Source organism: Salmo trutta, chromosome 3, assembly GCF_901001165.1.
Source record: "Salmo trutta chromosome 3, fSalTru1.1, whole genome shotgun sequence".
Lineage (NCBI taxonomy): Eukaryota > Metazoa > Chordata > Actinopteri > Salmoniformes > Salmonidae > Salmo > Salmo trutta.
Window position 1 is genome coordinate 17,133,670 of NC_042959.1, and position 144,179 is coordinate 17,277,848.

The 144,179-nt window shown below is 42.4% G+C and overlaps 1 long non-coding RNA gene across 1 annotated transcript; it reads right to left on the reverse strand.

The window, feature by feature from the left end:
- Positions 1-20,185: 20,185 nt before the first annotated feature.
- Positions 20,186-22,431, reverse strand: LOC115169598 (uncharacterized). Its single transcript, XR_003870892.1, has 3 exons — positions 22,128-22,431; positions 20,853-21,021; positions 20,186-20,487 (listed from the first exon to the last, which is right to left on the reverse strand). It is a non-coding gene; the product is annotated as an uncharacterized LOC115169598 (long non-coding RNA).
- Positions 22,432-144,179: the final 121,748 nt, after the last annotated feature.

A 144,179-nucleotide genomic window follows, 5' to 3' on the forward strand; every position in this document is an offset into this window, starting at 1 on the left:
TAATTGGGAGTCAGGTGAACTACTGTTCTGTGGTCTGGGAAAATGCATCAGCACGTTAAATTAGGAGGCTGCAGATTGCACAGAACAACGCAGAAAGGATTGTTTTAAGGTGGAAATATGGTTCTTCTGTTGTAGTCATTCACAATGCTCTTGGTTGGTCATCAATCAACAAGATCATTGAAAAAAACATGATTATTTTTATTTCACAATGTACACCGTTTAAAACGGCCAAACTCCATTCACAACAGTATTCAGTTGGTTAGAGAGAAACATTCAGTTAATACTAGGAATAGATTGTCCACCATCTGTGTTATCCAGACAGAAAAGAGAAATAGGCAAAATAACATTTCGATTCAGAGCAATAAAGAAATTGAATAATTTATCTGAGCAAACCAAAAACCTTTCAATACATACATTCAAACAATACTTTAGAACCATTTAAGTCTATTTGTAACAGTATGTTATATGTGAAAATGTGATTGTATTATAAATTGTATTTTAATGTTTAAGGACTCTTGGAAGATTAGTCCAAATGAGGACTAAACGAGATCCTAATAAAATATAATAAAATAACATCCACTTATCCAACAATATCTATTTTGTATATAAAAAACAACAATCAAAACTATCAACCCCATAGTTCTTTTTACACATAGGCCTAGCTAACTTGAAGTAAAAGTAAATACAAAAAACGATGTTTCTTGAATTCTTAAAAACTGGTGAATAAACAAGGAGGCGAGATGTGTGTCACCATTTCCCCAATTATCATTAATACAAGCTGTTTTTTGAGGGAGTGACTTAAGAACAAAAACACTTCATACTACAACTCCTCAGTGTAGAAATTAACCTGTCATTGGAGCGTCTGCCTAAATCTCACACGCTTATGGACAAAAGAGACCATTTTAGTTCAGAGTTCTGTGTAACATTCAATTACAATTTAACAGGCCGGCCTCTATTAAAGGGTATCCATTTCAGGGTTCGAAGCAATGGGTCACAACCTCTCTCTCTGTAAGTCTCTGACAGGTGCTTGTTAGACATGATTAAAAAAGTACAACCAAACACAAAGATTCAATCCTCCAGTACTAAACACACCTGGTAGCCGCAAATCACCAAATCACTCCCCTATTGGACCTTGTCTGTGACTCACAAAAACATACTCTTGAGTGGAAATGTAAGCTGACAGTCAACATTTCTAATACATTTATTTCTTCTCCTTTTTGTTTCAAGATATTAAAGTAATTTATATAATTGTTTGAAACAAGTCCACTTTTCCTAATTCTCACATGTGTCCTTGACAACAGGGTCACACAGACATATCCTTCCCTTGGCAGCTGATCCAGATGGTAAAGAGAGCAGAGAGGAGAGAGAGGGAGGAAGAGAGAGGGAGGAAGACAGAGAGCGAGAGAGAAGACCTCCCTCAAGGTCAGTTGAAGAATTATTGTGATTTTTCTGCCTTCTGAGTTGGCTCTACCTGTCCTCTGCTGCAGCAGACAAGTCAATAGCTTTAGGCCATGAAATTAGTGGGGGCTGGGTGGTAGGGGAGAAAAAGCCCTACCTGTTTCCAAAGTATTTGAACTCCTAATTGAGCAGAGCCCTTGGTAAATCCGGGGGTGTTAAGGAGGAGGCCTTATCTAAACATGGTGACTAAAGACAACTATCCCCAGCCAGCTTTGCATGAACATGAGGTGAGTGCAAACACTCTGACAAAGAGTTTGAGGAAAGCTAGACAAAGGGTGTTTGCCCAAGGCATTGGACTTGTCAAAACCAGGCCAATTGTTTACACCCTCCCTCGACTTTCAACATCCGTCTGATTTGGTCCGTCTGACAGATGAACACTTCTGTTGTGCTTGAGGAAATGCTCATCCCTTTCTGCGCCTCCTAACAAACAGAAACTGGCTAGCTAGCTTTGTTTTGTTAGCCAGCTAGCAAAGTGTTGCTGCAAGCACTTGTCCCGAACTTCAGCAAAACCAGATAATTGTGAAACAGATATAATATACTGTATATTCTTGTTAGCTGTAAAGTACTGTATATTGTTTTACAGCAACACATTTCACATATAATGCAGTGCCTCTGCTTTTGTAGTTAGCCTAGCATCAGTTGGCTCATTCCAATCAACATACAAAACGTGTTTGCAAGTTAATGAGAAACATTGGAATCAATCATTCTATGGCCTTTGCCAATATTCAATTTTAGCCTACTGCTGACTGTCTAAGCAATATTTGCACGAGGTAAAGGTGGGATGGTCTTTGTATGTCAGACACCCTCTTAGACGGCACTTGGGGGCCTAACAAGAATGGGTCGATAATGGTGTAAGTATGTGTCAAGAAATATTCCATAAATAAACACTATGTCTAACTCGAAACGTTCAGCGCCCACTCCCGTTAAACTAGGTCCTTAAAACAACACTGATGCCGTTTTAGTGAGCCAACAGGCGAGAAAAAACAGAATAGTATGCTCTCCAGCGACAAAGCACTTGAAAGGTAACATAATAGGGCATGCTTGCAGAGATATAGCAGACTACACAATCGTATATATAAGACGTTTCTCGGCCATTCTCTTTGTCAGAGCCCTCTACCCAAATGCTGCTCAGAGCTAAGAGCTAAATCTGGTTCTTATCTCGTGAAAAATCAAATGTAACCAAACAAGTGCAGGGAAAAAGTGGGCGCTGGGTCTGCACGTGCTCAGTCCCCAAAGAGGCTTGAAAAATAAGCTCTGGACTCACGCCATCGAGCTCCACTGGGTGTTACTGAGTAGCCGCTCATGCTGACAACTAGCAGGAGAAGAGAAAAGGAGCCTCTAAATACGTTTTAGTGTTTCATGCCAGATTTGAAGGTGAATAAGTAAATACATTTTATTCGTAATTGTTATTATAGAAACTATATTAACAATTCATAAAATAGAAAACAGAACATCATACTATTTTTGAGTAGGACAGACAGACGGCTGGACGGACGCACTTTCGCACGCACACACACTTTCACCAACTGTCACACACCCCTGCTGCCAAACCTACAACTTGTCATAGCCCGTTATGGGAGCAGTCAGCCAATGTCTCCTCCTCGACACCTGGCAGAAAACAACTCTATTCACTGCTCCATCCTCCAGTCTAAAGACTTGTCCCCTCTCTCTACATGAGTGCAAGGCCACAGGACATGGGGGGAAGCAGGCCTGGCAGTGATTAAAAGCCCAAATGTCACGACACGCTGCCAGCTGCCGCCCGCTTTGATATTCTAAGGCTGGATGATGCTTATTTGATCGTTTCATTAGATAATTTGGTCTAGGTGTCAAAGAGGTTCTGTATGTCTGTGCTGGAGTTATTAAGCTCAATTATAGCTGCCAGAAAGAGGCAGAACTGAGCCAGGTCTGTCAGCTCCTTTCAGAGTGTCTGTTTAAGAGCCACCGAGAGAGTCACAGAAATTGCTATTCATAACACCTAACGGCTTATGAATTAAGATTTTCCTCTAATTATTCATAATCACACACATACACTCCATACGCTCGCTGAAAAAAATACAAATAAAATGGTGTCTCGTTCTCAATTTGGAAGCCCGCAAAACTGCGCTATGCCACTGCTTGAATGGTGTTATTCAAGCTCTTCCTCATTGAGAACAACATAATGATATCCCCTGTTACTTTCAAATTCAAATTAATTGTAATAAATGACACCAAATATTAAGGTCTGTCGATATCTATTACACTGTTTATCCATTATGCATGGTATTTATAATACAGGGACAAGATAGACGTCAATATGGGGTATATTATCATTTCAGACATCAAGTTTCCAAAATTGCCTGCATGACGTATGCCTACACATACGTGCAAAACAGTTTTTTTAACCACTTTCATATTAGATTTAATAGACATGCCGGGAAATGTGTAGCTGAAAGAATGTCAACCACATGTTTAAAAGCAAATAGGCCCGTGAGAATTGAAACAAGGACCCATAAGGCTAATCAAACCTAATTTCATCATGCGTTTCTGCTTTGGTCCGCCAACATTTTCCCTGTCATATTATTCTTCTGGCTTTCTCCTGGGCAACGGTAATCCAGCCATAACTAGGCCCTGCCATACTGAATTAGGAGCCAAGTACCATAGTGTGAATGTGTATATTTGCTTTTTACATAATGTTAAAGCGGTTCTCAGCGTTGGTCTGGACCACAACAGTGTAGCGGAAATGAATTAATTGCTGATGGAGGTGGAAGGGATATAAGAAAGAACAATTAAAGCCATAATGTAAAGAGGCTATACAGAACTTTTGGCTCTGGGCGTGCTCTTGAACCAAAAGTGGTCCCCTAAATAGAAATAAATATGGTCCAGAAATTACACTATATATACAAAAGTATGTGGACACCACTTTATATGAGTGGATTCAGCTATATCAGCCACACCCATTGCTGACAGGTGTATAAAATCGAGCACACAGCCATGCAATCTCCATAGACAACCATTGGCAGTAGAATGGCCTTACTGAAGAGCTCAGTGACATTCAACGTGGCATCGTCATAGGATGTCACCTTTCCAACAAGTCAGTTCGTCAAATTTATGCCGTGCTAGAGCTGCCTCGGTCAACTGTAAGTGCTGTTATTGTGAAGTGGAAACATCTAGGAGCAACAACTGCTCAGGCACGAAGTGGTAGGCCACACAAGCTCACAGAACGGGACTGCCGAGTGCTGAAGCGCCTAGTGAGTAAAAATCGTCTGTCCTCGGTTGCAACACTCACTACCAAGTTCCAGTGGTGTAAAGCTCACCACCATTAGACTCTGTAGCAGTGGAAACGCGCCCTCTGGAGTGATGAATCACCCTTCACCATCTGGCAGTCCAACGGATGAATCTGGATACCAGGAGAACGCTACCTGCCCCCAATGCATAGTGCCAACTGTAAAGTTTGGTGGAGGAGGAATAATGGTCTGGGGCTGTTTTTCATGGTTCAGGCTAGGCCCCTTAGTTCCAGTGAAGGGAAATCTTAACACTACAGCATACAATGACATCACTAATGCTCTTGTGACTGAATGGAAGCAAGTCCCCGGAGCAATGTTCCAACATCTAGTGGAAAGCCTTCCCAGAAGAGTGGAGGCTGTTATAGCAGCAAAGGGGGGACCAACTCCATATTTATGCCCTTGATTTTGGAATGAGATGTTCACATACTTTTGGTCATTTATTGTACCTCTTTAGACCGTATTGTAGCATATGTAGCATATGAACCATACAGCCAATATTCAAACCAAAATTTGACATGAGGAATTTGGAACTGAACTTCTATAGTGTATCTTTCATATGACAACATAAAATGTACAAAATAATATTGAAATGGTACTACTCCCACCATCTTAACAATGGTTGTATAGTAATTGTTTGTTTAATTAACATTTAATTTGTTAGCCGTAATGTTTCCTTATGCTTCTGCTGCAGTCAGGGTGGTGTTTTACCGTGGCGTTGGGTTTCCACTAGATAACACAGCCACAAAGTCAAAATTGGCTATATTGTAAAAATTAATTAAAACAAAAATGTGCTTTATGGTCTTAAATTAAGGTTAGGCATTAGGTTAGCAGTGTGGTTCAGGTTAGGGTTAAGGTTAGGCTTATCTTTTAAATCAGATTTTAAGAAGAGAAATTGTAGAAATAGGCGGGGTTAGGACTTTGTGGCTGTGTTAACTATTGACGACTGTGGCATTGGCACAGAGTAGGAGTGTTAAACCTCTTAGACTGGGAGGAAGAAATGACAGGACTCCCTTCAAGCTCCCCTCTGTTCTTCCAATGGAGTCCTTGGTTGAGGAAAGAAACATCATAAGTACATAGTCCCAGTGAAACTGTTTCTCTTTCCCCTCCTGGTGGTGTTGCCTTTCAGAGTCCTCAATGCCCCCGTCTCTTTTACCAGAAAGAATCAGAGTCCTATCAGTGAAATCAAAGGTGATTACACAGCTCACTAGTCATTTAGGATTTCTGTGGCTGCGGTAAGTATGTAACGCAGGCCGCAGCCTCAAAGTCTCTGTTTATTCAGTGAAAGTGCTCTGTAATTTATTTAAAATAATCTATTTTAACAAATAAAGAGGTCATTGAGTGAGCGCATTGCTGCAGGCACACATTTAAATACCTCTTTAACAGTCTCACTGGCTGACAGGCTGCTTGGCTGGCAGGCTGGACTGGACGGGCGCAGGGGCAGGCCTCCTACTCTGAACAAAGTGATTCACCAAATTTGAGGAGCGGGATTCTGGAATCGTATTGGCTATTTTGGGGTTTATATACCCCCTGGTTAACTGGGCCTGTGTGGACATTCTGGGGGCCTGTGTGGACATTCTGGGGGCATGGGTGTACATTCTGGGGGCCTGTGTGGACGTTCCGGGGGCCTGTGTGGACGTTCCGGGGGCCTGTGTGGACGTTCCGGGGGCCTGTGTGGACGTTCCGGGGGCCTGTGTGGACGTTCCGGGGGCCTGTGTGGATGTTCCGGGGCCTGTGTGGACGTTATGGAGGCCTGTGTAGACGCTCTGGGGTCTGTAGTAAATATGACAGGTAGAGATCACAAGGAGAACCTCTCAACGATTTTGAATGGCTTGAAATAGAGCTGTTTTTTCCTGCATACCAGAACATCTCTCCACTCGTTTCTGTGGTTCCGTCCTGTAGCTCAGGTGCACTGTATCTGCATTATGGATGGCTGTCTGATGGAGCTCAGGGCGCCACATAGGTGGACACATCAAACGAGGAGGCTGGTGCAACTGTAAAGAGCCCCAGTCATATAAATGGAACCAAAGTACTTTGCTTCGTTTGGACTTGTTTGCTCTTATTTGTTTTCTCACCACACAGCGCCGTACTTGGCGGCTTGCAGAGCTCAGTGATTTTTTTCCTTTTGAGCTACCATAAGCATACAGAGGGAAATGTATGATGTCTAATGACTGTTTTTATGTTGCTGAAGGACTCAATTCGTCCAATCTTAAATTCTATAATTGAATATGGTTTATTAACAATTAGTGAATTTGACATGTTAACCTGTGCACACCAGTATGTATGTATGTATGTATGTATGTATGTATGTATGTATGTATGTATGTATGTATGTATGTATGTATGTATAATGGTGTGCCACAGTTATGATGGCAGCTGATGAATTAGAGTTATGTGAGACTATTTAATGCACTTCTTTTGATCATACACCATGGTGGTCATATACCATGCTTCTTGTTTCTATGGATGGATGTGCCAGACAATATGTGGGTATCTGACAGGTAGAGGTTTCATTGTAAAATATGTGTGAGGAGTAAGGGCTCATTCTGTGGCTTATTTTTAGACTTTTAATATGCATTCAGGGAGTGGAGAAGACTGACATTTCATCAAACTTCTCTACAAAAACATCAGTCGGCCATGACTGGCACCTGGGGCAATAAGTGGTTGCTGTGCACTGAGCCTGTTCTACTAGGGCCAAAGAAAACCTGGTTTAGTGTGACCACCGTTTCCCAGAGAAATACCAAGGAAAAGGGAGATAAACTGAGAATGGGAGAAGCACAACCTTAATATGAAGATTTGGTCACTTCAGATATTGGTATGAGTATATGGCTTTTGGATTTACTTTGGGATGTCTTCTGAATCGTATTGTCTTTCAAACCTGAGCAAACCAGTACACACATGCATACTTGTATATTTGAGACTAGATTTATTGTCAATATCTGTTTGTTCAACATCTGTCTGTCTGCCTTGATCTGAGAACAGATCATGGCTGTCTTGACTAACCTTCAGTGAACAGTGCTGTCTGTCTCTAATAGCTGACATTGTGGTTAGGGTCAGTGAGTTAGGGGTTTGGGTTGGACTGATGGATTGCTTTACTAATGATTTTGGCCCGGGACTCAGCTTGTTTTAAAGGGCAGCCATTCGGGCAGCAAGTTTAAGTTTCATACGATGTTATGGATAGGAGGGATTGTGCGCAGCGCTCCTCTTCACCGGCCAAACGCCACGGTTGATTATTTAATGTACTTGTTTTACAAACCAAGTCTTAATCTGCAGAGCAAAGAAACAAGTAATTTGACCAGCGCAGCTAATTTTAACGAGTGAGTGGGGGGGGGGGGGGGTCCCACATGTTTTACAGAGGCGCAACGTGCACACCGAATGGAAAGTGCCGTTTTGTACAGACCATTATACAGTAGATATACATTGGGGTGTAAAATAACATTTTGGCTCTGACCTGAGGTGTTTGGCTCCAGTGAAGGATGTCCCTGCAACCACGGCCACCCAGGATGCTCTGTTTTGAGGGAACGTGCCCCACCTCTCAATGGGGGCAGTAAGGTCCTGTGGCCACATATCCAATAGGCCTGTCAATCACAGTAAGGGAGAAAGAGTTCTATCCTGGGGTCAACACCTATGTTCTCCAGCTGAGAAAGCAAGCCCCGGTCTCTCAGAAGACAGCAGGGATTTAACATTGTATCCTCTCTTTTGTATTTTGAGAAGTGAGGCTCGAGGAACTCCTTCAGTGAGGAATAAAGGGAAGGTATTATTGTGGAATTGTGACAGTGGCAACATTTTATAAAATGGGTTAACCCACAACAAATCATATGCTAAGCTACATCTGCTGGTGGCGATTGGTTGTGTCTCCTGTCAATCCAAATAACAAATGTGATCTTGGATCTGTCTTTAGGCCTACTGTATCCGTCCTTGTTTCTGGTGTCAATTTGTACCAGATGCTTGGAACTTGTCTAAACACCTGTAGTCATGACATGTGTCTGAGAGGTATCAGTGCTGTACAGCACGGCTCTTCATGTCTGGTGTCAATTTGTGGCAGAAGCTTTGAACCCCTAATTAAATGATTGGGATTAAGACATGTAACACTGCTGATTTGAGCTCAAAGAGATAAAAGGCAGAGAGTGGAAGAAGAGGGTGTGATGGACTCGTGTTTGGGACGGTGTCACGTCGCAGTGTAATTTAGCACGGGGCTACGCTTCTTTGGGTGTCGGTTACGTTTAAGTGGCTAATCTGTGTGGGTGATCGCACATGAGGGGGACAACAGGGAGGTCAGTGTTTTGGGTGGAACATGTGGAGAAGGTGTGGGGGATCTTCCTGCCATTCATGGCTCATTCAACTGAACCCTGGTGACCTGTGCCGCCCTTAACCCTTCCCCCTCCCCTAAACCACATCATTTCCACCATTGAGATCACAGTATGGGTCCAGAAATGTGATGCTCTTGTTTCCAGGGGGGCTATATCTGTGTTACCCCCACAGACGGTTCGCATTAGTCATTCGAGCTACATAAGAAAGGTTAAGATAACGTCCAAAGTGGAAAAAATTGGCCAGTTAACTTCAAACTGATCCTAACCAGGACTGTGAACTATTGTTCACCTGGGACAATAACTGGCATGCAAGGTCTCTTTATCTCTCTCTTTCCATCTTAATTGTCTTCTATTGGTTCTATTTTACTGTACAGTATTTTCAACTTCATCATTCATTTGATTTGATTTATTCCCTCAAACTATCCTCTATGTTTCATCTCACCCTCACCTCATCTCCATATCCTTGTATCTATCCTGAACCATACACACACACATACATGCACACACACAAACGCACCCACCACACACACACTTTTTGCCCAACTGGCAGCCATCTGTTGATAATTACAGCAGAGAACTTGTGATATTTAATATTTCCTCACCACTTGAACAAATAAGCTATGCTAACTGCAAGGTACTTGACCAGAGGAGTAGCTGTGATGTGCAGCATGAAGGGAACTGTGTGCACTTTGGCCAAAGCTGTGTTGTTAAACTTCCATAGAATTTCAATCTCCACATATATATAAAAAAATACGTTTTAAAATCCACCACCCACCCACCCCACACACCCCAAAACCACAAAAACGTAAACAGTGAACAAACACTATAAATCATGGTTAAAATAAGATAGAAATAGTTATACACACACATAGACAAATACACACAACCTCACACACACACAAGTGGTTGATCCGTTTCGAAGGTGTTGCAGGCTGTGGAGCATCAGGAGATTCACAAGACACTTATTAATGGCCCTTTACAAAGATGCCTTTGTGACCCGCAAGACCCTGCGCTTTTCTCTCTCTCTCTCTCTCTCTCTCTCTCTCTCTCTCTCTCTCTCTCTCTCTCTCTCTCTCTCTCTCTCTCTCTCTCTCTCTCTCTCTCACTCACACATGGAGCAAGCCCATTGAGAAGGCACACAAACACTAGCTGAAACCTCTTGGCTCTTTTTCTTTTAGCTTACAATATATTTGGAGAGTGAAATATAAAGGGAGGCATGGGGGCCCTTTAGAAAATGAGATGTACTGTCATGCTTTAACAAAACTGTTGGTGAGTATGCTTCCAAATGGTTTGACATCTATCCAAGCCAGTACACTGTACAGATGGTTTGACATCTATCCAAGCCAGTACACTGTGCAGATGGTTCGACATCTATCCAAGCCAGTACACTGTACAGATGGTTCGACATCTATCCAAGCCAGTACACTGTACAGATGGTTTGACATCTATCCAAGCCAGTACACTGTACAGATGGTTCGACATCTACCCAAGCCAGTACACTGTACAGATGGTTCGACATATATCCAAGCCAGTACACTGTACAGATGGTTCGACATCTATCCAAGCCAGTACACTGTACAGATGGTTTGACATCTATCCAAGCCAGTACACTGTACAGATGGTTTGACATCTATCCAAGCCAGTACACTGTACAGATGGTTTGACATCTATCCAAGCCAGTACACTGTACAGATGGTTTGACATCTATCCAAGCCAGTACACTGTACAGATGGTTCAACATCTATCCAAGCCAGTACACTGTACAGATGGTTCAACATCTATCCAAGCCAGCACAGAAACTCAAGGAGACTTTGTTGGAACTGCAGCATAGGAAATGAGTAGTGAAAATGTTGATTCAAAAATCCTAATTATATCACTCTCCCATATATCCTAAGTACAGTCCGCTGCATGAAAAACCCATAACACACACTCATTCAAATATTTATTTCAAGACTTGATCCATTCAAACATACTGTGAATTTCAGAAAATATCTGCTGGGAATTTCAGAAAATATACGATTACCCTGTGAGACAATAAGTAAACAGAGCCAACGACAGCCCACATTGACAGCCCTCCATACATTATTACCACGAGCTGCCTTCCCTATGCTTAAAATGATTTCACCATATGTACCAAGGCACTCCTTCCTCCCCACAGATGAAAGCTACCCACTTGGGCTCTGTCAGCTGGACACATCAACTGAGGGAGCATGGCTTATTTCCCTCCCAGCAGATGAGAGGGGCGGTGTGGGGAAGAGGTTAGCTACACACTGGGGACCTCCTGACAGTGGGCTGCCAAGGACCGCCAGGGTGAGAGGGAGAGAAGGAATGACAGGCCACATTCTGATCCCCCCTCCCTCAGGACAGCAGAGTGAGAGAGAGAGAGATGTCACTATGTAATGCATGTCTGTGCCAGTGTGCGCACGTGGACTAGGGACTATTGTAGCCTATAGACTATTTTTAGCAGGTAATAATTAAATACGGGGTCATTCATTGACACTGATCTTACTAGCCTAATAGAGACCTGGTATCCCCTGACAGGGAGCAGTTTGGTCCCTAATCCCTAGAAAAGTTATATTGATTTACAATAAAAAGGTTATCAGTTAATCTGAATAGTGTCGTCCTTCCAAAGGTGTAACACCATCATGAACCGTCTGAAAGGTTGGATAGTGTAAGATTCACGTATGCCATTGAAATGGCTATGTTGCCTTTCATAAAATATATCCTGTGAGCCTGTGTGACTGTGACAGCTCAATAAAGCCAGCCCTGTTGGGCAGGACTCGGCACTCTCTGCAGTGGCAGTCAGGGGCTTATTAAAGAGGCAGGGCAACAACCGCCATGATGGATGACAGAGAAATAAGTATCTGGGCTGGGGGAAACATCTAATTAAGAGAGGGGTGGCCATGCTCGTTTGTCCCAGTGGGGCTTCTTAGACCCTCAGTCTTATGAATAGGATAGTGTGGTGAGGTGCTGTGAGGGGCTGCAAGGATGAACCAAAGGTGGGCACTTTTGCCAACCACAGCATGTGGCCTGCTTCACCTCACCACATGCGATCGGCCCTGTCACGTGCTGCGACCCGTCACATAACCAACCCTTCTCATCCCCACATCGGAGTACTTCCCCTCTAATTTATTGGCTTATAAAAATGACTTTTGGTCAGATTTCTATGTCTCTAAAAAGACCAGCCTGGTTTTCCCCCCACATAGTGCCCCATTCATCATAGATTGGAGTAGGGAGACCTACTTCTCTTACATTTCCTGTACTTTCAGTGGCAGAGCTCCAGGGGTTGGCGGAGCTCCAGGGGTTGGCACAAATCAAACGTACCCAAAAATGAATTATTTCCAGATTTTTTTTAGGGCTACCAAAAGGGACCATCTATAATATTTCTACCATTTGCACAAGGGTGTTCTGTGGAATTGTGATTGTATGGTACAAACCAATATGCCATTTTTTACATTCTCTGTACTTCCCATTGGGTGGAGGGAGCCTGTGGCGTTCTAACTACTCTCCCCCTAGCTTGTGGACCTTGGTGGTGAATCTTGTGTTAGTAATACATAACTCTCCCTGTCATAAAGAAGGAAACCATGATTCTTCATCCTGTCATTTTATTCCACATCAGTATACTAAGTCTAAATATGAGGCCTACTCCAAGACCATTTTCGAATGTTCTGTGATCACGCTAACTACGCTATGTTGGACTTTTTTATGAGCTCAGACTGTTTTATTGGATTTTAAGGACATATGAATGTGGTTACCTTTTTCATAATGTGTACTCTATTACAGACAAGGGACGTGAAGTCATCAGAGGAGTACAGTACACTTGTAATATAATTGATTCATTTGACAGCTAGACAACTGTCCAGTGGTTACATTTTTGGTCAATAAAGGTTATTGGTCTTGAATATGGTTCCTATGTCTAACCTCGATCATGCCTAGATAGTGACCATCCCAAACAGTGTTGGTTGATATTGTTTGATGTTTAGAAGGTTAAGATATTCCAATACATAATATGTATTCTCGTTGGAACATAAAGAGGGGTCAGACTAAACTCTTCACTAGTAATAGGCCTACATCAGACCACACAGTAGGTTAAAGGGACATTACACTTTCAAATCAAGGTTTGTCAGCTGTTTTCAAACCTCTAAAGTAATCTAACATCAAGATGAGACCATGTCCCATGCCTCCACCCCAAATTAATAGGCACCGAATAAAAACAGGAAAACCATGAAATTGTACATTGCTTATCTTTTCCATTCATTTAGGATTGAGGTCTATAGCTGAATCTACACAAGCACAACCAATGTCATTGGACATGGTTCCATCTTGACATTACTCTAGTCAACCTACAACATTGTTTTACATGTCGGTGTTAGGTAAAATTGTTGAACGTGATGTTATGAAAATGCTTTTAGAACATATTATTTGAAGGTTTTCAAGCACGCTTACAGAGATGTGGCCGCAGCCATATTGAAACAATGTCACTGCAATGGAAGAGTGTCTGCACGCCTACTTTACTCATGGCTTTTTTTAATCAAGTCTGATCAAGATTTGAATAAACTAAAGCTAAAACTACCAATTTCAGATGGAAAAACAAGAAACTACTAACAATCATATTAACAAACCTGAATAGTCCAGTTAAAAATCCACTTGCATGTGTTTTTGAACTCATTCAGCTGTAGGCTACATGACATTACAGTGATTTTCACATGGGCAGGGGCATCAGATCTATTGTTATAGTACCTGGCATTAGCAAGTTAGCTAAATGCATTATGTCCACAATAACAAAGCAGGTAGCTACCATCGAATAAGCCTTTATAGTCCAGTCAAAAACCTACTTGAACATGTTTTTGTGTTCATTCAGCGAGCAAGGTCTAGCTGTGTTAAACATTACAGTAGTTTTGACATGGGCATCAGCTCATACTGTTAGCTAACAGCAAACAAGGTTAGTAAGCTAACTGCACAATAATAAAGTAACTTTTGCACAGAGGGAATTCAGATGTGCCAAACCTAGGAGAGGCTAGCCAGTTTGCTGAGCTAGAAACAGCTGGCTGGAAAAAGTTGTATTCAGTCAACGCAAGCTAGCTAGCTACTGTAGCTAGGTGTCTGTTTTAAAAGAGTTAGCTACATACATGTAGGATTGTTAAGTGTCCACTCCTATTTGTAGGCCATCATTGTAAATAAGAATTTGTTCTTAACTGACTTGCCTAGTTAAATAAAGGTTAAATAATAATTAAAAAAAATGTTTTAATAAATTGCAGACTTACCAAATGATGCTGCCAATGTCCATTGTGAAGTCCATAATCCATTGTAAAATCCTGTACTGTAGCAAGCTGTTATGCTAACGTCATTTGCTAGCTAGCCAGCTAGTCCATAGTTTTGGACTAGCTGGCTAGCTAGCTAAGCTAGCCCACCTTTCACAGTATATATATTTTTTGTTCATTTGTAATTTATGCCATGTTACCTAACAGGATAGCGTTCTAAAAATGCAGTTATTTGCATATGTTTTATTGTTGGCAAAATTAAAATATTCTCAATCTGGGCTGCCTGTCAGACTAAATTTTCAGGTGATTATCAAGAATGCAGCACACAGTATTCAAATGTTTTAACATAAATATGTTTTTTCAGCTCTTTTAAGGGTAGGAGCATGCTTCTTTATCACATTTGGTTATCAAAATCACCTTTCCTTACTCTTAAAGTTCCTCTTTAATATAAAAGTGAAATGTCTGTTGAACTTCTCTTCACCATACAATCTAAAATACCTGGTATGAAACTGTGCACCCCTGCCTATACAACTTAATAATGGCCTTTGTCCAGGAAAGACATGTTAGTACTTGATTTGTGTCGCATATTGACTTTTCACGCTTTCAATACTTTCATATATTTTGACAAGAACTGTTGTCTATGCAAGGAAAACATGGAGAGATGGTCATTTACAGTAATATTTTCTCAGAACGGTCATTGCCGAGACTACATGTGAAAAGAGGAAAAAAGGTGTCTGAAAAAGGAGCTTTTGATAGAAAGAAATGCCCCCAACTGTGAGCTGGACCCGACACATGTAATATATAAATAAACGTGTATCCCATGCCAAGTTTTGAACAGACCACTGGGTAGACTGAGGATTTTATTTCATATTAAAATGTCCACATAGATATTGAGATATCAGGCTTAAGCATAATAAAAAAGGACAGAAGTTGAAATTGTTTAATGATTTGAGGGATGACAAATTTACCCCGTCCATCCATCAACTTCAGCTGAAGAGTAAACTGTTATTAATAAAGTAGAAGGTTCATTTAATTCACAGGATTTTAATCCTAGCTTAGATATAGACTATTCTGACATTGCAGGTCTTGTGGGTATAAAGTGTACAATGTGATCTTCTTATGGTCATACTGCAGTGAATTGTTTTTATACAATCCCCTCAACAATTACAACTGAATTAACCTAGTACTTTGCACCAAAAGGGCTCTGTGTGTTGTGTGTGAAGAAACAGTAAACATTTTAAAGTTCTATCAGTCAGTTGAATGACTTCCTGAACTCTCTGCCATCACACATTAACATTTTTTATTTTTCTGTACAGTCAATCATGAGCTTTGACATAGCAAAATAGACAGAGACACTTAGCAAAGAAAACCTAATTCAGAACACGCTTCAGTGCATACACTACCCATATTTAAGAAACACTTTTGAATGTTGTGGTACCGTTTCAAGAGGCAACGGGGCGAGTGTTGGCTTTAATTCATGAAATGGAAATGGCCATTAAAATTAAAACTTCAATTATCTTTGGAAACAGTAACCACTCAATGTAGGTAAATTCAATTTCTTCAAGTGGCTTCTGTCAACAACAAAAAAATGCCGGACCACTTGGAAAAGAAATACTGAAAGGGTGTTAAGAACATTGCCCTTGGTGAAGGGTATGCTAGAAGGCTGTCTTTTATGTTTACTTAATTCTGTCTGTCTTTTATTAGTGATAAAACACAGGTTTCCTGTCCATTCATTGGCTGTGAGTTTTGGACGCCATCTACGGCATGAAATATTTGTATGGGAACATCATCATGGCCTGGATATATTGACGATGACAACGTGGCATAAGGGCTTCCCTATTTGTGCCGCGAGATGAGAGGCTCTTTTTAGCTGACGCCGGAGGCCCTGAGAAGCGTGTGTTGATTACATGGCCAGTGTCCAAGCTGACAGTTGCCATGTTTGCATAATCGCTGTGTTTCCTTGACAGTTTCGGGGAGACCCATGATGACAGGCGCTAGGCTAGCTGCTACACAAGGCTAGTGTGTGTGTGTGTGTGTGTGTGTGTGTGTGTGTGTGTGTGTGTGTGTGTGTGTGTGTGTGTGTGTGTGTGTGTGTGTGTGTGTGTGTGTGTGTGTGTGTGTGTGTGTGTGTGGTGTGTGGTGTTTAAACACAATACTGGAACTGAGCTACAGAGAGAGTATGAATAAAAAACATGCTAAAGGAAAGAAACATTTGTCCTCGTAGATAGATTTGCAAACATTTTTAATTTTATTTTTTCTTTAAAAAATGTACACAACTGCCCAGAAATGCATCAGAGAGAAATCTGTCCAACTTTGCTCTGACATGATCTAGATCCTGACTAGCTATGGCATTGATTGTGAAATCGGACCAGTCAGTGCTGGTGCTTGTTGGTATTGGGCCTAGGATGACCACATTTAAAATACCCAAATGCGAGACAATAGGATGATTTTGTGGGATATTTTCGGGACAGTGTAATCGACATGAATAAATGCATCCTCCAATTGCAAAGTTTGTCTATTGTCAATAAAATGTTATATTTTGAATACCTTCGAACACCAAGTTAGGCATACCTAACTTCAAAATAGGCCACGGCATCATCCCTGTCAATCGCGAATGGGAATATCAGAAATGTCCAAACTGCGTCTCCATGCCAATCATTTGATCTCAATCATTTTCATGGGAACATGCATTTAGATCTTCTTGAATTACTGTTTGTGAGCAGACGGTGTTAACAAACTATATAGCCTTCCTGTATTTTGTTTCAATCAAAGCACATTCTGCCTAGTGTGCGTGCACTGTTGAGTTTTTTGGGACATAATAATTTTTGGGGACAAGTTAAGCATTCTAAAATCTCATGAGAAATAATTTGTTGTTTTTTGTGTAGCGTTATACTATCATCTTCCAAGACATTGATTCAGCTTTGATCTAACTTTACTAAACCAGCACCATTGTGAGAATCATTGTGAGAAGTGGTGCTCTGGCAGCACTACAGCCCTGCAGTCCGCTGCACCGACCGAGCAATTGAAGCGTAGCCTACTCTTGATGCAAAAACGAGAGACCATTGTGTGGCTGTTTTATAAAAATCTCTGAATATTTGTCCCAGGAAACATTTCTTGTTGGTCTCAGGGAATGTAACCTTTAACTGCAGTGGGCTAAATCAGGGTCACATAGAGTGATTATTTGTAGCCTTAAACAAATCTACTTTGAAACAAAAGTATACACCTTATACACAATGTTTTGGGCTTAAAAAAAAGAAAACACCTGTACCATGTCAGATGTAGAGTTGAAATGTATTACATTTTGAGTTTGTATTCCAATAATACACTTTATTTACATCACAGAAGACTGAAATATAACAAAACTGTTTGACATAAAAAAACACCAGATTTTTGACGTAAAATTAAAAAAAAGTTATTAATTATGAAATTATGGAAACTATTAATAACATTCCACCCATGGGGCCATAGAGGGCGCTTTTGGTCATTGCCTGCAGGAAAGGGCTACAATGGGATTGAGTGAAGTAGCAGCAAATATATTGAATGAGCAACTGATGAGCACAGAGAGCCTCACAAGTTTGACAAAATACCTTATATTTTTCAGTCTAATACGGCTATTTACTTACTTTTGTAGCTCTTCATCAGAAGCATACTTTTTGGAAGTAGTTAGGAGGCCTAACCTTTCTCTCTATGATTGGTTGACGATAGGCCTATGACATTGGCCTATGTCTCGTCTTGCGCTGTGCAGAACATCAGATTCAGATCTCAACAATAAGAAGTGTATACCATCACCAGTAGGTTTAGGCTATCACATCCATATGATATATTTTCATATGCGCAACATTACTGCAAGATACAGGTTGGCATGTCTGACTGAAATACAGGGACAAATTAACCTTTTTTTCTAAATTGGTGGTGTTTGAATTTGTTGATAAAATGCGGGAGATGATTGTTTGGTTGTGGGACTCGGGACAAAGGGACAAAATGCAGGACTATCCCACACAATCCAGGACATGTGGTCACCCTAATTGGGCCTAGGTCTTATTTTGTCAGGTGAGGCCATTACTTCTTCCTCTCTATGCTTTGTCCTCTTGGTGATTCCCCTAAATGTGTCCTCAGTCCTCACTTGCTCTTTCATTCCTTTGAGTCAACTACTGGGGTGTCTTCAAAAGGCATTCTATTGATACTATGAATGATTCATTGTTTCACAGCCAAAGTTATATCTGTTCACAGAGGTGGCACCACAGGCTCAAAAGTGGTGTAGCAAAATGTGTCTTTTCTGGGGCCTGGAGTTTTTTCTGATCTCCTGACCAGGTCAGGTAAAACTCTGGGTCCTATTCACAGGCTATGACAATGTCCAACATTATATTTTTTTCTCACTGGCCCAACCGGGACTGTTGGCCAAAAATCTACTGTCCCGAACAGAATTTTAACTGGCCCGGACATGGTGTAGTTTTTAAATGCATTGCATGGCAAGCTTTCGCTCTATATGCAGCTGTTAATAGGCTAAAAAAGTTAGGAAAAATAAAACACATATCTTGATTAGATAAGTATTCAACTCCCTGAGTCAATATACTATATGTTAGAATCACCTTTGGCAGCGATTACAGGCATTACAGTCTTTCTAGGTAAGTCTCTAAGAGCTTTACACACCTGGATTGTACAATATCTGCACATTATTAAAAAAAAATCTTCAAGCTCAGTCATGTTGGTTGTCAATCATTACTAGACAGACATTTTCAGATTTTCAAGCTGATTTAAGTCAAAACTGTAACTAGGTCACTCAGTAACATTCATCGTCTTGGTAAGCAACTCCAGTGAATATTTGGCCTTGTGGTTTAGGTTATTGTCCTGCTGAAAAGTGAAACATAAACACTTAGCCTATGGAATGGATATATTAATAGTTACTTTTATGTAACTATTTATGTAACTATGTAATTATGTATATGTATATTATGTATATTATGTAATTATGTATATTATGTAACTATATTGAAGCATAATAACTGTATGAAAAGTAACTATTAATGCATCCATATTCTAATTGTTTATGTTTTGTTGAGAATGTCAGGACATTTGACCTAAATCTATTACTATTTCCATTATACCCATTTTCACCAGATTTGATCTTCAACCCATTGAAAATTGTCTTAAAAATCTACATTTAACTTGTTATCCGGCCTAACTGTGTGTATCACCCCATCATTGTTTGATCTAGCATGGATGAGAGCCTGTATCAAGTCAAAACAATTATCTAGCACTTTTTCCAGGTTGGCTGGTCTACTATTAAGGCTACCTTGCAGTGGTGGAAAAAGTACCCAATTGTCATACTTGAGTAAAAGTAAAGATACCTTAATAGGAAATTACTCAAGTAAATGTGAAAGTCACCCAGTAAAATACTACTTGAGTAAAAGTCTAAAAGTATTGGGTTTAAAATATACTTAAGTATCAAAAGTAAATGTAATTGCTAAAGTATACATAAGTCTCAAAAGTAAAAGTATAAATCATTTCACATTCCTTATATTAAGGAAACCATATGGCACGATATTCTTGTTTTTTAAATTTACGGATAGCCAGGGGCACACTCCAACACTCAGACATAATTTACTAACGAAGCATTGTGTTTAGTGAGTCTGCCAGATCAGAGGCAATAGAGATGTCCAGCGATGTTCTCTTGATGTATGTGAATTGGATAATTTTCTTGTTCTGCTAAGCATGCAAAATGTAACGAGTACTTTTGGGTTTCAGGGAAAATGTATGGAGTAAAAAGTACATTATTTTCTTTAGGAATCTAGTGGAGAAAATGTTGTCAAAATATAAATAGTTAAGTACAGATACCTCAAAAAACTACTTAAGTAGTACTTTAAAGTATTTTCACTTAAGTACTTTACACCACCTCTGCTCACTGCTTTTTAGTAACATATTCTTTTGACATGTAGCACATTGTGCATCAGTGTAACACATTGAATTATCATCAACAAGCCATTACAAACAACAATGAATGTCATCTCCTAGTCCCTGAACGAGCCTCTGCGGTTCAACCAAATACTTCTTTGGCTTACCCACATCTCTGAAGAATGTGTGTGACATATATTAGCCCAATTCATGTTTTCCATTTCCAAGATTCCAGTGCATGAGAAAGGAGAAACGACTTCCAAAATCTCCAACACGCTGTATTGGTTTTGGGATTCCCGCAGTGATCTAAGATGAAGCACGAAGAGAGTCCTTTCATTACGGCGAATCATTATTACATTATATTAACAAGGAACTATTTCTGGTGAAGATGTGAGGAACAGTCATGCTAAATGTAACAATGCATGCAAAATAAGAATTACCTCCCACACTGGCCCAAGAACAACCACAAGACAATGTTACAAACTGAATACAACAGTATTAGTATGATTATGTGAACATCTCTTGTCAGCGTGCATATCAACACTAAAACATTAAAGGGACAGTTTAGCTAAAATACACATTTCATACATGAAATGTGTAATTTGGCTGAACTATCCATTTAAGGATAAGACATCACAGGAATTCCTCATGAAGATCGGTAGAGAGTTCACCTTTCCAATTCTCCAGGGGATTATTTATCACTCCGGCTGACCGGCAGGGCCAGACCCACAGGAAGTGGGGCGTAAGTGAAACAGGAAGAGGGGAAGGTAGACGGTCTGATCCCCGGCATGTAAATCAAGCTTCTTTTATGAGGCCGGCCACCCTGGAAGATGCAGTGCTCTTGTTGTGAGAGAAAACAGTGGAGAAGTACACGTCATAACATTGACACCTCGGAGGGGGTCGGCTGGGAGCCATCCCAAATCGTCCCGGGGCCATGGCTTCCAAGTGCCCTCTCGGCCTCCCAACACCACTGGCCCCAAAACCCCCATCCTCCAAAAAACCATCCATCCATCCCTCTCTCTCTCTCTGTCTCTCTCGCTCTGACTCTCTGATGCTTCTGTGTCCTCCAAAACACTTTCTCCAACAATAAACACAAGGCCTAGGTGGTCCTGTCAGGGGTGCTAGTCTTCATAGAATAACCAGCTACCACTGGAATTCTTCCCACTGGCTCAAATGCTGAAGTCCAGTCCAGTATACACTCACATGTTCTTTTAAAGGGACACACAGGGTGCACATTAAATTGTCACAGTAGCATTGGCTATTAATTAGTTAAGGTACACACACTTGAAGATAATACAGTCCTATAACAAGAGGTAATACCCAGTATGTATTCCAAGACACACCGTTCTTCCTTCCAGTTAATGGTAGAACAAGTGTGAGAGTTATGAATGATTGAATGTATGTTATTTTACATTGATTACTGTATTAAACATAGGACAGGGGACATATTGAATCCTGTGAGCAATGTGAGGATGGAATCCTTCAAAATCCCTGAAATAACCATTTTTGTGTCGCGAATGACCTCATGGTCATGTCAATAGTGTTGTGTGTGTATTGCTGTCAGCGGTGGGCTGTCGGGGTGAACAACCGCACTGTTTGTGTGGAAACAGTTTGTCGCATTTCATTCGTTACATTAGTCCACCTCATTACAGGCACAGGTTACCTCTATTCCCAGCAAAGCTTCGCCTGTATTTAAACAAATATTACGGACACACTTTATTAATTGACCTTTTCATTGTAGGTTACCCCGACGGCGTGTTTTTGGACGTCTTTGTTTTCATCGCCATTTACGACAGAGGCCGAGTGATGTAGTGCTGTTGTGGCCTGATATAATTGCAAGTGCACCAGAAGTGTTCGCAGGAAGCTGTGTGTTTACCTCGAGTGTGTGACAGGACCCGAAGAAATGCAGAGCATAATGGAGTTTATTTAGGTTCGCACTCACTTACCCTGGCCAGTGTCTGGCACCCTGAACCAGGGGGACACGTTCTTAGGGGGAGACGTCATGGTGCCGTTGCAAAGAGAAACTGTGTTCTCCGCCACCCGGTCAGTCAGAGGGATTATTCAAATTGAAACGAGCAGGCTGTGGAATAAATGTGAGATCATAGTCAAACGTTGTTCGGATATTGCCATCGCAAAATCAACACCCCCCGGTTGAACCAGTTTATCAAGTTTATTTGTGGCGGGAAATAGTTTGTGGGGGGAGTTGTTAAATGTTTTATTTTTTTGTCATTCAAAGAAAACACGCAAGATGCTGTAATCTTGATTTTCTCTATCCTCTCAGATTTTAAATTGTTTTGGTATAGGGCCTAGCTATAGGTAGTAGGTTATTCAGCTGCTTTTGTCATTGTACCAAATTAATGTCACAATCTGGAGTATTTCCTGCTGTTCAATGATCATTTCAAATAATATTTGATTCTTAAAGAATATAACGCATACTGTAAAAAAAAGCATTATGAGCTGATTAATACTGTTTTACCCTATCATAGCCCAGAGCTTCAAAATATGTTTGAAATATGTTTACAATTATCATGTTAATCTCATTCATTTTCAGTCTTTGTATCCATTCCTGTGTCTGTAATTTGGGGATACATTTCTACAGCCCCAGTCCCTCAGTTTCACTGGCGGGGCTGCTGTTGGGTTGAAACACAAACTCCACATTGTGGTTTTAAATAATTTCATAGATGAAATCAAGGAAAGCTCATAGTTAAATTAAATATAAGGTAAAAGTGTAGTCACTGTGTTATGACAGTTAATTACAACAATGTTGACCTGTATGGCGGCAGGTAGCCTCAAGGTTAGAGCGTTGGTCCAGTAAACAAAATGTTGCTGGTTCGAATCCCAGAACCAACAAGATAAAACATCTGTCACTGTGCCTTTGAGCAAGGCACTTAACCCTAATTGCTCCAGGGGCGCTGGACAATGGTGACCATGTCTGTGACCCCACTCTCCCCCCAGGGGGAGTTGGGATATGCAAGTAACGCATTTCCATTACCTGTACAAGTGTGTAAGAGGAAATGTAATGTTGATTGAAAATGTAATAAAGCATTTTTTTTACATCAGAAGTTGTCACAAAGTGCTCAACACATTACTGGGCCAAGAAGCAAGTTTGTTTTCTTTCATCAAGAGCTCATTTATCCCAATCTTCACCAGAAACCAAAAGCATACAGTCAGTAGACTGTCCCTTTAAATGAAAGGGAAGGCAACCATATATTCTGCTGTGGTGGAAAAAGTACCCAATTTTCATACTTGAGTGAAAGTAAAGATACCTTAAAAGAAAATGACTCAAGTAAAAGTGAGTCACCCAGTAAAATACTACTTGAGTAAAAGTTTTAAAGTATTTGGTTTTAAATGTACTTAAGTATCAAAAGTAGAAGTATAAATCATTTAGAATGTCTTATATTAAGCAAATCAGACGACACGATTTTCTAGTTTTTTTAATTTACAGATAGCCATGGGCATAGTTCAACACTCAGACATAATTTACAAACGAAGCATTTGTGTTTAGTGAGTCTGCCAGATCAGAGGCAGTAGGGATGACCAGGGATGTTCTCTTGATAAGTGTGTGAATTAGACAATTTTCCTGTCCTGCTACGCATTCAAAATGTAACGAGTACTTTTGGGTTTTAGGGAAAATGTAAGAATCTTTAGTAATGTAGTGGAGTAAAAATTGTCAAAAATATAAATAGTAAAGTAAAGTACATGTACCCCAAAAAACTATTACGTAGTACTTAAAATTATTTTTACTTAAGTACTTTACACCACTGATATTCTGAAGATAGGATGTAACATGAGTGAAACACAACATCACTTGTACTTAGACCAACAGTATTTAGATTGAATGCAGTCAGTATGTCTAGGGCAGTGGTCAACAACCTTTTCTGAGTCAAGATCACTGTCTGAGTCAAAATGTAAGCCAAGATCTACTGCTCAGATTTTTTTTAAACATGATTTAAAAAACGTAAGCCTGTGCAACATTAATCAATTTAACAGTTCTGTAGCAATGAGGTTTGTGCAGTAGGCAATAGGCCCAATATATTTTGACTGCATATTGGATGTGCTTGAATTTCCCTGTCAATGATGTTCTTCTCAGACCATTTTGAAATTATATTTTAAAAAATGTAGGTACAGTGGGGGAAAGAAGTATTTGATCCCCTGCTGATTTTGTACATTTGCCCACTGACAAAGAAAGGATCAGTCTAAAATTTTAATGGTAGGTTAATTTGAACAGTGAGAGACAGAATAACAACAAAAATATCCAGAAAAACGCATGTCAAAAATGTTATAAACTCATTTGCATTTTAATGAGGGAAATAAGTATTTGACCCCCTCTCAATCAGAAAGATTTCTGGCTCCCAGGTGTCTTTTATACAGGTAACGAGCTGAGATTAGGAGCGCACTCTTAAAGGGAGTGCTCCTAACTGCAGCTTGTTACCTGTAAAAAAGACACCTGTCCACAGAAGCAATCAATCAATCAGATTCCAAACTCTCCACAATGGCCAAGACCAAAGAGCTCTCCAAGGATGTCAGGGACAAGATTGTAGACCTACACAAGGCTGGAATGGGCTACAAGACCATCACCAAGCAGCTTGGTGAGAAGGTGACAACATTTGGTGCGATTATTCGCAAATGGAAGAAACACAAATGAACTGTCAATATCCCTCGGCCTGGGGCTCCATGCAAGATCTCACCTTGTGGAGTTGCAATGATCATGAGAACGGTGAGGAATCAGCCCAGAACTACACGGGAGGGTCTTGTCAATGATCTCAAGGCAGCTGGGACCATAGTCACCAAGAAAACAATTGGTAACACACTACGCCATGAAGGACTGAAATCCTGCAGCGCCCGCAAGGTCCCCCTGCTCAAGAATACATATACATGTCCGTCTGAAGTTTGCCAATGAACATCTGAATGACTCAGAGGACAACTGGTGAAAGTGTTGTGGTCAGATGAGACCAAAATGGAGCTCTTTGACATCAACTCAACTTGCCATGTTTGGAGGAGGAGGAATGCTGCCTATGACCCCAAGAACACCATCTCCACTGTCAAACATGGAGGTGGAAACATTATGCTTTGGGGGTGTTTTTCTGCTAAGGGGACAGGACAACTTCACCGCATCAAAGGGATGATGGACGGGGCCATGTACCGTCAAATCTTGGGTGACAACCGCCTTCCCTCAGCCAGGGCATTGAAAATGGGTCGTGGATGGGTATTCCAGCATGACAATGACCCAAAACACACGGCCAAGGCAACAAAAGAGTGGCTCAAGAAGAAGCACATTAAGGTCCTGGAGTGGCCTAGCCAGTCTCCAGACCTTAATCCCATAGAAAATCTGTGGAGGAAGCTGAAGGGTCGAGTTGCCAAATGTCAGCCTCGAAACCTTAATGACTTGGAGAAGATCTGCAAAGAGGAGTGGGACAAAATCCCTCCTGAGATGTGTGCAAACCTGGTGGCCAACTACAAGAAACGTCTGACCTCTGTGATTGCCAACAAGGGTTTTGCCACCAAGTACTAAGTCATGTTTTGCAGAGGGGTCAAATACTTATTTCCCTCATTAAAATGCAAATCATTTTATAACATTTTTGACATGCGTTTTTCTGGATTGTTTTGTTGTTATTCTGTCTCTCACTGTTCAAATAAACCTACTATTAAAATTATAGACTGATCATTTCTTTGTAAGTGGGCAAATGTAGAAAATCAGCAGGGGATCAAATACTTTTTTCCCCCACTGTATATGATCACAATGGTAATAGATAATTTGTTGTATTACTTGTGAACAGTGGCGACCGGTCATTCAGGGCAGGTGGGGCACCTGTTTAGGTAAAACAATCTCTCTCTCTCTCTCTCTCTCTCTCTCTCTCTCTCTCTCTCTCTCTCTCTATATATATATATATATATACATATATATATCCCTCCTGAGATGTGTGCAAACCTGGTGGCCAACTACAAGAAACGTCTGACCTCTGTGATTGCCAACAGAGGTCAGCAATATATATATTGCTCAAAAAAATAAAGGGAACACTTAAACAGCACAATGTAACTACAAGTCAATCACACTTCTGTGAAATCAAACTGTCCACTTAGGAAGCAATACTGATTGACAATAAATTTCACATGCTGTTGTGCAAATGGAATAGACAACAGGTGGAAATTATAGGCAATTAGCAAGACACCCCCAATAAAGGAGTGGTTCTGCAGGAGGTAACCACAGACCACTTCTCAGTTCCTATGCTTCCTGGCTGATGTTTTGGTCACTTTTGAATGCTGGCGGTGCTTTCACTCTAGTGGTAGCATGAGACGGAGTCTACAACCCATACAAGTGGCTCAGGTAGTGCAGCTCATCCAGGATGGCACATCAATGCGAGCTGTGGCAAGAAGGTTTGCTGTGTCTGTCAGCGTAGTGTCCAGAGCATGGAGGTGCTACCAGGAGACAGGCCAGGACATCAGGAGACGTGGAGGAGGCCGTAGGAGGGCAACAATCCAGCAGCAGGACCGCTACCTCCGCCTTTGTGCAAGGAGGAGCAGGAGGAGCACTGCCAGAGCTCTGCAAAATGACCTCCAGCAGGCCACAAATGTGCATGTGTCTGCTCAAACGGTCAGAAACAGACTCCATGAGGGTGGTATGAGGGCCCAACGTCCACAGGTGGGGGTTGTGCTTACAGCCCAACACCGTTCAGGACGTTTGGCATTTGCCAGAGAACACCAAGATTGGCAAATTCGCCACTGGCGCCCTGTGCTCTTCACAGATGAAAGCAGGTTCACACTGAGCACATGACAGACGTGACAGTCTGGAGACGTCGTGGAGAACATTCTGCTGCCAGCAACATCCTCCAGCATGACCGGTTTGGCGGTGGGTCAGTCATGGTGTGGGGTGGCATTTCTTTTGGGGGCCGCACAGCCCTCCATGTGCTCGCCAGAGGTAGCCTGACTGCCATTAGGTACCAAGATGAGATCCTCAGACCCCTTGTGAGAAAATATGCTGGTGCGGTTGGTCCTGGGTTCCTCCTAATGCAAGGCAATGCTAGACCTCATGTGGCTGGAGTGTGTCAGCAGTTCCTGCAAGAGGAAGGCATTGATGCTATGGACTGGCCCGCCCGTTCCCCAGACCTGAATCCAATTGAGCACATCTGGGACATCATATATATATATATATCTATATATGTATATGTATGTATATGTATGTATATATATATATATATATATACAGCGCATTCGGAAAGTTTTCAGACTCCTCCCATTTTTCCACATTTTGTTATGTTACAGCCTTATTCAAAAATTGATTAAAAAAATGTTTTCCTCATGAATATGCACACAATACCCCATATTGACAAAGCGAAAGCAGATTTTTAGACATTTCTGCAAATGTATTAAACACAAAAAACTGAAATACCTTATTTACATAAGTATTCAGACCCTTTGCGATGAGACTCGAAATTGAGCTCAGGTCCATCTTGTTTCCATTGATCATCCTTGAGATGTTTCTACAACTTGATTGGAGTGCACCCGTGGTAAATTAAATTGATTGGACATGATTTGGAAAGGCACAAACTTGTCTATATAAGGTCCCACAGTTGACAGTGCATGTCAAAGCAAAAAGCAAACCATGAGGTCGAAGGAATTGTCCTTAGTCCTTCGAGAAAGGATTGTGTCGAGGCACAGATCTGGGGAAAGGTACAAAATAATTTCTACAGCTTTGAAGGTCCCCAAGAAAACAGTGGCCTCCATAATTCTTAAATGGAAGAAACGTTGAACCACAAAGACTCTTACTACAGTTGCCCCCCCGGCCAAACTGAGCCATTGGGGAGAAGGTCAGGGAGGTGGCCAAGAACCCAATGGTCACTCTGACAGAACTCCAGAATTCCTCTGTGGAGATGGGAGAACCTTCCAGAAGGACAACCCTCTCTGCAGCACTCCACCAATCAGGCCTTTATTGTATCGTCGCCAGATGGAAGCCACTCCTCGGGAAAAGGCACATGACAGCCTGCTTTGAGTTTGCCAAAAGGCACCTAAACGACTTTCAGACCATGACAAACAAGATTCTCTGGTCTGATGAAACCAAGATTGAACTCAATGCCAAGCGTCACGTCTGGAAGAAACCTGGCACCATCCCTACGGTGAAGCATGGTGGTGGCAGCATCATGCTGTGGGGATGTTTTTCAGCTGCAGGGACTGGGAGACTAGTCAGGATCGAGAGAAAGATAAACGATGCAAAGTACAGAGAGAGCCTTGTTGATAACCTGCTTCAAGACTCTCAGGACCTCAGACTGGGATTAAGGTTAACCTTCCAACAGGACAATGACCCTAAGCACACAGCCAAGACAACACAGAAGTCTCTGAATGTCCTTGAGTGGCCCAGCCAGAGGCCAGACTTGAACCCGATCGAACATCTCTGGAGAGACCTGAAAATAGATGTGCTTGAGAGGATCTGCAGAGAAGAATGAGAGAAACTCCCCAAATACAGGTGTGCCAAGCTTGTAGCGTCATACCCATGAAGACTCGGGGCTGTAATCCCTGACAAAGGTGCTTCAACAAAGTACTGAGTAAAGAGTCTGAATACTTTTAATACATTTGCAAAAATGTCAAAAAACTTTTTATGCTTTGTCATTATGTGTGTGTAGATTGATGAGGTGGAAAAAATGATTTAATCCATTTTAGAATAAGGCTGCGAAGTGTCAAAACGTGGAAAAAGTCTAGGGGTCTGAATACTTTCCGAATGCACTGTACAAATGGCTAGAACAATCAAAGTATATTTTAAATTGATGACAGCTTTGCATGCTCTTGGCATTCTCTCAACCAGCTTCATGAGGTAGTCACCTGGAATTCATTTCAATTAACAGGTGTGCCTTATTAAAAGTACATTTTTTGAATGTATTTCCTTCTTAATGTGTTTGAGCCAATCAGTTGTGTTGTGACAAGGTAGGGCTGGTATACAGAAGATAGCCCCATTTGATACAAGTCCAAGTCCATATTACGGCAAGAACAGCTCAAATAAGCAAAGGGAAACGACAGTCCATCATTACTTTAAGACATGAATGTCAGTCAATCTGAAATATTTGTGCAGTCGCAAAAACCATCAAGCGCTATTATGAAAGTATGATCACTGACTCTCATAAGGACCACCACAGGAAAGGAAGACCCAGAGTTACCTCTGCTGCAGAGAATAAGTTCATTAGACTTACCAGCCTCAGAAATTGCTGCCCAAATAAATGCTTCACAGAGTTCAAGTAACAGACACATCTCAACATCAACTGTTCAGAGGACACTGCGTGAATCAGGCCTTCATGGTTGAATTGCTGCAAAGAAACCACTACTAAAGGGCACAAATAATAAGAAGAGACTTGCTTGGGACAAAAAAACGAGCAATGGATATTAGACCGGTGGAAATCTGTCCTTTGGTCTGATGAGTCCAAATTTGAGATTTTTAAGTCCAACTGCTGTGTCTTCGTGAGACGCAAAGTAGGTGAACGGATGATCTTCGCATGTGTGGTTCCCACCGTGAAGCATGGAGGAAGAGGTGTGGGGGTGCTTTGCTGGTGACATCAGTAATTTATTTAGAATTCAAGGCACACTTAACCAGCATGGCTACCACAGCAATCTGCAGCGATATGCCATCTCATCTGGTATACACTTAGTGGGACTATCATTTGTTTTTCAACAGGACAATGACCCAATAAACCTCCAGGCTGTGTAAGGGCTATTTGACCCGTGAAGGAGAGTGATGGAGTGCAGCATTAGATGATCTGGCCTCCACAATCATCCGACCTCAACCCAATTGCGATGGTTTGGCATAAGTTGGACCGCAAAGTGAAGGAAAAGCAGCCAACAAGTGCTCAGCATATGTGGGAACTCCTTTGAGACTATTGAAAAAGCATTCCAGGTGAAGCTGGTTGAGAGAATGCCAAGAGTGCCCAAAGCTGTCATCGAGGCAAAGGGTGGCTATTTTGAAGAATCTCAAAATGTAAAATATGTTTTGATTTGTTTAACACTTTTTTGGTTACTACATGATTCCATTCGTGTTATTTCATAGTTTTGATGTCTTCACTTATATTATACAATGTAGAAAATAGTAAAAAATAAAGAACAACCATTGAATGAGTAGGTGTGTCCAAACTTTTCACTGGTACTGTATACAGTAAATATACATAATTGTATTTTTTTGGACTGTTTTGCATGTTATTTTGGCATTAATACGTGTCACATATCAGTTTGCAAATAATGTAAAAAAGATTATTGAGTTATTTAAGCCGCATACAAACAAGGTCTTTTTTTTGCTTTCTTGAGAAAGGCAGCTCCAAAATTCAGGTGTTTCAGCCTAGCGCAGTGCTTTCTGTTGTGGTCGGACAGCCAGACAAAAATACGGAGCGTAGGGGTTGGTAATGTTCTCTAGTTGCGCCGTGATTAGCTCAGTGCTCTGTCACTCATGAGGACACTACATCACAGCAAAATCTACGAGGAGAGGAGAGCTCGAAACATTAAAGCCCCTTGGGTGCTGCCATAGAGCTACATTAGAGGTGCCATCCAATAAGCCTCAAGGTCAATGACCACAGATAAAATGATGTCAAATCGCATTATATCTACCTTAGCTTTGATTGGTTTGATCATGTCAAGCTCATACTTTCAAAATCTTAGCTAGCAAGCTAGCCTGTTTGGGATAGGGGGCAGTATTTTCACGGCCGGATGAAAAAAACGTACCCAATTTAAACTGGTTACTACTCTTGCCCAGAAACGAGAATATGCATATTATTAGTAGATTTGGATAGAAAACACTCTGAAGTTTCTAAAACTGTTTGAATGGTGTCTGTGAGTATAACAGAACTCATATGGCAGGCAAAAACCTGAGAAGATTCCAAGCAGGAAGTGGTCTGTCTGTGAAATTGTAGTTTTTTGGTTCTCTATCGAAACTACAGTATCTGAGCTGTTACGAAGCACTTTCTAAGGCTTCCATTGGCTCTCTAAAGCCTTCAGAAAGCGGGTTGAGGCGTCTCCTGTCTCTGGGCAGAGTATACTAGCACAGTTTGTCAGTGGTCTGCCTGGTGACAAAGAGATTGGAGATGCGCGGTCCCGCGACCATGCTGTTTTTTCTTTTCCTCTTTGAATGAATACACTACTGTCCGGTTGGAATATTATCGCTATTTTACGAGAAAAATACCATAAAAATTGATTTTAAACAGCGTTTGACATGCTTCTAAGTACGGTAAAGGCACATTTTGATTTTTTTTGTCTCGAAATGCACTCGCGCGTTACCCTTTGGATAGTGACCTGATCGCACGAACAAAACGGAGGTATTTGGACATAACTATATTTGTTGTGGAAGTAGCAGTCCTGGGAGTGCATTCTGACAAAGATCAACAAAGGTAATACAATTTTTCTAATAGTAATTCTGAGTTTAGTGAGCCCCGAACTTGGCGGGTGTCAAAATAGCTAGCCGTGATGGCTGAGCTATGTACTCAGAATATTGCAAAATGTGCTTTCGCCGAAAAGCTATTTTAAAATCTGACACAGCGATTGCATAAAAGAGTTCTGTATCTATAATTCTTAAAATAATTGTTATGTATTTTGTCAACGTTTATGATGAGTAATTTTGTAAATTCACCGGAAGTTTTGGGTGGGAATGCATGTTCTGAACATCACATGCTAATGTAAAAAGCAGTTTTTGGATATAAATATGAACTTGATTGAACAAAACATGCATGTATTGTATAACATAATGTCCTAGGAGGGTCATCTGATGAAGATCATCAAAGGTTAGTGCTTCATTTAGCTGTGTTTTGGGTTTATGTGACATATATGCTTGCTTTGAAAATGGCTGTGTGATTATTTTTGGGAGGGTACTCTCCTAACATAATCGAATGTTTTGCTTTCGCTGTAATGCCTTTTTGAAATCGGACAATGTGGTTAGATTAACGAGAGTCTTGTCTTTAAAATGGTGTAAAATAGTCGTATGTTTGAAAAATGGAAATTATAGCATTTTTGAGGTTTTTGTATTTCGCGCCACGCTCTACCATTGGATATTGGCGAGGCGTTCCGCTAGCGGAATGTCTGTCCTCAACAGGCTAGCAGTCATCATCATGAATCAAATCATTTTCAATCCTTGTCATATGAAGAGAAAATACAGATAAAAAGTATCAAGTGCTCATCTGCCACTGGACATAAACATTAAACAACATGTTGGAAATCTCAAATTCAACAATGAGTAGTTTTGAAGGAATCAGTGGCTAACTGCAAGCATTGCAAAGCAATCACTGACCTGATGTTTAGTGGAGTGTGTGTGGTCCAAATCTGGGTTCAAGGGTCTCTTTTCCAAGCTTAACAGGATAAACATTCAACATTGGCCATGCTGTCAATCCAGTATGACTTCACCTGTATTCAATACAACTGGAAACTCAGAACTGGTAAATCTCAGACTTCAATGACTTTAAGACAACTGGGAAGCTCCGACTTGGAAAATACGTTTTGAACGGTCATCCAACTCGGAATTCCAAGTCCGTAACTCGGGCCTCTTTCTAGAGCTCCGACCTGAAGATCACTGACGCCATTATTCAACCTTGCTTTTTTTCTGAGTTCCCAGTCTTGAAAGCACCATAAATCCAGAGAATACCAGACTTTGATGACAAATTTGATGACAAAAAGGACCACCACACCACTTTCCTGTTCAGGTGAGCACAGCACAACAAGGAGAGTCCAAAAATGTATTGTATGCTGCTGTATAAATTATGTAATATGCCAGAGAAATATGTATAGTAAGCTGTTAGTAGCCCATGTGCCTCACCCTAATAATTTAGTCCCTTTCCCCCTCATAACTTGCTGTTCTGACTTGGTGGTGCACATGTAGCCTATAGCCCGTTTAAGAGAAATGTCATCATCGAATATTGAGCTTTCATTGTCTGTTTATATGCCCCCTTTATTTATCCTACTGTTCTGACTTTGTGTACAGGGAGTATACTGTAAGAACGGCCCATGTTCTGAATTCTGTCGCTGTACATTTCAAAAGTGCTGAACAAATAATTATATTGACTACATCAATCCCAGTTCGCTCATTAATGTTTTAAACGAAATTACGAATTGCCTCTTATCCGGTCATCGTCCCGTTATGCCATTTTTTGTACATCTCAATTGTCAGTAGAAACCAAATTTGTTTAAGGAAGTCAGCCATATCAGCTATGTTTTTTTAAAAGACAGTAAATTAGGCTGAATGAACTGTTTCGCTACCAGAGAAGGTTCCGCTGATAGCCAGGTGTAGCAGTGGTAAGCTGTTGGGGCACCGTTTGTCACCATTAGAGTGCAATTCATGTATTGTGTAGTGCTGTGCTCTGTAGTGGCTTTGCTGGCATGCATCTAAAACATAATTTTTCTCCCCACCAAGATTTACATGCTAAAATCGACACTGCCTGTGAGGCACAGCTGTGTGAGCAGAATAATTAGCCTTTTATTACTGGACTGAGGCTTGCTCACAGACACTGTCCCTCCGCTCTCCCTCCCTCCACTGATAAAAGATGACAGTCTTCCAGCTGATGGCAAAACTCAAGTCACACTGCATTATTTCTGCCTCATGCACCAATTCATGTTGTTACTCTATGAGAAGAGAAGGTGAAACATATTAAAAAAGACACAAACCGCTAGTAATAACAACGCAAGCTGGAAGCCTTTGAACCTGAATGGAGAATGATTTATGTACAAACCAGTCGCAGGGGGGCACAAGTGTATTACCGGCTGTATACAAAAAGCCCAGACTATAGTGGAGATGCATAAAGCTCACTGGTGGCTGCACAAGCTGGCGTCATGGGAACCCCCCAACCATATCAAGAGATGTTACAGAAGGCTGAGGCACTGGCCAGACACCAGTCCTGCTTCAGAGAAATGGAGGACACTTGAATCAGTTTGGTCACATTTGATCTGGTCAATGTTTAAAATAATATCTGTCCTGGAATTCACCAAATCCCTATTGATAATGTAATCAGTGCTGTGTGAACAATGCATTTGGAAAGTATTCAGACCCCTTTACTTTTTCCACATTTTGTTACGTTACAGCCTTATTCTAAAATGGATCAAATAGTTTTCCCCCCATCAATCTACAAATAATACCCCATAATGACAAAGCAAAAAAAGTTCATGTTTGCAGATAAAAATAAATAAAAATGAAATATCACATTTGCATAAGTTTTCAGACCCTTTACTCAGTACTTTGTTGAAGCACCTTTGGCAGCGATTACAGCCTCAAATCTTCTTGGGTATGACGCTACAAGCTTGGAACACCTGTATTTGGGGAGTTTCTCCCATTCTTCTCTGCAGATCCTCTCAAGCTCTGTCAGGTTGGATGGGGAGCGTTGCTGCACAGCTATTTTCAGGTCTCTCCAGAGATGTTCGATCAGGTTCAAGTCCGGCCTCTGGCTGAGCCACTCAAGGACATTCAGAGACTTGTCCCGAAGCCACTCCTGCGTTGTCTTGGCTGTGTACTTAGGGTTGTTGTCCTGTTGGAAGGTGAAACTTAACCCCAGTCTGAGGTCCTGAGCACTCTGGAGCAGGTTTTCATCAAGGATCACTTTGTACTTTGCTTCGTTCATCTTTCCCTCAATCCTGACAAGTCTCCCAGTCCCTGCTGCTGAAAAACATCCCCACAGCATGATGCTGCCACCACCATGCTTCACCGTAGGGATGGTGCAAGGCTTTCTCCAGACGTGACGCTTGGCATTCAGGTCGAAGAGTTCAATCTTGGTATCATCAAACCAGAGAATTGTGTTTCTCATGGTCTGAGAGTCATTTAGGTGCCTTTTGGCAAACTCCAAGCGGGCTGTCATGTGCCTTTATACTGAGGAGTGGCTTCCGTCTGGCCACCATAAAGGCCTGATTGGTGGAGTGCTGCAGAGAGGGTAGTCCTTCTGGAAGGTTCTCCCTTCTCCACAGAGGAGATATGAAGCTCTGTCAAAGTGACCATTGGGTTCTTGGTCACCTCCCTGACCAAGGCCCTTCTCCTCCGATTTCTGCGTTTTCCCGGGCGGATAGCTCTAGGAAGAGTCTTGGTGATTCCAAACGTCTTCCATTTAAGAATTATGGAAGCCACTGTGTTCTTGGGGACCTTCAATGCCGCAGAATGTTTTTGGTACCCTTCCCCAGATCTGTGCCTCGACACAATCCTGTCTCGGAGCTCTACGGAGAATTCCTTCGACCTCATGGCTTGTTTTTTGCTCTGACATGCACTGTCAACTGTGGGACCTTATATAGACAGGTGTGTGCCTTTCCAAATCATGTCCAATCAATTGAATTTACTACAGGTGGACTCCAATCAAGATTTATAAACTCTCAAGGATGATCAATGGAAACAGGATGCACATAAGCTCAATTTCGAGTCTCACAGAAAAGGGTCTGAATACATATGTACATAAGATATTTCCGTTTTTTAGTTTTAATAAATTAGCAAAAATGTATAAAAACCTGTCGGGCTCCTTCATGATCAGTATCTGACGAGAGGGGCCTGGCGCTGACCTACGCTGCTATGCCCATCAGGCATTGTAAACACCTCCGAAGGGACCAAAGGTGATTACTGTAACTGCCCGTACAAACCGCCTGCGAAACGCCACTCTACCCACTGCTGTCAGACTGTATAATAACTCTAGCTCTTAAACGGTTTTCCCCAAAATTATCACATTCTTAAATTTCAATTTCCTTCATGAAAAATGTCCTGTAATGTTTCAAGTGTTCTGTATTCTATTAATGTCACTTATTATGTGTTATGTATTTTAAGTGAGTGTTTTGCAATTATTAGTAATGTAAATTCTGCATTTCTTCAGTTTTATCTGTGAGCAAGAATAAATGAACTCAAACTAATAAGACATTACATCACAATGTCTAGTAATATCACCATTTCTATAATGTCACTCCTCCTTTTCCTCATATTTCTACAGACAGACAAAAAAATAGGAACACAAGGCTTTATCGTTGGGTTCTTTACAGAAATGTTTGGTGATCGACTAGGAATGCCTTGGAGACCACAGGTCTAGAGATATATTTCTGCTGTTCTATTTAGCTTGGCCTTCCGCTGCTGATGATTTATGAGGTCTAGTTTCAACCTGCCATCACCCTCATAAAAAATCCCCAAATCATGAAAATAATCTTTCAAATGCAAAAAAAAAGCTTGTTATAAGTTACTTATGATTTGTGGAAATATCTTTTTACTGGATATTTGGGTAAGATTTCACTGGTGTCAGGCTAGTGAGGCTGTTCATACTTGGGACTACCTCCATGGCTAACGCCATCACTAACATGAAGGTCGGACAAATGTGACAAAGTCACCGCAATGGCAGTAAAAACTAACCATAAACTATGTAAGAGACCAACTCTATCTAAAAAAATCTATCTGAGTTTCCACACAAGTAGAAACAATATGGTTTACTGTAACACTTAATCACTTCAAAGGTGTAGCTAACACTGAGGGTCGACCAGGCTTGGAGACTCTGAGTGTTGGAACAGAATGATCAATCTATGAATTATTTCCACTTTGAATATGATTCTATACATAGTCCCCTGCCTGAACAATGTTCAAAGCAGATGTCTTACCTTGTGTGAATGACATCGTTATAGTTTATTTTGTTCTCTATGGCAACCCTTGTCATTCTCCTTTTTTCAGGGCCAACGGGCACTTATACCCAGAAAGGGGGTCTTACTACCCCTGGGAGATGACGCATACCCCGTGCTGTTCTTTTGTTTGACAATCACAAAATTGCTACATATTGTAAGATGTCTCTTTAATGTGTGCATTTAAGAAGATCCCCACACAGTTTATGTGGATTGAAATAATTAATATGCAAGAAACCCAAACAAGTCTAATGGAGTCTAATTAGATATATTTTTATTTTACAATTAAGCATTTGCAGTTTAGGTACTTAACTAAATACCATGGATGGGCAATGAAATATTGCAAAATGCTCTGAAAGGTTTCTCCTGGATGGCATAGTATTCTCTACAGTGGAAGAGAATGATCGAGAGGAGGTTGGAAAGAGGGAGGGGGTGGGGTGCGGGGGGGGGGGGGGGGGGTCACTGAATGTTTCATTATATCTAATGTTGCCTTCTCCAAAGCGCTCTCCAAAGTAAGCGAGCAGCCTGAGCAAGGGCCGAAATGCTCAACCCCCTTGTGACCACTTGGAGCAAAGCAACTCTCCACTTTCTTTTTTTCGCCCTCAAATGAGAGCCTTCGCATGGATTCTGTGTTTGAACACAGTGGCGCTTTTTATTAAACCTCGATTTGCGTTTGCATGTTTGAACGCGTCGAGTTTCACTCTGCGAAGGTTTGACATAATTAAAACAGGGGGCAATATTTTTAGTATGATAAACAGGTAAAGTGTAACAAATATTTTCCTAAGCGGCTCTGCCATCGCAAACACATGAAGATGTCGGTTTTTAGTTGACTGATAAAATCAAGGGGTTGTGGGAAATCAACAGTGTACAATTTGTACAGAAACAGTTATTCCCCACCACTGAATGTTTTTTAAGTTTAAGATTATTTGTTGGCCTAATAACACCCTTTAACTGTGATCATAATAACACCATTTAACTGTGATTATAATAACACCCTTTAACTGTGATCATAATAACACAATTTAACTATGATCATATTGACAAAACAGCACAGCCTCTTATGCCTGACTCCTAAAACCTACAATACATAATCGTTTAATTCCATAACAATATCATGACAACTATTACTATGACACCAAATAGTACCACATTAATTCAACACAATTATTGTTTTTATATTCTGTTTTTATTTAGGTTTTAACAAAATATTATATTCATATCATATTCATATTTAGCTAACAAAACAAGGCCAGTACTAATACATAAAAAAATTGAAAATGAAAAATATGTATGGTGCCTAATTTTGTTAGCGCAATCATTTTGACTGTCATAAGAATCAAAACAAATTGTAACTATAATTAATGATGAGAACCAGGTGACAGTAAATGAGTGGTCTTCCTACAGTATGATAATTCTTGTCTTGACACCTGGCTTTGGACACTGGTATCAATCCAAGAGCTTTGGGTTAGTCACCCTATGAATGAGAACACAGTTGTTGACATAAATCAAGGCAGGGCGTGACATCCCCTGAGACATCCACTGAACATTAAGAATGATCCTAATTGCCCCCCATCATTTTGGCTAAATGTTTAATGAATACGGTGATTATCCCTTCAGGGAAGAGTGTGTGTGTGTGTGTGTGTGTGTGTGTGTGTGTGTGTGTGTGTGTGTGTGTGTGTGTGTGTGTGTGTCTGTGTGTGTGTCTGTGTGTGTGTGTGTGTGTGTGTGTGTGTGTGTGTGTGTGTGCTGTGCAGCCGGCCGACTGCTCATTGATTTGATTTCCCCGGGCCGGCATGTGCGAGGACTTAGTGCGCCAGCCTGGAGACATCTGTTGAGTATTAGGGGCAATAACAGCTGGGCGGACCTCAAACATGGTCACCCACTTCACCCCGCTGTGTCTCTGAGGATAACCCTGGCCGCTTCACATTCCAGATGACAAGTGCCTGTTCATCGGCACACTGACTGAGCCCAGGGGCTTCAGAATACAGAGCCACGGCCTCCACGGGCAGTCATGGGCCACCACTGCCAAGCACAGTCAGTCCCACTGTGTATCATCATGGTGGGTGGGGTTCTTCATTTCACAATGAGAATATCCTTTTCTGTTTGGTTTCCCAGAAATTGTCAGCCCTGTGTCAGCTTGCTGTTGAAATAAATGTTGGTTCACTGTGGTTGTCCATCAATTGTATCTCATCTTGAGCATTCATCTTAGAAAGGGGGAAGGTTGATTGCAAAGTGTAGCAATGTTTTAATATAGGTCAGTATCTATTGTTTTTGTTTCAATTAAAAGGCTTTCTTCTGTCATTGTTCTTTTTGCAAAGTATATCCCTTTTTCACAGACATACTGTTTATCCACACTAGATTTAATATTTGTAAACAGTAAATGATCTGATGGTAGAACATAATACATTGTTTCAACTGTAAACAAAACTATATTTCTGAGACTGTACGAAAAATAAACGGACTACCCGCTTATGATCATATTGATCATCAATAATGTAATGTTGGTTCCACCATTAGCTGTGTAAATCCTTTCTTCAGGTCAATAAAGGAAGTAGGATTGTAGAGATTTGTGGGCCGTGCTTTTATGATTCAAGGGAGGTGTACAGATGGTCTGTGTAAACTTGTCATACTGATTCTCTCTCTCTCTCTGTGTGTGTGTGTGTGTGTGTGTGTGTGAGAGAGAGCGAGAGATACATACTTTTCTCAACTCTCTGTATCAACAGAGACCTAGTGCCCTCTGCTGGGGGTATTGCTAAACAAGATGTCTGGGTAATGTTCCTTCCAGATTCCCTGTAATGCTTCATTGCATGTAGCAAATAACGCCTTACTTAATTGACATGAACATTCCGTACACTGCAAACCTACCAAGTTGAAATAGAATTAAAAAACAACCACTGATATACTTTAATTCACTGCATGTTTCCTTCACAGAAGAATGATATGTGATTTTGTCATTTTCATTTATTTATGTGGAAACTCATCAGGGCAATTGCTCATCAGTTGCTATTCAAAGGTACTATAATATGAATATGAGTTTTTTTGCAAAACACTATATATCCATTTTCAGAAATGTTGGGAAATGAGCTTTTATTGTTTAAAGAAATTATGAAAGAGATTAGTGTGTTTTTTCACTATCCAATCAAAGCATTGGGTTTGTTCAATGACTGACATGTATTGGTTTAAAATCTATCACTTGGTTTTATTTCATTTTTTTTGTTGCTAAATGCAATATATCCGCCTCCCTCTCAGATCAATAAGTAGCACTTCAAGGTTTTAGCAACTAGGTTGTAGCGACTAACCATTATCTTTATAAAGAACTGTACAAATGATACCTTTATGGCGTCAATATTTTTTTTTAAATTCTAAAAAATAATGAAATACATTCATATGAGATCTGTATGTAAAACATTTACATTTGACATTTTAATCAGACGGTCTTAACCAGACCGACTTACACTAAGTGCATTCATCTTAAAATAGCTAGGTAAGAAGACCACATATCACAGTCAAATATACAGGATACGGACATTCCATTCCAGCTAAACAATGGATATATAGCGTTTTGCAAAAAAAACGAAACATTTTCATACTAAAATCTATGAATAAAAAATCTGAGAACAGTAATATTTTACACACACATGAAAGTACCCATAAGCAATCATTTCTGATGAAAAAAACACAAATGTGAAAAATATTGTGGATTTGTGATTTAGGAAATAAACTCTTCATATGCAGTTTCTGGAACCCTAGAGATGATCTGTGCTGCTCAGCAGCTCAGGATCAGAACTGCTTCTTTAATTCAACTCAAGAGAATCACCGGAACAGCATTGTTAAATCCCTTTTAAGACAATGGCCAAAGAAAGAGTTATTATTTTGGCTTGGCACGTTATGATGGGTGCTGTGGTTGTTTTCCCTGTATTACTGGTGAGCCCTGTATCCTGCACAGCAAGCTGGCATTAACAGCCCATGTGTTACGCGTTTACACATTCTTTAACATCCAGTGTCCAGTTACATCCTCTCTCTGTCTTGCTCACGTATACACCTTATGTACCCGAACTTAAAGGACACACCTACACACATGCAGCACACACACACACCTATACATCATCAGTCAACTGAACAGATGATTGTGAGAATACGTGTAAAGCTTTTATTTGAAGCAAGGTAGCAACACATTAAGATGATGTAGTAGGTTTTATACTGTTATAAAAATGCAGGTTTCTTCAATGATCATGACATTTCAAATTCCAAGATTGTATTAGTCGTATGTAGGGGACACGCATGTGTGTACGTATGGTATACATCGTCCAACGAAATGCTTCCTTGCAGGTTCCTTTCGACAATGGAACAACAATAAGAAATAATAAAATATAATAATATGAACATAAAGTAAATGGCTCGGTAGAATAGAATAAACATTTTAACATCACATATTGCAATTTCTCCATTGCCACATTAACCATTCATATTGTTGTCTTACATGGGTACGTTTTGTGTGTGGTCTGGGAAAGTTACGGAAGGTTTTTGCTTCAACCTGGACAAACAGCGTTGAGGGAACACATGTATATGCAGTTAAAGAAGTCTCATGTTGAGTTTTGGCATTAGAGTTTCGCACTGGGTAGTAAATAATGTATGTTATTACTGAGATCCTGACATTCAAAAAAAAAAGACATTTGGAAATAAGGGCCCGGCTATTTTGCCGTACTCTCCTCTGACCTCCCTGCCTATGATCCTCAACATTCTGTACCCGTTCTTCCACAGCCAGCAGTCTCCACGAGCACAGTTTCGCTCCAGCGACGACAAAACTCCCGAACTGGCAAAGATAACATTGATTCAAAAGTTGCTAATATTCCGACTGTGTTCAACAAAAGAGCGGGCACATTTTCCAGACAGCTGTCCCAAAAGGGAGACAACTCCACTCTTAAATGGAGCAGAATATTACTTCTCCAAATGGTTTTAAGTGGCTGCACAACCAGGTGACCAGAGAAATGGCCTCCAGTGACCCACAAAGCTAGGGCTCAGCCCCCAACCCCTCACAGTACATATGCTGGTCATTTCCACACACACATGGGCTTCTGGGGAAATGATATGTAAAAATGGTGTCCCACACAAAAGGAAGCAGGAAAGACTGCTCTATCTTTTTGAGATTTGAGAACCTGTGAAGATAAAATCAAGTGAAATCATCAATTAATTGTGCAGATTCATAAACCATTTTTTTTTATGTTGAATTGCATTATTAACATGTATTATTGAAATTACATGTTGCTGTGCAGTAGCTGCAATTTATTAGAATTAAATATTTGTTATATGCATAAACTGCACCCTAGTTTTTGTAAAGCACTCACATTCTGATTACCTAAGAAGCAGATTGGATTGGGTTTTATTTATTTTAATAAGATGTGTATTTGATCCCAGAGGATAGTACATGAAAGCATTACTGAAAACACTAATTTTCTAAGTGGTCCTCCATGGTAAAGGTTGGAAACATAACAATACATTATGGCTCAACTAGGTTTAACTGTCTTTTTAACTACACATGCGTATAGGTAATCTTGCTGTTTGTACAGGTTGAAGCAAAAACCCTCCATAGCTTTAATTTCCACTGCTTACTTGAAAACGAGATAACAATCTCAACGTGACTTCCCTGGAAACATCACTCATGACAAGCAGGTTCTTCTTTGGAATAGGTCTCTCTTTCTGGTACTAACCAATAATATTCTTGATCATTTTAGAGAATCTTAATAGACTGTTGGGACTATTTTATGACTGCTGTTCAGCATCTTAAAGGGACACCCTGGTTTAATTTCTCATAAAGATGTCATGTGCTAAATAAAATTCCATTTCACAAAACATTAATTTCAGCCTCTGCTGCATGCAATCCTAGCAAAACATTTCTAAGATATGAAAAAAAAAAAATCAAATCACACGCAAAATGGAAAATATTTAATGAGGACCACATTTTTTTCATAAATTACACCACTTTGCGCCATATTGGGAGTGAAATATATTTTTGGATGGTTTCGCTTTGAAATGACTCACATGCATATAGAGGATTAATGGTCATGAAACTTCAAAAAGTGTTTTTCTTTGAGACGCATCATCATTATGAAGTAATGAATCTGTCAGCGGCCGATTCCATATGCTATAGTCACCAAGTTGGCATCGCAAATAGTATGCGGTCTATGTAGTTGTACGGACTACCTCGCTAGCAGCAGGCTAGCCACACTGCAGCTGTTTGCTAGATTATGTATCTAGGTACCTACCCATGCTTCCATATAATGTTGTTTAAAATAAGCATGGGGCATCAGATACAAGACTGGAGTCTGTGCAGCAGGTAGGTCAATCGTAGATATGATCATGGTTTTTGTGGATTTTGAACCGATATCAAGTAACAGTGCTGGTTTGTTGCTGTGACATCATCAGGAAAGGCCTAGGTAACATTAGATCAGAATGTCAGTTTGCATAATTTTTTGTTCAATAAAATTGTTATTTCATTTTCAATGCAATCTATTCAAAGCTCAGTTCAAAGCTGAGTGTTTGTTCAGCCTTTGTTTCACTTCTACTCTATTAATTTGAAGATGCAGCACAACATTTTGGTTATGTGACATTATTACTTCATCAAATCCTTATTTTAGGTTTAGATAAGACTATGAGAGGGAAGCAGTTCCATCACACACACCACAGACTGCCAAGTCAGTATTCTCTCATAGTGGTCTATCTGATACCATGTAGCCAGTGGTTATAAACAGCAGTACAGCTGTAATTATGCTGTAGAGAACCCTTCTAATGCTGGATCATACATTAAATTGATTATCATAGTTTGGTTGAGAATAGAGCAGCATGCTGACCGTTGCAGGAAGGATCCTGTGGGAGGCTGATGCTCTGACATACGGTGCCCTTATTAGGACAGCCTGACACCAACTCATTATGACACTGACAAGTATGAGTGACCGGCATCAATTCAGTTGTGACTGTGAAGTTATCCTAATACCGTACAGGCAGGATCCGGAGGAAAATAGAAAGGCACAAGACACTGGGCTCTCTGGGCGCACTACTAAAAGCACAGTAACTCTGGCCCCACTATCTCAGTGTTATTATATGAATGTCTGTGTATACTTGTAGCTGTACTTGTATGTGTGTATGTGCGTATTTGTGGGTGCGTTTCTGTGTGTGTGTGTTTGTGTGTGTGTCTCAGTTCACGTTTTGTGTGCTTACATAAATGTGCAAGTGTCTGGTTGTCGTTGACCTGTATGTGTTTACTCCATGGGTTCATTTGTCTCTATAATGGGCTGTGCCTGTTTGTTCCACTGTGAGTTTTTTGTGTTGGTTCATTCATTGAGGTTTGACTGGATGTTGAACAGCACTACTGTTGCCAAATCTGTCTGCCATGCGACTAAAAGCCAGCTCCCCTGGTTACCCACTAAGTGCTCCAGTGAAAACATTCTGCTTGTCTTGCATCTTTCGGAGTTATTACACCTGTCAATCATCTCAGGCCTCAATGCATCAAAGCTAATTAGCATTGAAATGAATCTCTGGTAAAAACATGAAAAAGGGCTACTTTTTTATTAGGCCAGTGTCCACTTGTGTGAGTGAGAGATGCCTTTCCCAAACAGTGGTGAACTATACACAGCTCACTTCTATTTTATTATCATTGTCCATGTTAGCCCTCCTCCAAGAAAGACATCTTTAATTTGTTTGGATTCCACAGAACAGGAGGGATATTATATCTATATATAACCAGACAGTGTTTCTGCTTGGACAAGTCAGCCGAGGCAAACTTGTTTTTTCAGGTGCTGGTACTTTGGAGGACGTTGAGCCGCAACCTTGGAGGTTTCCACGTAGAAGCACCGGAGCCAGAGCCAAGCTGAAGCAGGCAGTGCTGGAAAGGGAAGGTGGTGTGTCGGCGAGTTTAGCGATGGATTGTGGATAATGCTGCAGGAATTAATCATGGCACGCGTCGTTGACGCTGACGCACTGTGGCGGAGGAGACGCTTGTTCCCATTGCGTAGCCACTCATGGTCTCCTCGTTTACTGTATAGATGCTCGTTAACACCTATGATGTCATCAAGAAGGGACTCAGTGAGGCTTGAGATGGGCTTTACATTGACGGTTCACCCTGTCAGATGCTCTCTTTTCCATCTGCATGTATTGATGTCTGTGTTGCTTCCACATGTTAGCTTTATTATAATCTTTACTAATGCACTCTATTGACCTTTAACAATGGCTTATTATCCAAATATGAGACGAATAAATACATGTGTTTGGTTGACGTTTGGGAGTGTGGGAGTGGCCACTGAGTGATGACAGGGGCGGGGCATCCTCAAGCAAGATCCTCCGAAACTGAAATATAGGCCTACATTTTCTATATAACACCTGACCCACGTGACATTTTCAAACAGATATACATTACAGTTCTCTCTCTCTCTCTCTCTCTCTCTCTCTCTCTCTCTCTCTCTCTCTCTCTCTCTCTCTCTCTCTCTCTCTCTCTCTCTCTCTCTCTCTCTCTCTCTCTCTCACTCCATCTTAAGCCTCACTTTTCATGTGAACTTCAAAGAAATGAAGATGCCTTTCAAACAAACAATTGTGCCACTGAACTCTCTCAGCAGAGTAAACATTCCTACTCACAAAGCAGCGTGACAGGGGCAGGGGGAAATGACACTGTTGTTGCTGTTGTCTACCCAGCCACCCCTATGTGTAGTTTTCCATCTGGCTGCATGGGGGATAGAGGAACATAAACCTAGCGGATGGGATACAGTAGTAGGCTCCTTCTCAGGGAGAGGGTGTGTTTAGTGCAGTCAGCCTGGGGAGTGTCAAGCAACCTCTTACGGGAGGTAAAGAGATGGAGGGAAAGAGGGCAGGAGAGAGAAAGAGAGAGAGAGAGAGAAATGGATAGAGGCAGACAGACAGACAGAAAGTAAGAGAGAAAGAAACAGAGAGAAAGAGACAGAGAGAAAGGGAGAACGAGAGAGCGACAGGCTGCAGGGCTGGAATTAATGAATGAAAAAGAGAAAGAAGGAGTAAGACACGGTAGGTATAGAGGAGATGAGCGATGAAGAGGAAAGTAACAAACTGGAAGACAATAGATGGGGACAATAGACTGAAAGTGATTAAGGACAGACTGAGAAAGAGAGAGACTGTAGGTGTGACAGGTAAGGGTAGAGAACAGGGGTGAGACAGATGATGAGATGGAAAGAGGGCGAGGAGAGCAAGTTGATAGGGGCATAATAACTATTTGACAGAGAGGGCTGAAGGAAAGAGTTGAATGGAGAGATGGGGGGGTTGAAAGGTAGAGGAGAGAGAGTGCGAGAGAAAGAAAGAAAGAGCTAGAGGGCCCCAGTGTGGTGTGTTTGTACAGCTGAACACAAGCTGAAGAAGCCCAGGCCCCTCTCTCACACTCCATTAGGCCCTAAGCTCCACGGAGTGCTGCACTCAACACATAAACAGCGTCCCGGAACACCTCGGGATGTGTGAAAGAGCAAGGTAGACGCAGGGCAGCCCAACAAGAAACAACAACCGCCTATTCACATCTGCACAATGCCTCCAAATTGCTGAAAGATAGAGTTGAGTTGTGTTGGCTGGCCTGGGTGCAGCAGTGAAAAGGGTCCTCCCTGTCACGCCCCACGCCCCACTCACCCACAGAACCACTCACTGAAGGCCAAGGTTCCCAGTGGGAAGGGAAGGACCAGACAACTGTATTTAGCTAGTGTGTGTCAAGGCCATAGTTGACACTCACAAACATGTCTTTACAGTATCACATGTTGGGTTTAGTGGCTACAGTACATGTGTCTGTTGTGTCCAAAACCATGTTACTATCCTCTCCACATCTATCAATATCTAGTAATCAATACTTCATCTGTCAGGTCATGCGTTTCCAAGCTCCAGTGAAAGTGAATGACATGACCAGAGAGGAATTCCCCAAAATAACTTACATTGTCTACCGCATGGAAATAAATTGGCCGTTAATTAAACCCCTAAAATGAAGAGGTGGACAAAGAGAGAGAGGGAGAGAGAGATAAGGGGGAAACGAGAAGGAGAGAGAGAGAGATGGGGGAAAGGAGAAGGAGAGAGAGAGAGGGGGGAAAGGAGAGGGAGAGAGAGGGAAGGGGAGAAGGAGAGGGAGAGAGAGGGGGGAGAGAAAGAGAGGGGGAGAGGGGGAGAGAGAGAGAGAGAGAGAGGGAGAGAGGGAGAGGGGGAGGGGGGAGAGAAGGGGAGAGGGAGAGAGATAGAGAGAGACAAAAAGAGAGAGGGAGGGTGAGAGAAGGGGAGAAGGAGAGCGAGACAGAGAGAGAAGGGGAAAAGGAAAAGGAGAGGGAGAGAGAGATTAGGTTATATTTCATCATGAAAACATTCCTTGGACTGAATGATTGTATTGCTCCAGTGTTCTTCATGGACAGAGCTAATGGAACGTGAAGAGGAAATCCATCAATACTGTCATTCTCACACACACACACACACACACACACACACACACACACACACACACACACACACACACACACACACACTTTTCTTTTACTATCCTTGTGCTGACCAAATAATTGATTCCCATTCAAAATCCTATTTTCCCAAACCCCTAAACCTAAACCTAACCCTAACGTTAACCCTAATTCTAACCCTAACCCTAAACCAAACAGTAAAGCAAAAAATAGCATTTTTCCTTGTGAGGACCGGCGAAATGTCCCCACTTGTCTGCATTTTCCTTGTTTACTATCCCTTTGAGGACTTCAGGTCCCCACAAGGATAGTAAAACCAAAAACACACACATATTATACTGTTTACATTACAAACGGTCACAAAACATTGGGCCCCATCAAGGCCACTCTCTAAGTGGAAGAGTGCATGATGCATAAACATGATGTTTGGGTTCTCACAAGACCTGCACTCAACACTGGGTAAGATATTAAATAAGATACATTATAATGAGGCTGCACCCTCAGTCACAGTGTTGTGGAACAAACAGCCCACCATGTTTTTAGAACAGTACGCAGATAGAGTAAGAGGACCCCCCTTTCTGACCCTGGTCTGGCCCAGATCTAACCTGGTCCATCCTGCCCCCCTATAGTGTAAACCTAAAGGAACTCTGCTATGCCCCGGCCCCTCTCTCACCCCCCGGACACCCAGATGGGCTCTCCCGCTTCAGGGTCAAGTGATGTGAAGAAACAGATAAGTCGGGGCCAGCTCGGGGAGAGACTAAACACTCGCCGTGGGGAATGTCATTGTTTTGGATATCTTCAGGAGGGTTTTTATGTACTCAGCTGTAGCTTGGCCTGCTCATGGCAGCAGTACTGGGAGTCCGGACGCGTACTGGATTCCAGTTCCACGCCGTTTGCTGCTATTCTTCATGGTCAAACCCATGCCACACACACTGAGGAAAAGGAGGGATATAACAACCGATACTCCAGTGTGACTGTCAGTCTCTCTCTCTCTCTCTCTCTCTCTCTCTCTCTCTCTCTCTCTCTCTCTCTCTCTCTCTGTGTGAACGGTGTGTCAGCAGTTATTACTCATATTCAGATTCATAATAACGATTAGACGTTGAATAAAAAATAAAGACAACATGACGTAAGCAACATAAACAACCCCACACTCACAAATGTGAAAATGCTGAAATTGTGTGATTCCGTTTCCTAAATTGTGCCCTCTGTTGGGCAATATTGTTCCTACTACTTCTGCTCCATCCCTCTGACATAATTGCTGGATGGTATTTTTCAGGAGGGAGTCATAGTGGACATGCAGCTACAGTTTCACATCATTTAGCACTATGACCACCGCCATGATTCCTCGAAACACTCACAGTATAATGCATCAATAGTTAATTTAGTTCATCGTGGCAAGCTGTGGACACAGACGTCAGTTCAACATTTAGTTTGATTTACGTTTGATTGAGTTGTCAACTTACGTGAATTTAACATGAAATCAACAAACATTTGAACTATGTCATTGGATTAACGTTAAAAGTTTCATGAAAAATGGTGTGGAAACAACGTTGATTCAACCAGTTTGTGCCCAGTGGGTTGGTTGGCTTTTATGGCACAGCCCAGATCATTTTTCCAAGTGTGAGTTGAATACTTAAGAGACGCACCTGTGCCTCAATGTAATTAACATCATGAAAAAATCTGTAGCGTCTGAAACGTGTGTAGTGTACAAAAGGTTTGACCACTCTATGGAAAGATGAGACTCCAGAACACGATGGTGTTCTCTGTTTTACTCTATGACCCCCACAAGTGTTACAGGAAGGTAACCCATACACATTAATGGAAGTACTGTATGGAGGTAGTTTTGTGCCAACAAACAAAAGGTTAAATATGTCCCAAAAAATTGTATATTTCCTGAGCTTTCTTATATCTCCTAGATAGACAAACACTTCAAAACCTTATTCCTTATGATTTATTGTTTTACTGTCTTTTTTGCCATTTATGAATGTGTTATTCAATGTGTTTTTATGGGCTATAATAGTAAAAGCCAAATTCAATATTTTATCAAATAATCAAAAAATATTTTGGGGGGATACATACTGTACAGGGGTCCTAAAATTCTAAATCAAATAGCTAAATGATCATTGGTATGACCATCTTGAAACCATTCCATATGTTAGCTTAGTAGCTAGCTAGATAGAATATTATGTTACCAAATGCAATATTCAAGCCATGAAGAATACATGTTTGTAATGTTTCAATAACAGTCATTCATTAGAAGGGTCACTTTTTCTCTCAACCATAGTCCTACTGCCATCCAGTCTAGTGAATTTTACGTTACATTTCTTGGTCATTTAGCAGACAGTCTTATCCAGAGGGACTTATATGAGCAATTAGGGTTAAGTGCTTTGCTCAAAGGCACATTGCCAGATTTTTCACCTATTCGGCTCAGTGATTCGAACCAGCAACCTTTTGGTTACTGGCCCTCAAGGAATTACACTGGACTTTGTGCAAACTGGAAACCGCATATCCTGAGGCAGCATTTATTGCAGCTGGGGACTGTAATAAAGCAAATCTGAGGAAAATGCTACCAAAGTTCTATCAACACATCTCCTGTGCTACACGCGCATTGAGCCCTCTTGACCATTGCTACTCCCCCTTCCGGGATGGCTACAATGCCCTCCCTCACCCTCCCTTCAGCAAATCAGATCACGCCTCAATTTTTCTCCTCCCCTCCTATAAGCAGAAACTTAAACAGGAAGTACCCGTGGTGTGTTCAATCGGAATCTATGCTTCAAGATTGTTTTGATCACGTAGACTGGGACATGTTCCGGGTTGCCTCTGAAAATAGTATCAACGTATACACTGACTCAGTGACTGAGTCCCACTATGACAATTAGAACATATGTGGCAGGGACTCCAGACAATCACAGATAATAAAGAGAAAGACAGCCAGGTCGTGGACACCGATGCCTCGCTCCCGGACAAGCTAAACACCTTCTTTGCCCGCTTCGGGGAAAACACAAAGCTGCTGATGAGGGCCACCGCTGCTCACAAGAACTGTGAGCTCTCGTTCCACGTGGCCAACGTGAGTAAGACATTTAAGCGTGGTAACCCTCGCAAGGCTGCCAGCCCTATCTGGACAAGATGAATACCTATGTAAGAACGCTGTTCATCGACCACAGCTCAGCCTTCAACACCATAGTTCCATCCAAGCTCATCACTAATCTCAGGGCAGTGGTGTAAAGTACTACTTAAGTATTTTTATTTGGTATGTATACTTTACTATTTATATTTTTGACTGCTTTTACTTTTACTTCACTACATCCCTAAAGAAAATAATGTACTTTTTACTCCATACATTTCCCCTGACACCCAAAAGTACTTGTTACAATTTGAATGCTTAGCAGGACAGTAAAATGGGCCAATTCATGCATGTATCAAGAGAACATACCTGGGCCTTCCTGCTGCCTCTGATATAAACACAAATGCTTCGCTTGTCTGGTTTGCTTAAAATAAGGAATTTGAAAGGATTTATACTTTTACTTTTACTTTTACTTTTGATACTTAAGTATATTTGAGCAATTACATTTACTTTCAATACTTAAGTATATTTAAAACCAAATACTTTTAGACTTTTACTCAAGTAGTATTTTACTGGGTGACTTTCACTTTTACTTGAGTCATTTTCTATTAAGGTATCTTTACTTTTACTCAAGTATGACCCTTGGGTACTTTTTCCACCACTGGCTCGGGGCCCTGGTTCTGAACCCCGCCCTATGCAACTGTGTCCTGGACTTCCTGACGGGCCAACCCCAGGTGGTAAAGTTAGGCAACAACACCTCCACCATGCTGATCTTCAACAAGGGTGAGTGCTCAGCTCCCTTCTGTAGTCCCTGTTCACCCATGACTGCGTGCCACGCAAGTCTACAACTCAATCAGCAATTTTGCCAACGACACAACAATGTAAGCCTGATTACCAACACCTCCAAAAGGGAGGAGGTGAGGGCCCTGGCGGAGTTGTGCCAGAAAAATAACCTCTCCCTCAACATCAACAAAACAAAGGAGCTGATCGTGGACTTCAGAAAACAGCAGAGAGAGCATGCCCGCATCCACATCGACGGGGCCGCAGTGGAGAGAATGAAAAGCTTCCAGTTCCTCGGTGTGCAAATCACTACCAACGTGAAATGGTCCATTCAAACATACAGAGCGGTGAGAGCGCCTCTTCAATCTCGGAGGCTGAATAAATTGGTCCCTAAAACCAGTGTTTAATCTGAGCTGGATCCTACCGGAACAGGATCTGTCACTTCTCAGATTTGACTTTGTTCATTCTGGCACCTATTTGCTCTGCTCTCGGGATGATTTATAAAAAAAATGTCACTGTTTGCATAGTAAACATTCTTATAAAAGCGTTCAGAGTTAAATCAAGTTGCCTCCTCGTTATTTATCCCACCCCCCAGAAAAACCATCACGTAAAAGCGTGGTGGTCCTTCTGTGTAACCATTCTATTCTTCCACACTGATTCCAGACCTGCTCTCTTATTTGTACAAGAGGTTATGGGGCAGGCTGGAGAGGTAAGTACCTGATCTTGAAACAGGTCTTGGCAGTGCTGGTCAGCTAGTGAAGAGGTCCCTACATTATCACATCCCGCAGCCTAGGCTAGTCGTCTCCCTACTGAATTTGAAACATGGGAAAGCCAAATCAAAAATGAATGAGAAAAGGCAATCGAGTTTGACATTTTTCAAGTCCAAAAATCCAGAGAAAGATGGTGAATCAAACTAGAAACAATCCAGAGTACTGTCAGTGCCGGATGAGAGGAGTGAGGGGCAAACTATTCCTGATGGCGATGCCTTAGCTAGCAGCACTGCTAATCCCACTCGTTCACCATCACCAGCCTACTAGAGAGGCAGATGGAAAGCCAGGTGGGGGGGGGGGGGGGGGGGGGGGGGGGGGCAGTGCATCCACCAATAATGAAGTGCCCGGAGCAGGTGCAATTTGGACGGAGGCTCAGTTCAAGAACAAGCAAACCTATAACCCTTGGCTTGTCATGCAAAATTCAAAGCTGGGCTGTACAACATGCAAAAAGTAAGGTAGCTTGGGCTCAGAAAAGACTGGAGGGATGAAACTAGAAAAAGAGTGTGTGGAAGCGAGGGTATTCAGTGCAATGGCAGAGCAGCCAGGCCAACACACACAACACAGCCAGAGACATATTCAGAAGAACTCTTTCCAAGGCGTCAAACTGAATGGTGGAAGACCCAGCGTCCTTAATCAGTGGGAGTTTTTCAAGAGCTTGGCAAGGAACATAGAGGCTAGAATGTTCATCGAGGAGCTGAAGGTGCAATACTGTCCGGAGGACACAGGAGCACTGTACAGAGAAACAGAGATAGAATCTCTCTGTCAGCAGTTTGGCATTGACAGTCCACGTATGGTCATATGGGCCTACAGGCAGTACAAGGACACCAATGGTAAAAGAGACATTCCAGATGGAATTAAAAAGCTGTTAGTGGTGGTCAGCACCATCCCCATCTCCAGTGTAGAATGCCAGCGGGGATTTTCTCAAATGAATCCAATTTACACTGCAACCCGCACCTCCCTGCATACCTCCACCATCAAATCAAATCAAATGTATTTATATAGCCCTTCTTACATCAGCTGATATCTCAAAGTGCTGTACAGAACCCAGCCTAAAACCCCAAACAGCAAGCAATGCAGGTGTAGAAGCACGGTGGCTAGGAAAAACTCCCTAGAAAAGCCAAAACCTAGGAAGAAACCTAGAGAGGAACCAGGCTATGAGGGTTGGCCAGTCCTCTTCTGGCTGTGCCGGGTGGAGATTATAACAGCACATGGCCAAGATGTTCAAATGTTCATAAATGACCAGCATGGTCAAATAATAATAATCATAGTAGTTGTCGAGGGTGCAACAAGTCAGTAACACAAGAGTAAGTGTCAGTTGGCTTTTTCATAGCCGATCTTTGAGAGTATCTCTACCGCTCCTGCTGTCTCTAGAGAGTTGAAAACAGCAGGTCTGGGACAGGTAGCACGTCCGGTGAACAGGTCAGGGTTCCAGCAGGTCTAGGACAGCAGGTCTGGGACAGGTAGCACGTCCGGTGAACAGGTCAGGGTTCCATAGCCGCAGGCAGAACAGTTGGAACTGGAGCAGCAGCACGGCCAGGTGAACTGGGGACAGCAAGGAGTCATCAAGCCAGGTAGTCCTGAGGCATGGTCCTAGGGCTCAGGTCCTCCGAGAGAAAGAAAGAAAGAAAGAGAGAAAGAGAGAATTAGAGAGAGCATATTTAAATTCACACAGGACACCGGAAAAGACAAGAGAAATATTCCAGATGTGACAGACTGACCCTAGCCCCCCGACACAAACTACTGCAGCATAAATACTGGAGGCTGAGACAGGAGGGGTCAGGAGACACTGTGGTCCCATCCGATGAAACCCCCGGACAGGGCCAAACAGGTAGGATATAACCCCACCCACTTTGCCAAAGCACAGCCCCCACACCACTGGAGGGACATCTCCAACCACCAACTTACCATCCCGAGACAAGGCCGAGTATAGCCCACAAAGATCTCCGCCACGGCACAACCCAAGGGGGGGCGCCAACCCAGACAGGAAGACCACGTCAGTGACTCAACCCACTCAAGTGACGCACCCCTCCCAGGGACGGCATGGAAGAACACCAGTAAGCCAGTGACTCAGCCCCTGTAATAGGGGTAGAGGCAGAGAATCCCAGTGGAGACCATATCAGGACTACTCTTTCCAAACCTTGTTTGCCCACCCCTCAACCTAGTCCCCTATGTGAGATCATGAACTGCTAAAGGACACAAATGTGTCACAGACACCAGGAGCAAAACAAGAAATCAGGGGGAGAATACACACGAGGAAATGGCTGTGTTGTGGGAGGTTTTGGAAAACTAAGGTAGGAACATATTTTTCCTTTACAAACTTGTTCTGCACTGTGAAGTTAATCTAAATATGCGATTCATATCATCACATAGGCAGGACGCCTGTTCCCCGGGCGCCGAAGACGTGGATGTCGATTATGGCAGCCCACACACCTCTCTGATTCAGAGGTTGGGTTAAATGCGGAAGACACATTTCAGTTGATTGCACTCAGTTGTACAACTGATTAGGTATCCCCCTTTCCCTTATATATTCTCATATGCGTTCTGCTGTAGCCGACATTTATTTTATTTGAAGTTATATTCCGATATTGTTATCTGTTTGTTCTACTGCTATTCCATTGATGCCTTGAAAATTATATGACATTCGAGTCTTGTAAGCCCCATAGCTGAGTATATGTGCATATGCATATGGCAGGTGTTCTGCAGTGACCTCTAAAAATGTTGCTGTACATTGATGCCTTGAAAACTAGGCTATAAGAAATTCAAACTTGTGCAAGCCCCACAGCCACACTTGAGTATGTGGGAATACTATAGGATATGATGTGTTGAATTAATCAGAACCTTGGACAGTGCTGTCCGTTTCACCACCATAGATAGTAGGGTACTTGGAGAGTGCTGTCCATTTCACCACCATAGATAGTAGGCTACTTGGAGAGTGCTGTCTATTTCACCACCATAGATAGTAGGCTACTTGGAGAGTGCTGTCCATTTCACCACCATAGATTGTAGGCTACTTGGAGAGTGCTGTCAATTTCACCACCATAGATAGTAGGCTACTTGGAGAGTGCTGTCCATTTCACCACCATAGATAGTAGGCTACTTGGAGAGTGTTGTCTATCAAACCACCATAGATAGTAGGCTACTTGGAGAGTGCTGTCTATTTCACCACCATAGATAGTAGGCTACTTGGAGAGTGCTGTCCATTTCACCACCATAGGTAGTAGGCTACTAGGAGAGTGCAGTCCATTTCACCACCATAGATAGTAGGCTACTAGGAGAGTGCTGTCTATTTCACCACCATAGATAGTAGGCTACTTGGAGAGTGCTGTCTATTTCACCACCATAGATAGTAGGCTACTTGGAGAGTGCTGTCCATTTCACCACCATAGGTAGTAGGCTACTTGGAGAGTGCTGTCCATTTCACCACCATAGATAGTAGGCTACTTGGAGAGTGCTGTCTATTTCACCACCATAGATAGTAGGCTACTTGGAGAGTGCTGTCCATTTCACCACCATAGGTAGTAGGCTACTTGGAGAGTGCTGTCAATTTCACCACCATAGATAGTAGGCTACTTGGAGAGTGCTGTCCATTTCACCACCATAGATAGTAGGCTACTTGGAGAGTGCTGTCTATTTCACCACCATAGATAGTAGGCTACTTGGAGAGTGCTGTCCATCAAACCACCATAGATAGTAGGCTACTTGGAGAGTGCTGTCCATTTCACCACCATAGGTAGTAGGCTACTTGGAGAGTGCTGTCCATTTCACCACCATAGATAGTAGGCTACTTGGAGAGTGCTGTCTATTTCACCACCATATATAGTAGGCTACTTGGAGAGTGCTGTCAATTTCACCACCATAGGTAGTAGGCTACTTGGAGAGTGCTGTCCATTTCACCACCATAGATAGTAGACTACTTGGCTGTTTACTTATGTTGCTGCGCTGCTACGTTGTGTTTATCAGTTTTTTTCTCATGTGTTCCGGTACCTAAGAGCCCCCTGGTCAATCCCCCTCTCGCATTCACAATATGTTCCGCAACCTCCCGATTTACAAATTAAGCACAGCCTAAGACCCTTAAGCCCTGTCGGAGTGGTACCAGGAAAATAACCTCTCCCTTAATGTCAACAAAACGAAGGAGCTGATCATGGACTTCAGGATACAGCAGAGGAAGCACGCCCACATCCACATCGACGAGGACGGAGTGGAGAAGGTGAAAAGCTTAAAGTTCCTTGGCGTACACATCACTGACAATCTGAAATTCTCCACCCACACAGACAGTGTGGGGAAGAAGGTGCAACAGTGCCTATTCAACCAGGAGGCTGAAGAAATTTGGCTTGGCCTCTAAGACCCTCACAAACTTCTACAGATGCACCATTGAGAACATGCTGTCGGGCTGTATCACCGCCTGGTATGGCAATTGCACCGTTCGAAAGTTTGCGGTCACTTAGAAATGTCCTTGTTTTTGAAAGAAAAGCACATTTCTTTGTCCATTAAAACAACATCAAATTGATCAGAAATACAGTGAAGACATTGTTAATGTTGTAAATGACTATTGTAGCTGGAAACAGCTGATTTTTTATGGAATATCTACATAGGCTTAAAGAGGCCCATTATCAGCAACCATCACTCCTGTGTTCCAATGGCACGTTGTGTTAGCTAATCCAAGTTTATCATTTTAAAAGGCTAATTGATCATTAGAAATCCCTTTTGCAATTATGTTAGCACAGCTGAAAACGGTGGTGCTGAATAAAGAAGCAATAAAACTGGCCTTCTTTAGACTAGTTGAGTATGTGGAGCATCAGCATTTGTGGGTTTGATTGCAGGCCAGAAACAAAAAACTTTCTTCTGAAACTTGTCAGTCTATTCTTGTTCTGAGAAATGAAGGCTATTCCATGTGAGAAATTGCCAAGAAACTGAAGATCTCGTACAAAGCTGTGTACCACTCTCTTCACAGAACAGCGTAAACTGGCTCTAACTAGAATAGAAAGAGGAGTGGGAGGCCCCGGTGCACAACTGAGCAAGAGGACAAGTACATTAGAGTGTCTAGTTTGAGAAACAAACGCCTCACAAGTCCTCAACTGGCAGCTTCATTAAATAGTACCCGCAAAACACCAGTCTCAACGTCAACAGTGAAGAGGTGACTCCGGGATGCTGGCCTTCTAGGCAGAGTTGAAAAGAAAAAGCCATATCTCAGACTGGCCAATAAAAAGACAGAGGTACAGAGGTACTCGCCTAGATGGTCAGCATCCTGGAGTCGCCACTTCACTGTTGAAGTTGACGCAAGTTCTCGCATGGAATAGCCTTCATTTCTCAGAACAAGAATAGACTGACGAGTTTCATAAGAAAGTTCTTTGTTCTGGCCATTTTGAGCCTGTAATCAAACCCACAAATGCTGATGCTCCAGATACTCAACTAGTCTAAAGATGGCCAGTTTTATTGCTTCTTTAATCAGAACCACCGTTTTCAGCTGTGCTAACATAATTGCAAAGGGGTTTTTTAATGATCAATTAGCCTTTTAAAATGATAAACTTGGATTAGCTAACACAACGGGTCATTAGAACACAGGAGTGATGGTTGCTGATAATGGGCCTCTGTACGTCTATGTAGATATTCCATAAAAAATCTGCTGTTTCCAGCTATAATGGTCATTGACAATACACTGTATTTCTGATCAATTTGATGTTATTTCAATGGACAAAAAAATAGCTTTTCTTTCAAAAACAAGGACATTTCTAAGTGACCGCAAACTTTTGAACGGTAAGTGTACATACACAGAGTATACCAAACATTAGGAACACCTCCCCTCCTTTTGCCCTCAGAACAGCCTCAAATCATCGGGGCATGGACTCTACAAGGTGTTGAAAGTGTTCCACAGGGATGCTGGCCCATGTTGACTCCAATGCTTCCCACAGTTGTGTCAAGTTGGCTGGATGTCCATTGGTGGTGGACCATTCTTGATTGACACAGGAAAGTATTGAGCTTGAAAAACCTAGCAGCCTTGCGGTTCTTGACACAAACCGGTGTGCCTGGCACCTGCTACCATACCCTGTTCAAAAGCACTTACATTTTTTTGTCTTGCCCATTCAACGGCACACAATCCATGTCTCAATTGTCTCATGGTTCAAAATACTTCTTTAACCTGTTTCCTCTCCTTCATCTTCACTGATTTGAAGTGGATTTAACAAGTGACATCAATAAAGAATCATAGCTTTCACCTGGATTCACCTGGTCAGATTATGTCATAAAAAGAGCAGGTGTTCTTAAAGTTGTGAACACTCAGTGTATATATTCCAGACTCTGACATTGCTCATTCTGATATTTTTTTATTTATATCATAAACTTCTTGGGATTTGTGTGTATTGTTTTGTATTGTTAGGTATTACTGCACTGTTGGAGCTAGAAACATAAGTATTTCGCTGCACCTGCGATAACATCTCCTAAATATGTGTGGGCAACCAATAAAGTTTGATTTGATTTGTCCCAACGCTCTTAACCTCTAGGCTACCTACCACTCATACCTGGCTTATTCTTAGCATTGTTGCTATCAAACAAGGCATGGTGATAACATGCAATGTTTAATGACAAGTAACTTCAAACTCACTATGTTGTTTTGTGCTTATTCTCATTGGCCATCTTAGTTTTACAATAACATTGTGGCTTTATTTATATATAATTGGATTTTGGTACTTTCAGCAAGCTATAGACTGTTAGGCTGGCAACAACTGCAGGCTAGCTAGCAATGTGTGCGTGCTTCAATATGAAAAACAAAATGTACATCATGACATCCTTGCTGATTATGTGATTGAGTTGTTAATCAGTTGATCAGAAAATCCTGAAAATAATAATATGACGTAGTGGCAACTGTTATATTAGATTGGCTTCTCAACCTGAAGTAACATTAGCAAACTGAAGTAATGTTAGCAACCTAAAGTAACGTTAGCGACCTGAAGTAACGTTAGCGACCTGAAGTAACGTTAGCGACCTGAAGTAACGTTGCAAAATAGGGAATCCGGTTAGCTCTGTTCCTATCTGCAGTGTTAGAAACACTGCAACTCACTGAATAAGGCAATGTTCTCTTCCATATCAGTAGAGGTGCAGATGTATCCCGGATAGTTTATTATTAAAGAAGAGAGAGTACATTTGACATTTTGATTTGAAAGGTGGTAGAACCTTCAGGTTTTAACAGTTCTGTTTTATTTTATATAAAAGGTGATAGCATACCTTTATCAATGAAGCAGCACCTCAATGACTATTTCAAGGGCCTGGTGACAAGAACTGATTGTTTGAGTGGATAAATTAGTCTAGCCCCTCTGTCAACACAACGGGTATCAGATGTTTCGTTAAAGACCTCTGAACCTCTGGTGCATCACTTTAAGAACTGGCCCCCTCTCAATGCCAACACAGATATTATATCTGCCGAATCCTAAAACACAAATCTGTCATTCAATGGAGGTATTTCGGAATATGGGACCCGCATAACACCACAATTGCCTGTTTCTTGTGCTTGTACATGCAAGCGAAGGTGCCAATGCATTTGCCATTGCGGCCATACAAAGGGATTCTGACAGACTTTTGCCGTGGCTTGGCAAATCTTCTCAGTATGTGTGGTGCATGCAAGGCATGTGTATTAGAGCTGCCCACTTATGGTCATAAAGACATACAAACCACACCCGCAGATGCACGTCGTTGCTAATTTATGAGCCGCGATCAATGAAATCCAATGGAGACAGAGTCAAGGACAGGCTGGAATGTTCCTGATTTCTGCATGAATTCCTAACTGGTACTTCGTTCGAATGTCAGCTAGCAGGGAGGTGTCTTAATCCAAACTGTGATGGAGATGCCTGGACAAACCCTTAATAAAAGTGATTGAGACAAAATGAGCACCATGTGCTCACAGATATGGGAACAGTCTCTCTCACTCTCTCACTCACATGCAGTAATATACACCCTCATCCTTGCATGCATGCGTGCACAGACACACACACACATACACACAAGGGACGCAAAAACACTCCATAAACAGTCACATAAAAAACAAACACTTTGGCGAGTGAGGAGGGTCTAGAGAATGCTCCTACAAGAGTCAGCCAGAATGAAATGTGTTGTTGCGCCATGTGGAGGAAAGTGATTTAAAGTGCACTGAGGTGTGGCCGTCAGGGATATGACTGTTCTCTGGAGTTGGGGCTGGGGCTCTCAGACACTGACCTGAAGACCACACAGAGAGATGACTGTTCTCCAGGGTTGAGGGAAGCTAGGGCTCTCAGACACTGACCTGAAGACCACACACAAGAGTGGATCTTCTCCATTGGCTGTCTGATGATTAAGCAAATCATAGTGTATTTTTATACGGGTTCATAAAGACACAAGCTGGGAGACCTTTAAAAGCAGGTGCAGAGAGACAGTCAGCTGGAAATAAATAAAGCTGAAAGGAGAAAGGGGGAATGAGGGTGAAGTCTCTCTGTTTCTCACCCATAAATGTCGGAGTAGACGTCAGAAGACTGACATTCTTTTATTATACATTTATTTATTCAAGCTCTAATGTGAGTTTATTCAAGATGTCTTCCTTGGTCCGCTGTCTCATAAAACTATTCCATTGAATTGAAAAGATTAGTCAGTAACCGTTGAATCATAAGACATTACTGTAAATCAGTGCTCAAGGTGAAGGTTAAAATTCACCCCTTGTTTTTAATGTCAACAACACTGGCTCTGCGCTGAACAGGTTTCAGCAAAGACAGGGATCATCTTCCAGAAGTTGGGATTTGGGATAAAGTCTTGGCAATGATACATTTGAATAAGAGCACTTTCAGAGGGCATCTGCCGTGAATGGGGCTCAAGAAACAGACAGTGTTTTCACACCTATGAATTTGTCAATTGGGCTCTGTCCTGGAAGTTGGAGCGTTATGTGTTCTGTAAGATCAAAGACAGTGAGGGCTGAACTCTTTAAGTCACCTTGTTTTCCATCTTGGCTGAGGTATGATGTAGAGCCACTAAATCATTGCAGGGTGTTTGTCTCTATAGACAAAGTAGCCCACAGCCGCTATAACATACCCTACTTAAATAAGCTATTTATGCTCAATGTCTCACTGCACCCTTTTTCAAACTAGCCCATTCATTTATCCAAGAGGAACTGAAGGAGTTGAATTATAGGGGCACATTTTTTTGGGGGGGGGACCACACCTCTTACTGTAACTGCTGGAAAATGTGAAAAGAAAGTAGAATTTAACAAGTGCCCAGATTATCCTTACCTCATCTACTACAAGTTCATTTGTACAATAGACAACTTGGCATACATATTAACAAACACAAATAATACATCTTAGTTTGAATTTTCACTTAGTTATGCGTTGATGTTGACTTGAATGAAAGTACTGTATGTTGATTATGGATGTTATCTACAATGCCATGACACAAACCTGATGGTATTTTTTAAATCACTGCCCTTTGACCTTTACCCTGTCTATCAGTACCAAGAGAAAAGAAGATCCCAGGAAAACATGTTGGTTTGGGCATCGTTCCTTGTTATACCCAATGTCAGAAGCTCATGGGAGCACAATAGCTGCTTAGTTAGTCCACACTCAGGTGAACAAACGGATGTACGAAGCATTTATCAGAGTGGTTGTACCAAACGTTCTGTGTATCAGTACGAAACAACGTGTGGAAACTGTCACCAAACCTGTCAACCTTATCACACATATTGATGAGGTTTTCCTAATTCATGACTTACCCACATGACAAAATACTATGGTATACTATGGTATAAATACTAAAGTTATCCCCTGTTGCGTTTTTGTGGACTAAAGTCCGCAAAAACACTACAGCCACTATGATAGTAATTTATGTTGTGTTTTTAAGGATTGTAGTATACTGTAGTATTTACTGTAATGTTTTTTTTAGACTGGATTATTTACTATGGCGTTTTTACAGACATTACTGTAGTATTTACTATAGTATCTCTGTTTTATTATCTTTGACATACACTACCGGTCAAAAGTTTTAGAACACCTACTCATTCAAGGGTTTTTCTTTATTTTTTTAATTGTAGAATAATATGAAGACGTGAAAACAAGGAAATAACACATATGGAATCATGTAGTAACCAAAAAAGCGTTAAACAAATCAAAATATATTTTATATTTGAGATTCTTCAAAAAGACACCTTTGCCTTGATGACAGTTTTGCACATTCTTGGCATTCTCTCAACCAGCTTCATGAGGTAGTCACCTGGAATGCATTTCAATTAACAGGTGTGCCTTCTTAAAAGTTAATTTGTGGAATTTCTTTCCTTAATGTGTTTGAGCCAATCAGTTGTGTTGTGACAAGGTAGGGGGGTATACAGAAGACAGCCCTATTTGGTAAAAGACCAAGTCCATATTATGGCAAGAACAGCTCAAATAAACAAAGAGAAACGACAGTCCATCATTACTTTAAGACATGAATGTCAGTCAATACGGAACATTTCAAGAACTTTGAATGTTTTTCAAGTGCAGTCGCAAAACCATCATGCGCTATGATGGAACTGACTCTCATGAGGACCGCCACAGGAATGGAAGACCCAGAGTTACCTCTGCTGCAGAGGATAAGTTGATTAGAGTTACCAACCTCAGAAATTGCAGCCCAAATAAATGCTTCACAGAGTTCGAGTAACAGACACATCTCAACATCAACTGTTCAGAGGAGACTGTGTGAATCAGGCCTTCATGGTTGAATTGCTGCAAAGGAACCACTACTAAAGGACACCAATAATAAGAAGAGACTTGCTAGGGCCAAGAAACATGAGCAATGGACATTAGACCGGTGGAAATTGGTCCTTTGGTCTGATGAGTCCAAATTTGAGATTTTTGGTTCCAACTGCTGTGTCTTTGTGAGACACGGTGTGGGTGAACGAATGATCTCCGCATTTGTATTTCCCACCATAAAGCATGGAGGAAGAGATGTTATGGTGTGGGGGTGCTTTGCTGGTGACACTGTCTGTGATTTATTTAGAATTCAAGGCACACTTAACCAGCATGGCTACCACAGCATTCCGCAAGGATACATCATCCCATATTTTCAACAGGACAATGACCTAACACACCTCCAGACTGTGTAAGGGCTATTTTACCAAGAAGGAGAGTGATGGAGTGCAGCATCAGATGACCTGGCCACAATCCCCCGACCTCAACCAAATTGAGATGGTTTGGTGTGAGTCGGACCGCACATTGAAGGAAAAGCAGCCAACAAGTGCTCATGGTATGTAGGAACTCCTTCCAGACTGTTGGAAAAGCATTCCAGGTGAAGCTGGTTGAGAGAATTCCAAGAGTGTGCAAAGCTGTCATCAAGGCAAAGGGTGGCTATTTGAAGAATGTGTTTAACAATTTTTTGGTTACTACATGATTCCAAATGTGTTATTTCATAGTGTTGATGTTTTCACTATTATTCTGCAATCTAGCAAAGAGTAAAAATAAAGGAAAACTCTTAGATGAGTAGGTGTTCTAAAACTTTTGACCGGTAGTGTAGAAGTGTCGGCTTTCTCCCTGAGGAAACCTACTGGAGAAACACTAAAATAGCCATTTTTCATAACCTTAATGTAGGTAGGTAGGTAGGTAGGTAGAGATAGACACATAGATAGATAGATATTTTCTATAACCTTTAGGTTTACACAATATGGTCTATTGTTGGCATATAGGTTTCTCACTTATCGGTGGCACAAATTGTGAAATGGGGCAGAGGAATTAGAAGGTTATATGCAAATTAAGAGCCATTTTGGCCTGGTTATATGGTGGTTGTGTTGTGTAGGAGCCATTTTGACCTGGTTGTGTAGTGGTTGTGTTGTGTAGGAGCCATTTTGGCCTGGTTATGTGGTGGTTGTGTTGTGTAGGAGCCATTTTGACCTGGTTGTGTAGTGGTTGTGTTGTGTAGGAGCCATTTTGGCCTGGTTATGTGGTGGTTGTGTTGTGTAGGAGCCATTTTGGACTGGTTATATGGTGGTTGTGTTGTGTAGGAGCCATTTTGGCCTGGTTATGTGGTGGTTGTGTTGTGTAGGAGCCATTTTGGCCTGGTTATGTGGTGGTTGTGTTGTGTAGGAGCCATTTTGGCCTGGTTATGTGGTGGTTGTGTTGTGTAGGAGCCATTTTGGCCTGGTTATGTGGTGGTTGTGTTGTGTAGGAGCCATTTTGACCTGGTTGTGTAGTGGTTGTGTTGTGTAGGAGCCATTTTGGGCTGGTTGTGTAGCGGTTGTGTTGTGTGTTTTTATGCAAACACATTCATCAAAAAGAACACATCTGTTGTTCCCCTGAGAGTGAATGATAAGCCAAAGATCGCACTGGGCACAGTCTGTTTGAATCAACGCTATTTCCACATCATTCATTTAAAGAAAAACGTGGATTAATGTGGAAAAATTATTAGATTTGCAATGTCATCAATCTACACGCATTTCAATTTTTGTTTTACCCAACTTTTACCCATACCCATTCAATATAATATAAAGAAAATCTAAACATTTAACTGATGTCTATTCCCTGTGGGACGGCTGTGTTAACATTTTACATTGTTCTCAACATGGAAAAAGTTAAATCCTCCCCCCAAAATCCCAGGGCAGATACTGATTTGGACTCAACCAGCTGAGTGCTTCGTTCTGGAAAGGGGTTAAGGGGGAGACGGCTGCATTGAGAGATGCTGTCATAGTGGTCAGAGTCATTGCACAGTGGTCGGAGTCATTGCACTTGAATACCACCCACCAAATACCACACAGCTGGCTCCCTCCACACTGCGCTAAACTGCAGCAAGAGAGCCAGTACACCAACACACCAACACATCTAGAGCGATAACAGATGGTGATATGGGAGTCGTTTTGCGAGCTCCATTGCTCCTAATCCAGCAGTGTTGTGTTGGTGGTGAACTTGTGTAACCCTTCACACTGCATCGCCTGTAGAGCTGCAGAGGAGAAGGAATGCTTAGAGTGGAGATGCTAAGTGGCTTAATCCTTTGTCTGTAGCGCTCGGATGGAATATGATATGAGTATTTGGTTCATGTCCCAGAGATCATGGTGGTTTCCAAATATTGCTCTTTAGCAGACATTTACGGGAACAAGTGTCATCGCTGCAGGATTTGGGGTGGCAGTAGCCTTGAGGTTGGGGAGGCAGCCAGTTACCTGAAGGTTGCCAGTTCAAATCCCAGGGCTGATAGGGAAAATCTAGGGGTGTGAGCAGGCAACCAGAGGGTTGCTGGCATCAGAAGTGTTGTACCTTTTAGCAAGGCACTTAACCCCTAACCTGCTGAAGGCACTCTGCTCTGTTGCTAAACCTCTGCTGCTTTTGTATGTGTGTTGACAGAAAATAAACACATTTCCTTTTCGATGAACAATAAAGTTCTATTCTATCCAGGATTCTCTGATGTATAATCTAAAGATAGTTCCTTGAAAGATCTACATACTGTCATACAAGTAAATGTGTGATTTTTTGTTAATAAATGCAAAATGGCAAAATCCTCCATGGCTAGGAGAATGCAGTAAGCTGAGAATGAATTAACTGTAAATTGATGGAGACATTTCTTTAGGAGCCATTTTGGCCTGGTTATATGGTGGTTGTGTTGTGTAGGAGACATTTTGGCATGGTTTTGTGGCGGTTGTGTTGTGTAGAAGCCATTTTGGCCTGGTTGTGTTGTGTAGGAGCCATTTTGGCCTTGTTGTGTAGTGATTGTGTTGTGTAGGAGCCATTTTGGCCTGGTTGTGTGATGGTTGTGTTCTATAGGAGCCATTTTGGCCTGGTTATGTAGTGGTTGTGTTGTGTAGGAGCCATTTTTGCATGGTTGTGTCGTGTAGGAGCCATTTTGGCCTGGTTGTGTAGCGTTTTTGTTGTGTTGGAGCTATTTTGGCCTTGTTGTGTGGTGGTTGGGATGTGTAGGAGCCATTTTGGCCTGGTTATGTGGTGGTTGTGTTGTGTAGGAGCCATTTTGGCATGGTTATGTGGTGGTTGTGTTGTGTAGGAGCCATGTTGGCCTGTTGTGTGATGGTTGTGTTGTGTAGAAGCCATTTTGGCCTGGTTGTGTAGTGGTTGTGTTGTGTAGGAGCCATTTTGGCCTGGTTGTGTAGTGGTTGTGTTGTGTAGGAGCCATTTTGGCCTGGTTGTGTAGTGGTTGTGTTGTGTAGAAGCCATTTTAGCCTGGTTATGTGGTGGTTGTGTTGTGAAGGAGCCATTTTGGCCTGGTTGTGTAGAGGTTGTGTTGTGTAGAAGCCATTTTGGCCTGGTTGTGTAGTGGTTGTGTTGTGTAGGAGCCATTTTGGCCTGGTTGTGTAGTGGTTGTGTTGTGTAGGAGCCATTTTGGCCTGGTTGTGTAGAGGTTGTGTTGTGTAGGAGCCATTTTGGCCTGGTTGTGTAGTGGTTGTGTTGTGTAGGAGCCATTTTGGCCTGGTTGTGTAGTGGTTGTGTTGTGTAGGAGCCATTTTGGCCTGGTTGTGTAGAGGTTGTGTTGTGTAGGAGCCATTTTGGCCTGGTAGTGTAGTGGTTGTATTATATATGAGCCATTTTGGCCTTGTTGATGTGTAGGAGCCATTTTGGACTGGTTATGTGGTGGTTGTGATGTGTAGGAGCCATTTTGGCCTGGTTATGTGGTGGTTGTGATGTGTAGGAGCCATTTTGGCCTGGTTATGTGGCGGTTGTGTAATCTGTAGTTTGTCTGTCTTTGTTTATTCCACTTCATTTGTACACTAGAGTGCACTATCTGTTGGGTCATGGGTCACTTGTCACATGTACTGTACATTGGCGCACAGGTGACCAGGTAGTGGAAATGCACAGGTATGGAGAGCTTATCGTTCTTCCTATGCTCAGTAGCATAGCTTCTTTAAGTCAACATGAAAATGCTAGCTTCTTATCGCAACCGTAGACTGAGGAAGTCAGCAAATAACCTGAACAGTAACATATAATATCCAACCAGTTGCCATCTTTCTTAAAGTTGGTGAGTAAACAATTCCCACACCATATATGTTTTTTTAAAGGGGCAATGTGGGTTTGTTAAATACATGTTTTGACTCATTTTGATTTCATGGATGGTCAATGCTTGCATCCATAGCTCTGTATATGAATTTGAAAGTGGTTACATTTTTGCAGCCCCCTGTTTTCCAAAAAGTGTCGCAGGGTAATCCAGTTTGTTGTTGTTTGAATCCCTAGTGCCCCTTAAATTACACCAATCAGTGCTATGTTATGTACTGGATGATTTGTGTATGGTAATGTTTCAACTATGTCAAAGTCAGCCCCTTAAGAAAAACTGTGATAACTGATGATATTTTGATGAAATTTTGATATTCTGATGAAAATTGGGGCATTGTTAATATTAATGGAGCATCAGAAAGGATATATCTGTTGGGTCACTGTGACACATCATGACTTAACTGGTCCTGAGTCTTGACAAACCACTAACAGCCTCAATGGTTTACAGAAGAGTCAGTCGTCAACACAGCAGAAGGAGAGATTTGGCCATTGAATTGAGTCTTGATTTAGTAATCAGCTGAAATAACAGGAGGGTGCCAAACAGCGTGTCGTGTTGATAGATCACTTTAGATGAACCCGGTGATGTATGGCGTTAAAGTTTCACTGCAATCGTTCGCGGATCAACTCTGCTGCCACGCATTACCTCACTTTTTCAAGGAGCAAATATTATCTTTTTCAAAGTGGAATGCTTACAGTGCATGGGCAAGAGGAGACCCTCTCAGTCGCCTGTGCTAATAGTGTTTTCTTTCAAAGGAGCTCCAAGTCTTTGTTAACAGAGTAAGCGAAACTGAATGCTGAAAGATTTGACGTAGTCCAAGCTCTGTGTGGTCATGTTCTAGCCAAAATATTAGAGGGGAAAGTGGGATTGGTTAAGGCTATAATTTACAAAGCAGGGTATTTCTAGAGGCATTATGGGTAAAGAGTCAAAGTCCAATCTCTAAACTGCATTGACATTGGAGTAACTGTTGACTTGATCAAAAAAAAAAAAAATATTTGAGTGGGTTGTTTCTAATACTGTACATATACAAAATACCATGATAGTGGTTTTTGTTGTTACACTAACCTATTGTACAGTAGTAGTGCTGTACTGCACCTCTACGAAAGAGGAATCATAGGGTCAGATACAGTTAGCAAAACATATCAACAAAATGGTGATGTCTCATTGGCTATCACTGGATTTGAATACTTCATCTCATTTAAAGTAAATTTACCTAAGTTGTATTTATTCATTTATTTTGCTTGGACTGTTGTATGAACTGGGTATATGCTCAACTACTGGGGTTAAAGGGGTTACTGGACTGATATTAATAGATAACCCTTAACCTAACCTTTTCCCTAACCCTTATACCAGCAAGCTGTTGCAGTTGATAGTTTGTTGATTGTTTAGTATCTGCAGGTCGTCTATAGTATGTGTCAAACTCATTCCATGGAGGGCCGAGTTGTTTGAGATTTTAGATCCACACTTGCACTTGATTGATGAACTAGGTCACTAATTAGTAACGAACTCGCCTCACCTGGTTGTATAGTTCTTAATTGAAAGGAAAAAACAAAAACCCGCAGACGCTGGGCCCTCGGTGGAATGAGTTTGACACTCCTGATCTATAGGGCCTATCCAAATAGATGTAACCATAGAGTTATGGGTTAGGGTTTCAAGTATTTCTTTTACCTTAAAAATGGATCAAGAATCCTACATATCAATCCATCCTGATCCTAATAAACACAGCAACAGTATACCTACATATTGCCCAGGTTACATTTGTAGAGTACTGCTCAAACCACAAGATGGGGCCAAAGTGTTTTGTATGTTTTAGACAAATACAGGTCCTAGAGTAATACATGTGAGTGGAATTTGAGTGATGGACAGGTCGAGGCCACTGGGCACCTAACCTGGCTCCTACCTAGGTAACATGGGCTAGTTGATCAACTAGAAATTTCTGACGGGTTATAGATGTCCTCGCTCACTAAGAGGAGAACTTCCATTGACTACCAAATTTCGAAATGGCAGTTTAAGCATTATACTATTACAACTCTCAACAGCAGTAAGTTGAAAGTCTGAGTCACACATAAGGAAAAAAGTTTAAATATACAGTACCAGTCAAAACTTGACACACCTACTCATTCAAGGGTTTTTCTTTATTTTTACTATTTTCTACATTGTAGGATAATAGCGAAGACATCAAAACTGTGAAATAAAACATGAATCATGTAGTAACTAAAAAAGTGTTAAACTAATTTTATATTTGAGATTCTTCAAAGTAGCCACCCTTTGCCTTGATGACAGCTTCGCACACTCTTGGTATTCTCTCAACAAGCTTCATGAAGTAGTCACCTGGAATGCATTTCAATTAACAGGTGTGCCTTCTTAAAAGTCAATTTGTGTTTGAGCCAATCAGTTGTGTTGTGACAAGGTAGGGGTGGTATACAGAAGATAGCCCTATTTGGTAAAATACCAATCCATATTATGGCAAGAACAGCTCAAATAAGCAAAGAGAAACGACAGGCCATCATTACTTTAAGACATGAAGGTCAGTCAATTCTGAAAATTTCAAGAACTTTGAACATTTCTTCAAGTGCAGTTGCAAAATCCATCAAGCGCTATAATGAAACTGGCTATCATGAGGACCCCCACAGAAAAGGAAGACCCAGAGTTACCTCTGCTGCATTAGTTAACTGCACCTCAGATTGCAGCCCAAATAAATGCTTCACAGAGTTTAATCAGGCCTTCATGGTTGAATTGCTGCAAAGAAACCACTACTAAAGGACACCAATGATAAGAAGAGACTTGCTTGGGACAAGAAACACGGGCAATGGACATTGTCCCTGTGAAAATCTGTCCTTTGTTCTGATGAGTCCAAATTTGAGATTTTTGGTTCCAACCACCGTGTCTTTGTGAGATGCAGAGTAGGTGAGCGGATGATCTCTGCATGTGTGGTTCCCACCGTGAAGCATGGAGGAGGAGGTGTGGGGGTGTTTTTCTGGTGACACTGTCAGTGATTTTATCTAGAATTCAAGGCCCACTTAACCAGCATGGCTACAACAGAAATCTGCAGCGATAAGCCATCCCACCTGGTATGCGCTTAGTGGGACTCATTTGTTTTTCAACTTAGCACATGCACTTATGTTAGTCTCATTAAAACTGCAAAAGTGGTAGTGTACAACATAAGACATGAGCTGGATGACACTTTCCTCCCATGGGTGGTCCAGAGAGCTGCCGGAGCAACACTATATTTTTGTCAAAATGTATTTTTATTGTACTTGAAACATACCAAAAGCAATAAAATGCATTTAAATTACTACAAAAGTACTACAAACATGATATATTGTCAAGCACTTACTATTGTAACGTATTCGCAGGGAGTCAGGAATCAGAAGGTGAGCTAATAATAATAATAAACATAAAGAAAATACAAAACATGAGACACGTACTAAGTGAAGTCCAGGTGTGCATAACAATGGGGGGCTGGTGTGCGCATTGATGGTAGCCAGGTGTGCGCAATGATGGTAGCCAGGTGTGCACAATGTGGGTTGCCAGGACCGGTGGTTAGTAGACCGGCAGCGTCGAGCGCCGGAGGGAAGGAGCAGGAGTAGGCGTAACAACTAGTAATTTTTATTTATCTAATCTCTTGACAAGGGAACATTTGTTTTTTATGAAATTGAACATTTATGCTAAAATTAGGTGAAATCAAAACTATATATTTTTTCTCACCATAACAATTTCAATTATATCACTGCCAAAGTTTTCATTAAGTTAATAAGTTTAAGACGGCTATGTAACTATGTCATGTGCCAAATTAGGATCCACTTTGGCCACCCTATATCAAATCAAATCAGATCAAATGTATTTGTCACATACACATGGTTAGCAGGTGTTAATGCAAGTGTAGCGAAATGCTTGTGCTTCTAGTACCGACCATGCAGTAATATCTAACAAGTAATCTACCAATTCCACAACAACTACCTTGTACACACAAGTGTAAAGGAATGAATACGAATATGTACATAAAAATATATAAATGAGTGATGGCCGAACGGCATAGGCAAGATGTAATAGATGGTATAGAGTACAGTATATACATATGAGATGAGTATTGTAGGGTATGAAAACATATAAAGCAGCATTGTTTAAGGTGGCTAGTGATACATTACATCAGGATGGCAAGATGCAGTAGATGGTATAGAGTACAGTATATACATATGAGATGAATAATGTAGGTTATGTAAACATTATCTAATATAAATAATTTAAAGTGGCTAGTGATAAATTGATTACATAAATTTCCCATTATTAAAGTGGCTTGAGTTGAGTGCATCTGTTGTGCATCGATTGTGCATCTGTAAAAGTTTGTGAGTGTTTTTGGTGACAAAGAGGCCTTCTTCACCACGCTGTCTGTGTGGTTGGACCATTTCAGTTTGTCTGTGATGTGTATGCTGAGGAACTTAAAACTCTCCACCCTCTCCACTACTGTCCCGTCAATGTAGATAGGGGGCTGCTCCCTCTGCTGTTTCCTGAAGTCCACGATCATCTATTTGGTTTTGTTGACATTGAGTGCAAGGTTATTTTCCTGACACCACACTCCGAGGGCCCTCAGCTCCTCCCTGTAGGCTGTCTCGTCGTTGTTGGTAATCAAGCCTACCACTGTAGTGTCGTCTGCAAACTTGATGATTGAGTTGGATGCGTGCATGGCCACGCAGTCGTGGGTGAACAGGGAGTACAGAAGAGGGCTGAGAACGCACCCTTGTGGGGCCTCAGTGTTGAGGATCAGCGGGGTGGAGATGTTGTTTCCTACCTTCACCACCTGGGGGCGGCCCGTCAGGAAGTCCAGGACCCAGTTGCACAGGGCGGAGTCGAGACCCAGGGTCTCGAGCTTAATGACGAGTTTGGAGGGTACTATGGTGTTAAATGCTGAGCTGTAATCGATGAACAGCATTCTTACATAGGTATTCCTCTTGTCCAGATGGGTTAGGGCAGTGTGCAGTGTGATGGCGATTGCGTCGTCTGTGGACCTATTGGGTCGGTACGCAAATTGGAGTGGGTCTATGGTGTCAGGTTGGGTGGAGGTGATATGGTCCTTGACTCGTCTCTCAAAGCACTTCATGATGACGGAAGTGAGTGCTACAGGGCGGTAGTCATTTAGCTCAGTTACCTTAGCTTTGTTGTGAACAGGAACAATGATGGCCCTCTTGAAGCATGTGGGGACAGCAGACTGGGATAAGGATTGATTGAATATGTCTGTAAACACACCAGCCAGCTGGTCTGCGCATGCTCTGAGGACGCGGCCGGGGATGCCGTCTGGGCCTGCAGCCTTGCGAGGGTTAACACGTTTAAATGTTTTACTCACGTTGGCTGCAGTGAAGGAGAGCCCGCAGGTTTTGGTAGCGGGCCGTGTTAGTGGCACTTTATTGTCCTCAAAGCGAGCAAAAAAAATGTTTAGTCTGTCTGGGAGCAAGGCATCGTGATCCGCGATGGGGCTGATTTTTCTTTTGTAGTCCGTGATTGACTGTAGACCCTGCCACATACCTCTCGTGTCTGAGCCGTTGAATTGCGACTCCACTTTGTCTCTGTACTGATGCTTAACTTGTTTGATTACCTTGCGGAGGGAATAGCTACACTGTTTATATTCGGTCATGTTTCCGGTCACTTTGCCCTGATTAAAAGCAGTGGTTCGCACGTTCAGTTTTGCTCGAATGCTGCCATCAATCCACGGTTTCTGGTTGGGGAATGTTTTAATAGACGCTGTTGGTACGACATCACCGATGCACTTGTTAATGAACTCGCACACCGAGTCAGCGTATTCGTCAATGTTGTTGTTCGCAGCAATGCGGAACATATCCCAGTCCACGTGATCGAAGCAATCTTGAAGAGTGGACTATATGTGTGTGGACTATATATATAGACTATATGTTATAGCCATGCATTTCTGGAATTGTCTGCCATTACATGCATTTTGAGCAAAGATGCAAATGTATTGACCCTTTTCAGTGTCTGGATTGGGACCCCGGTCCGCCTGTTGAGTATGGCTACTGTTCACTATATAGTAGAACACCATCTTGGTCTGCCTGTTGAGTATGGCTGCTGTTCACTATATAGTAGAACACCATCTTGGTCTGCCTGTTGAGTATGGCTACTGTTCACTATATAGTAGAACACCATCTTGGTCTGCCTGTTGAGTATGGCTACTGTTCACTATATAGTAGAACACCATCTTGGTCTGCCTGTTGAGTACGGCTGCTGTTTACTATATAGAACACCATCTTGCATGGCACTATAGTGTTTGTTTATGTCCACCTGGAAAGGACAACAAGATATCACACTTTCCAGTCAGTTATCATCAAACAGCTAAACTTTTTACCTGTCATTTGGCCCTTTTGCAAGGCACTTAACCTCTAACCTGCTCCAGGGGCGCTGCTCTGTGGCTGAACCTGCTTCTTCCAGCCTCTTGGTTGTGTGTGTGTGTGTGTGTGTGTGTGTGTGTGTGTGTGTGTGTGTGTGTGTGTGTGTGTGTGTGTGTGTGTGTGTGTGTGTGTGTGTGTGTGAGTGGTGAGTGGTGACTTTCACGTTTTAATGTACAATTTACAAAAAAGTGTATTGTACTAAGAATATACACTGCTCAAAAAAATAAAGGGAACACTAAAATAACACATCCTAGATCTGAATGAATGAAATAATCTTATTAAATACTTTTTTCTTTACATAGTTGAATGTGCTGACAACAAAATCACACAAAAATAATCAATCGAAATCCAATTTATCAACCCATGGAGGTCTGGATTTGGAGTCACACTCAAAACTAAAGTGGAAAACCACACTACAGGCTGATCCAACTTTGATGTAATGTCCTTAAAACAAGTCAAAACGAGCCTCAGTAGTGTGTGTGGCCTCTACGTGCCTGTATGACCTCCCTACAACGCCTGGGCATGCTCCTGATGAGGTGGCGGATGGTCTCCTGAGGGATCTCCTCCCAGACCTGGACTAAAGCATCCGCCAACTCCTGGACAGTCTGTGGTGCAACGTGGCGTTGGTGGATGGAGCGAGACATGATGTCCCAGATGTGCTCAATTGGATTCAGGTCTGGGGAACGGGCGGGCCAGTCCATAGCTTCAATGCCTTCCTCTTGCAGGAACTGCTGACACACTCCAGCCACATGAGGTCTAGCATTGTCTTGCATTAGGAGGAACCCAGGGCCAACCGCACCAGCATATGGTCTCACAAGGGGTCTGAGGATCTCATCTCGGTACCTAATGGCAGTCAGGCTACCTCTGGCGAGCACATGGAGGGCTGTGCGGCCCCCCAAAGAAATGCCACCCCACACCATGACTGACCCACCGCCAAACCGGTCATGCTGGAGGATGTTGCAGGCAGCAGAACGTTCTCCACGGCGTCTCCAGACTGTCACGTCTGTCACATGTGCTCAGTGTGAACCTGCTTTCATCTGTGAAGAGCACAGGGCGCCAGTGGCGAATTTGCCAATCTTGGTGTTCTCTGGCAAATGCCAAACGTCCTGCACGGTGTTGGGCTGTAAGCACAACCCCCACCTGTGGACATCGGGCCCTCATACCACCCTCATGGAGTCTGTTTCTGACCGTTTGAGCAGACACATGCACATTTGTGGCCTGCTGGAGGTCATTTTGCAGGGCTCTGGCAGTGCTCCTCCTGCTCCTCCTTGCACAAAGGCAGAGGTAGCGGTCCTGCTGCTGGGTTGTTGCCCTCCTACGGCCTCCTCCACGTCTCCTGATGTACGGGCCTGTCTCCTGGTAGCGCCTCCATGCTCTGGACACTACGCTGACAGACACAGCAAACCTTCTTGCCACAGCTCGCATTGATGTGCCATCCTGGATGAGCTGCACTACCTGAGCCACTTGTGTGGGTTGTAGACTCCGTCTCATGCTACCACTAGAGTGAAAGCACCGCCAGCATTCAAAAGTGACCAAAACATTAGCCAGGAAGCATAGGAACTGAGAAGTGGTCTGTGGTTACCACCTGCAGAACCACTCCTTTATTGGGGGTGTCTTGCTAATTGCCTATAATTTCCACCTGTTGTCTATTCCATTTGCGCAACAGCATGTGAAATTTATTGTCAATCAGTGTTGCTTCCTAAGTGGACAGTTTGATTTCACAGAAGTGTGATTGACTTGGAGTTACATTGTGTTGTTTAAGTGTTCCCTTTATTTTTTTGAGCAGTATATCTCATTTATTTAACAACAAGTAAGTAGTACAGTCCATCTCAATATAAGACTGTCTCCTGCTGATCTTCAGTCTGACAGCAGAGGGAGACCGATACTCATCTTGAAGCTGTGGCCCCAAAACAAATCTGGTATTTTTATTTATTTATTTTACCTTTATTTAACTAGGAAACTCAGTTAAGAACAAATTCTTATTTACAATGACGGCCTACCCCGGACAAACCCTAACACGGGCAACGCTGGGACAGTTGTGCGCCGCCTTATGGGACACACAATCACAGCCGGTTGTGTTACAGCCTGGAAACAAACCAGGGTCTGTAGTGACACCTCTAGCACTGAGATGCAGTGCCTTAGACCGCTGCGCCACTCTGGAACCCAGAGTGTATAATCAATAATCGATAATCATTTCTACCCAATGTAATTATATGCTTTCCTATGTAATCGAATATTGAATTTTCTTATTGAATCTGATTCAATCAAGATGAGTTATGCTGTAAATATCAAATAGTATTACCACTATACATACTATATGCTGTATAAATACTATCACCACTATTAAACATACTATATGCTGTATGAATACTATCACCACTATTAACAACATACTATTTGCTGTACAGTAGCGGTGCATGGGTAGAATTACTGGGGAAGCCAACACAGAAAAAAAGTTGTATTACAACTTGTGTGTTGTGATAATTGCATTGTTTGCTCTATAACCTGTTAGTTAGTTTATATGCCCTGCCACCATGACATATAGGCCTAAGGCCGAGACAATAAGAATAAATTCAACCACATATTTGTTTCATCACAAAACCGGAGAGCAACATCTGTCCGGTGGAGTCCACAAAACATATTACATGTAACAAACATGACCTACAGCAAGTTAATGTTTCTTAAAGATAACAAAAACTATTTAGTCCAATCAACATCAGCTAGATGTCATGCGGCTGTCCATGGTAAGGATTTCTGTGTGTGTGTGTGTGTGTGTGTGTGTGTGTGTGTGTGTGTGTGTGTGTGTGTGTGTGTGTGTGTGTGTGTGTGTGTGTGTGTGTGTGTGGAAAAAATATGTTGACTCAACCTACTTGTAGAGAAACGCCAATGCCATACTCTATTTCATATTGCCAAACGGTCTATGAGCCTGTCATACAGTACATGCTTTTAGTTTTTGTGGTCCTAGGCTACCTGGCTAAAAGTCTTGCTCGCTAACCTAACTTCCTTTCATGGGCAACGATTAGTCAGCTAGTTAACATTAGCGTTCTACATCTAGCTACATATTGAACTTCCATCCTCTCAAGTCAGAGGCACCATGTATGAATTTATGGTTGGTTCAGAATCACCGTTATAATCATTGGCTAGTATGGAGAATTAAGTCGAACCACAAGTCCAAATCCCTATCTCCGTCCATGGATAATTTAGGAAAGGGCCCATTTTAGCTAGCTACCTAGCTAGCCACCAGAGGACAACAACACAACAAGATGCAACAATTCAAGTTTGTTTTCTGTTAATGTCGTTTGTATTTGTTGGAAGCCAAATCCAAACTTGTTTCACTTGACACTTTTTTCTTTTGGTGCACCAGGACCATTCACAGTTGAGCTCACTCAGTTTAGCTCAACGCTGATTGGCTATTATTGTATATGTTTTTTTTTATCAAGGGAGGCCAAATGCTCAATTCATTTCAGTGACACACTTATGATGGAATAGATGGGTTAGACAAACCCTTACAGGAAGATACTTTGAGACCTAGAAGAATCAGAACCATAAAACAGACATTCCAGCAAGGACACTTACAGTCATGGCGATATTGCAAGTAAAGAGAAGCTCTCAAAATGCCACGCCTCGCCCAGGTTTAAATCTCCCTAAAATGACTGCACTCAGAATAAATACAAGCCATATTTATTTAATCGTACCCTCGGTGCATTCATCAGAAAAACTCAAGAACAAGCACATTTTTTTTTTAGATTGGTGGTATTTTCCAAATGTAGTTCAGCACCAGTGTAGATATGCACACAGGCATCAGATAAGTGAAGCTTATTTTATAGGCGTTGGTGCATTTTATATCTTGAAAGAATGTATTTTTTCCTCTTTGAATTCCATATGGGGGAACTTGGGTTCAAGGAATTTTCATAAAACACCATTTAAGCGGCGTTGATAAGGCCCCCTTTGGACGGAGATAAGAGCCTATCGAGGCACATTATTGATTTTCGTCCTGACCTGTTTGTGTAAGGAAAGCTGGAAGTGGTGAAGCTCTTGTCAAAACAGTGGAGCTTGTCTTTGGGGAAAAGAGGTGGAGGGAGAGGGTGAGAGGAAAAGAGAGAGGGAGAGAGTGAGAGGGAGAGAGTGAATGACCCTGGCTGGTTCTGACATGTGAATCGAGTGGCGGTTTGCTCTTTCATTCACTCACTGTGATTAAATCCTATAGGGGGGACCCTAAGTCACTACACTGGGCTGACACACAGAAGCACCGGGTCGTGATGAAAAATAATTCTACAGCAAGCCATAAGTCCAGGCAGGTTTCAGTCTGTTTTCTTCCATTTGGTGGCTAATGAATACAACCATGACATGGATAAGAACAGGGAACACCTTTCTATTGTGAACTTCATACAAATACAGTAGTAGACAGTTGTGGGTGAGTCATGATGTCCCGTTGATAACATGTTTGCTACAATACTTACTGTGCCTAATCACAACTCTTCAATGAATTTGTGGCATACAGCTCAACTTTTTCCCAGACGTAAGTACAAGCAGTGATCTCTATTAACATTGTCACGTTTTCAATGGAGCCTATTTTTGAGTTGATTGGTTCTGAAAGACTAAGAAGTCGTGTTTCTTGGGTGGGTGTTGTATACACTGAGGCTCTGTGGGATCCTTTTGCCGTAGTTAAAAACAGCTTTCTGTTCTGGTGTCTGGGAGTGCCAACCGAGCACCCTGACTGCGTGCTAGATGGCAGAAGCACACTGGGGGCTGATGCACATGACCTTCTGCTATCAGAAGAGACATGCTCGTTTATCACGGCAACCTTGAATCATTGTTTTACTCAGCTTGAGCCTCATGTTTCTGCTCGCAAAAATGTGCTTCCTTTTTCTTTACAACCCATAGGCACAGCCAGCCAGTCAGCCAGCCAGTCAGCCAGTCAGCCAGCCAGCCGCTTGGCACTAACTCCTCTTTCTCTCTGTTCTCTGCTCTACTCTTTCTGTAACAGAGCTCATTAAAGCCTGACTACTAGCCTTCCACAAATACGTTTCAATTCTGTGTTCCTTTACTGTTGCTCTTTTATTTGACTGTGTGTTGGTGCAGAGGGCAGTCGGACCCAGGAGGCCCCATTTGCATTGTGTTCGCTAGATTGGGTTATTTACGATGCAAGGCTGAAGCTCATAAACCCGATGAGAATTCCTCAGTGGTAGCCGGGTCTGAGAGGGGGAGTTAGAGGGTTCTCCAGGGGCTGACGCAAGCTGCCCAATCACCCCTAGCTTTATGGGCTAAAAGACAGGGTTAAACAGTGGACGAATACACAAGAACAGGACACATACTAGAGTGACAAGGAGAGATTAAGCATTACGATCGGTGGGTTTGATGGGAAGCAAGTTAGCCAGACCATTGAAGAACGAAGAACTTCAGAGTTTTGAACTGTATCTGAACTTTTGTCTATGTTTAAGTATCATGTCACATTCACAATAAACTGAAAACATCAGCCCATGGGAAAGACTGGGTGAGGCAGGTTGTAATATACATTTGGCAGTGAGTGGTAGAACAGCTTTGCATTTAGGCAAAGATTGACCTCTGGTTTAGTTTGGGTCTTGTTTTTGTCAATATTGTTTTCATCCAAGGAGCTTGAAGTAAGAAATTGACAAAAGTACACAGTCACAGCAGGACGATTAATGTATTGTCTGTTGTGAAGTATTGTAATTCTAGTCAAGAGGAAACTATTAGGTGCTAAGCTATCCTCCCTGAATGGCAGGTCAAAACATTTCCTACACCAATACCCAGAGACATTTCTCAAAAACGCTCCAAATTGCGCTCACGTTTCGCTTGACCCTTCGCCTCGGCAAACTCTGAAATTATATTCAAGGTTGGGTGTTGCTATGTTAAATTAGGGGGGGTTTATCTCTTGGTGGGACAGGAGTTGTAGCTGGAGGGGGAGAGCGAGCGTGATTGATCGGCCAAACTTCCTGCCGGAGAAAGGTTTGATTAATGGCGGGCCACTCGGCAAAACACACCAACTGTGAGGAGAGATAACTACCAATACAAAGAGCAAATTACTGTCTGTACTGTAGCAATTAACCTCGGAGACTCTCTCAGACTCCCTCCAAAATCCCTCTCTTCTGTTTGGCTACCTCACACTAACTCACTCCAACCACAATGGTCCTTGTCTGTGAATCACCTCCCCGTTTTTAGGGCTTGAATATAGGGTTACTTTCTGGTTGAATTAGCTGTTTGTGAAGATGTATGGGCGAATTACTGTCAGTTTTTTTTTAAAGGTGCCTCATTGTGGAATGTGCAGTTGTGTTCTTGCTCATCCCTTTTAGGATGGTTACCTAAATAGTGTTTCAGTGAAGTGTATGGGGTGAAATAATTGCTTGTCATAAGAGAAGATACAACTGAGGTAAAAGAGCAAAGTGACCTGTGTGTGATTTGCAAGAGGATGTTTTGTTTCCTCTTCAGTGTGCAGTTTTCAGGGGCTTTAGGGGCATGTTACTCTCATCCATGTTACTCTCATAACATGTTACTCTCATCCAGTGTTGGATAGTAGTGAACTACATGTAGTTCAACTAATAATTACATTTAATTTAGCAGTAGCTTGGTGGTAGTTTAACTAAATCCCAATCTAGGTAGTGTTTTCAGTAGTTCATTATTTTTTGGCATGTACTGGCATAGCTAACTACTGGAACTACACACTACTCCTTTTGCAAAAATAAAATAAAATGTGTAAAACAGGCAATAATTTCCTTTCTTTGTAAACATAGCTTTTGTGTTTAATAGGCTAAATTACACATTCTGTTAACATATGACACCGAAGTGATTTGTCCTTGCAATTTGTAGTCTATGACATTTCAGTTTACATATGAACATTTTTACTAAGTAGTTTGTAGCTTTAGTGTAGCTTAACTTCTTCCAGTGTGAAGTAATTGGTAGCTTGGTGTAACGGGGTGAGTGACTGGTTGCCGGGAAGTCAGGCGCAGGAGAGCAGAGATGGGTGATAACAGGAGAACTTTAATATACACCCTGGCCCAAAGGCACAGGCGAGGCAGCACAAAGCACAACCACGGTAACATGAACCGGATTAAACAAAACAAACAAACCTAGGTCTGAAACAAACCTAGCGCAAGCCAGCCTGTAGCGTAACACCCTACACAAAGAACAGTTCCACACACAGACATGGGGGAAACAGAGGGTAATATACATTTAGTCTGATGAGGGAATGTGAACCAGGTGTGCGGGAAAAGAAGACAAAACAAATGGAAAATGAAAGGTGGAGCGGCGATGGCTAGAAGACCGGTGACGTCGACCGCCGAATGCTGCCCAAACAAGGAGAGGGACTGACTTTGGCGGAAGTCGTGACACTTGGTAAACTACATTTTCAGAGTAGCTTCCCCAACACTGCTCTCATTACTCTCAAAGAATTAGTGGGTGTGCTGACTTGTCCCCAATGCAGAGGGGGTATTATTTATTGACTGTAGTAGGAAAAAAACAATATGAAGACATGAACAGGGTTGGTAATACTGGTGTTTGTGGGGTCAAATGTAGAAACATTCTACTCGACTCAACTACTCCATGTTAATTGAAGTTGCCCACACAAGTTTTGTGTAGCCAGATACCATAATCATGCATTCCAATTGAGGCTAACAATAATTACAGGACTCAAGCTTTTCATAATCAGTCATATCTGACTCATACAAAGGTAATGGCTGTCTACGATATCAACAAATGTTTCTTGTCATAACTTATTTAACCATAATGAAACAAATGTTATTTCAAGCAAATTTGATTAGAAACGTGCTTGAATGTCAGAAGGATTTATGGATTCCCCACTGATAACCTTTTTACTTCTCTGTGCATAAAAAAACAGAGTGCACCCTTGTCTGACATCGTTCTGTTATACACCCCACAGAGGTCTGGGTTCTGTTTACTACAACATATCCAGAAACGTATGTGTTTACCATACAAAGCACTGTTTGCAGATACTATGTCATAGAACTGTGAACTAAGGAAAATATGTATTTTTTCCCCTGCTGCACTGTAAGACGGTCTGGACATGTCTAACTCAATAAGTGCCCTTTATCATCAGTTCCATGTGTGGTTGTTATGTTCTTTTTTTCATTGTTTCCCTAGAAAGGTGAAATTCTATAGCTTAACAGTCCATAGACCACACAGTGTGGGATTTAAAGGGCGTAGGTAATCTTATTAAAATAGTATGTCGATTTCCACACAGGGCCATGTCCAGGGCATGATGAGAAGACGTTGCATTTATCTCCTCAATTACTTTATTAGATTTTGAATAAATAGTGCAAATCTAATCATGAACAATAAATCACGTCCAATTAATGTTTGATGAACCGGGGTTGAAATACCAGGGCAGTTGTAATATGAACGAATGCTGCACTTTGGTCCCATTACCAACTGTCAACATGGCTTTATAATAAAACCATCAAGGCAGGGCACATATTTTTATGACTAGTGTTAGAAGGGTTATTTTATTATTAAACCCGACCTCTGTCCTGGATCAGGCCTTATTGGTTCACAACGTAACAAAGATAGGTGCACTAAATGTTTAGGAAAGCTGGTGGAATAATACTATGTGCTTTTTGACAGCTTAATTATTGACCTGTCATCCCAGCCAATCTGTTTTGTATAGACTTTGCCATGTGGGCTGCAACCAATATGGGCAATTACATTACAAGGCGTAAACTTCCAGTCACAGTTATCAGACATTTCCCAGTCTAGACTAAAAGGGAATTAAACTGGTCCAGTTCATCTTTTTTGTAGGTTTAATTATCCTAAAAACAATACAATGGTTTAGAAACCAAACATCAATGCGCAAACAAGTATGAGCAATATGTCGTTTTCTAAACAAACAGACATGACCACAACCAAGACCCACATATTTCCAATCCAGTTTGTTCGCATGAACTTGATTTAAGAAAAAAAGGAAACGATATTTAATGTTTTGGTTCTCCATGTTTGGGGTAATCTGGTGTAAACAGAAGTTATAACCACAGGGAGGCTGAAGGGGACCTTGGAAAGCAGAACAGTTCTCAGAACTGTTCTGAGAACAGGAAGTTCCATAGTGCTATGGATTTATGAAGTGAGAAGCAGAACTGTCCTAAGAACCGTGCAGTACTGTGAGGATTTTTTTTGTTGAAGTGGCAAATGTCTTTCCCCTCCTTATTCTGTCTTGACCTTTACAGCAGCCAACAACTTATTTGGGTGGCCACTCACCCATGGGGTTTAGCTGTCTGACGCTCCTCCTCTATATAAAGATGACAAATACGCACCCAATACCTCATAAAACAGAATACTCTTGCTGTAAGTGTATTTTTCCATGTATCGTACACACATTGGTACAATGTGACAGATGATAGGCCTCATTTTTCATAGAGCAATTGTGGGACTTGGAGATTAGTTTTACACACTCCTCCTCCAATGTGCCCGGTTTAATTTGGGCTTCTCTGCCATGGCGTGTTTACTCTGATTCCACACCCCTCAGCTGGAGGCTTCACTCCACATGCCATTTCCTTTTCTCTCCCTCAAGACTTCACAGTCCTTTCTTATTAGTCTGCCTCTAAACAGCTGCCATAGCAGGAGGGGAATAGATTTCAGCAACACCCCAGTGACTTTCAACAGCATTATCACAGGGGAAAAAAACGTAATTATCACAGGAAAGAGAAACAAATGAAAATGTAGACTGAGAATCACATGACTGAAAAAATAACATAACATTGGTGACAATGAGGTTGACTTCAAAGTTAAGTTGCTGTCTCTAGTTAGTTGCAGTAGTTAGCTGTCTCTACTTAGTTGCAGTAGTTAGCTGCCTCTAGTTAGTTGCAGTAGGGATCCAACCCTTTTTTTCAATTTTCGCCTAAAATGACATACCCAAATCTAACTGCCTGTAGCTCAGGACCTTTTTTTAAAATTATTACATAATTATTTTTTACCTTTATTTAACTAGGCAAGTAAGTTAAGAATAAATTCTTATTTTCAATGACAGCATAGGAACGGTGGGTTAATTGCCTTGTTCAGGGGCAGAACGACAGATTTTTAACTTGTCAGCTCTGGGATTCGATCTTGCAACCTTTCAGTTACTAATCCAACGCTCTAACTACTAGTCTACCTGCCGCCCTAAGCAAGGATATACATATTCTTGATACCATTTGAAAGGAAACACTTTGAAGTTTGTGGAAATGTGAAATTAATGTAGGAGAATATAACACGTTAGATCTGGTAAAAGATAATACAAAGAAAAAACATCCGTATTTTGTACCATCATCTTTGAAATGCAAGAGAAAGGCCATAATGTATTATTCCAGCCCAGGCGCAATTTATATTTTGGCCACTAGATGGCAGCAGTGTATGTGTAAAGTTTTAGACTAATCCAATAATTACATATCTCTTAAAAATGTTGTATCAAGATGCCCAAATGTATCAAGATGCCCAAAAAAATGCCCAAATGTGCCTAATTGGTTTATAAATACATTTTCAAGTTCATAATAGTGCACTCTCCTCAAACAATGGCATGGTATTATTTCACTGTAATAGCTACTGTAAATTGGACAGTGCAGTTAGATTAACAAGAATTTAAGCGTTCTGCCCATGTAATATATGTCTATGTCCTGGGATTTTTTTTGTTACTTACAACCCCATGCTAATTACATTAGCCTATATTAGCTCAACCATCCCGCGGGGGACACCCTTAGAGGTTAACTGTCTCTAGTTAGCTGCAGTAGTTAGCTGTTTCTAGATAGTTGCAGTAGTTAGCTGTGTCTAATAAGAATGGTACTGCAATGGATAGCAGCCGTTTTATGGGCTCCTGACCAATTCTCCTGATCATTTAGTGTTTTTTTAGCTGATCTCAATAGCTTTTGGACATCAGAACAGCAATCACTAATCTCGATTTGGATGAGGACTTCTACTTCAACGAGTCGGAGGCGCAGGACACACTGCTCACCGTGGACCAGGCCCTAATCCCAGAGAAAAAGGCTGCATAAGAGAGGCCTGCCTGACAAAACTACATCGACAAGTACATACACCGCCAAACTGGACGAGTGCCGTTCAAGACTATCCTATTAATGGGACTTGAAGAACTGTAGTGTCCTATGTTTTCTCGGAGTCGTGGCTGAACAAGGACAATTATACACTGCTCTTTCCATGACAGACTGACCTGGTGAATCGACGTGAAAGCTAGGATTCCTTATTGATGTCATTTGGTAAATCCACTACAATCAGTGTAGATCAGGTATTCCCAAACTGGGATATGCATACCCCCAGGGGTACGCGCAATGCCGTCGGGGGTACGCCAAATAAAAATGTGATTCACATTTTTTTGATCAATTTATAAAAAATAAAAAATAAGTTATTCACATTTTCAAACATTCCATTTAGATTTTTCAACGGGGCTATACATTTGGGTGAGTTTTTTTCTCTCGCCTGAGTAGCCTCGTTTCACTGCCAAAAATAAAATTCAACAATCTAGTGTTCAGCGAAATAACAACACAATGTCAAATACAGGTAACCTAGCCAAATAATTAACATCCAATCACATTAACCGTTACTCTCTCGCGGGAATTCCACTGACGGTCCGTATGTAACCAAATGTAGCTGCTGCTCATTCAGTTTGCTTGAAAATGGATAAATGGTTAAAAAAAAGTAAGGCCCGCGTCCATAAAGACACATACTATCAGCAGTACTACACCGGCACCTGTCGACGACACAAGTTGTTCTGCTTCCACGAGCACATCCAATACTAGAATCAGTAATTCTACATTTGTTATTAGCCCAGCTAGCATGGACACTGACTGTTGTGAATCTGATGCAGCCAACGAGCTATTGTCCCCTTACCTGGGAAAGCACCCAACAACAGACGGGACGTTGGACCATCGAAGAGGCGCAAATATGATGAGAACTACATTGATTTTGGGTTCACTTATATTGGGAGTAGTGCCTTTCCTCAGCCACAGTGTGTTATACAGTGGGGAAAAAAGTATTTAGTCAGCCACCAATTGTGCAAGTTCTCCCACTTAAAAAGATGAGAGAGGCCTGTAATTTTCATCATAGGTACACGTCAACAATGACAGACAAAATGAGAAAAAAAAATCAAGAAAATCACATTGTAGGATTTTTAATGAGTTTATTTGCAAACTATGGTGGAAAATAAGTATTTGGTCAATAACAAAAGTTTATCTCAATACTTTGTTATATACCCTTTGTTGGCAATGACACAGGTCAAACGTTTTCTGTAAGTCTTCACAAGGTTTTCACACACTGTTGCTGGTATTTTGGCCCATTCCTCCATGCAGATCTCCTCTAGAGCAGTGATGTTTTGGGGCTGTCGCTGGGCAACACGGACTTTCAACTCCCTCCAAAGATTTTCTATGGGGTTGAGATCTGGAGACTGGCTAGGCCACTCCAGGACCTTGAAATGCTTCTTACGAAGCCACTCCTTCGTAGCCCGGGCGGTGTGTTTGGGATCATTGTCATGCTGAAAGACCCAGCCACGTTTCATCTTAAATGCCCTTGCTGATGGAAGGAGGTTTTCACTCAAAATCTCACGATACATAGCCCCATTCATTCTTTCCTTTACACGGATCAGTCGTCCTGGTCCCTTTGCAGAAAAACAGCCCCAAAGCATGATGTTTCCACCCCCATGCTTCACAGTAGGTATGGTGTTCTTTGGATGCAACTCAGCATTCTTTGTCCTCCAAACACGACGAGTTGAGTTTTTACCAAAAAGTTATATTTTGGTTTCATCTGACCATATGACATTCTCCCAATCCTCTTCTGGATCATCCAAATGCTCTCCAGCAAACTTCAGACGGGCCTGGACATGTACTAGCTTAAGCAGGGGGACACGTCTGGCACTGCAGGATTTGAGTCCCTGGCGGCGTAGTGTGTTACTGATGGTAGGCTTTGTTACTTTGGTCCCAGCTCTCTGCAGGTCATTCACTAGGTCCCCCCGTGTGGTTCTGGGATTTTTGCTCATCGTTCTTGTGATCATTTTGACCCCACGGGGTGAGATCTTGCGTGGAGCCCCAGATCGAGGGAGATTATCAGTGGTCTTGTATGTCTTCCATTTCCTATTAATTGCTCCCACAGTTGATTTCTTCAAACCAAGCTGCTTACCTATTGCAGATTCAGTCTTCCCAGCCTGGTGCAGGTCTACAATTTTGTTTCTGGTGTCCTTTGACAGCTCTTTGGTCTTGGCCATAGTGGAGTTTGGAGTGTGACTGTTTGAGGTTGTGGACAGGTGTCTTTTATACTGATAACAAGTTCCAACAGGTGCCATTAATACAGGTAACGAGTGGAGGACAGAGGAGCCTCTTAAAGAAGAAGTTACAGGTCTGTGAGAGCCAGAAATCTTGCTTGTTTGTAGGTGACCAAATACTTATTTTCCACCATCATTTGCAAATAAATTCATTAAAAATCCTACAATGTGATTTTCTGGATTTTTTTTCTCATTTTGTCTGTCATTGTTGACGTGTACCTATGATGAAAATTACAGGCCTCTCTCATCTTTTTAAGTGGGAGAACTTGCACAATTGGTGGCTGACTAAATACTTTTTTCCCCACTGTATGTGCAAAAGTACTATCTCACAACTCGATGAAACCTTCACTCTTGCTCAGACATTTAGAAACAAAATATGCCAATTTGAAAAATAAGCCACTGTAGTTTTTTGAGTGAGGATTAAGACGACTTTCGAGTAATAAGACATGTATAAAAGCAACAGATACCATTAATAAGAAGGGGCTAGAAGTGTCTTATATGGTGAGCTACCGAGTAGCTAGGACAGGCAAGACCCATACTATTATGGAGGCCTTACAGTGGCAAGAAAAATAATGTGAACCCTTTGGAATTACCTGGATTTCTGCATAAATTGGTCATAAAATTTGATCTGATCTTCATCTAAGTCACAACAATAGACAAACACCGTGTGCTTACAATAATTGGTGTGTTATTAGTTTATTTTTCTTGCCTATATTGAATACATCATTTAAACATTCACATTGTAGGTTGGAAAAAGCATGTGAACCCCTAGGCTAATGACTTCTCCAAAAGCTAATTGGAGCCAGGAGTCTGCTAACCTGGGGTCCAATCAATGAGACGAGATTGGAGATGTTGGTTAGAGCTGCCCTGCCCTATAAAAAATTTGAGTTTGCTATTCACAAGAAGCATTGCCTGATGTGAACCATGTCTCAAACAAAAGAGATCTCAGAAGACCTAAGATTACAAATTGTTGACATGCATAAAGCTGGAAAGGGATACAAAAGTATTTCTAAAAACCTTGATGTTCATCAGTCCACGGTAAGACAAATTGTCTATAAATGGAGAAAGTTCAGCACTGTTGCTACTCTCCCTAGGAGTGGCCGTTCTGCAAAGATGACTGCAAGAGCACAGTACAGAATTCTCAATGAGGTTAAGAAGAATCCTAGAGTGTCAGCTAAAGACTTCCAGAAATCTCTGGAACATGCTAACATCTCTGTTGACAAGTTTACGATACGTAAACCACTAAACAAGAATGGTGTTCATGGGAGGACACCACGGAAGAAGCCACTGCTGTCCAAAAAAAAAACATTGCTGCACATCTGATGTTCGTAAAAGAGCACCTGGATGTTCCACAGCATTACTGGCAAAATATTCTGTGGACAGATTAAACTAAAGATGAGTTGTTTAGAAGGAACACACAACACTATGTGTGGAGAAAAAAATTCACAGCACCAACATCAAAACCTCATCCCAACTGTAAAGTATGGTGAAGGAAGCATCATGGTTTGGGGCTGCTTTGCTGCCTCAGGGCCTGGACAGCTTGCTATCATCAACGGAAAAATGAATTCCCAAGTTATTCAATACATTTTGCTGGAGAATGTAAAGCTATCTATCCGCCAATTGAAGCTCAACAGAAGATGGGTGATGCAAAAAGGACAACGACCCAAAACACAGAAGTAAATCAACAACAGAATGGCTTCAACAGAAGAAAATATGACATCTGGAGTGGCCCAGTCAGAGTCCTGACCTCAACCCGATTGAGATGCTGTGGCATGACCTCTAGAGTGGTTCACACCAGACATCCCAAGAATATTGCTGAACTGAAACAGTTTTTTGTAAAGAGGAATGGTAGAAAATTCCTCATGACCGTTGTGCAGGTCTGATCGGCAACTACAGAAAATGTTTGGTTGTGGTTATTGCTGGCAAAGGAGGGTGAACCAGTTATTAAATCTAAGGGTTCACATACTTTTTTCACCCTGCACTGTGAATGTTTACACTGTGTGTTCAATAAAGACATGAAAACCTATAATTGTTAGTGTGTTATTAGTTTAAACAGACTGTGTTTGTCTATTGTTGTGACTTAGATGAAGATCAGATCAAGTTATATGACCAATTTCTGCAGATATCCAGGTAATTCCAAAGGGTTCACATACTTTTTCTTGCCACTGTAATTCTGCTTGCTGTCCCGGATATGGCTGGGAGAAAAGGCCAAAAAACTATACAGTGACATAATCAGAAGCCACTGCCAGATTTCTGTATTGGGCTGCGCTCAGAGTATCCTGGCTTGGCAAATCGCGCTGTTATGACACTGATACCCTTTGCAAGCACGTACCTATGTGAGAGTGGATTCTCAGCCCTCACTAGCATGAAAACTAAATACAAGCACAGACTGTGTGTGGAAAATTATTTAAGACTGAGACTCTCTCCAATACAACCCAACATTGCAGAATTATGTGCATCCTTTCAAGCACACCCTTCTCATTAACTTGTGGTGAGTTATTCACAATTTTCGATGAACAAATAAAGTTTTATATGTAAGATGGCTAAATAAAGAGCAAAATTATTGATTATTATTATTTGTGCCCTGGTCCTATGAGAGCTCTTTGTCACTTTGCACGAGCCGGGTTGTGACAAAGACTCTCACTCATTCTTATGTTTAATAAATGTATTGTATAACATGTGTGTGGCAGGCTTACAATGGTGTCAAAAAACAACATTTCAGAGTGCGCTGACCCTGGTGCTAGAGGGGGTATGCAGCTAAAGGTTGAATGTTTGAAGGGGTACGGGACTATAAAAAGTTTGGGAACCACTGGTGTAGATGAAGGGGAGGAGACAATTCAGAGGGTAAATGGACAACACAAACAATTTAAGTGCCTTTGAACGGGGTTTGGTAGTAGATGCCAGGTGCTCCGCTTTGTGTCAAGAACTGCAACGCTGCTGGGTGTTTCACACTCAACAGTTTCCAGTGTGTATCAAGAATGGTCCACCACCCAAAGGACATCCAGCCAACTTGGCACAACTATGGGAAGCATTGGAGTCAACATGGTCCAGCATCCCTGTGGAATGATTTCGAAGCCTTGTAGAGTCCATGTCCCGACAAATTGAGGCTGTTCTGAGATGGTGCAACTCAATATTAGGAAAGTGTTCCTAATGTTTGGTATAATCAGTGTACATCTAGCTTGTTTTTCTATGCATCAGCAGGACAGAACGTCAGTGTCAGCTAAGCTAAAGGGGAGGTGTGTACTCTTTGTTAACCGCTTGTGCGCAATCTCTAATATTAAGGAAGTCTCAAGGTTCTGCTCGACTGAGTTAAATACCTCACAATAAGCTGTAGATCATACTATTTACCATGAGAGTTTTCATCTATATTCTTCGTAGCTGTCTATTTACAACCACAAACCGATGCTGGCACTGACCGCACTCAACGAGTTGTATAGGGCCATAAGAAAACAAGAAAATGCACATTCAGAGGCGGCGCTCTTTGTGGCCAGTGATTTTAATGCAGGGAAAATGAAATCCGTTTTACCTAATTTCTACCAGCATACCACCTGTGGAACTACAGGCAAAAAAAATCTACAGTAGATCACCTTTACTCCACACACAGAAACGCAAAGAAAGCTCTCCCTCACCCTCCATTTGGCAAATTTGACCATAACTCTCCTCCTGATTCTTGCTTACAAAATAAACGCAAACAGGAAGTACCAGTGGAAGTGGTCCTATGAAGCGGATGCTAGGCTACAGGACTGTTTCGCTAGCACAGACTGTAATATGTTCCTGGATTCATCTGATGGCATTGAGGAGTTAACCACATCAGTCACTGGCTTCATTGAAAAGTGCATTGACGACGTCATCCCCACAGTGACCGTACGTACATACCCCAACCAGAAGCAAGCCTACCATATGAGATAAATGCTTTCTATGCTCGCTTCGAGGCAAACAACACTGAACCATGCATGACAGCACCAGCTGTTCCGGACGACTGCATGATCACGCTCTCCGTAGCCAATGTGAGTAAGACCTTTAAAACAGGTTAACATTCACAAGGCCACAGGGCTAGACGGATTACCAGGATGCGTACTTAAACATGCGCTGACCTGCTGGCAAGTGTCTTCACTGACATTTTCAACTTCTCCCTGACCCAGTCTGTAATACCTACATCTTTCAAGAAGACCACCATACTGCCTGTGTCCAAGAACGCCAAGGAAACCTTTCTAATTGACTATCATCCCATAGCGCTCACATCTGTGAAACACTTTGCATGGCTGGTCATGGCTCACATCAACATCATCATTCCAGACACCCTGTACTCACTCCAATTTGCGTACTGTTCCAATACATCCACAGACGACACAATCTCTATTGCACTGCACACTTTCCTTTCTCCCCTGGACAAAAGGAGCACCTATGTGAGAATATTGTTTATTGACTACAGCTCAACGTTCAACACCATAGTGCATTCCAAGCTAAGAACCCTGGGGCTGAACACTTCCCTCTGCAACTGGATCCTGGACTTCCTGATGGGTCACCCCCAAGTGGTGAGGGTAGGCAACAACACATCCACCACGCTGACCCTCAACAGTGTTCTTCGTCCCCTCCTCTACTCCCTGTTCACCCACGACTGTGTGGCTGCGCATGACTCCAACACCATCATTAAGTTTGTTGACGACACAACGGTCGTATGTCTGATCACCAACAATAATGAAACAGCCTGTAGGGAGGAGGTCAGAGACCTGGCAGTGTGGTGCCAGGACAACAACGTCTCCCTTACCTCCCATTCACATCAATGGGGCTAAAGTGGAGCGGGTCCTTCAAGTTCATCGGTGTCCACATCACTAAGGATCTATCATGGTTAACACATATCAATACAGTCGTGAAGGCACAACTTCCCCTTCAGGAGCCTGAAAAGATTTAGCATGGGCCCTGAGATCATCAAAAAGTTCTACAGCTTTCTAGTGCGTATGGCCCACTACATCACTGGGGCTGAGCTCGCTGTCATCTAGGACCTCTATACCAGGCAGTGTCAGAGAAAGGCCCTAAAAATTGTCAAAGACTCCAGCCACCCAATACATAGCTGCACCAATGCACCAAGTCTAGAACCAACAGGACCCTAAAAAGCTTCCACCCCCAAGCCATAAGACTGCTAAATAGCTAGTTAAATAGTTAACCAAGTAGCGATCCAGACTATCTGCATTGACTCTTTTTACACTAACTTTTGTGAATCATCACATACACTGCTGCTACCATTTTATTATCTATCACTTTATTCCTGTATGTAAATATCTACCTCGATTACCTCGGGACCCTGCACATCGACTCAGTACTGGTACCTCATGTACATAGCCAAGTTATCATTACTCATTGTGTATTCGTTATTACGTGTTTCCTTTTCTATTATTTCTCTATTTTCTTTCTCTCTGTATTGTTGGGAAGTGCCCAACAATGCAGTAAGCATTTCACTGTTAGCCTGTACCTGTTGTTTATGAAACATGTGGCAAATAACATTTGATTCGATTTTGATCTCTAGTTAGTTGCAGTAGTTAGCTGTCTAGTTAGCTGCAGTAGTTAGCTGTCTCTTTACATAGTAGTGGACATGAGGCCTCAGGTTCTGCACTGAAGTTGGACATTTGTAGTAATGTCATTGGGGTTGGTAGAAGTCAAAGCTTAAAGCAGTGAAGAGGAGGCCTGGTGGAGGGATGTCCCTTTGTTTGTTTAAAGGGCAGGGAAATCAATGGCCCTTGGTTTTGAGTCATGAATCTGACCTCTCATGTTGGCACCTGTATCAATCATGACGGAGCTTGGTTCTATGCCTCACTGCTCGTCACATTTGTCTCTTCTGGCTCAGGATGTCTAAAGCTATTCTCAGATGCTAGTCAGTACTTCATGCCAGATGTCCATTAATGAACAAATAACAAACGTCAACATCCATCCCTGGTTGTGAACTTTGTTGGAGGCAAGCTAATAGTCATAAGATATAAATTGATTGAACAGTTAGAGGGCTACCATTACTGTAAACTAATCAAAAATAACAGAATAAACTGCATTATGCTAAAATATTATTAGAGGATGAGCCAGCTTTGAATGTAAAACAGGTAAGGGCCAAAAACCAGCCATACATATGAGAAAATCTATTTGTGTCGTACTGATACTACCCATTCCACACACAAACCCTACTTTCATCTTAGGACTGCAGCCCTACAGTCCCTATCCCATCTTATCATCTTATTGATCTTGTTACAGATCCTGGGATTCTAAACTGAAGAAAAATATTAACGCAACATGAAAAGTGTTGGTCCCATGTTTTACGAGTTGAAATAAAAGATCCTAGAAATGTTCCATACGCACAAAAAGCTTATTTCTCTAAAATGCACAAATTTGTTTACATCCCTGTTAGTGAGCATTTTTTCCCTTTGCCAAGAGAATCCATCAACATGACAGGTGTGGCTTATCAAGAAGCTGATTAAACAGCATGATCATTACAAAGGTGCACCTTGTGCCGGGGACAATAAAAGGCCACTCTATAATGTGCAGTTGTGTCACACAACACAGTGCCACAGATGTTTCAAGTTTTGAGGGAGCGTGCAATTGGCATGCTGACTGCAGGAATGTTCACTAGAGCTGTTGCCAGAGAGTTTAATGTTAATTTCTCTACCATAAGCCGCTTCAACGTCATTCTAGAGAATTTGGCAGTTCGTCCAACAGGCCTCACAATCAGAGACCACGTGTAACCATGCCAGCCCAGGACCTCCACATCTGGCTTCTACATCTGTAGGATGATCTGAGACCAGCCACCCGGACAGCTGATGAAACTGTGGGTTTGCACAACCGAAGAATTTCTGCACAAACTTTAAGAAACCGTCTCAGGGAAGCTCATCTGCGGGCTCATCATCCTCACCAGTGTCTTGACCTGACTGAAGTTCGACGTCGTAACCGACTTCAGTGGGCAAATGTTCATCTTTAATGGCCCCTGGCACACTGGAAAAGTGTGCTCTTCAAGGATGAACCCTGGCTTCAACTGTACCGGGCAGATGGCAGACAGTGTGTATAGCGTCATGTGGGCGAGCGGTTTGCTGATGTCAGCGTTGTGAACAGAGCGCCTCATGATGGCAGTGGGTTATGGTATGGGCAGGCATAAGCTACAGACAACGAGCACAATTGAATTTATCAACGCAATTTGAATGCACAGAGATACTGTGACGAGATCATTGTCGTGCCATTCAGTCACCGCCATCACCTCATGTTTTAGGATGATAATGCACGGCCCCATGTCGCAAGGATCTGTACACAATTCTTGGAAGCTGAAAATGTCCCAGTTCTTCCATGGCCTGCATACTCACGAGACATGTCACCCAATGAACATGTTTGGGATGCTCTGGATCGACGTGTATGACAGCGTGTTCCAGTTCCCACGAATATCCAGCAACTTCGCACAGCCATTGTGTTGCACTGCATGAGGCAAATGGTGGTCATACCAGATACTGACTGGTTTTCTGATCCACTCCCCTACTTTTTTTGTATCTGTGACCAGCAGATGTATATCTGTAATCCTAGTCATGTGAAATACATAGATTAGGGCCTAATGAATTTTTTCAATTGGCTGATTTCCTTACATGAACTGTAACTCAGTAATATCTGAGACATTTTTGCATGTTGCATTGATATTTTTGTTCAGTGTATATGTAATTCAATGGTGTGTGTGACCAACTGGCACCATTGACCAACTGGCACTATTGTTGTCTCAGTGATTGTGTTGAATGGAATTCCAATAGAGCTGGCCTGTTCCTATTCATCTGTCACTGCTATTGAAGTTGGAACAAGCAGATAATATCAACTTGCTATGACCGATTTAGACCAATATTTACAATCTTTTAAAGTGCCAAAGAACATATTTGTGTGAGCTAACATGGGCGGGGTAACCTATCACTGAACTGCACATTGTAATTTTCTCTTAATAAAATTAAACAGTTTGGCAAATATCATCTTACAATGAAAAGTACCTAAATTCGTATATGGGATTGAGAGCCAATACAACCAACAAAAGGCGTCATTCAAGAATGATGACTAAAACAATGGAGCCTAGGTTGGAAGATGACCAACTGGCACTATTGTTGTCTCAGTGATTGTGTTGAATGGAATTCCAATAGAGCTGGCCTGTTCCTATTCATCTGTCACTGCTATTGAAGTTGGAACAAGCAGATAATATCAAATTGATATGACGGATTTAGACCAATATTTATAATCTTTTAAAGTGCCAAAGAACATATTTGTGTGAGCTAACATGGGCGGGGTAACCTATCACTGAACTGCACATTGTAATTTTCTCTTAATAAAATTAAACAGTTTGGCAAATATCATCTTACGATGAAAAGTACCGTATATGGGATTGAGAGCCAATACAACCAACAAAAGGCGTCATTCAAGAATGATGACTAAAACAATGGAGCCTAGGTTGGAAGATTCACTGTCAAGGCTCACCATTGACAACTAGACTAATTACTAGGTAATGGATATTATCCTTCTCTTTCACACAAAGATTGGAACTGTGGATCACAGCATTGGCCATACATACAGATCAGTCAGCCATATCTAACACACAGAAATGTAGGTATTACATCCGATCCTCGTTTGTTAAGTCAAACGACCCCGCTGGTCCTGCTCACATTGCCCTACCCTATGCTTTGACCTCTTTCTCCCCTCTCTCTCCAGATGAAATCTTGCGTCTTGTGACGGCCGGCCGCCCAACAACCTGCCCGCTTGACCCTATCTCATCCTCTCTTCTCCGGACCATTTCAGGAGACCTTCTCCCTTACCTCACCTCACTCATCAACTCATCCTTGACCGCTGGCTACGTCCCTTCCGACTTCAAGAGAGCGAGAGTTGCACCCCTTCTCAAAAAACCTACACTCGATCCCTCCGATGTCAACAACTACAGACCAGTATCCCTTCTTTCTTTTCTCTCCAAAACTCTTGAACGTGCCGTCCTTGGCCAGCTCTCCGGCTATCTCTCTCAGAATGACCTTCTTGATCCAAATCAGTCAGGTTTCAAGGCTGGTCATTCAACTGAGACTGCTCTTCTCTGTGTCACGGAGGCTCTCCGCACTGCTAAAGCTAACTCTCTATCCTCTGCTCTCATCCTTCTAGACCTATCTGCTGCCTTTGATACTGTGAACCATCAGATCCTCCTCTCCACCCTCTCCGAGTTGGGTATCTCTGGCGCGGCTCACTCTTGGATTGCGTCCTACCTGACAGGTCGCTCCTACCAGGTGGCGTGGCGAGAATCCGTCTCCGCACCACGTGCTCTCACCACTGGTGTCCCCCAGGGCTCAGTTCTAGGCCCTCTTCTATTCTCGCTATACACCAAGTCACTTGGCTTTGTCATATCCTCACATGGTCTCTCCTATCATTGCTACGCAGACGACACACAATTAATCTTCTCCTTTCCCCCTTCTGATAACCAGGTGGCGAATCGCATCTCTGCATGTCTGGCAGACATATCAGTGTGGATGACGGATCACCACCTCAAGCTGAACCTCGGCAAGACGGAGCTGCTCTTCCTCCCGGGGAAGGACTGCCCTTTCCATGATCTCGCCATCACGGTGGACAACTCCATTGTGTCCTCCTCCCAGAGTGCTAAGAGCCTCGGCGTGACCCTGGACAACACCCTGTTGTTCTCCGCTAACATCAAGGCGGTGACCCGATCCTGTAGGTTCATGCTATACAACATTCGCAGAGTACGACCCTGCCTCACACAGGAAGCGGCGCAGGTCCTAATCCAGGCACTTGTCATCTCCCGTCTGGATTACTGCAACTCCCTGTTGGCGGGGCTCCCTGCCTGTGCCATTAAACCCCTCCAGAACGCCGCAGCCCGTCTGGTGTTCAACCTTCCCAAGTTCTCTCACGTCACCCCGCTCCTCCGCACACTCCACAGGCTTCCAGTTGAAGCTCGCATCCGCTACAAGACCATGGTGCTTGCCTACGGAGCTGTGAGGGGAACGGCACCTCCGTACCTTCAGGCTCTGATCAGGCCCTACACCCAAACAAGGGCACTGCGTTCATCCACCTCTGGCCTGCTGGCCCCCCTACCTCTGCGGAAGCACAGTTCCCACTCAGCCCAGTCAAAACTGTTCGCTGCTCTGGCACCCCAATGGTGGAACAAGCTCCCTCCCGACGCCAGGACAGCGGAGTCAATCACCACCTTCCGTAGACACCTGAAACCCCACCTCTTCAAGGAATACCTGGGATAGGATAAAGTAATCTTTCTAACCCCCCCCCCCCCCAAAAAAAGATATAGATGTACTATTGTAAAGTGGTTATTCCACTGGATATCATAAGGTGAATGCACCAATTTGTAAGTCGCTCTGGATAAGAGCGTCTGCTAAATGACGTAAATGTAAATGTAAATGTATTACAACAATGCAAAGGCATGCAGCACCATCAATCTGTCACCCAATGAACTTCCTAATGTGGTACAACTTGAAAGCGTGAACGTTTCATTTCCTTAATGGACTTGTGACTAACATTTTGACATCTTCTCAGAAAATGGGTTGAGAAAATATGGGCCCAGATAAAAATGTGGGGTTTTCTATACACCTCAAGCCATCAGCATGAAAAAATGTGTATTCCCCACAATACAATATGTTTATATTAGACCGAAATATTAGACCGAAATAAGGTATATTTATTTCAACATGTCTGTACAGTATATTGTAATCTATGAATGACAGCTCATAGAGGAATCTGTTGGTCTTGGTTGAGACCCATCCAATCTTTGGTGTGTGGCAGTCGTTCTAATGTCATAGCCTAATCTTAGCCAGGAGTGCAAAATGTCTCTTTAAGTGCTAATTACAGCATGCTCAGTTTGATTTGAGGTGCAATACTGCTCTGATGATTACACAATATGCCCATACTGTCATTCCCAGAGACTAGCATTCCAATACAGTTAAAATGGTATCGCCATTCTAGTCATTGCGTGCTAGGAATATGGGACCAAATAATTAACATTATACTACTTTAATACACATACACTGAGTGTACAAAATATTAGGAAAACCTGCTCTTCCGTGACATAGACTGACCAGATGAATCCAGGTGAAATCCCCTTCAATCAGTGTAGCTGAAGGGGAGGATACAGGTTAAAGAAGGATTTTTAAGGCTTGAGACAATTGAGACATGGAGTGTGTATTTGTGCCAATCAGAGAGTGGATGGGTAAGACAAAATATTTAAGTGTCTTTGAACAGGGTATGGTTGTAGGTCCCAGGTGCACCGGTTTGAGTGTGTCAAGAACTGTAACACTGCTGGGTTTTTCACTTTCAACAGTTTCCCGTGTGTATCAATAATGGTCCACCACCCAAAGTACAGCCAGCCAACTTGACACAACTGTGGGAAGCATTGGTGTCAATATTGGAGTCAGCATTGGAGTCAAAATGCTTTTGACACTTTGTATCATCCATGCCCCGATGAATTGAAGCTGTTATGAGGGCAAAAGGGGGTGCAACTCAATATTAGGAAGGTATTCCTTATGTTTTGTACACTCAGTGTAAGTTCATTTGTCTCAATACTTTTGGTCCCTTAAAATGGGGGGACTATGAACAAAGAGCTATAATTTCTAAACGGTTTAGCTGATATGGATGAAAATACCCTCAAATGAACGCTGAGTCTGCACTTTAACCTCAGTCATTGTATCATGTGCCATTCACTGTCCCAAAACTTTTGGCGCTCACTGTATTATCAAGATCATTGGAAATCACTAATACTGTCACAGCTGTCTTCAGAAATGGACCAAAATGCAGCAGAGTTAGTGTTCAGCATCATTTAATTCAAAAAAAGATCACTGGAACACTACAAAACAAGAAAATACCGACAGCTCAACAGTACTGACAGCATAACACACTGAACAGAAACAATTACCCACAACCCCAAAGAAAAACACACACTCCTATATAGGACTCCCAATCAAAGGCAACTCAACACACCTGCCTTCAATTGGGAATCCTAATCACCAACACAACCATTCACACACACAAAAACCCTGCCACATCCTGACCAAAACTAATCCAATTGCTCCCTCTGCTGGTCAGGATGTGACAGTACCCCCCCCCCCTCAAGGTGCAGACCCCGTAATGCACCTTACAAAAAGAAAACACAACAAAAAATCCCCAACACCCCAACAAAACCAATAAACAATAACCCCTAAACAATAAGGGAGGGAAGGGAGGGTGGCTGCCGTCAACGACGGCACTGTGCTACACCCTCCCGCCCCAACCCACCTATCCTGGAGGTGGCTCAGGTGCGGGACGTGGACCTCTCTCCACCTTCGGCGTCGCCCACTTCGGTGGTGCCGATAGCTGTGCCGGGCAGACGGGCCACTCGGGCTGACCCTGGCAGACGGACCACTCGGGCTGGAGGACAGGCGGGCCGCTCTGGTAGACCCGGAGGGCAGGCGGGCCGCTCTGGTAGACCCGGAGGGCAGGCGGGCCGCTCTGGTAGACCCGGAGGGCAGGCGGGCCGCTCTGGTAGACCCGGAGGGCAGTCGGGCCGCTCTGGTAGACCCGGAGGGCAGTCGGGCCGCTCTGGCAGACCCGGGCTGGCAGGCCGCTCTGGCGACTCCTGACTGGCAGGCCGCTCTGGCGACTCCTGACTGGCAGGCAGCTCTGGCGACTCCTGACTGGCAGGCAGCTCTGGCGACTCCTGACTGGCAGGCAGCTCTGGCGACTCCTGACTGGCAGGCAGCTCTGGCGACTCCTGACTGGTAGGGCTGGGCTGACACACTAGACGCCTGATGCGTGGGGCCGGCACTGGACGTGCCAGCCTGGAGACACGCACCTCCATGCTGGTGCGGGGAGCTGGCCTGGGGCTCCATTCTTGCCCTGCAAAACTGCCCTTGTGCCCCCCCCCAAAAAAATTATTGGGGCTGCCTCTCGAGTTTACTAAACTCCTCCATAGCCCTGGAAACGCTCCTCCTTATCTCTGCCCACGTCCATCCTTCCTCCTCGTTCCTCTGCTGCTTGGTCCTGGTTTGGTGGGTAATTCTGTCACAAAAGGTGCCGTGTTGAAGGGAAGACCAAAATGCAGGTGGATATGTGGATACTCATTCTTTTAATGGAAAAAACAAAAAGCATCCACAGGAAAAACAAAACAATAAACAGTACTCACGACTAGACAATGTAGCAGGCTCAATAAACGCAGTGCTCACAAACAATTACCCACAAACACACAAACAAACACACCCTACTAATATAGGACTCCCAATCAAAGGCAACTCAACACACCTGCCTTCAATTGGGAGTCCAATCCCAATTAACTCTACATAGAAAACAAACCTAGAACCTATACCCACAACTAACTAACTAAACCTAGAAATACATAAACACAGAGCAGTGCCCAAAACCCCCGGAATACATGAATAAAACGACCTACTACCTACACCACCACCCCAAACCATATAAAACAAATACCCTCTGCCACATCCTGACCAAACTCCAACAACAAATAACCCTTAACTGGTCAGGACGTGACAAATACTCTGATCTACTGTCATTTCATAAAGCAATCTGTTGTAGCTAGATCTGGCATATTACATAGACTGGATTGGACCTTGGCCAATGCATATTGATAGTGTAGGTCTTACCCCTCTACTTCGTCTGAGGTAACGATTACTGTGTGTTGGTTGGAGTGGATGAGGAGTGGATTAAACAACTTCTTATCTAAAGCCTTGTTCACACTGCAAGCCGTAATGCTCAAATCAGTTTGTTTTTCAAATCTGTTTTGGAATACTGACTGTCACCAAACAGCAAGTTACAAGTGACCGAATCCGATTTGTGTGTGTTCAGACAGCAGTCATTTGCTGACATGGCTAAACTAGTTGTCATAGTAACCACTGGTGTGTGTTTAGTGGTGTAGGCTGATTGCTGGTGGTGCTTGTGCTTCCTATCACTCAGAAGCTATGTAGTAAGCTAAGGTGACAACAATGCCTGCCATGGACAGTTCCCAGCTTTGAATGTTCAAAATCATAGTGTAAGAAGGCTTTTAAAACTTCCAAAGGATAAGATTATCCAACTTTCAAAATAAGTCATTTTTGGCTAGCCACAGGAGTCAACTAGCTTGCTAGGTAGCGGTTTAGCTTTTAAGCACATTACTAATTTGTTTGTAAACAATTAACAAGCTAGTTATCTACCACATGTTATTGTCAAACAGAGTAGCTAGCCAGCCAAATAACAGTCTAAAAACCACTTGAGGGCAAATAAATATATTTTGTGAAACAGGGGAACCCAAGAGCAGACTCAGACAAGGAGACTGGGATGAAGTAACTAACTTATTTATTGAAACACAGGGGGGAGATCAGGGGAAGCTCGGGCGGGCTGCTGGAAACCAGGTGCGGAGGCTGAGGTTGGAGCGAGAGGGGTTGAGACAGGGTAAGCAGGTCCAGAGGGGAATCCAAGGGAGTAGTAGAGTGGGGAATCCAGAACAGAGTAGCAGGATGACGAGACGTGGGACTGGAGACGTGGGACCAGAGTCAGAGCGGGCAGAATGAGCAGAGATTACAATCTGGCAGTGTGGAAGTGGCAGGGCTGAGTAATTGTAGAGGTCTTGATTATGGAACAGGTTGCAGCTGGTGGGGATCTGCTCTGACTCCAGCACACCTGTCTCCGCCCACACAATCACACACACACACAGAGAGAGAGGGAGAGGGAGAGAGTACTGGGGGAGTGGCAGCAGGTCAAGGAGACACAGGATGAGCAGTAGAGGACGTTGCAGGAGTAGATGTGACAATTTGATCGTTCAGACACAAGTCGCATGGCCAGGAATCAGATTTGTATCTGATTTCAAACCAGGTTTGAAATGTGGATTGAAATATTTGATAACATGAGCTTTTTGGCAGTTCAGACAGCAGGAAAATAACAGATTCGAATCGGATATGCCCAAAACAATGATCTGAGTCATTTCAAAATGCAAGTGTGAACAAGGCTTTAGAGGCATTCCCGAAAAGTATTCTGCCAGCTTTGAGGCAACTGTTATAGTCAGTGAGTGTTCAAAGCCATTAGAGATGAAGCTGACATGTTTGCTTTGAGTGTTTTAACTGATTTTAAATCAGTTGGAATCTGTTGGAGTTGATATATTTCAACATATCGAATCTACCTCTACTACAGCATATGGGTTCCACAGCCTTGAGCTGTGTGAGAGACAACCCGTGAAACATCAAGATGTTTGGACAGATTCCACTGTGTTTCTTGCACCTTATTTATACATTTATCCAATTGAAAAGTTAAAGTTAGAATCCTTAGTTCCTACATCCTTTGTTATACTTACTTATATATTAATGATATGCTGCATACCCATTGATTCTTGAAGAATATAACTTTGAAATGTCTCTTGAGCTTAGTTCAACTGTCATGCCCTATTAGAACCCAGAATAAAATCTTATTTTACAAGCCACTTTTGTTACAACGTAAATGTAAATAAACACTATATAGCCTCAAAACATGTTTAAAACCATACATTTGATATCATGGGTGGTCAGTCCTTACATCCATAGCTCTGTCTATGAATTTCAGAGTGGTTACATTTCACCTGCCCCATCCCGTAGCTTTTTAGCAAAACAGGGGCGGTGAATACGCTTTGTTAACTTAATTTAAAAAAACATAACTTTCTGTATTTTCCCAGAAGACCGTGAGTCTCTCAGCACCAGCATATGATAGGAGTCTTCCTGTGTGTTTTAAAATGTCTCAAAGCCAATAAATCATTTAGAGATAACAAAACAGTGGACTCTCCAGGATGTGTATCAAGAATCGATGTTTGTTAAAAAAAAGTAAAAGCTCAGTGTGGGCAAGTCATTGATTCCCAATATGTCAGTGTTTCACCTGTTGCTGTAAGTAGTCCACAGTTCTCTTGAAAAACCTCTTAATTTCTAGATACATGCAATCAGTGGTGCTCTCTGTCCCATAAAATTGGTTTGTTTTTGTTGTGACTGTTAAAGAATTAGAAAGAGTACAGTGTCATGCCACAGAGGGGGGTCATTAACATAAAAAATACATTATAGTCAATAGTTTATCTAGGAACTGTAATGTCCTCTTAGGACATTTGAAATGTAGTACCTGTTGAAGTTCATCAAGCTCAGTTGTAAATTAGACCTGTCGTAGATTGACATTGGTGTGGTATTTTAATAGATTTCTAAGGCTGTCAAGTTCCATCAGAAACATTTTTTTAAAGGCTTACTGTGACTGGTTAATGTATTAGATTCATTGGCCTGCAGTTCACATAACAGGAAATCAAATCCAGTTTTTTGCTCCAATCGATTTGCGGTAATTGGATTTTGTCATTGTCACAGTTGTTGATCCTTTTATTAGTCCTCGTTAAAATGGAGGTGAACGCCGGTCGAGACAAGACTGCTCATCTGCCATCTTCCCAGCTTTAATAGCCTGGGTCGAGAGAAGTGGTCTGCGCCCTAAATGGCATCCTATTCCCTATATAGTGCACTATTTTTGACCAGAGCCATTTGGCCCCTGGTCAAAAGTATTGCACTATAAAGGGTAAGGGGAGCCATTTGGGACAAAGCTATAGACTACTGATTGGAGAGGATAACAAAATCGCTGGGATTAAATGAAAAACCTGACTTTAGGATCAATACAACTAATCTACCTCAACACAATTAGCAAGATAACTACACTCTTAGAAAAAAATAAGTCATCTAGAACCTAAAAGGGTTATTTGGCTGTCCCCATAGGAAAACCTTTTGAAGAACCCTTTTTGGTTCCAGGTTGAACCCTTTTCACAGAGAGTTCTACCTGGAACCAAAAAGGGTTCTCCCACATTCCTCGACCAACATACTTTCCTATTGACCCCCACTATAAAATAAATAACAAAACATGCCAAAAAAAGCTGCTGTGTTGTTCAATGTACATGTAACCAGGTCAAAAATCTGACCTACGGTTAGCAACGCTCCCTTGAAGGGAAATAGAGCCTGCGAGAAGAGCCCTGTGGCTTCAGGCTATTCGGCGTGGGAGTGTGGAAAATGTGGAGACCGGGTTTCCAAGTATAGCTATGTGTGTGGAAAACCTTTAATCACAGATAAGACATTTTATTGGCAAGAAAACAAGAAAATTAGGCTTGAAAAATGTCCCGTATTTGCTGTGAGCCAATGGGGTAACCTAGGTAACAGCCGAAGAACCTTTTTGGAACCTTAAGAGCGTATGTTATGAGCAATTTAGGGAGTTATCTGGCTAATTATATTCTGTTAGATTACTTATGAACTGCATGATTGTCAGTGTATGAGTACTAAGACAGAAAAGTGCTACATCAGGCTACCATTTCCCTTATCATACTATTCTCTTAGACACAAATTGAATCAGATACATTAACTGTTACTCCTCATTCCCTGCTGTGTGCAATGTCTGAAACATACTGTGGGAGGGGAAATAGACTGTTTGATTGAATATGGAGAAAATGTAATTAGCAGTTTCCCAAAACTGTGTACAAATTTAACTTAGGGTTCCAAAGGTCAGATGTAAACCCATTACATGGCTTTTGTTCTCCACTGATGTAGTTTTGTAATGTTTTTTTAACTCCCTCACTTTATTTGTCTCTTTCATTGCACTATTTTATATCTAACAGAGCTATCTCTCTCTTAATCTCTGTATATGTGTATGCTGTCTGCCTAATGCCTCCATTAATTATGAATAGTTCTTCAAGATTGTATTATTTTATATATTAAAAGTCAATTTGCAGAGAACATAAATGCATTAAACACTCACAGCTATGAATTTTCTAGCTTCAAAATGAAGAGGGGGTACGTAGTGCGATGAACTCGTAAACATACAAACTAAGTTCTTATACGTATTGATGCAGACAAAGGTGTTAGCGACTTCAGTCGGTTAAACTACTTTCGTTTTTTAAAACCAATGCATTTACATTTTAGTAGACACTCTTATCCATAACGACTTACAGGAGCAATTAGGGTTAAGTGCCTTGCTCAAGGGCACATCGACAGTTTTTTCACCTAGTCGGCTCGGGGATTCTAACCATTGACCTTTCGGTTACTGGTCCAATGCACTTAACCACTAGGCTTCCTACCGCCGATGCAGGCTACCTGCCTACCTGCCGCCATTGGATTAGTTTGAGTCTTGCCAACAGGAATAAGTGATACATTACAATTCTAAAGCCCTTTGTAGACGACACCCGTATTTTCTTCTGAAACATTTGCATGTCAACAGATACACTTGTCTCATCTATGATTATTTGTACATCAGTTGTGAAACCGTCACACTGCAATGATTTTTTTTTTCATCAAACAAGTTCGATTTTTTTTTCATGCATTAAAACATTGCAGTTACATGATCATTAGGTCCTTATCTCTTTGGTCAATGAAATGGTCACAGAAGGAGATAACATATTGCCAAATGTTGTTACAGCCTGAATTTGAAATGGATTACATTGAGATGTTTTATCACTGGCTGACTAACACTACCCCATAATGTCAAATTAAAAGCTGAAATGTCTTCAATCAATAAATATTCAACTCCTTTGCTAAGGCAAGCCTAAATAAGTTCAGGAGTAAGATATGCTTAACAAGTCGCATAAGTTGCAGGACTCATTCTGTGTGCAATAATAGTGTTTAACATGATTTCTGAATGACTACTTCATTTCCAATGCCTTGCTAAGAAGGGCACATATTGGTAGATGGGTAAAAACAAAAAGCGGACATTGAATATCCCTTTGAGCATGGTGAAGTTATAAATTACACTTTGCATGGTGTATCAATACACCCAGTCACTACAAAGATAGAGGCGTCCTTCCTAACTCAGTTGCCGGAAGGAAACCGCTTAGGGATTTCACCATGAGGCCAATGGTGACTTAGTTTAATGGCTGTGATAGGAGAAAACTGAGGCTGGATCAACAACACTGTAGTTACTCCACAATATTAACCTAATTGACAGAGTGAAAAGATGGAAGCCTGTACAGAAAACAAATATTCTAAAAGATGCATCCTGTTGCGACAAGGCACTGAAGTATACTGCAAAAAATGTGACAAAACAATTAACTTTTTGTCCAGAAAACAAAATGTTACAGTGTTTGGCGAAAATCCGATACAACAGATTACTGAGTACCACTCTCCATACAGTGCATTCAGAAAGTATTCTACAAAAGCATTTAGATAAGTATTCAGACCCTTTACTCAGTGCTTTGTTGAAGCACCTTTGCCAGCGATTACAGCCTCGAGTCTTCTTGAGCATGACGCTACAAGCTTGGCACACCTGTATTTGGGGAGTTTCTCCCATTCTTCTCTGCAGATCCTCTCAAGCTCTGGCAGGTCGCTGCACCGCTATTTTCAGGTCTCTCTAGATATGTTCGATCGGGTTCAAGTCCGGGCTGTGGCTGGGCCACTCAAGGACATTCAGAGACTTGTCCCGAAGCCACTCCTGCGTTGTCTTGGCTGTGTACTTAGGGTTGTTGTCCTGTTGGAAGGTGAACCTTAACCCCAGTCTGAGGTCCTGAGCGCTCTGGAGCAGGTTTTCACCAAGGATCTCTTTGTACTTTGCCCCATTTATCTTTCCCGCAATCCTGACTAGTCTCCTAGTCCCTCCCTCTGAAAAACATCCCAACAGCATGATGCTGCCACGACCATGCTTCTCCAGGTGTGACGCTGCCTTTCAGGCCAATGAGTTCCTTTTTGGTTTCATCAGACCAGAGAATCTTGTTTCTCATGGTCTGAGAGTCCTTTAGGTGCCTTTTGGCAAACTCCAAGCGGGCTGTCATGCGCCTTTTACTGAGGAGTGGCTTCTGTCTGGCCACTCTACAATAAAGGCCTGATTGGTAGAGTGCTGCAAAGATGGTTGTCCTTCTGGAAGGTTCTCCCATTTCCACAGAAGAACTCTGGAGCTCTGTCAGAGTGACCATCGGGTTCTTGGTTACCTTCCTGACCAAGGCCCTTCTCCCCTGATTGTTCAGTTTGGCTGGGGCCAGCTCTAGGAAGAGTCTTGGTGATTCCAAACTTCTTCCGTTTAAGAATGATGGAGGCCACTGTGTTCGTGGGGACCTTCAATGCTACAGAAAGTTTATGTACCATTCCCCAGATATCTGCCTTGACACAATCCTGTCTGGGAGTTCTACGGACAATTCCTTCCTCCTCATGGCTTGGTTTTTGCTCTGACTTGCAATGTCAACTGTGGGACCTTATATATAGACAGGTGTGTGCCTTTCCAAATCATGTCCACTGTCTGAATACTTTCTGAATGCACTGTACATTTTAAGTATAGTGGTGGCTGCATCATGTTATGGGTATGCTTGTAATCATTAAGGACTGGGGAGTTTTTCAGGATAAAAAAACAGAATGGAGCTAAATCCAAGCAAAATACTAGAGGAAAACTTGGTTCAGTCTGATTTCCACCAGACACTTGGAGATGAACTCAACTTTCATCAGAACAATAACCTAAAACACATGGCCAAATCTACACTGGAGTTGCTTACCAAGAAGAAAGTGAATGTTCCTGAGTGGACAAGTTACAGTTTTGACTTAAATCTGCTTGAAAATCTATGGAAAGACTTTAAAATGGTTGTCAAGCAATGATCAACAAACCATTTGACAGAGCTTGAAGAATTTTGAAAAGAATAATGGGCAAATGTTGCACAATCCAGGTGTGGAAAGCTCTTAGACACTTACCCAGACATACTGGCAGCTGTAATCACTGCCAAAGGTGATTCTAACATGTATTGACTCAGGGAGTTGAATACTTATCTAATCAAGGTACATGAGTGTTTCATTTTTCATGCTTTTGAATTTTTTTTTTTTACAAATGTTAGAATTATTCTTTCACTTTGACGTTGCAGAGTATTTTGTGTAGATTGTAGACAAAGAATGACAATTCAATCCATTTTAATTCCACTTTGTAACACAACAAAATGTGGATAAAGTCAAGGGGTGTGAATACTTTTTGAAGGCACTGTACATTTTTCCCAACTCAAAACTGACAGAAATTCCTTACGTTTCATTGTGCTCGTACAGATGGTGAATGTCGAACTTTTATGAACTTCACAAACATGATGAATCATTGTCCTGAGTAACATGCCATGGCCCTGGAGAGAGAGGCTCTGGCTACTATGGACATGTGGGTATTCATCGACTAAAGGTTACCAAGCATGCTAGTTCCGATATGTATCTCAACCACTGTCATCATAGGTTTTTCAAATCACTGATTCTCAAGCGCTTGACTGAATTTACTGTTTTAGTAGATATTACAACAACAAATAATGCAAATATGATGAAGATCTAATCGGAAGAGCTGAACACAAAATTATCTTGTTCGCATTGCAGCATTATTTGATACGTTTACCAATGCAATGGCAGCAGAAACTGCTTGTGTAATTCTTTCCTTTTATCTTAATGGAAGCTGATAGCCAAAGGTGGAGGAAACACTTGCATACCGTATCCATAACGATATGGCCTAATTGAGCCACATCGCTGTATGGAGTCACGGTAGACATGCTAGTGCTCCAAGAAGTCGCAGGTTCCCGGGGACAGGTCTTTATTAATAAAACAAAAGTCATCTTAATGATCTGAGGCACATCCACAGAAGAGGGCGTGCACAGAAGAGGGCGTGGATAGAAGAGGGCGTGGACAAAAGAAGAAATGACAGAAGAGGGCGTGGACAGAAGAGGGTGTGGACAGAAGAGGAAATGACAGAAGAGGCTATGGCAGAGGTAATGACAGAAGAGAGAAAGCCCAAAAAAAGGAAAATAGGCCTAATCACAGCACAGTGCTCTGGGAACTTGCTCAGGGTGTCGAAGGGAACATGTCAGAGAGCTTGTTACAGTAAGTTACAAAGTCTTTGCTATGCACTGTGCAGTCCCTTATCTGAAATGGGTCATCCTCCCCTTCGACTCGTTACCTGTCATCAGTTGTCATTTTGGACATGTGGGATATGATAATGATGATGTTCTGATCTCATTACTTGCAGTATTTCCAGGGCCCTGAGTTTTTCCTGTCCATTGACCTGACTGAAACTAACTATACCAGACTAGATAACTATATCTAGTCAGCTATACCTGACTAGATATAGTTATACCTGACTAGAACTAGTTATACCCGACTAGAACTAGTTATACCCGACTAGAACTAGTTATACTTTACTACACTCTAAGAAAAAAAGGTTCTGGATAGAACCAAAAAGGGTTCTATAGTACTTCATATATGTCATCCCTAAGGTTCAATATATAACCGAAATTGATTTCATATATACATCTACATGGAACCCAAAGGTTCAATATGGAACCAAATCAAATCAAATTTGATTGGTCACATACACATGGTTAGCAGATGTTAATGCGAGTGTGCCGTGGTGGAGATCTTTGTGGGCTATACTCGGCCTTGTCTCAGGATGGTAAGTTGGTGTTTGAAGATATCCCTCTAGTGGTGTGGGGGATGTGCTTTGGCAAAGTGGTTGGGGTTATATCCTGCCTGTTTGGCCCTGTCCGGGGGTATCATCAGATGGGGCCACAGTGTCTCCTGACCCCTCCTGTCTCAGCCTCCAGTATTTATGCTGCAGTAGTTTATGTGTCGGGGGGCTAGGGTCAGTCTTATATCTGGAGTATTTCTCCTGTCTTATCCGGTGTCCTGTGTGAATTTAAGTATGCTCTCTCTAATTCTCTCTTTCTTTCTTTCTTTCTTTCTTTCTTTCTTTCTTTCTTTCTCTCTCTCGGAGGACCTGAGCCCTAGGACCTGGCATGATGACTCCTTGCTGTCCCCAGTCCACCTGGCCGTGATGCTGCTCCAGTTTCAACTGTTCTGCCTGCGGCTATGGAACCCTGACCTGTTCACTGGACATGCTACCTGTCCCAGACCTGCTGTTTTCAACTCTCTAGAGACAGCAGGAGCGGTAGAGATTCTCTCAATGATCGGCTATGAAAAGCAAACTGACATTTACTCTTGAGGTGCTGACTTGTTGCACCCTCGACAACTACTGTGATTATTATTATTTGACCATGCTGGTCATTTATGAACATTTGAACATCTTGGCAATGTTCTATTATAATCTCCACCCGGCACAGCCAGAAGAGGACTGGCCACCCCTCATAGCCTGGTTCCTCTCTAGGTTTCTTCCTAGGTTTTGGCCTTTCTAGGGAGTTTTTCCTAGACACCATGCTTCTACGCCTACATTGCTTGCTGTTTGGGGATTTTGGCTGGGTTTCTGTACAGCACTTTTAGATATCAGCTGATGTAAGAAGGGCTATATAAATAAATGTGATTTGATATGTGTAGCAAAATGCTTGTGCTTTAGTTCCGACCATGCAGTAATATCTAACAAGTAATCTAACAATTTCACAACAACTACCTTATACACACAAGTGTAAAGGAATGAATAAGAATATGTACATATTAATATATGGATGAGCGATGGCCGAATGGCATAGGCAAGATGCAGTAGATGGTATAGAGTACAGTATATACATATGAGATGAGTAATGTAGGGTATGTAAACATTATATAACGTGTGATTGTTTAAAGTGATTAGTGATACATTTATTACATCCAATTTGTTATTATTAAGTGGCTAGAGATTTGAATCAGTATGTTGGCAGCAGCCACTCAATGTTAGTGATGGCTGTTTAACAGTCTGATGGCCTTGAGAAAGAAGCTGTTTTTCAGTCTCTCGGTCCCAGCTTTGATGCACCTGTACTGACCTCGCCTTCTGGATGATAACGGGGTGAACAGGCAGTGGCTCGGGTGGTTGTTGTCCTTGATGATCTTTTTGGCCTTCCTGTGACATCGGGTGGTGTAGATGTCCTGGAGGGCAGGTAGTTTGCCCCCGGTGATGCGTTTTTCAGACCTCACTACCCTTTGCAGAGCCTTGTGGTTGTGGGCGGAGCAGTTGCCGTACCAGGCGTTGATACAGCCCGACAGGATGCTCTCAATTGTGCATCTGTAAAAGTTTGTGAGTTTTTTTGGTGACAAGCCAAATTTCTTCAGCCTCCTGAGGTTGAAGAGGCGCTGTTGCACCTTCTTCACCACACTGTCCGTGTGGGTGGACCATTTCAGTTTGTCCGTGATGTGTACGCCGAGGAACTTAAAACGTTCCACCTTCTCCACAGCTGTCCCGGCGATGTGGATAGGGGGGTGCTCCCTCTGCTGTTTCCTGAAGTCCACGATGATCTCCTTTGTTTTGTTGACGTTGAGAGTGAGGTTATTTTCTCGTCATTGTTGGTAATCAAGCCTACCACTGTAGTGTCGTCTGCAAACTTGATGATTGAGTAGGAGGCGTGCGTGGCCATGCTGTGAACAAGGAGTTCAGAGAGGGCTGAGAATGCACCCTTGTGGGGCCCCAGTGTTTGGATCAGCGGGGTGGAGATGTTGTTTCCTACCCTCAACACCTGGGGGCGGCCCGTCAGAAAGTCCAGGACCCAGTTGCACAGGGCGTGGTCGAGACCCAGGGTCTCGAGCTTAATGACGAGTTTGGAGTGTACTATGGTGTTAAATGCTGAGCTGTAGTTGATGAACAGCATTCTTACATAGGTATTCCTCTTGTCCAGATGGGTTAGTGCAGTGTGATTATGTCGTCTGTGGACCTATTGGAGTGGGTCTAGGGTGTCAGGTCGGGTGGAGGTGATATGATCCTTGACTAGTCTCTCAAAGCACTTCATGATGACGGAAGTGAGTGCTACGGGGGATAGTCGTTTAGCTCAGTTACCTTGTGGGAACAGCAGACTGGGATAGGGATTGATTGAATATGTCCGTAAACACACCAGCCAGCTGGTCTGCGCATGCTCTGAGGACACGGCTAGGGATGCGTCTGGGCTGGCAGCCTTGTGAGTGTTAACACGTTTAAATGTTTTACTCACGTTGGCTGCAGTGACGCAAGTTTTGGTAGCGGGCCGTGTCGGTGGCACTGTATTGTCCTCAAAGTGAGCAAAGAAGTTGTTTATTTTGTCTGGGAGCAAGACATCGGGGTCCGCGACGGGGCTGGTTTTCTTTTTGTAGTCTGTGATTGACTATAGACCCTGCCACATACCTCTTGTGTCTGAGCAGTTGAATTGCGACTCTATTTCGTCTCTATACTGACGCTTAGCTTGTTTGATTGCCTTGCGGAGGGTATAGCTACACTGTTTGTATTCGGTCATGTTTCCAGTCGCCATGGCCTGATTAATGGCAGTGGTTCGCGCTTTCAGTTTTGCGCGAATGCTGCCATCAATCCACGGTTTCTGGTTGGGGAAGGTTTTAATTGTCGCCGTGGGTACAACATCAACGATGCACTTGCTAATAAACTCGCTCACCAACTCAGCGTATACATCAATGTTGTTGTTCGACGCTATCTGGAACATATCCCAGTCCACGTGATTGAAGCAATATTGAAGCATGGAATCAGATTGGTCGGACCAGCGTTGAACAGACCTGAGCACGAGCATTTCCTGTTTTAGTTTCTGTCTATAGGCTGGGAGCAACAACATGGAGTCGTGGTTAGATTTGCCGAAAGGAGGGCGAGGGAGGGCTTTGTATGCGTCGTGGAAGTTAGAGTAACAATGATCCCGAATTTTTCCAGCACATTCGATATGCTGATAAAATTTAGGGAGCCTTGTTTTCAGATTAGCCTTGTTAAAATCCCCAGCTACAATAAATGCAGCCTCAGGATATGTGGTTTCCAGTTTACATAGAGTCCAATGAAGTTCTTTCAGGGCCGTCGAGGTGTCTGCTTGGGGGGCGGGGGATGTACACGACTGTGATTATAATCGAAGAGAATTCTGTTGGTAGATAATGCGGTCGGCATTTGATTGTAAGGAATTCTAGGTCAGGTGAACAAAAGGACTTGAGTTCCTGTATGTTGTTATGATCACACCACGACTCGTTAATCATAAGGCATACAGCCCGCCCTTCTTCTTACCAGAGAGATGTTTGTTTCTGTCGGCGCGATGCGTGAAGAAACCAGGTGGCTGTACCGACTCTGATAACGTATCCCGAGTGAGTCATGTTTCCTTGAAAGAGAGAATGTTACAATCTCTGATGTCTCTCTGGAAGGCAACGCTTGCTCGGATTTCGTCTACCTTGTTGTCAAGAGACTGGACATTGGTTAGTAGTGTACTCGGGAGCGGTGGGCGATGTGCCCGTCTACGGAGCCTGACCAGAAGACCGCTCCGTCTGCCCCTTCTGCGGCGCCGTTGTTTAGGGTCGCCTGCTGGGATCCAATTCATTGTCCTGGGTGGTGGACCAAACAGAGGATCCACTTCGGGAAAGTCGTATTCCTGGTCGTAAGACTTAAGATTTCCTGGGGTAACAGTGTAAGAAATAATACATAAAAAAACAAAATACTGCATAGTTTCCTAAGAACGCGAAGCGAGACGGCCATCTCTGTCGGCGCCAGATATTGGCGCTGATAAAAGATCCCCAGCTCCCGAGTGGAGCAGCGGTCTAAGGCACTGCATACAGTGCCTTGCGAAAGTATTCGGCCCCCTTGAACTTTTCGACCTTTTGCCACATTTCAGGCTTCAAACATAAAAATATAAAACTGTAATTTTTTGTGAAGAATCAACAACAAGTGGGACACAATTATGAAGTGGAACGAAATTTATTGAATATTTCAAACTTTTTTAACAAATAAAAAACTGAAAAATTGGGCGTGCAAAATTATTCAGCCCCCTTAAGTTAATACTTTGTAGCGCCACCTTTTGCTGCGATTACAGCTGTAAGTCGCTTGGGGTATGTCTCTATCAGTTTTGCACATCGAGAGACTGAAATTTTTGCCCATTCCTCCTTGCAAAACAGCACGAGCTCAGTGAGGTTGGATGGAGAGCGTTTGTGAACAGCAGTTTTCAGTTCTTTCCACAGATTCTCGATTGGATTCATGTCTGGACTTTGACTTGGCCATTCTAACACCTGGATATGTTTATTTGTGAACCATTCCATTGTAGATTTTGCTTTATGTTTTGGATCATTGTCTTGTTGGAAGACAAATCTCCGTCCCAGTCTCAGGTTTTCTTCCAGAATGGTCCTGTATTTGGCTCCATCCATCTTCCCATCAATTTTAACCATCTTCCCTGCCCCTGCTGAAGAAAAGCAGGCCCAAACCATGATGCTGCCACCACCATGTTTGACAGTGGGGATGGTGTGTTCAGGGTGATGAGCTGTGTCGCTTTTACGCCAAACATAACGTTTTGCATTGTTGCCAAAAAGTTCAATTTTGGTTTCATCTGACCAGAGCACCTTCTTCCACATGTTTGGTGTGTCTCCCAGGTGGCTAGTGGCAAACTTTAAACGACACTTTTTATGGATATCTTTAAGAAATGGCTTTCTTCTTGCCACTCTTCCATAAAGGCCAGATTTGTGCAGTATACGACTGATTGTTGTCTTATGGACAGAGTCTCCCACCTCAGCTGTAGATCTCTGCAGTTCATCCAGAGTGATCATGGGCCTCTTGGCTGCATCTCTGATCAGTCTTCTCCTTGTATGAGCTGAAAGTTTAGAGGGACGGCCGGGTCTTCGTAGATTTGCAGTGGTCTGATACTCTTTCCATTTCAATATTATCGCTTGCACAGTGCTCCTTGGGATGTTTAAAGCTTGGGAAATCTTTTTGTATCCAAATCCGGCTTTAAACTTCTCCACAACAGTATCTCGGACCTGCCTGGTGTGTTCCTTGTTCTTCATGATGCTCTCTGCGCTTTAAACGGACCTCTGAGACTATCACAGAGCAGGTGCATTTATACTGAGACTTGATTACACACAGGTGGATTCTATTTATCATCATTAGTCATTTAGGTCAACATTGGATCATTCAGAGATCCTCACTGAACTTCTGGAGAGAGTTTGCTGCACTGAAAGTAAAGGGGCTGAATAATTTTGCACTGACAATTTTTCAGTTTTTTATTTGTTAAAAAAGTTTGAAATATCCAATAAATTTCGTTCCACTTCATAATTGTGTCCCACTTGTTGTTGATTCTTCACAAAAAAATACAGTTTTATATCTTTATGTTTGAAGCCTGAAATGTGGCAAAAGGTCGAAAAGTTCAAGGGGGCTGAATACTTTCGCAAGGCACTGTATCAGTGCTAGAGGTGTCACTACAGACCCTGGTTTGATTCCAGGCTGTATCACAACCAGCCGTGATTGGAAGTCCCTTAGGACGGCACACAATTGGCCCAGCGTCGTCCGGGTTAGGGTTTGGCCATGGTAGGCTGTCATTTTAACTGGCTTTCCTAGTTAAATAAAAGTTAAATAAAAACTATGCCAGAGGTAATGTTAAACAAAGGGTTCTACAGTGCCTTCAGCAAGTATTTAGACCCTTGACTTTTTACAAACCTAATACTACACACAATGCCCCATAATGTCAAATAAGAAACAGGTTTTATTTTTTTTTTTGCAAATGTACTAAAAATAAAAAACAGATACCTTATTTACATACAGTATCAGTCAAAAGTTTGGACACACCTACTCATTCAAGGGATTTTCTTTATTTTTACTATTTTCTACATTGTATAATATAACATATAATGAATCATGTAGTAACCAAAAAAGTGTTAAACAAATCCAAAAATATTTTCGATTTTAGGTTATTCAAAATAGCCACCCTTTGCCTTGATGACAACTTTGCACACTCTTGGCATTCTCTCAATCAGTTTCACCTGGAGTGCTTTTCCAACAGTCTTGAAGGAGTTCCCACATATGCTGAGCACTTGTTGGCTGCTTTTTCTTCACTCTGCTGTCCAACTCATCCCAAACCATCTCAATTGGGTTGAGGTTGGGTGATTGTGGAGGCCAGGTCTTCTGATGCAGCACTCCATCACTCTTCTTCTTGGTCAAATAGCCCTTACACAGCCTGGAGGTGTGTTGGGTCATTGTCCTGTTGAAAAACAAATGATAGTCCCACTAAGCTCAAACCAGATGGGATGTCGTATCGCTGCAGAATGCTCTCCATGCTAGTTCAGTGTTCCTTGAATTCTAAGTAAATCACTGACAGTGTCACCAGCAAAGCTCCCCCACAAGATCACACCTCCTCGTCCATGCTTCACGGTGGGAACTACACACGCGGAGATCATCCATTCACCTACACTGCGACTGACAAAGATACAGCGGTTAGAACCAAAAATTTGGACTCCAGACCGAAGGACAGATTTCCACCGGTCTAATATCCATTGCTCAAGTTTCTTGGGCCAAGCAAGTCTCTTCCCCTTATTGGTGTCATTTAGCAGTGGTTTCTTTGCAGCAATTTGACCCAGAAGGCCTGATTCACGCGGTCTCCTCTGAACTGTTGATGTTGAGATCTGTCTCTTACTTGAAATCTGAATAATTTATTTGGGCTGCAATTTCTGAGGCTGGTAACTCTAATTAACTTATCCTCTGCAGCAGAGATAACTCTGGGTATTCCTTTCCTGTGGCAGTCCTCATGTGAGTCAATTTCATCATAGCACGTTTTTGAGACTGCATTTGAAGAAATGTTCAAAGTTCTTGAAATGTTCCTCATTGACTGACTTTCATGTCTTAAAGTAATGACGGACTGCCGTTTCTCTTTGCTTATTTGAGCTTTTCTTGCAATAATATGGACTTGGTCTTTTACCAAATAGGGCTGTCTTCTGTATACCACCCCTCCCTTGTCACAACACAACTGATTGCCTCAACTCATTAATTAAGAAGGAAAGAAATTCCACAAATTAACTTTTAACAAGGTACACCTGTTAATTGAAATGCATTCCAGGTGATGACCTCATTAAGCTGGTAGAGAGAATGCCAAGAGTGTGCAAAGCTTTCTCAAGGCAAAGGGTGGTAACTGAAGAAACTCAAATATAAAATATATTTTGATTTGTTTAACACTTTATTGGTTATTCCAGGATTCGTGTGTTATTTCATAGTTTTGATGTTCTTACTATTATTTTACAATATAGAACATAGTAAAATTTAAGAAAAACCCTTGAATGAGTAGGTGTGTCCAAACTTTTGACAGGTACTGCATATCGGGCAGCAGCCTCTAAGGTGCTAGTTATGGCTATTTAACAGTCTGATGGCCTTGTTTTTCAGTCTCTCGCTCACAGCTTTGATGCACCTGAACTGAGCTTGCCTTCTGGATGATAGTGGGGTGAACAGGCAGTGGCTTGTGTGGTCATTGTCCTTGATGTTTTTGGCCTTCCTGTGACATCGGATGCTGTAGGTGTCCTGGAGGGCAAGTCGTTTGGCCTCTGTGATGCGTTGGGCAGATCGCACCACCCTCTGGAGAGCCCTGCAGTTGCGGGAGGGGCAGTTGCTGTACCAGGTGATGATACAGGCCAACAGGATGCTCTCAATTGTGCATCTGTAAAAGTTTGTGAGGGTTTTAGGTGCCAAGACAAATTTCTTCAGCCTACTGAGTTTGAAAAGGCGGTGTTGTGCCTTCTTCACCACGCTGTTTGTGTGGGTGGACCATTTCAGTTTGTCAGTGATTTGTACACCAAGGAACTTGAAGCTTTCCACCTTCTCCACTGCGGTCCCATCGATGGGGAAAGGGGGGTGCTCCCTCTGCTGTCTCCTGAAGTCCATGATCATCTCCTTTGTTTTGTTGACTTTGAGTGATATTTTCCTGGCACCACACTCCCAGGGCCCTCACTCGTCAATGTTGGTAATCAGTCCTACTACTGTTCTGTAGTCTGCAAACTTGATGATTGAGTTGGAGGCGTGCGTGACCACGCAGTCATGGGTGAACAGGGAGTACAGGAGAGCATTGAGGATCAACGAAGTGGAGGTGTTGTCTCCTAACTTCACCATCTCGGGGTGGCCGTCAGGAAGTCCAGGACCCAATTGCACAAGACGGGATTCAGACCTAGGGTCCCAAGCTTATTGATGAGCTTGGAGGGTACTATGGTGTTGAATGCTGAGCTATAGTCAAAGAACAGCATTCTTACATAGATATTCCTAATGTCCAGATGGGATAGGGCAGTTTGCAGTGCGACCCAATAGATCATCTTCTGGCCATATTCCCAGTCACCTTGCCATGATTAAATGCGGTGGTTCGCGCTTTCAGTTTTGTGCGAATGCTGCCTTCTATCCACGGTTTCTGGTTTTGGTAGGTTTGGTAGGTACAACATCTCCTATACATTTCCTGATAAACTCAGTCACCATATCTGTGTATTTGTCGATATTATTGTCAGAGGCTACCTAGAACATATCCCAGTCTGCGTGATGAAATCAATCTTGAAGCATGGATTCCGATTGGTCAGACCAGCGTTGAGTAGTCCATAGCACGGGTACTTCCTGTTTAACTTCTTAGGGCTAGGCCCTTCCATTTCTGCCTGAATGACATGCCCAAAGTAAACTGCCTGTAGCTCAGGCCCTGAAGCCAGGATATGCATATAATTGGTACCATTGGAAAGAAAACACTTTGAAGCTTGTAGAAATAAATAGATATGGTAGGAGAAAATCCAAAGAAAAACCAACCTGATTTTTTGTTGTTGAGAGAGACCATCGTCTTAGAAATGCAAGAGCAAGGTACTCTTGTAAAATAGGCTTCCACAGGGTGTTAGCAGTCTATGTTCAAGGTTTCAGGCTTGCAACTTCAAAAACAAATAAGAAATAACAGTTTTCGTAAGAGGATACAGTCTTGGAAATCCGTGTTTCTGCGTGCCATGATGAAGTTGCGCACCTACTAAAATCGGTTTCCTATTGAACATACTTCTTTCCGAAAGAAATATTACAGTTTGATTACATTTTAGGGTGTCTGAGGAGTAAATAGATACGTATTTTGACTTGTTGAAACAATGTTTAGGGGTAGATTTCTGGATTCCTTTCTCTGCAAGTTGAACGAGTGGATTACTCAAATCGATGGCGCCAACTCAACGGACCTTTAGGGATATAAAAAAATATTTTATCTAACAAAACGACACTACATGTTATAGCTGGGACCCTTTGGATGACAAATTAGAGGAAGATTTTCAAAAAGTGAATATTTAATCTTTATATGTGAATGTATGAAACCTGTGCCGGTGGAAAAATATTTTGATGTGGGGCGTCGTCCTCAAACAATCGCATGAAATGTTTTCGCTGTAATAGCTACTGTAAATCGGACAGTGCAGTTAGATTAACAAGAATTTAAGCTTTCAGCAGACACTTATATGGACCTAAATGTTTAAAATCCATAGTATTTATTAGAATTTATTTGAACTACACGCCCTCCAGTGACACCGGAAGTTGTCCCGCTAGCGGGACACCGATCCTTAAGAAGTTTTTTAAGTTTCTGCCTACTGGAAGGGAGGAGCAAAATGGAGTCGTGATCAGATTTGCCAAAGGAAGGGTGGGGGAGGGCCTTGTAGGAATTTTCAAAAGCTGAGTAGCAGTGGTCCAATGTTTTCTGAGTGAGTGCTACAGTCAATGTGTTGGTAGAACTTCAGTAGCGATTTCCTCAGATTATCTTTGTTAAAATCCCTGGCTACAATAAATGTGGCCTCAGGATATGTGGTTTCCAGTTTGCAGTCCAGTGTAGGTCTTTGAGGACCGTCGTGGTATTGGCTTGAGGGGGAATATACACGGCTGTGACTATAACCGAAAATAATTATCTTGGGAGGTAATACATTCAGCATTTGATTGTGAGGTAAGTCGGGTGAACAATAGGACTTGAGTTTTTGTATGTTATCACAATCACACCATGAGTAGCTAACCCTTCTTCTTCCCGGAGAGATCTTTTTTCTTGTCTGCATGATGAACTGAAAACCCAACTGGCTGTACAGACTCAGACAGTATATCCCGAGAGAGCCATGTTTCTGCAAAACAGAGTATGTTACAATCCCTGATGTCTCTCTGGAAGGAGATCCTCGACCTGAACATTAGCGAGTAATATACTCGGAAGGGGTGGGGGGTGTGCGCGCCTCCTGAGTCGGACTAGGAGTCCACTCCGAATACCTCTTCTCTGCCGGCGGTGTTTTAGATCAGCCTCTGGAATCAATTCAATTGCCCTTGGGGTACGAACAAAGGATCCAGTTCGGGAAAGTCATATTCCTTGTTGTAATGCTGGTAATGCTGGTGAGTTACCGCCTCTGATATCCAAAAGTTCTTTCTGGTTGGATGTAATAATACCAAACAAATTCTGGGCTAATAATGTAAGAAATAACACAAAAAAACTGCAGAGTTGCTTAGGAGCTAGAAGCACGGCTGCCTTATCTGTCGGTGCCATCTAATATAGTCAGCATAATTGCCCCTGAAAGCAGGATGAAGGAGACAAGAAAATAGCCTTTCATTGCCATGGCAATCCTGGTTCCTATCTGAACTGAGATGAGCTAGCTAGCTAGCTACCCAGTTAAGATACCTAAATAGCTAGCTGACGTTAGCCAAGTTAATCTGAACGATTGACTGAGCTAACAAACTACAATGAACAAATATATAAACGCTACATGTAAAGTGTTGGTCCCATGTTTCATGAGCTGAATTAAATTATCCCAGCATTTTTCCATATGCACAAAAAGCTTATTTCTCTCAAATTTGTTTACATCCCTGTTAGTGAACATTTCTCTTTTACTAATATAATCCATCCACCTGACAGTTTTGGCATATCAAGAAGCTGATTAAACAGCATGATCATTACACAGGTGCTGGGTACAATAAAAGGCCAATCTAAAATGTGCAGTTTTGTCACACAACACAATGCCACAACACCCTGTCGTTCTCCACTAACATCAAGGCGGTGACCCGATCCTGTAGGTTCATGCTCTACAACATTCGCAGAGTACGACCCTGCCTCACACAGGAAGCGGCGCAGGTCCTAGTCCAGGCACTTGTCATCTCCCGTCTGGATTACTGCAACTCGCTGTTGGCTGGGCTCCCTGCCTGTGCCATTAAACCCCTACAACTCATCCAGAACGCCGCAGCCCGTCTGGTGTTCAACCTTCCCAAGTTCTCTCACGTCACCCCGCTCCTCCGCTCTCTCCACTGGCTTCCAGTTGAAGCTCGCATCCGCTACAAGTCCATGGTGCTTGCCTACGGAGCTGTGAGGGGAACGGCACCTCCGTACCTTCCGGCTCTGATCAGGCCCTACACCCAAACAAGGGCACTGCGTTCATCCACCTCTGGCCTGCTCGCCTCCCTACCTCTGAGGAAGCACAGTTCCCGCTCAGCCCAGTCAAAACTGTTCGCTGCTCTGGCACCCCAATGGTGGAACAAGCTCCCTCACAACGCCAGGACAGCGGAGTCAATCACCACCTTCCGGAGACACCTGAAACCCCACCTCTTTAAAGAATACCTGGGATAGGATAAAGTAATCCTTCTACCCCCCCCCCAAAAGATTTAGATGCACTATTGTAAAGTGGTTGTTCCACTGGATATCATAAGGTGAATGCACCGATTTGTAAGTCGCTCTGGATAAGAGCGTCTGCTAAATGACTTAAATGTAAATGTAATGTCTCACGTGTATGACGTCATGTGGGCGAGCAGTTTGCTGATGTCAACGTTGTGAACAGAGTGCCCTATGGTGGCATTGTGGTTCTAGTATGGGCAGGCATTTTATTGATGGCAATTTGAATGCACAGAAATACTGTGACGAGATCCTGAGGCCCATTGTGAGGCCAATTTTATTAAGGTATGTTTGACCAACAGATGCATATCTGTATTCCCAGTCATGTGAAATCCATAGATTAGGGCCTAATGAATATCCTCATATGAACTGTAACTCAGTAAAATCTTTGAAATTGTTGCATGTTGCGTTTATGAGCATGTATTTATTTATTTATTCAATTTTTAAAACCTGTTTCACTTTGTCATTATTGGGTATTATGTGTAGATTGATGAGTAAAAATGTTTTTTTTTTAACAAGGCTGAAACGTAACAAAATGTGGAAAAAGTCAAGTGGTCTGAATACTTTCCCAATGCACTGTAGCTAGCAATGTCAGTTTTCCATGTCGTTATTCAGATTTTGGAAGGTTTTCTTGATTCAATTCCTTCATTGTTCACATGTCTAGAGTTTACCCTGACAGAAGGGCACAACAAACTAAACCGAAATGTGTGTACAGTTGAAATGTTCAGCAGATCATTTGTAAATTTGAAAAGGCTTGTATCTTAAGTGCCCACAAACAAGAAGGTCTGAATATAACCTGTCCCTTTGAAGGATGTTCAAAGACTTTTAAAGTCATCCTTCTGCTCCCATGTCTCCAGATATCACAGTGGGGTGTCACTCAAATAGCACCTGTTCACATATGTGACAAGAACTGCGATGTTTTTCTTTTTCATGCTAGACAGTTTCACGTGTGTATCAAGAATGGTCCACCACCCAAAGGACATCTAGCCAACTTGACATAACTGTGGAAAGCATTGGAGTCAACATGGGCAAGCATCCCTGTGGAACGCTTTCAACACCTTGTAGAGTCCATGCCCCGACGAATTGTTCGGTACACTTAATGTATATAATGCATTTCAAATTATATGTTGTGACCTATATATAGATAAGACTGACTACTGTCATTGTCATTTTTGTATTGTGCACATTATAAATATAAATATAGGTATGAATTCTACATATTAAAGCCTTTTTTAAATGAAAGAATTTGAATGATCTTATCATGCGCTAAAAAGTTAGTCAATAAACTAATTCAGTTACAGTACGTAACTGCTCATGATTTGTTTTTGGTGATGTGTTCTATCCATAGGACCAAAGGCTGTCCCCAAGCCCTCTCCACCAGTTTTGTCAGAGCCCTCTCTGAGAGCAGGTCCCAGTTCCACATCCAGTGAGGTGGTTACAATTCCTTGGCACAAGCTACTCTCTAACCTCACTCTTGCAATGGAAGAAAAGAAGAGACCAAGCAAATCACTCGGAAGAGAGATAATTCGCATTCTCACTGCTGATCTACTGAGCAAAGAGACCAGGCCCGGAAGAAGAAGACTGTGGCAAGTTGCAAAAGAGATTGTAGAGAAATATCCTTGCTTGATGTAGTCATTGCGTGCTATGAATATGGGACCAAATGCTTTACTTAACTTTTTATTACTTTAATACACATATTAAGTGGCTTTGTCCAAATACTTTTGGTCCCATAAAATGGGGAGGACTATGTACAAAAAGTGCTGTGGAGGAGGAATATTGATCTGGGGCTGTTTTTCATGATTCAGGTTAGGCTCCTTAGTTCCAGTGAAGGGAAATCTTAACGCTATAGCACACAATGACATTCTAGACGATTCTGTGCTTACAACTTTGTGGCAACAGTTCGGGGAAGGCCCTTTCCTTTTACAGCAATGCCCCAGTGCACAAAGCGAGGTCCATACAGAAATGGTTTGTCGAGAACGGTGTGGAAGATCTTTACTGGCCTGCACAGAGCCCTGACCTCAACTCCATTGAATACCTTTGGGATGAATTGGAACGCCGACTGCGAGCCAGGCCTAATCGCCCAACATCAGTGCCCAACCTCACTAATGCTCTTGTGGCTGAATGGAAGCAAGTACCCGCAGCAATGTTCCAACATCTAATGGAAAGCCTTCCCAGAAAAGTGGAGGCTGTTATAGCAGCAAAGGGGGGACCAACTCCATATTAATAGACATGATTTTGGATTAAAATGTTTGACGAGTAGGTGTCCACATACTTTTGGTCATGTAGTGTGTTTTGTATATACATGCACTATTTTAACAACATTTCTGTATAAAAAGGGAAAAATTTACTGGCAAAAAGTTACGGGTACAAATTCTATTATTTTACAGACAGTTCCTTCAAATAAATTACAGAAAATACTGTATAAACACAGTGACTGTCCGTTAACATACGGAACTGATACTGTATGAAAAACAAAGCTGTGTAAACGATTCCAATACACAACCTATCATACCTCTAATTCAGATTGAATCATGATTTAATGGTGTTTAACTGCCTTTGGTTTATCACATCTCCACAACTTCACCCAGAACACTGATTTCCTCCATACAATAACTTTCCAATAGCCCCTGAGTTCAGATATGTATTAATCTTAGCTTATCGGCTAGAGAGGCCACTGGGGTGACCATCCACCAAAGAAGACATTTCAGCTCAACCATAACAGCTAAAGAGATTTCATCATACCCTTATTGTCCCCTCAAGATATGAATGCTACATTTACATAAATTACCTTGCTTCTTGGACACCCTTATCCAGGACCACTGTGCACACGCTAAGGCTGTGTTTAGACAGGCAAACTAATTCAGATCTTTTTTTCACTAATTGGTCTTTTCACCAATCAGATCAGCACTGAAAAATATCTGATGTGAAAAGATTTGATGTGATTGGTCAAAATACCAATTAGTGGAAAAAATATCACAATTGTGCTGCCTGTCTAAACACAGCTGTAGTTCTGTATCCTCCATCTCACATGGTCTTTGCCACAATTTTAAATTTCCCTCCACCAGTTCTTGCCATAGTAAGATACTAATAATTGTATTGCATCTAGTTTTAAATAATTTAACTTTTGGCTTAATTCAACATAAAAAGTGGGTGCCCTACTACTGTACATGCAAGGGATATATTCACACTACAGGTACCATGTCAATACATTTTCAGACCATAGTGGCTGTGGATAAGCATTGCCAGGGTAGTTATATGTGTATGGAACTTTTATTGGAATCACAACTTGAAGGAAATTCAATAACATATTGTGAGAGAGCATACAACATATTGTTTTTATATTTAAAAAAATGCTAACTAACATTCAAGGTAATTTAGATGAGGTTTTGTTATTAATATAGCACACTGCCATAACATGGCACTGACTACAACGTCAATGTGAATGGATTGAAATGAATGAGAATGACTGTTCTGATCTGTCCTTTACAGTACAGTATATCCCACCTTTTATGTCTGTAGTGAATAGACTGCAGAATGGAGGGGAGGGCGAGTGAAGACAAACAACCTGTCCCCTATTTATGTGAATTCATCTCTTTGCATATCCACTTTTATCCGCTTTTGAGATCCACAAAATACAGTCAAATACAGTTTATGACGATGATGTTTATGAAAGAATAGTGGATTGAATATGGTTATCAGACATTATCATTATAATTATTGACCATTCACCAGTAGTTAACCTTTCAGCACGCAAATATTGATTTGGGAAAAGGTTGTTTTAAAATCTTAGTGTTCTAAATCTGAATTCATTCAATATTAATTTCAACATCCATTTTTTTTTTCTAAACAATTGCTGTGTATCACTTCAGCACATAGTTCTGTCATGCCTTGTACAATATCACTGACTGGTTCTGTCCCTCGGCTAGCTTTTTATCTGACCTGCTATTCATTACATAGACACCAACCCTCTCACATGCCACAAAAACATGATCTCAGATAAACTGTCAGTCTTAGTAAAGGGAAGGACGATAGGAAGGAGGAGGCGGTAGAGAGGACGGGGTTATGGCTTCCCCATCGCATCAGTGCAAGCCCTGCCATCACACAGTCTGTTTTGCTGAGCTGGCAGGCGGGAGGGGAAGCTCTGGGGACCTCTGAGCATGCTGCTTATCAGAGAGACACACATGGACCACAGATTCAATGACGCAATGAAAACCATGCCCTCTCTGATCACCCCTGGTACCGTCTCAAATGGCACCCTATTTCCTATTTAGTGCACCACTTTTGAACAGGGCCCAGTAGGGAATAGGGTACAATTTGGGACGCAGACCCATCCCACATATCTCTACCACCTCCCCCCTTCATCAGTTGTTTTACACAACAATGAACTGTGCTGCATCATAAAGTGACTCAGATAATCAGACTGAAAGGGCTACTATAGTGAGCCCTACTTACTGTAATACCCCCTATGACCGGGTCTTTATTGAGACAGCCATTTGACTGTGTTCTGCCAGCACCATTGAGAGGGCTGGCCTGGTCTCTCACATAGGAAACTGAGGACAGTGCAGACTAATGTACAGTAATGTGTCTGGCTTAATGGCTTGCCACAACACATACATGTCTTAACAAACATTTCCTAATTTGCTGTTAGTGATTTGTTGTCCATGTGCCCAAACTTGTTTAATCCCTTTTCCCTGATATATGAATCTGAACAGTAGAGGTTCATGTCAGGGTCAAAGGACATAACGGACTCCTTCCTCGGCTCATTATAAAGCTAGTTTAATTGATGAAAGAGTTTGACAGGAATCTTACATACACTTTTTGGATTAACCAAAAGTAAAAATATGGAAAAGTACAATTATGAAGACGTACAGTAGGTGTGTGTATTGGATGTATAGCAGTGAACTGTTAGCACAGCTGTGTCCAATTAAAAATGTAACAACTCTCAGTCCTTCTCTGTGTGTTCATGCATGCATATGCTCACGAAAGATAACACATTTTTTGGGTGAAAATATGGCAATTAAATCGCAGTAGGGCTCACTTTTCCCAGCGCCACATGTGTTCTGGGATTCGCAGTCTCGAAGCAAAAATGCTGTAAGCACACTGCAGGCTTGTTTTTGTGTACCACAAAGCTGAATACATTATGTCGCTGGAATAAGAGTACAACATTGAATCACAGAAAGGCCACAATGGTGCAGACCAGGGTATTGGTTATTTGGGAAAATCCTGATCTTGTCTGATCTTTGGCTGAAGACCAGATGCAGACTGGGTGCCAAAAAATAACAAACAGCAAACCCAACGTGCAGTAAGTCAGCAGGTTTATCACTTCCTACAGATGTGGGGTGGTGGGGTGTGGGTTGAAAAATGTCACCAACAATCGTCTTGTCAAAGTGACTGGATCAGGAAGATATATTTGTTGAAATGACAGACCACAGATAAGGTCACTTCCCATTTTCCTGAGGAACTCTCTCTCTCTCTCAGATAAAGATCTTGCCTATTTTAATCCTTTTCCTTTGAGCAGTTCAACCTTCACATACATACACTACCGATTAGCTACAGGGAGTGGAAAGACTCACTTTATAGCCTGGTTCAAGTTCCTATTCTTTGATCTAAGATCACTAGGTTTGGTGGGGTGTTTATCTTTCCTCCTTCCCATTTTAGCAAATATCCTTGCCCTGTCAACAGACCCTTTCAAAGAGCATTTATCACATTGAAAGATTCAGAGCTATTTAATGCAGATAAACATGAAATGAAATGTGCCACTGGGGTAGCTACATAGGCTACCTGATGTGAATTGGATATGAGAAAGAAAGAGACTGGATTATGCTTTCAGACTTTCTCCTGCAATGACCTCTTTAGAAAAGGAGAACAGATGTTATGAGAAAATGTATGTCATCAATTTGCATTTATAGCGCCATAGCTGCTCGCTAGCCACTACAAGATTGGATGCAAATGAGCCGTTACTTTTATCAATGATCTTTATTGATCATCACATCCTCATCTCATGTATGTAAAAAAGGATACAAGAATACATTAGGAAATCTTAGAAAACCGGATTTCTCATCTCAACATTGTAATGGCTTTTGAGGAAGCAGAAGAGGAGAATATATTGAAATCACATCTCTCTCTTTCTTTCTCTTCAAGACGGTTGTGATGGTTACAACTCATCTTTGGATGATGTTATATGGTTGGCATTTAAACAAATTAGACTTTTTAGGGAGCACTTACCATGGTTTACCTGCACAGGGTCATAATTTAAGTACACTCAATTCACTCTCGTCTTTTGGAACAACAATACATTCTTGAGGTTGGACGTAATGCCTATTACTGTCCACCATGAAGACGTGACGTGTAATAAAGAATTTGATTTAACCTCCTCTGTTTTCATTAGAACTCATAAAGGTGTGCCATAATTGAATAATTTCCCAATGTGATCGCGTTGCCAGCTCCTTGAGATTCATTACAACCGTATCACCGTAATTAACATCCGAATCGTAAAACAACAAAGAAGTTGCCTGAGTCTACACACAGATGATTTCATTTAGGGAAAAAAGGCTCAAGGCAAGGTCCTATTGAATCAAAACTGATTACTTGGCTTTTGCGGTAAGACACAAATAACATACACTGTAGAACTGTTGTCCTCGCACCTCATATCAAAACGTTGTGTTCCATTAAATCCTCGAGAGAATTGTTTTAAAAATCCTTAAATAACACTAACTACTAGGATCCCTTACAGTTTGTGTATAACAGGCTCATATTGGTGTGGGGAGGATATTATTGCAACATGATGTTTATCCAAAAGAATGCATATTATTTAGATGCACATCTAAATAGGACTGGTCGCTCTGAGGATTATGCTCTTTCTCCATTAAACGCCATACAACATCACACCATAGTCATCCCCACAGAATGATGCTGCTACCACCATGCTTCACCATAGGGATGGTGCCAGGTTTCCTCCAGACGTGACGCTTGGCATTTAGAGTCCTTTTGGCAAACTCCAAGTGGGCTGTCGCTCTGGATAAGAGCATCTGCTAAATGACGTAAATGTAAATGTAATGTAAATGTGTGCCTTTTACTGAGGAGTGGCTTCCGTCTGATCACTCTACCATAAAGGCCTGATTGGTGGAGCGCTGCAGAGATGGTTGTGTTTCTGGAAGGTTCTCCTATCTCCACAGAGGAACTCTGTAGCTCTGTCAGAGTGACCATCGGGTTCTTGGTCCCCTCCCTGACCAAGGCCCTTTTCCCCTGATTGCTCAGTTTGGCCGGGCAACCAGCTCGAGAAAGAGTCTTGGTGGTTCCAAACTTCTTCCATTTAAGAATGATGGAGGCCACTATGTTCTTGGGGACCTTCAATGCTGCTGACATGTTTTGGTGCCCTTCCCCAGATCTATGCCTCGACACAATCCTGTCTCTGAGCTCTACGGACAATTCCTTCGACCTCATGGCTTGTTTTTTGCTCTGACATGCACTGTCAGCTGTGCGACCACATTTAGACAGGTGTGTTCCTTTCCAAATCATGTCCAGTCAATTAAATGTACCACAGGCGGACTCCAATCAAGTTGTAGAAGCATCTCAAGGATAATCAATGGAAACAGGATGCACCTGAGCTCAATTTCGAGTCTCATAGCAAAAGCTCTGAATACTTATGTAAATAAGGTATTTCTGTTTTATATTTATAATACATTTGCAAAAAATTCAAAAAAATGTTTTTCGCTTTGTCATTATGGGGTATTGTGTGTAGATTGAAAATGTGTACTTTATTAAATCTATTTTAGAGGAAAGCTGTAATGTAACATAACAAAATGTTGAAAAAGGCAAGGGGTCTGAATAATTTCCAAATGCACTGTATGTGTAACTGATAGATGCACACACACTACATGTTAATGTAAGTACATTTTAAAGGATTTTGTCTGTAATGCCTTTTTCGTTATGTCTGACCCCAGTAAGACTAGTTGTCGCCAGTGGAGTCAGCTAATGGGGATCCTAATACATTTTTTTGAAACAATCCTTTAGCAACAGAAAACGAAAACAAGCACTTCTTATTGGAGAAATTCATGCAGGCCCCTCCCCGTTTCACCTGTTTGCATCCATTTGGTTCCTAGTGAATGTTACCCAGCTAGATACTAGTCCCGACCTGCAGGCCACAATGTGTCAGACTGAAAACAGTCAGAGAATTCCAGAACACTCACAAAAGAACCCCAGAAAACGTTCCTGACATGTTTGCTTTGTTACAAATTATTAGTCGCTTATTTTGTATTATAAACTGGGTGGTTTTAGCCCTAAATGCTGATTGGCTGACAGCTGGGGTATATCAGACCATATACCACGGGTATGACAAAACATTTATTTTTACTGCTCTAATTACACTGGTAACCAAGTTACTCTTGCCTATATTTTATGTTGTGTATGTTACACTGTGATTATTATGTTGTGTATGTTACACTGTGATTATTATGTGCTGTATGTTACACTGTGATTATTATGTTGTGTATGTCACACTGTGATTATTATGTGCTGTATGTTACACTGTGATTATTATGCACTGTATGTTACACTGTGATTATTATCATGTGTATTTTACACTGTGATTATTATGTACTGTATGTTACACTGTGATTATTATGCGCTGTATGTTACACTGTGATTATTATGCACTGTATGTTAAACTGTGATTATTATGCACTGTATGTTACACTGTGATTATTATGCACTGTATGTTACACTGTGATTATTATCATGTGTATTTTACACTGTGATTATTATGTACTGTATGTTACACTGTGATTATTATGCACTGTATGTCACACTGTGATTATTATGTGCTGTATGTTACACTGTGAATATTATGCACTGTATGTTACACTGTGATTATTATCATGTGTATTTTACACTGTGATTATTATGCACTGTATGTTACACTGTGATTATTATGTGCTGTATGTTACACTGTGATTATTATGTGCTGTATGTTACACTATGTTCAGGCTCCTCAAAAGTGTTTCTGTATCTCAGCTTTCACAATGCATATTAGGCTGCTGAATATCTTTCCATTGAAATTTTTGCCGCTCAATTCAAAGAAAATGTGTGATTTCCTCCCCATCAAAATCCCTGTTACGTATTCATCATATGGAGGCAGGGACTTTGTTTCCCTAGCATTTTATTATGCCTTTTGAGATGTGTTCAATAACACCTTCTCAGATCTAAATTGCCTATGCCATTGCCTGTGGGGCTTGGGGAAAGGAAATGATTTACCTATTTTCATACAGTAGCAACAATAGTGTTGTGATCAAATAAACCAGAAATATTCATTTTTTTTGCTGGTTACACTATAATATGTATACCCACCTTACATATTTCCTTACTAATTGAACAATTAATATCAGTCTATGAGCTTATCAGAAGAATAACCCAATATTACCTTTGGAGGAAAATAAAGCAAGGACTGTCATGGATCTGTTCCATAGCATCCCAGATGTTAATCTGGGTTATATACGGATGATTAATTCAGGAACATCAGTAATACATCAGTAATTTTTATTTATTTTTATTTATTTCACCTTTATTTAACCAGGTAGGCAAGTTGAGAACAAGTTCTCATTTACAATTGCGACCTGGCCAAGATAAAGCAAAGCAGTTCGACAACATACAACAACACAGAGTTACACATGGAGTAAAAACAAACATACAGTCAATAATACAGTAGAAAAATAAGTCTATATACAATGTGAGCAAATGAGGTGAGATAAGGGAGGTAAAGGCAAAAAGGCCATGGTGGCAAAGTAAATACAATTGTCACATCCTGACCAGTATAAGGGTTAATTTGTTATTGTAGTTTGGTCAGGATGTGGCAGAGGGTATTTGTTTTATGTGGTTAGGGGTGGTGTTTTTGTAGAAGGGTATTTGATTTATGTATTCCGGGGTTTTTGGGCACTGTTCCTTGTTAATGTATTTCTATGTTTAGTCTAGTTAGTTGTATTTCTATGTTTAGGTTAATGGGGGGTTGGACTCTCAATTGGAGGCAGGTGCTTTCTCGTTGCCTCTGATTGAGAGTCCTATATATGGGTGATTGTTTGGTTTAGTGTTTGTGGGAGATTGTTTCTTGTTTTGCGTATGTAAGCCTGACAAGACTGTTGTGTTGATCGTGAGTTCTTCGTCATTTAGTTATTTTGGTGTTCACGTCATTTTATAAATAAATCAAGATGATCATCCACATTCCTGCTGCGTTTTGGTCCTCCATTCCCGATGACAACCGTGACAGAATCTCCCACCACAAACGGAGGAAGGAGCAACAGGTGGACTTTAAGGAGCAAAGGGATTTTGAGATGGACTGGCGGGAGAAATGGACCTGGGAGGAAATTCTGGATGGGGCTGGACCTGGGCACCAGACTGGGGAATACCGTCGCCCAAGGGAGGAAATCGAGGCAGCCAAGGCGGAGAGGCGGTTGTACGAGGCCTTGTACGTGCTGAAGGAGATGCACGACAGGCACCCCCAATAATTTTTTGGGGAGGGGGCACACGGGTAGTTTGGCTGGGCCAACGATGAGCCATAAGCCAGCTACCCGTGTTTATATGGAGGAACGTATGGAGTGGAGGGCGCCGTGTTTTGCTGCAGTGCGCACAATCTCGCCCATACGCACGCCCAGTCCAGTGCGAGTTATTCCAGCCCCTCGCAGATGCCGTGCTAGAGTGGGCATCCAGCCTGGTAGGAGGATGCCTGCGCAGCGCGTCTGGTCACCGGTGCGCCTCCTAGGACCAGGCTACCCTACGCCCGCTCTACGCACGGCAACCATCAGGCCCCTGCACAGCCCAGTTCGCCCTGTACTAGCACCCCGCTCATACAGGGCTACTAGTTCCATCCAGCCAGGATGGGTTGTGCAGGAGGTGAGATCAAGACCGCCTGTGCGCCTCCATGGCCCGGTGTTTCCAGTTCCTGTCTCTCGTGCGGACCCGGAAGTGCGAAACCCCAGTCTAGCATGTCCAGTACCAGCACCACACACCAGGCTTCCAGTGCGTCAACCCAGTCCGACTCGGCCTGTTCATGCTCCCCACCCTAGCCCTGAGGTGCGTGTCCCCAGTCTGGCACGTCCAGTACCAGCACCACGCACCAGGCTTCCAGTGCGTCAACCCAGTCCGACTCGGCCTGTTCCCGCTCCCCGCACTAGCCCTGAGGTGCGTGTCCCCAGTCTGGCACGTCCAGTACCAGCACCACGCACCAGGCTTCCAGTGCGTCAACCCAGTCCGACTCGGCCTGTTCCCGCTCCCCGCACTAGCCCTGAGGTGCGTGTCCCCAGTCTGGCACGTCCAGTACCAGCACCACGCACCAGGCTTCCAGTGCGTCAACCCAGTCCGACTCGGCCTGTTCCCGCTCCCCGCACTAGCCCTGAGGTGCGTGTCCCCAGGCTGATACCTCCAGTACCAGCACCACGCATCAGGCTTCCAGTGCATCAGCCCAGCCTCGAGAGTTCGGCAATAGTGTGCAGTCCAGAGTATCCGGCAACAGTGTGCGGTCCAGAGTATCTGGCAACAGTGTGCGGTCCAGAGTATCTGGCAACAGTGTGCGGTCCAGAGTATCCGGCAACAGTGTGCGGTCCAGAGTATCCGGCAACAGTGTGCGGTCCAGAGTATCCGGCAACAGTGTGCGGTCCAGAGTATCCGGCAACAGTGTGCGGTCCAGAGTATCCGGCACCAGTGTGCGGTCCAGAGTATCCGGCACCAGTGTGCGGTCCAGAGTATCCGGCACCAGTGTGCGGTCCAGAGTATCCGGCACCAGTGTCTAGTCCGGAACCGAGGGAGACTGCCTGCGATCCGGAACCGAGGGAGTCTGCCTGCGATCCGGAACCGAGGGAGTCTGCCTGCGACCCGGAACCGAGGGAGTCTGCCTGCGACCCGGAACCGAGAAGGTCTGCCTGCGACCCGGAACCGAAGGGGTCTGCCTGTGACCCGGAACCAAGGGAGTCTGCCTGTGACCCGGAACCAAGGGAGTCTGCCTGTGACCCAGAACCAAGGGAGTCTATCAGCAACCCGGAACTGAGTAAGTCTATTGATGATCCAGAACTAAATATAAGTAACTGTGTGTCAAATGAGTCTGCCTACAGTGTGGAATGGAAGAGGTCTGCCTACGATCCGGGACGAGGGGAGTCTGCCTACGGCCCGAAACGGATTAAGTCTGTCTGCATTCTGGAGGACAGTAGGCCGGAGCCTGAACCACCACCTGTATAGTTGGGTTGGGGAGGGGGGGTGTAGCACAAGTGCCGTCGGTGACGGCAGCCACCCTCCCTTCCCTCCCTTTAGTTTAGGGGGATTTTTTGTTGTTGTTTTGTTTATTTATGAGGTGCATCCGGGGTCTGCACCTTTGGGGGGGGGGGGGTACTGTCACGTCCTGACCAGTATAAGGGTTAATTTGTTATTGTAGTTTGATCAGGACGTGGCAGAGGGTATTTGTTTTATGTGGTTCGGGGTGGTGTTTTTGTAGAAGGGTATTTGATTTATGTATTCCGGGGTTTTTGGGCACTGTTCCTTGTTAATGTATTTCTATGTTTAGTCTAGTTAGTTGTATTTCTATGTTTAGGTTAATGGTCGGTTGGACTCTCAATTAGAGGCAGGTGCTTTCTCGTTGCCTCTGATTGAGAGTCCTATATATATGGGTGATTGTTTTGTTTAGTGTTTGTGGGAGATTGTTTCTTGTTTTGCGTATGTAAGCCTGACAAGACTTTTCATTTTGTTATTTTGGTGTTCACTTCATTTTATAAATAAATCAAGATGAGCATCCACGTTCCTGCTGCGTTTTGGTCCTCCATTCCCGACGACAACCGTGACAACAATATAGCAAGTAAAACACTGGAATGGTAGATTTGTAGTAGAAGAAAGTGCAAAGTAGAAATAATGGGGTGCAAAGGAGCTAAATAAATAAATAAATACAGTAGGGGAAGAGGTAGTTATTTGGGCTAAATCATAGATGGGCTATGTACAGGTGCAGTGATCTGTGAGTTGCTCTGACAGCTGGTGCTTAAAGCTAGTGAGATAAGTGTTTCCAGGTTCAGAGATTTTTGTAGTTCGTTCCAGTCATTGGCAGCAGAGAACTGGAAGGAGAGACGGCCAAAGGAAATTGGCTTTGGGGGTGACCAGAGAGATATACCTGCTGGAGCGTGTGCTACAGGTGGGTGCTGCTATGGTGACCAGTGAGCGGAGATAAGGTGGGACTTTACCTAGCAGGGTCTTGTAAATGACCTGGAGACAGTGGGTTTGGCGACGAGTATGAAGCGAGGGCCAGCCAACGAGAGCGTACAGGTCGCAGTGGTGGGTAGTATACATCAACAACATGTGGTCTGGGGCCATATGTATCAAGCACCTCCTAGTAGGATTGCCGATCTAGGATCAGGTCCCCCTTGTTCATGTAATCATATTCATTGTGATCTGAAGGGGCTAAACTGATCCTAAATCAACACTCCTACTCTGAGACACTAGATACATATGGCCCCAGGATTCAACTTTTGAGACACACTAGACAGTATGTGATGTGCTGTAAGAGTTTGAGGAAATATTACATTATTGTATGTTTCAAACTGACACATTTACAACATGCTATATGCTAATGCACACATGGTACTTTGGACCGGTGTTGTGGGTTCCATATTTGCGCTCTCTCTCTCTCTCTCTCGCTCTCTCTCTCCCCCATAATCACTTGGGCATGTCTGTTTACAGCTAATACACAGTTTGACCCGAGGTTAGCCTCGACACACACCAGTCAAGGCTGGAAAATCCCTGTGCCGTGACTGTGTCTACATCTGCCACACCGAAGCACAAAGTTAGGCTGCATTTCATGTAAAACAGAAACATCAGACGATCCGTAACACAGTTGTAATCAAACTGGAATACATGAAGATCAAAGTTTAATCAGAAAGTTAACCTCACAGGCTTCACACACCTGATTCATTTTCAACCACCATAATATGCAATGTGCCACCACAACATGGCAAGATGAATTGACTAGGATTGCAAAGTTCCGGGAACTTTAAATAAATTCCTTGGTTTTACATAAATCTGGGTTGGAAGATTCCCAGAATCAAGAGGAAATAGGCAGGAAATCTGGAATCCTTTACAGGATTTCTGGAAGAAACCTGGAATTTATTGAAAGTTCCCAGGAATTTGTAACCCTATAATTTACCTTGTTGTGAACTTTGGTATCAGGTTGTCCAAGAGATGAAGGGCTGTGAGGTATGTGGTGATAGCCAACCAATGTTGCTCTAAAGTGAAAAGGCAAGCAAGCCAATGATGGAAATTTGTTATATTGTATCATGGGATTATTTTAACTGTATTATGGAAATACTGAAGGGATTATTCCAGGAATATTATAACTGATTTGCTCTGAACAGAGGCTTACAAACAAATGTTGTCTTGATTGAGGATCCAGTACTGTGACGGTAGGCTACGGAAACTCCAAAATGATTGATGCAGCATTGTCTTAATACATCAGTGTTGACATGCAGATCTGTATTTCAGAATCAATCAACGTGAGCAACTAACTAACCCCTGGGGATAACCTACTCCCCTATATGCAGCTAATGCTGCCGGTTCAATAATATAACAACTACATTGGCGCACAATGTATTTGGAAGCTCCTGCATTATACAGTAGTATGTGACTGCGGCTATTTCTGACGCCTGATTTTATTTTTTACATCAGTGGCAGGCTGTCATTTGTCAAACAACTCAAGAGTGCTGTCGTCTGCACGAAACATCATGCAACTCATATTTCTTAGAAAATACATTGCCATGAGGTGATGTTAGGTATAGAAACAGACATTCAAAGTTTCACTTCAACTCATGTTCTAAGACTTCAATTCTTCAAACATTCCACCGACATTGCAGGGATATGGCTATGCTGTGATCAAACAACGTCCTGTCAGATAACAACAGGTTTCCTTTTCCTCCTCCTCTTTGGGGAACAAAGTATAACAAAGTATTCACAAAGTCCACTTCAAGAGTATTCGAAGGCCCTGACACTGGTGAAGATACAAAGTCATCTCAAAGTCAAACACCCACCACTGCCTGACCAGAATCCTGGACAGCACTCTGAGGAAAAGGTAATCTGTAGTCCAATCAACCAGCGACAGAAAACCCCTTCTTATCACAAACAGTGGTGGGTCTATATAATGAACCACAGTACCTTGTTTGAAGCACCAATTGCAGTATCTGTCCACAAACAGCTTGGTGGATCAATATGGCACCGGCATCGGCCAGGTGAAGGAGTGGGTCAGATTCCTCTCTGCATAACCACAGAATCGTCAGGCCAATCAAATAGACAATATGCCATGAGTGGAAGGTCAATAGGTTTTTCTACTTATTGCGAACGTAGCACATACTAATGAGTGTCAATCAGAAGACTCTTCAGAAAGACCATTGATTGCTATTATCAATCGCAAGTGTTTCCCAGTACATAATATAAAATCCATGTGTGTTTTCCGAGTGGACAAAAATGTACTGGAAATCAATTAAAATTCACAGGAGTCTACAAAGGATCAATGATCAGCACCATACTGCACCATACTTAACCTTTCATACAGTATCTTCTGACAGAAGCAGAAAAATAGAGAATAAAATGCATGGAAGTGGATTGTCTTGATCCATCTCAGGGTCTCTACTTTCCAATTGATGTCGGTTCCTAATTTCATCTCAATGGTTATTCTTTCATCAGAGTAATTATTACATGCTCTCTTTCAGACTGTTCATTAGACTCTGGAGTAACTAGGCTACACCGGCCCAGTAGGTTGAGCCATAGTATCTCCGACATGGGTCAAAAGGGCTGACTGGGCAAGAGCATTTAGTGGTCGGTGACAGTGACACACTAAGTGCTTTTAATTATTCACTAGTGGAGCAAGAGATACTGAGGCTAGAGCAATGGCCTTCACAATGTGGAACAGGGTTCTCATTGTGGGATAGATGCACATAAAAGCACTCTTCAAGTTACAGTCCAACACTTTTATACGAATCCAAGCTGACAGGTTTCTCGAGGGCTTGACGTGGGGGAATGGTTGTGGTTTACCGCCTTAGGTTTACCCAGGCCAAATCAAAACCCAGGCCACATTTAAGTGCAGTCCGTAAGTGTCTGTGAACTGTACTGCACTCGCGTACTGGAACAACACATAACACAAAAAGTCAGAGTTCTTTAAAGTTCTTCAGTTTAGCTCAGTTGGTAGAGCATGGTGCTTGCCGTGCCAGGATAGTTGGTTCAAGTCCTGTAGACCAAGAATAAAATGGATTCCTGCATGACTAAAAGCATCTGCCAAAATGGCTTATATTGTATTATTTTATGTGTCCCAAGGGAGTTTTCCTGAAAGGACTGGTCCATAAAACAAGTTACAGTAATTACAGCTGTCAGCATGTTTGGAAGAGGAATCATCGGATTTCCTAATTTAATTACAAAAAATAAAGACATTAATCCACTAGCCTCCTACTAGTGGATACCTTGTAGATTACCGAACAACATAGCTTAGTTTCTCTGCCAATGACACAGAACATTGAGCTTTTGTCCATGTCTATTCTGGAACACAGCCTCTCTCATCCCCATAGAGTTGGGGTGCTGTGACTAGGCTGCAGACGCTGACACAGATGCACAGCTGTGCACCTGTCACACCTGGGCTTTGGAGTGCCAAGAGAGCAGCTGACTCCGTCTGCTTTAGGAGGAGCAAGGGGGGAGAATAACAGACTGCACCTGACACTGCCTCAGCACTGTGAAACCACAGGAGGAGCTGATGAAAGATAGCACAACATATCTCCACTGAATGAAGCTGACACAGAGAAGCCAATCACACAAATTTCAGTCTAATATTTTGGTGCTGGCTCTCAAATCCTGGTCTGTGGGACAACTGTAAGAGGAAATGTGCTAAATTACTGTACATTGGAAAAGTATTCAGACTAGGGCTGTAACGGTGACTGTATTACCGCCACACCGGCGGTCACGAGTCATGATGGCAGTCAAATTCCATGTGACCGTTTAGTCACAGTAATTAGACTTCTCCAAGCTCTGATGCTGCTGATGGTCATTAGTAGTCTACCAAACTTGCTAACTGCCTGGTACTCAGCACTCTATTGTCCCTCTAATCACTCTGACATCAATGCAGATGTCATCGAAAATCTATATTTATTTCTGAACCTTCCTAATATTGAGCATATTGCTTCTCTTTAAAACAGGAGTGTAGCCTACCTGGCTGGCATGAAAATGAACCACGATAAAAGCGTCCTCCATTCGCTATTTAAGTGCATAGATGATATGTATTTGTTTCCCACTTCCCGTTTCGAGACAGGTGCATGATAATGGTCCATTCTAAATCAAAACAAATATCACACCTATATTATTTAGTATACTGTATGTAAAGACAAGATTAAATCAAGAATAGTGTGATGTGTGACAATATTAGCCTATCACTTCTGAATGATATATTATCACTTGTGAATGATGCCAAGCTTAAGGCAAACAGCGCATGCTTTTTAAAAACGTTTTTTTAATCATAGTCTCACACCTCATGTAGCATAGCCCATAGGCCTATATGTTTACATAATGTTTGTATCACAACTAAAGTTGCCAAATAACTTCTTAAAATGAAGCACATTAATCAGCTTTACAATAAGTGTAGAGCCTAACGGTCATACATACGCAGCGCGTGAGTTTCAAGTTTGGGGAAGATCATTTTCACCATAAAAATCACCTTTATAATATAAGCATTACAGACATAATTGCCTTTGTGGTCACTTTTGAGAATGGTGCTTTCCTGCTAATGGAACATTCACGCTCATAGCCTACTGCCATGTGCACATTGCTGTGCTTATAATGTGAAGAAATAGACTAATAGTTTATCAACATTTTAAGCTAAACGTTCTCATCTGTTGCATCAGGCTCATTGCTTAAAACAGTTTTTTTATGCTAGTGGTTCTATTAATTTGGGATCTATCGCATCCCACAACTGTCCCGGACTATGTTTGGAATATTTATTTCTCACACAGAATAGAAAAGGTAAACTTTTGTACTATGGGGGATAGTAGATTGACATAGGCTAGTGTTTTTGATGTTCATTAGGCCTACTCATCTTGTTAGCTGACGAAAAGTAAATGTAGACTGTTCTTCCAATATCTTCAATATGCGGCTTGGAATAGGATAAGGACACGCGCAGTTGCTTCCCCGATGTGTCTGTCTGCACTTGTAGCCTGAGAGAAATACCTGATCACGTGAATGAGAGGTGCTTCAACAGGCAGCTGGGAGAAGGGAATTATAATTATTATATTCAGTCCAATGGCATAACAGCTACTGGCCGCAAAAAGGCATTACCTTTTTTTAGGGGGATTATGGCCACACAAAGGGAATGCAGTGTCAAACGGTGGGTGTAGCTGGTGCATGGAAGTCAGGCGCAGGAGAGCAGAGATGAGTGGACAAAGCACTTTACTGAGGCAATATTAGAACAGAATGCAACCGTGTCACAAAAACAAATGCCCAAAGAACAAGTGAGGCAGCACAAAGTACAACAACCAAGTACAAAGTACCGGCTGCCACAAAGCACGGGTACAAAACAAAACCCGGCGCAAACCAGCCGGAAGCGTGTCAACCTTGACAATAAACAATACCCCACACAGACATGGAGGGAACAGAGGGCTAAATACACATATTAATTATGAGGAGATGTAAACCATTTGTGCAGGAAAACAAGACAAAACAAATGGAAAATGAAAGGTGGAGCGGCGATGGCTAGAAGACCGGTGACGTCAACCGCCAAACGCCACCCGAACAAGGAGAGGGACCGACTTCGGCGGAAGTCGTGACATACAGCCGGGAAATTCGAGGCATTATCAAGTGCTTGTCCAATTGTGAATGAGAGACTGATGAAGTGTGTACAGCCTGAGCAAAAAATAAAGCAAAGCTCAAGCCTTTGACACACCTTTTTTTAAATCATCATTAGAGTGGCATCATGCAGTTTTAGAATGTATTAAAAATCTAAACATATAGCCTAATGTTTGTATCACAACTAATGTAACATACTGTAAATAACTCTAAATTAAGCATATTGGAGTACCTGTTTCTTTGTTAACCACTCAAATGCAAAGACCAGGGAGGTTTTCCAGAACTACTTCCATGTTTTTTTTTACAGTGACTGGGTTACCTTCAGACGAGTCCCATGACACTTGTGGGGGTCGTAACGCAAAACGGAGACCACCATCGTGTTCGTTCGAGTCTCTTCTTTCCATAAATCTGTTTTCTGTATGGGCTGCATCTCAATCCACTGCATATGCCTATCTCGGCCTCCCACATCTGCAGTAGAACGTGGCAGAGCTACAGCGCTGAATGTCAGACCAGGAGACATTCCGAAAATCGGTCTTCTCATGAAAACGTATGTAGCGTCCGAACCATGGGATATAAACTAATATGATAGCTCTATGGAAAGATGAGACTCGAACGAACACGATGGTGGTCTCCGTTTTGCGTTACAACCCCCACAAGTGTCATGGGACTCGTCTGAAGGTAACCCAGTCACTGTAAAAAAGAATATGGAAGTAGTTCTGGAAAACCTCCCTGGTCTTTGTGTTTGAATCTGTGTTTGAAATTCACTGTTCGACTGAGGGATCTTATAGATAATTGTATGTGTAGGGTACAGAGATGAGGTAGTCATTCAGAAATCATATTAAACACTATTATTGCAACTTATTACGTGTCTTGTTAAGCACATTTGTACTCCTGAACGTACAGTATTCAAATCAAATCAAATCAAATTGTATTTGTCACATGCGCCAAATATAACTGTAAGGTGTAGACCTTACAGTGAAATGTTTACTTACAAGCCCTTAACCAACAATGCAGTTTTTAGAAAATACCCCCCCACCAAAAAAAGTAAGAGATGAGAATAACAAATAATTAACGAGCAGAAGTAAATAACAATAGCGGGGCTACATACAGGGGGTACCGGTACAGAGTCAATGTCAATGTGCAGGGGCACCGGTGTTAAGGTAATTGAGGTAATATGTACAAGTAGGAAGAGTTATTAAAGTGACTATGCAAAGATAATAACAGAGAGTAGCAGCAGTGTTCCAAATAGGGAGGGGGAGGGGCAATGCAAATAGACTGGGTAGCCATTTGATTAGCTGTTCAGAAGTCTTATGGCTTGAGGTAGAAGCTATTTAGGAGCCTCTTGGACCTAGACTTGGCGCTCCGGTACCGCTTGCCGTGCGGTAGCAGAGAGAACAATCTATGACTAGGGTGGCTGGAGTCTTTGACAATTTTTAGGGTTTCCTCTGACACCTCCTGGTATAGAGGTCTGGGATGGCAGGAAGCTTGGCCCCGGTGATGTACTGGGCCATACGCACTACCTTCTGCAGTGCCTTGTGGTCAGAGGCTGAGCAGTTACCATAACAGGCAGTGATGCAACCCGTCAGGATGCTCTCGATGGTGCAGCTGTAAAACCTTTTGAGGATCTGAGGACTCAGTCTCCTGAAGGGGAATAGGTGTTGTTGTGCCCTCTCCATGACTGTCTTGGTGTGCTTGGACCATGCTAGTTTGTTGGGGATGTGGACTCCAAGGAACTTGAAGCTCTCAACCTGCTCCGCTACAGCCCCGTCGATTAGAATGGGGGAGTGCTCAGTCATCCTTTTCCTGTAGTCCCCGATCATCTCCTTTGTCTTGATCACGTTGAGGGAGAGGTTGTTGTCCTTGCACTACACGATCAGGTCTCTAACCTCCTCACTATAGGCTGTCTCATCGTTGTTGGTGTTTAGGCCTACCACTGTTTGGTCATCAGCAAACTTAATGATGGTGTTGGAGTCATGCCTGGTCATATTAAGGCTTGCGATAACAAAGGGGTAGAATACTTATTGAGTCAAGACATTTAAGCTTTTCATTTTTAATTAATTTGTAAACATTTTGAAAAACATAATGCCACTTTGACATTATGGGGTATTGTGGGTAGGCCAGCGACCAAACATCTCAATAGAAGTAATTTAAAATTCAGGCTTTAACAAAATGTGGAAAAAGTCAAGGGGTGTGAAAACTTTCTGAAGGCACTGTACTTATCCATGGTATGACAATCTTAAAACAATTCCATATGTTAGCTTAGTAGAAATATCCCCAGGTATCAAATGAAAAATTGATTTCAAAAAGAGCAGATCAGCACAACAAAGTGGGGAAAGTCCATTAACATGATAAATGGTGAGCATCAGCTGTGCACAATGGGCCAAACATTTAAGGCGCCATTTTGTTTTCATAAATCAAGAATAGAAGCATAATGAGCATCCAGGTACAAAGCCACCATCTTGAGCCTCTGGTGAATCAGTCTCGGTGTGATTAATTGAGTTGGTCTCTGCGCTTGTTCCTGACTCTGAAGAGGTTCTCTGAAGTAATGACAGCCTATCCATTAAAACTAAGTTTTATAAGGCAATAATTTCCTCAAAGAGGCATCTGCTTTGGTGTCACAGAATGCCAGCAATAATGAGTCTGGTTCATTTAGAACTTATGTCATTAAGCAGATGCATGGCAGAGAAATAGGACATTTACATTTAACATTTTACAGATTAGTCATTTAGCAGACACTCTTACCCAGAGCTACATACTCATACTTTAGTGCATTCATCTTAAATAGCTAGGTTAGACAACAACATCTCACAATCATAGCAAATACATTTTCCCTCAACAAAGTAGTTATCAGCAATGTCCGTGTTAGTAGGAAAATAGGGGGGAGGGGGTCAGATGTTATTTGGAAGATCTGCAGGGACTCCGCTGTCCTGACATTATGGGGAAGCTTGTTCCACCACTGGGGTGCCAGGACAGAGAAGAGCTTTGAAGAGCTTTGACTAGGCTGAGCGGGAGGGTTGGGAGGGCCAAGAGACCAGAGGTGGCAGAATGGAGTGCTCGGTTTGGGGTGTAGGCTTTGACCGTAGCCTGAAGGTAGGGAGGGGCAGTAGAGAGAGGTAGCTCCCCTTATAAGCTTACTATTGGATTTTGACTTTGTTGAAGGAATTCGTCTGCTCAAAAAAAACAGTAGTTACTTGGCATGGTGACAGAGATTGTAAAGTAGCCAATATAAATTAAGATTTCCACAAAGGCCACACAGGCATAAAAAAACAATGATCTGTTTTGGAAAGAAAAACAAACATGGAAAGGATCAGCCTGGCTTGGGTGATCACTGAAACAGTCACAGGGAGTCACATGGAGCAGAGAAACCAGGCAGGATGGAGGATGAGCATCACTGTATCGTGACATTGAGGTGTCGTAATATGGGAGAGGCGCAGAAGCGACCCTGGCTATCAGCCATCGTTTAATCAGCGTACCAGTGCATCCGCTCCCAGGGTTTTAAATGCATCATAATGAGGGGAGGAGTACGCTTCCACTCCATGCCATTCACAGCTTGCAAAGCAGGCCATGAATGTGATGGGATAACTGGGTGTGTAGATATGGAGCGCAGGTGCATACACTTTGCAGATGGGATGGAGACGCATATTTTTTCACTGCTGTCAGTAACGACTGCAAGATGAATTACCTGATGGCAGATATACTTTGACTGTGAACCGCTACAATTTGAAAAACAAAGCTAACGCCTTTGACTCCCGAAAATCGATGCAAGATGAAGTCATGCTCCTGGTCAGAAGTTCATTCACTACTTTCCCCTGTCATTGTTAGCAGTGAGAAAGCTGGTGAGAAAGCATGTTTTAGAATTCTGAAGCTCACTCCGTACCAGCAGGCTTGAACGAGTGGAGTTTGAGGCGGGTTGGCGGAACATAAACCATTTCTGCAGACAAATAGTGTCCGGCAGAAATAGAACAGGTGCTCCTAGTCACTCATGATGGAGCTGTGCCTCCAAGGCTTCTCACAGCTGTCGAGTTCAGAATGTGTTCAGACTGTAGCAGACACTGTAGGTTGGTTTTCGCACTGTTACGTCTTTCCTAGGCTACTACTGGAAAAACAACAACATGACGCTGGTAATAATGTTCTCTGCAGTCCACCCAAACATGAGCAATATCAATCAAAAACAAGTGGTTGTCAAGGTTACAGACTTTTCTGGCTGAACTGGGAGCTGTTTCTTTTCCTTAGCAAGAGGAGAGTGCCATCGATAGGATAAAGACCAGGTGTCAAGAATACAGCCCATTTGGTACAATATAATCGACACTGAGTAGAAACAACTAGAGTCCAGGGCCATGTCCCAAATGGCCCCCTGTTCCCTATATAGTGCACTACTGAATAACGTAGGGAATAGGGTGCCGTTTGAAACACAGCCCAGGTCCAGCACATTCCATAATTCACTGTGAGGGATGAAATGAGGAATCCCAGGCATGTGCCTCCTCTCTTTGATTCCGTATCTGAGAACAGTTAAGCTTTCAGAGAGAAAGATGAACTGCTCATCCTGTAGCCCCCCCCCCCCCTCCCATTCATCAGCGCTGACATGAATATGAATCCATTATGTGACTCTTAACCTGGAGAGGGGAGATTATCAACATTGTGATCGTTAATCATCTTTTACTGGAACATTCACCTGTCTCTGAAAGAGGATAGAGAATTCCACAGAGGTAGAAGTTGTTCAATGTTAAAATTCA